The 125,183-nt window shown below is 37.6% G+C and overlaps 2 protein-coding genes across 4 annotated transcripts; one reads left to right on the top strand and one right to left on the bottom strand.

Moving 5' to 3' along the window:
* Window positions 1-3,516: 3,516 nt before the first annotated feature.
* RPRD1A (regulation of nuclear pre-mRNA domain containing 1A) lies at window positions 3,517-76,415 on the top strand (the record flags this gene model as incomplete). 2 transcript variants are annotated; one of them, XM_082668272.1, is made up of 7 exons in its annotated part: window positions 3,517-3,768; window positions 35,129-35,258; window positions 38,077-38,183; window positions 38,263-38,360; window positions 41,249-41,375; window positions 41,485-41,660; window positions 72,959-76,415. In XM_082668272.1, the coding sequence occupies exons 1-7, from the start codon at window positions 3,618-3,620 to the stop codon at window positions 73,106-73,108; spliced, it is 939 nt and encodes a 312-aa protein (XP_082524398.1). In that variant the 5' UTR covers window positions 3,517-3,617. The 2 variants fall into 2 exon arrangements, with proteins under 2 accessions (XP_082524398.1, XP_082524399.1); XM_082668273.1 differs by lacking the exon at window positions 72,959-76,415 and adding an exon at window positions 42,988-43,107.
* Window positions 76,416-96,856: 20,441 nt separating this feature from the next.
* Window positions 96,857-104,280, bottom strand: RMP24 (ribonuclease MRP subunit p24). 2 transcript variants are annotated; one of them, XM_082667297.1, is made up of 5 exons: window positions 104,153-104,280; window positions 104,046-104,068; window positions 101,561-101,766; window positions 99,784-99,983; window positions 96,857-97,436 (listed from the first exon to the last, which is right to left on the bottom strand). In XM_082667297.1, exons 1-5 carry the CDS (start codon window positions 104,227-104,229, stop codon window positions 97,283-97,285), a joined length of 660 nt encoding a protein of 219 aa, XP_082523423.1. In that variant the 5' UTR covers window positions 104,230-104,280; the 3' UTR covers window positions 96,857-97,282. The 2 variants fall into 2 exon arrangements, with proteins under 2 accessions (XP_082523423.1, XP_082523424.1); XM_082667298.1 differs by having other exon boundaries at window positions 96,857-97,433.
* Window positions 104,281-125,183: the final 20,903 nt, after the last annotated feature.

The following is a 125,183-nucleotide window of genomic DNA, read 5'->3' as shown; positions in this document are numbered from 1 at the left end:
AAGTTTTGAAATCAGAAACTGTGAGCTCTCCAACTTTGCTTTCCTTTTTCAAGATTGTTTTGGTCATTCAGTGTCCCTTGCAATTCCATATGAATTTTAGGATCAGCTTTTCTATTTCTGCGCAAAAGACCATCGGGATTTTAATGAATTGCACTGAACCTGAAAATTGCTTTGGGTAGTATTTCCATATTAACAATATGTCTTCCTATCTATAAATAAGATTTGTCTTTCTACTTATTTAGGTCTTTAATTTACTTCAACAGTATTTTATAGTTTTCAGTGTATACCTGAAAATCCTCTTGGTTAAATGCATTCCTAGGTATTTTATTATTTTTGATGTTACTATAAATGGGACTGTTTTCCTAAATTAATTGTCAAATTTTTCATTGCTGGTGTATAGAAATACAACTGATTTTTTTGTGTTCATCTGGTATCCTGTAATTTTGCTGAATTAATTTATTAGTTCTAATTATTTTTTATGGATTCCTTATATATACAATTTTCTATATATAAGATCATATCTTCTGCAATAGGATATACATTTACCTCCTCCTTTCCAATTCTGATACCTTGTATTTCTTTTTCCTTGCCTAATTTCTATGGCTAGAACTTCCAGTATAATGTTGAAAAGAAGGGGCAAAGATAGGTATCCTTGTCTTTCCTGATCCTAGGGGGAAAGCTTTCAGTCTTTCACCATTAAATATAGTGTTAGCTGTGGGTTTTTCCATACATGTTCTTTATTATGTTGAGAATAAAAATATTCCTACTTTGATGAGCATTTTTTTTTCTTATCATATAGGGATGCTGGATTTTGTCATATGCTTTTTTTTCCCCACTAATTGAAATGATCATGTGTTTCTTCTTCATTCTATTTATATGGTGTATCATATGGATTGATTTTTGTATTTGAACCACCCTTGCATTCTTGGGATAAATCCCACTTGGTCTTCATGTATAATCTTTCAATATGATGCTGGATTTGGTTTGCTAGGATTTTGTTAAGGATTTTGTATTCCTTGTATACCACATATTCATAAGTGATATTTGTCTACAGTGTCTTCTTGTGATAGTCTTCCTTTTTTAAGTTGAAGGGGCATATCTTCTTGTTACTTGGTGGCCATTCCAAGAAAGCCAAAGATAGTTTATGGAAAAAAATGCATTGTTCTAAATTTGAGGCCTGTATTTGGGAAGACAAATTGAGAAATATGGTCAGAGGACCCAAGATATGAAAATAAGTCATAATTATCTAAGGGCATAAACAGTTACAATCACTATTTTGAAAACACAGCAATAATTAACAATGTCAGTGAATACAGATCTAACTGCATGTTGTGGAAAGCCATGGTACACTTGTTAGGGGAACCACTGACTAAAACCGCCCACCTTAGCCAGGCCTGATAGTAAACACTTGCATGAGTTATCTTACAGCAGGAGGTCCTACTAAGGAACGCAGAACTAACAAGCTACCACCAGCTGGAGGAATTTGGGAAAGGTCAAAAGGAGAGAGGAGACGTCAGTCCATATGTCCTAACAGCCTCCCAGAATCCTTCTTGCTGGAATCCATCTTGGCAGAGTGATGCACAAACCATTAGGAAGGACCCTGAGTCAGAATGATTGGCCAGAGACAACCTGGAAACTAACTCCATTACCATAAAGCCTGAGACTGTGAGCCACGTGGCAGAGCAGTTCTCCTGGGTTCCCTTACCCTGCTGCTCTCCACCCGGGCACCCGTTCCCAATAAAGTGGACATACGAATTATATATATTCTCTCCGCAGCTAGATTTTGCTCTCAGTGACATATATGTAGATATGTATAATTATAAATAACATAGACTAGTGGTGTAAGTACTAAATAAGTCATTCAAGTCAGTTAATGACATAGAAAGGAAATTCTCACATGTATTGGACTGGTTGGGAAAGAAAAGAAGGTAGAATTCAAGGTGGTCTTTAAAGTTAAGGTAGACTTGGGGCTTCCCTGGTGGCGCAGTGGTTAAGAATCTGCTTGCCAATGCAGGGGACACGGGTTCGAACCCTGGTCCAGGAGGATTCCACATGCCGCAGAGTGGCTGGGCCCGTGTGCCACAACTACGGAGCCTGCACACCACAACTGCTGAAGCCTGTGTGCCACAACTACTGAAGCCCGTGTGCCACAGCCGCTGGGGCCCACGCACCTGGAGCCCATGCTCCGAAACAGAGAGAGGCCACCACAGTGAGAAGCCCATGCACCACAACAGAGAGTAGCCTCCACTTGCTGCAACTAGAGAAAGCCCACACACAGCAACAGAGACCCAATGCAGCCAAAAATAAAATAAATTAATTTAAAAAATAAAGTTAATGTAGATGAGATAGAGAAGGAGGGAGTGGGAAGAGTTGGAATCTCAGGTGAAGACAATTTGGGAGAAGATATGAAGCCATTTTGGTGGCTTCAAGGCTCAGGGAATAGTGTTGAAGATACTGTTAGGTCTTGGGAGACAGGTTAAAGTTGGATTAAGTTAAGGCTTAGAACTAGACTAAGCAGATAGGATAAAGAAAAGGATGTAAAATGAGGAAAAGAGAAGAATGTAGAGATAGGAATTAATATTGGAGTGAGAGGAAGAGGAAGGAGAGTTACCTCACCTCTTGAGGTATCTCTGAACCTCAAGCTGTAGTGACATTAAAAATGGGAAAGAGAAGCTATACTTATAATCAAACAAACAAATAAATAGGCAAAGTTCTTGAACAGTGTTTCCCAAAAGATGGCTTAGGAATTCCTGTGGTTTCTTATATACCTTTCTTGAAATTTCTTGTATTAATATTTAGAATATGACAGCATCTGTCTTCTGTTTCTTTTGTGAATTATCATAGTTAAGACAAGTGCTATGTCCAAATGTGCTGAATTAATTATGAGATTTCTGAAATTAATTTTTAACTATGTCATATATGAATATGTTCTTGTAAAAAATGAAAACAATTCAGACACAGCTTAAGGGCACCAATTCTTATCCTCTCTTATTTGCATACTTATGAATTCTTATAAAATATATACTTTTATAAAACAAACATTATACTGTACTTATTTTTTGTAACTTAAAAACAATCCACCATTGGATTTATGAATCTTTTAAGCTGCTGCATGTATTCTGTAAGATGAAGTATCACAATTGATTTAGCCATTTACATGAAGAAAGTCCCAACTCTTCACTGTTACTGAGCTGGACCACACAACTAGCATTTGGCGCCTTGTGCAAACACGCTGGTGTTTAAGAGATTTTTAATTACCCCTTGGTAAATACAGTTTCTCCCAGGAGGAGGGTTCTAAGCCTGGCAAACCCCGCCCCGCCTCCGGCCCAGACCCAGGCGGCACGCCCCCCGACCGCCTCTCCAGGGCGCGTCTCTTCCCCGCCCCTTCCGCTCGGCCTCGGCAGAGCCTGTTCGGTGGGCGGGGCGTGGGTAGGCCGTGACGTCACTGCCGGCTGGTCGCCATCTTGCTGGTTTGCGGCCGATCTTGGAAGTGGCGGCAGCGGTGGTGAGGGCGTGGGGAAGGGTGGGGTGAGGGGGCGAGGCCGCGGCGGGGGCGGCGAAACTCTCCTCCCCCTCAGCCTCACCGCGTGGGACGGCGTGAGCACGGTATCGGAGGGATGTCCGCCTTCTCTGAGGCGGCGCTGGAGAAGAAGCTGTCGGAGTTGAGCAACTCGCAGCAGAGCGTGCAGACCCTGTCCCTGTGGCTAATCCACCACCGCAAGCACTCGCGGCCCATCGTCACAGTGTGGGAGCGGGAGCTGCGGAAAGGTGAGTCGGCCGCGCCTCTCGGCCTCTCCCCGCCGCTCCCTGCCGCTCCCCGCCACCCGGCCAGTTCCCTGGCATCCCCGGGACCACCCCCCTCCTTAGGAGCCCCATTCCCCTAGCGACCCCAACTCCCGACTGCCCCGCACGCCGCCTCCCCAGGGCCCCGGGCTTCCTGGCGTCGGTGGTCTGCGGGCCAGGAGGAGCGGCGTGTACTGCGTTTCCTGCAAAGTCTACGTTTAGTAGGTGTTGTTGAAGAAGGTATTGTATAAAGGATTAACATTTATATTGGTTTAACGCGGAAACAGTAGCCAGGGGCTCAGCACTCCGCACCTAATTACAGTCATAAATTTAGGCAGTCAGGTTTTTTCATTGGGTACATTATAATGGAGGATAGAGGAGGGGAAAGATTGGTATGGGGAGATACTTCCATTATTTCTATAACACATCAACTCAAACTTGTGAAATTAAGGGGAAACATAGTTTTAGAGCTGGGGAGTGTAAAATAAGATGCGTGATGCAATGGAAAGAACTCTGAATTTGTAGATTTCAGAGGAGATGGATTAGGGAGATTTCTTAATTTCTGGATTGCAAGTGCCTCACCTGAAAATGAGGGAATTAGATTAAGTTGATCTAAGGTCCTTTCTTGCTCTATGATTACATGCCTCTGGGGCAGCGTCTTTATTTTGCAAAGCATTCTATAGTGCTCCTGTAAATGAAGTTAACTTTTTTTCAGCTGTAGTCTGCTGTCACTAAAATATCTAGAAGAATCATTTCACTACTGCAGAGCAGATTTATCCGTAAGAACTGATTGTATGATGGTACGACTGAAAATTAAAATATTTCATTTGCTTAGTCTGAATTTGTACCTTAATTCTTATTTCATTCGGTAAAGAGAATGGGCACTCTTAATTGTTGTTTCAGACATCCTAATGTACCTGATACGATGGTTATTATTAATTGTTTTAACAAGCCATTATTAATCAAGTAGATGCTTGTGTACTGATCCATATGAAAGCCACATGATGATTAATATCAGAGCCAAAATGTGGCATTGGCTATATAGAGTGGAGACATTCTGTATGTTTTCTTGTGTATTTGCTTGTGGTTAATCCCTTAGAACAGTGGTCTCCAACCTTTTTGACACCAGAGACTGGTTTCATGGAAGACAATTTTTCCACGGACCTGGGGGGGAGCAGGATGGTTTGGGGATGATTCAAGAGCATTACATTTATTGTGCACTTTATTTCTATTATTATTACGTTGTAATACATAATGAAATAATTGTACAACTCACTATAATGCAGAATCAGTGGGAGCCCTGAGCTTGTTTTCCTGCAACTAGATGGTCCCATGTGGGGGTGATGGGAGACAGTGATACCCTAAGTGTGTTGCTTATGTCCAGTCTACTCCGTAAGATGCAGCTTAATTGTCACTTGCCACTCACTGATAGGGTTTTGATATGAGTCTGCAAGCAGTTGATTTATTATGGTCTCTGTGCAGTCAAACCTCTCTGCTAATGATAATCTGTATTTGCAGCCGCTCCCCAGCGCTAGCATCACCGCCTCAGCTCCACCTCAGATCACCAGGCATTAGATTCTCATAAGGAGCATGCAACCTAGATCCCTGGCATGCGCAGTTCACAGTAGGGTTCGTGCTCCTATGAGAATTTAATGCTGCTGCTGATCTGACACGAGGTGGAGCTCAGGTGGTAATGCGAGGGACGGGGAGCAGCTGTAAATACAGATGAAGCTTCGCTCACTTGCCCACTGCTCACCTTCTGCTGTGCAGCCCAGTTCCTAACATGCCATGGACCAGTACCGGTCTGTGGCCCAGCAGTTGGGGACCCCTGCCTTAGAATAAGTTGATGTAGAGCCCTGTTTTTCACTTCATATGTAAGTGTATGTGTATTGGCTGTCATGGAGGAATTCACCTGTGAGTGGCCGAAAAGGTTTGAGAAACACAGATATAAATGTCTGGCAAATAGCTGTGAACTTTGAGAAGGCAGGAATTGTCTTTGCTTTTCTACCTTACTAGATATGAAAATCAACAACAGGTTTATATTTGGGGGTGGGGTGGGGAGGGAAGAAAGAGCATAAGGATTGGTACCCAAATTGTTCTTAAGAACTACCACAAATCAGTAGAAAAATGGCCATACTGTTAAAAGGCATTTTACGTAAGCGGAAACCTGAAAGGCCTATAAATGATACTCAATCTTACTAATCAAGAAAAAATAAATCAATGAAGTACCACTTTAGACCCTTTGGTTTGCAAAATTAAAATTATGATAGGAAATGCCCTGCCAGTCCAGTGGTTAGGACCCGGCGTTTTCACTGCCTGGGACCCCAGTTCGATTTCTGGTTGGAGAAGTAAGCTCCCGTGGGGTACAGCCAAAAAAAAAAAAAAAAGAAAAACAGGTGTGACAGTACCTAGGATTGGTGAGGATGACAGGAAACAAGAACTCTCTCACACTGCTGACTGTAGTGTAAAAAAGGAGATGTGTTTCCATTTGTTTCCAACTCTAAAGAAGTTGGAAACAAAGATGTGTTTCCATTTGTTTCCATTTGTTTCCAGCTCTAAAGAAGTTGAAGGTATATGTCCTTTGGCCTACCAGTTCCATGAATATATCCTGGAAACTCAAGAAATTATGTTTATTGTAACCTCTTAATAACAAAATTAGATAAACACTTTAAACATCTCATTAGTTAGAGTATGGACAAATATATTTTGTCTTTCATACAGTATAATATAATACTGTCCAACAGTTTTTGTGAATGAACTAGAGCTGCATGAAACAACATGACATGAATATTGGGCTAAGAAAGCAAGGTGCAGACCAATATGCTATATAGTGAAAGTTTGAAAACATGCAGAACAATACTCTATATTGTTTACAGGTATCTGTAGCTAGAACATGCATAGAAATGATTAACACCATAGTCCAAGATAGTGGCTACCATAAGGAAGAGAGGGAATGAAAATGGATCTGTGTTAGCTTATAGTACATATATATGAAACATTTTTTGAAACAAATGGAAAATGATAAGATGTTCTATTAGCTGAGTTTGGGGATGTTTTCATATGTTAAAATGTTTCATAAATAGAGTTAAAGGCATATAAACAGATGCTTTAGGAGGAGAATAGTGTTGGGTGATGATGGTGATGATAGAAATGGTAGTAATAGTGGAGGTGATGATCATGCTGCTGCTGCAGCTGCTGCTGCTGCTGCTGCTGCTGCAGCTGCTGCTGCAGTTCTCAGTGTGCTCTGGGCTTTTCTGCCAAGGGTTTCCTTTCCTTGACACACGATTGTGCCTTTGTAGGGTGTAGCCATTATGTCCTCCCCATTCTCTGCAGTTTTGCTCATCAACTTTAGGATCCTCTCTTTCCTTTAGCATAATGATAGTGACAGTAATTTACTGAGTACAAGGCATTGTTTTAGACATCTTACTGTGATATCTTGACTCCTCACATTATCTCTGGAAAGTAAGTATTTTTGAAAGGAATTGATCAAATTTGAAATGTCAAGAAATTAAGGAAAATTAGTTGAACATTTTGTATTAAGCTAGGCATTCTTTAGTTTCTTGAAGTGTTTAAAGAAGACAAAAATGTGACATCGGTAGGAAAAATTACTGCTCAAAATATGAGAATAAGTAGGTAAAATGATACGTCAGATATGGTAATCATGCAGTTGTGAAGATTTCCCCTTTGTCCACTTTTCTTATTTTTGTCTCCTTTAAAGAAAGATAATTTATTTTTGGAGGAATATACCCCGTGGCCCTTATGAAGACCAAAGTAGCTATAATTTCCCTGATAAATGCAATAGAGTGTAACCAAAAACATAAGTGACCATTTTGTTGTTTTGTAACAGCTCTATTGAGTTATAATTAAGATACCATACAATTTACCCATTTGGTTTTTAGTATATCATATATTGTAAAACCATCACCACAATAAATTTTAGAACATTTTCATAACCCATGCCTTTTAGCTGTCATTCCCGCTTCCCCACCTCAAGGCAACCACTAATTTACTTTGTTTCTATAGATTTACCTTAAATGGAATCATATGATATATAGTCTTTTGTGACTAGGCTTCCTTTGCTTAGGATAATATCCTCTAGGCTCATTCTTGTTGTAGCATGTATTTAGTACTTCATCCCTTTTTATGGCCAAATAATAATCCATTGTATGCATTTATCCATTCATCAGTTGATAGACATTTGGGTTGATTCCACTTTTTGGCTATTATGAACAATACTGCTATGAATATTTGTGTACAAGTTTTTGTGTGGATGTGTTTTAATTTTTCTTGGATATATACCTAGGAATAGAATTGCTAGGTCATATATGAACTCTACATTTAATGTTTTGGGGAGTTGCCAGACTGTTTTCCACAGTGACTGCATCATTATACATTCCTGCCTGCAGTGTATGGGGGTCCAATTTCTCCACATCTTTAACAACACTTATTATTATCTGTCTTTTTGATTATAGATACCCTGTTGGGTGTAAAGTGTCTTGTGGTTTTGATTTGTGTTTCCCTGATGACTAATGCTGTTGAGCATATTTTCATTTGCTTATTGGCCATTTGTATGTCATCTTTGGAGAACTGTCTATTCAGATCCTTGCCCATTTTAAAATTGCATTGTCTTTTTCTTTAATTTTAGAATTTCATTTTTTTTATACAGCAGGTTCTTATTAGTTGTCTTTTATTATTAAGTGTTCTTTATTTTATTTTTTAAATTTATTTTTTAAAATTTATTTTTACATCTTTATTGAAGTATAATTGCTTTACAATGGTGTTAGTTTCTGCTTTATAACAAAGTGAATCAGCTATACATATACATATATCTTTATGTATTTTACATACAAGTCTGTTATCAGATCCATGACTTGCAAATATTTTCTCCCATTCATTGGGTTGTCTTTTCACTTTCTTAATACTGTCTTTTGAAGGTGATTGTTTTAAACTCTGAACTTCTCAGTAGTGGGCTAAATTATAAATTAGCCCACTAATTAAATTATATGTTGCATTAATTGCTGTAGAAATATCATCCATGAATGTACCAGAATTTACGAAACAACACTGACAGGCTCTTTCCTACATGCAAACACTAGGCTCTTTCCTACATGCAAGTACAAGAACAACAAGTCTCTGCAAGAGTTGTAGAAAGAGAATAGATAGGAGGAAGTTCTTTGTAGTTGATTAGAGTTGCTGCTTTCAGTAGTCTAGTTGATTGAGTCGTTTACACTTGCCTCTTGTATGTTATTCATATTTGAGTCTTAACAAAATCATAATTGTCTCAGCCCTTTAGAGTATGTTAATTCACCCTGTATTTATTATCTTATATATGTCTAGCATTGGATATATTCCAGTCATAAAACAACGTGTTTTTTTGGTTTTGTTTTGGCCATGCCGCGTGGCTTGCGGGATCTTAGTTCCCTGACCAGGGATTGAACCCGGGCCACAGCAGTGAAAGTGCCAGGTCCTAACCACTGGACCGGCAGGGATATATTTATATGTCAAATATATTTCAATTAAAAAAATAAATAAAAAGAAAGAACGTTGGTCCCTGCCCTCATAGAATTTGTAGTCTCATGGGGAGGGCAAACAACGAACAAGAAAATTGTAAATATAAGTTTTGTATTAAGTGCATTTAAGGGAGGAGAACCTTAAGTAGTTAGATGGTGAGGGAAATGATCTCTGTAAGGTGACCTTCAGTTAAAGACCTCTCTGAACCAGCTATGCCATAAATGGGGAGGAGGTATTCAGCTACTGGGATATGTGAAGATGCTGAGGCAAGAAATAGCTTGGAATGCAAAGAGCCAAACCTGGGAATGTTCAGCCCTTGAGTGCTCTTTACTGTTTTTCCCCCACTGGCAACAATTAAAATATTAAAATGCCTAAAGTTTAGATTTTCCTTCTATTTGTAATCACTTGTTAAAATCAGTACTTTGTTATCAGTAAACTGTATTAGACATCTTTCAGGGAACTAATTATCACTTTATATTGTATTATAGACTGGGGGATTATGTGTTGGTTATGAAGTAGATAGTGGGTTCCTATAGGTGGTTGTTTTCCAAGTTTTAGCCTGCATAATCTCAACATATTGCCTTTGATAAAGGTTCTTAAATATGTCGAATTAACATTTATATTCATGAATATGGCTTTAGGTTTGTAAGTGGTGCTAAAATAAGTATATTCTTAGATACTCTATTTGGTTTTAGAAAAATACAAAAGGTTAAAGAACATTTTTCATCCTCTTTAAAAACATGTAGCCATATAAATCCTTACAACGAAGAGATTCTGTTTTTGAATTGACAATTCAATGGCTTTTATATTGTCTAATACTGTTATTTTGGAAATACTATACTTTTTTGTAGTTAGCATTAAACAAGTAAGTTAGACAGTGTTTATATTTTGTTAATTACACTAAGAATTTGTTTTTCTCAAATCTGTATGACTTTTATGCACCTCAGTGTAGTCATCATCCAGCTGTAACAGTTATATTCTTTGTTAACAACTTTAAAAAAGTTAATTTCTTAAAATATCATCAAATATCCAGCTAGTATTTGTTTCCTTGATTGTCTCACATTTTTTAAATTTTAGCCAGTTATTTGAATCAGGATGCAAGTAAAGTTTCTTCATTGCATTTGGTTATTATATTTAAGTTCCTTTACATCTATGGCTTCCCTCTTTTATTTTAAATTTATTGTTTGAAAAAATCACATTGGTTGTTACATAGATATTCTCAGGGTCTAGACCAGGGATTATCGACTGTATGATTAAAGGATCCCTTTATTTTTGTAAAAATTATTAAAGGCCCCTGATCTTTCATTTATGTGGTTTATATTTACTGGGAGTTATATTAGAAAGTGAAACCTTGAAAAATATTTATTTAATAATTATTATTTTAAAACTGTGGTACTAAATTGATTTTATGTTAACATAAAATGACATTTTTAATGAAAAATAACTTAAAAATATTAGAGAAAGGAGTGATTGTTTTACATTTTTGCAAATCTTTGTCTGTCTTAATTAAAGACAGCTGAATTCTCATGTCAGCTTTTCCATTCAGTCTTCTTGTGATGTATATCACATAACCGCAGGAATATAACACTGTACACAGGTGAGAGGATGAGAGCGAAAAAGACAAATAATGTCTTAGTATTATTGTGAAAATAGTTTTGAGTTCATGGACTCCATGAAAGGGTTTTGAGGACCCGCCAACAATTCACAAACCAGATACTAAGAGCTAGGCCATTTCCTATTATTGGTAGTTAGATCAAGAGGCTAGCACCCATTGCTTTGCCTTAAGCAGACATATTCCCTCCAAAATGTTAATTCCTACTCAGTGTGAACTTAAACCAAATTTATGAAATTTCCCTTTGGGTTATAATATAATTTTCTTTAGGTTCTCTTTCCTATAACATACAGCTTTTTAAAAAATCGATGATTTGATGTTGTTTTTACGGCTCCAAAATTTAAGGAAATTATCCTTAAATTTCTAATAAAATAAAGGTGTGCGCCTGCATTAAACAAACATAATTATAGTTCATAATTTTACAAGTGTATTTTTGAATAAAATGAAATTTTCATTTGATATGTAAAAGTTTCTCCTGTTGGTTTCCTTTACTCATCAAATACCTATTGAGCTCCTGCTCTGTTGCTAGACCAAGGATGATTCAGTGGATAAGGGAGACATAGCTTACATATCAGTCAGGGCAACAGACTCTGCTAAATTAGTAACTTCATAGTGATACAAAGAGAAATATCAGTATAATTGGGAAACTAGCTTAGTTTAGGCAATTGATTTGAGATTTGAATTTACTAGGAGCTGTACAAAGTATGTAGACATAGTTTTTACTGTTGCTTTAATCGTTTGAATGTCGTTTTATGTCAAACAAAGGTTATTTGACATTTTAAATGTAACATTTCAGTTCACAACTCCTTTTTGGAACTAGACAGGATAATAAAGTAAATATTTTAGGTAGACTTTTAATGTTTTATGTCTGCAAAGAACTTTAAGTGATTTAAGATTTTTAAAATCCTTTTGTTTGTAAAAATGTATGAAGAGGATTATAATAATGAATTATTTATGTAGTCACCTTGCAGTCATCTAGGTTATTTGGTCATGTTTGGTTCTCTTGGCTTTTATCAGGTACCTGTTAGTCTTGTTCTTCTTTTTTTTTTTTTTTTTTTTTTGCGGTACGCAGGCCTCTCCCTGTTGTGGCCTCTCCCGTTGCGGAGCACAGGCTCTGGACGCGCAGGCTCAGCGGCCATGGCTCACCGGGGCACGAACCCGTGTCCCCTGCATCGGCAGGCAGACTCTCAACCACTGCGCCACCAGGGAAGCCCTCTTGTTCTTCTTTTTATAGCTTTTCCTTAGTCCCTTTTATATCTATAATAACTGAGAAACTAAGAAAAAAATTACCATTCTATATACTTTCCAGGTGTATTTTTTAAAATACAGTATATTTTAGTAGGTAGTAACATGCATGTAATACGAAATTTAAAAATCACAAAGCCTCCTTTCCACTCTTCTCCCCCTGCCACCCATTTTCCTTACCCAGAATCAATCTGTTAAGTTTATTCTTCCAGAATTTTCTATGCATAGTCATCTACATATGTTACAGTTTCTTTCTCTCTTTCATGTTTAGACAAATGGTTGGATATTATATAGATTTCTCTGTGCTTTTGCTTTTCTTTTTAATATATCTTTCAGATTATGATGTATTTATATATATGATGTTGCCTCAATTAAAAAAATGACTGCACTGTATTCCATTTTATGGATGCACCAAAATTTATATAACTGTTACTCTATTGATGAACATTTAGGATGTGTCAGTTTATCTTATAGTTTATAAGTATTAATTTATGTTACTAAATATTCTTATTTTCTTAACGGTTTCAGCTGATAGAAGTGGTAGGCATTGGTTTATCACACCATTTTTTTTTAAGTTCTTTTTACCTCCACCCATTTGAAATGCCTCCTTTAACATACACTCAGTTTTCATATATATATTTGGCATATTTGTAGACTGTCATTCTGCTCCATTCATCGGACTACTCATGTATCACTGTCACACTCTTTATTATGTTTTCACATCTAGTAGGACATCCCACTCCAACCCCCCGCCAGCCTGCAAATTGCTCTTCTTTTTTTTTTTTCCCCAGAGTTTTCTTGTGTCTTCTTGTTTTGTTTTTCCATATAAACGCTAGAATCAACTTGTCATTTGCAAGAAAAAAATTATTTTGGTATTTTATTAGCTCAAAGAGAATTCACATCTTTTTTTTTTTTTTTTTTTTCTTTCTGCATGGCATGTGGGATCTTAGTTCCCTGACCAGGGATTGAACCCGTGCCCCCTGCAGTGGAAGCTCAGAGTCTTAACCACTGGACTGCCAGGAAATTCCCGAGAATTTACATCTTTATGATGGCTAATCTTCTTAGGCTGAGAACCGTGCAGTCTTATTCTAAATGTATTTGTTGTAATTGTTTAAGTAAGTGGTTCTCAAACTTGTTCAGGTATTCGTTCATGATGCCTTGTAAAGCCCTGTGAAGACCATCACAAAATGCACATTTAAGTTTACAGTAACTGTATAACTTTGCACTAAATGTATCTCATTTAATTCTAGTACAGGCTAATAGAAGAAAGTGTCAGAGGATTGTCATGTTATGCGAAAGCACTTAAAACTGAAAACATTTACATTCATTAAGGTTTTGTTTTTTGTTTTTTTCTTTGTAAATTGGGAAAATGGTTTGCATTGGTTGATTTTTGTGATGACATTTTGGTCCAGTTCAAGGAATATTCTTCTTCAAGAGCATGGTTTAAAAACCTTATCTATTTATGAATGGATGAACAAGATGTACGTATATGCAATGGAATACTACTCAGCCATAAAAAAGAATGAAATAATGCCATTTGCAGCAACATGGATGGACTTAGAGATTGTCATACTAAGTGAAGTAAGTCAGAGAGAGAATGAAAAATGCCATATGATATCACTTGTATGTGGAATCTAAAACATAACACAAATGAACCAATCTATGAAACAGACTCACAGACCTAGAGAATAGACTTGTGGTTGCTAAGGGGGGCGGGGGAGGGATGGACTGGGAGTTGAGGGTTAGTAGATGCAAACTATTATATATGGAATGGATAAACAACAAGGTCCTACTGTATGGCACAGGGAACTATATGTGATAAACCATAATGGCAAAGAATATAAAAAAGAATGTATATATATGTATAACTGAATCACCTTGCTGTATAGCAAAAATTAACACAACATTGCAAATCAACTACACAACAATTAAAAAAAACCTTTGTCTATTTAATTCAACATGCTGTTTTCATCTCTTTAGTATTGGAATAAATCATAATGTGTATGGTATTCTATTTTATAGATTATTCTTTTAAACAAGGAGGTTTGGGTAGTTAAGGACCATGTTTTTCCTGAACTATCAAAAAATTCAGTTTTCTTGGTAGAAAATCATGAGTTATCTTGAAGAGCACTTGTGATGGTTAATTTTATGTGTCAAATTGACTGGGCCACAGGTGGCTTTAGATATTTGGTCAAACAGTATTTTGGGTATGTCTGTGAAGATGTTTCTGGCTGAGATAAAACATTTTAATCTGTAGAGTGAGTAAAGCAGGTTGTCCTTAATGTTGATGGGCCTCTTTCAGTCAGTTGAGGGCTGGAATAGAACAAAAAGGCTGATGCTTCTGTGAGTAAGAGGGAAACTTGTCCTGCCTGACTGCCTTCTTTCCTTCCTTTGGACTTAAAGTGAAACATGGGCTCTTCCCAGATCTTGAGTCTGCTTTCTGACAAGTGCTATGCCATCAGCTCTCCTGGGTCTCCAGTTTGCTGACTGCAGATCTTGGGACTTGACAGCCTCTATAATCACATGAACCAGTTCCTTATAATTTCTTTCTGTGTATGCACACACACCTTATTAGTTCTGTTTCTCTGGAAAACCCTGAGTAATGTATACATAATCCAGATTTACAACAATTTAATTAGTAAATCAACTAATACTTAATGTGGATTTAATCAAGTTTATTGTTTTAGAATTTTAAAAATGCAGTTGATGTGCTATAACTAGCACATAAAAACGCTTAATGATTAAGAATAATTTCACTTTATTTATTTTTAAAATTTTTTTAAATTTATTTTTATTTATTTTTTTGGCTGTGTTGGGTTTTCATTGCTGTGCACGGGCTTTCTCTAGTTGCAGCGAGTGGGGGCTACTCTTCGTTGCAGTGCACAGGCTTCTCATTGCAGTGGCTTCTCTTGTTGAGGAGCACGGGCTCTAGGCGCGTGGGCTTCAGTAGTTGTGGCACGCGGGCTTCAGTAGTTGTGGCTCACAGGCTCTAGAGTACAGGCTCAGTAGTTGTGGCACATGGGCTTGGTTGCTCTGCAGCATGTGGGATCTTCCCGGATCAGGGATTGAACCCATGTCCCCAGCATTGGCAGATGGATTCTTTTTTTTTTTTTTTTTTTTAACAGAATATTTTTTTAAATTAATTAATTAATTTATTTATTTTTGGCTGTGTTGGGTCTTAGTTTCTGTGCGAGGGCTTTCTCTAGTTGCTGCAAGCGGGGGCCACTCTTCATCGCAGTGCTCGGGCCTCTCACTGTTGCGGCCTCTCTTGTTGCGGAGCACAGGCTCCAGAGGCGCAGGCTCGGTAGTTGTGGCTCACGGACCTAGTTGCTCCGCGGCATGTGGGATCTTCCCAGACCAGGGCTCGAACCCGTGTCCCCTGCATTGGCAGGCCGATTCTCAACCACTGCGCCACCAGGGAAGCCCTGGCAGGTGGATTCTTAACCACTGTGCCGCCAGGGAAGTCCCACTTTATATATTTATAATTGACACTTTAGGTGTAATTTTTGCTTTCTTCCATCAATATGCTGATGATTCAATATTCTTTTTTTTTTTTTAGCAGTCTCAATGTCACTGTATTTCTTGAGCACCTCAAACTCAGCATGTACAATGCAACACTTTGTCATCTTTCCCCACTCTTGTCCCACTTCCCTGTTACTCTTCCTGTATTTCCTATTTGAGTGAAAGGGATTACCGTCTACCAGTTGCCTAATTTCAGAACTTCAAGATTATCTTGACAACTCTCTTTATACATACCTCACCTGCAGCTTTTTATTGCTATTTTAGCAGTATTCTGTTTGTCTCTGCTATCCCATCCCACTGCCCAGCTCCTCATCTTTTACTAGCACTCTTGCAGTAATCCTACTCCTAGGTATATATTCAGAAGAATTGAAAGTAGGTATTCAAGCAAATACTATACAAGAATGCTCATAGCAGTGTTATTCACAGTACTCAAAAGGTGGAAACAACCTGAACGTCCATTAGTGGATGAATAGATTTATGTGGTATGTCCATGCAATGAAATATTATTCAGCCATAGAAAGGAATGAAATACTGATTCATGGTACAATGTGGATGAATCTCAAAAACATATGAAGTGAGGACTTACCTGGTGGTCCAGTGGTTAAGAATCCTCCTGCCAGTGCAGGAGACATGGGTTCGATCCCTGCTCCAGGAAGATCCCATGTGCTGCGGGACAACTAAGCCAGTGTGCCACAACTACTGAGCCCATGCTCTAGAGCCCATGAGCTGTAACTACTGAGCCCACGCGCCACAACTACTGAAGCCTGCACGCCTAGAGCCTGTGCTCTGCAACAAGAGAAGCCAATGCAATGAGGAGCCTGAGCACCACAACAAAGAGTAGCCCCTGCTTGCTGTAACTAGAGGAAGCCTGTGTGCAGCAACGAAGGCCCAACAGCAGCCAAAAAACAAAAAACAGAAAAGAAAGGAAAAATGAAGAGAAAGAAGCCAGACACAAAAGGTCGCATATCGTAGGATTTCATTTTATATGAAATATCTGTTGAATACCAATAGAATATATGATTCCACAAAGGGAGAAAGTCGTTGCCAGAGACTGGGGGGGAGAAGAGTAATGGGAAATGAATGACTGTTTAATGGGTATGAGGTTGTCTTTGGGGGTGACAAACGTGTTTTGGAAATAGATGTAGGTGATAGTTGCACAACTATATGGTAAATGCTCCTGGATTATACACTTTAACATGGTTAATTTAATGTAATGTGAACTTTCTCTCAATTAAAAAAAAGATGATATAGGGAATTACCCAGCGGTCCAGTGGTTGAGAATCCGGGCTTTCATTGCCAAGCGCACAGGTTCGATCCCTCCTTGGGGAACTAAAATCCCACAAGCATTACAGTGTGGCCAAAAAAATAAATAAATAAAAATATAAAAATAAAAAAAGGTGGGGCTTCCCTGGTGGCGCAGTGGTTGAGAATCCACCTGCCGATGCAGGGGACACGGGTTCGTGCCCCGGTCCGGGAAGATCCTACATGCCGCGGAGCGGCTGGGCCCGTGAGCCATGGCTGCTGAGCCTGCGCGTCGGGAGCCTGTGTGCCGCAACGGGAGAGGCCACAGCAGTGGGAGGCCCGCGTGCTGCCAAAAAAAAAAAAAAAAAAAGTGATATAAACACATTGCACTTTTATGTGTCTTTTTTGTTGTCACAAACTACATTATTTTTTTTTTTTTTTGGCTGCGCAGTACACCATGTGCGGTATGCAGCATGCGGGGTCTTAGTTCCCTGACCAGAGATTGAACCTGGGCCTCCTGCATTGGGATCGTGGAGTCTTAACCACTGGACCACCAGGGAAGTCCCACAAACTGCATCTTATATATGTTGTGTGCCCATCATCAGACTTATTATTATTTTATACATTTCTATTTTAATTCACATAGGAAACAAAAAGAGAAGTTACCAACCAAAAAATAAAGTAATACTGGCTTTTATATTTACTTATGTAGATACTTTACTGATGTTCGTTATTTCTTTATATGGCTTCTAGTTATGATCTAGTGTCCTTTCATGTCAGTCTGAAGGACTCTCTTTAGCATTTCTTGTAGGAGACATCTACTACCAATAAAGTCCTTCAGGTTTTGTTTACCTTGAAATGTCTTAATTTCTTCTTCAGTATTGAAGGGTAGTTTTGCCAGATTTAAAATTCTTGGTCGACATTCCCCACCTCACCCCCACCCCCAGGGGTTTAAATATGACATCTCATAGCCTTCTGGCCTCCACAGTTTGATGAGAAATTGTTAATTTTATTGAGGCTCCCTTGTGTTTACATGACAATGAGTCGCTAATTGCTGCTTTCAAAAATTCTTTGTCTTTGTCTTTGGACAGTTTGATTATAATGTTTCTCAGTGTGGGTCTCTGAGTTATTCCTACCTGGAGTTCATTGAGCTTCTTAGATTCGTAGATTCATGCCTTTTTTAAAATTTGTGGAGTTGGGGGCCATTATTTCTCCATATATTCTTTATGCACCCTCTTCTCTTTCTCAGACTCCTATAATGTGTGTTTGTTAGCTTGGTGGTGTCCCACAGGTACATTTCACTCTGTTCTCTTGCCTTTATTCTTTTTCTTTCTGCTCCCCAGACTCCATTTCAATGGTCTTATCTTCATATTTGTCAGTTCTCTTTATTCTTGACATTTTCTCTGGTGTCACCTCCATGTACTTTTTATTGCTATTATTATAGCATTTAACATATAGTATTTTAGTGGTTCTGTGTTGAGTTTCTTATTACTGGAGGACTGAGCCTATTCCTTTGTTTCCTCAACGTAGCATACAGTAGATACACAGTAAGTATGTGTTGAGTGAGCTACTGAATGAATGTTGCAAAGTATATAGAATGAGACTTTTAGAGCTAGAAGGAGTATTACAGAATGTTTTGCTGTTTTTTTTTAAGAGTAGTGCCTGAATTTGGAACTTCTGACATCTTAAGGCAAATATTGAACTCCATTTATAAACATTTACCTGATTGAGAGAAAGACTTGAAAAATTTCCAGCTTTTTCAGTCTATCATATTGTTCTGCTCTTGCCATATTTATCCATCTTTAGAGAAGTGGTTCTTAAAGTGTGGTAACTGGATCCCCCTTGGTGGATCACCAAGACCCTTTTAAGAGGCATATGGGACAAGGTAAAAAATGTTTTCATAGTACTACTGAGATGTTCTCTCTCCCCTGGCCCTTTTCACTGTGTTGGCATGTTCTGTGGTGGTGTAAAAGCAAAGGTGGGTGAAAACTGGTAGTGTCTAATCAGTAGTCAAGGCAGAGACACCAGACTGTACCAGTAATCATTGTATTTTTCACGCCACACGTTCACAGCTTAAAAAATATATCACTTACCTGACAGTGCTCATCAGCGTAGCTCAGATTACTAATTTGGTTAAATCTTGACCCTTGAGTGCATGTGTCTCTGTGCGTGTGTGTGCGTGTGCACTTTTTTCGTTGTGTAAAATATACATAACATAAAATTTAACGTTTTAACCTTTTTTTCTTTCTCTTTATTGTGGTAAAATATACATAATATAAATTTACTATTTTAACCATTTTTTAAGTGTACAGTTCAGTGCAGTTAAGTCCATTCACATTGTTTTGCAGCTGTCATCACCATCCACCTCCAGAACTTTTTTCATTTTCCCAAACTGAAACTCCATTCCCATTAAACAATAATTCCCTTTTCTCTCCCAGCACCTGGCAACCACCCGTCTACTTCCTGTCAGTTTGAATTCAGCTACTGTAGTTGCCTCATTTAAGTGAAATCATACAGTTTATTCTTTTGTGACTGGCTTATTTAACTTAGCATAATATCTTCAAGGTTCATCCATGCTGTAGCATGTGTCAGAACTTCTTTCCTTTTAAAAGGCTGAATAATACTCTTGTATGTATATACCACATTTTATTTATTTGTTGATGACATTAGGGTTGCTTCCACTTTTTGGCTATTGTGAATAATGCTGGTATGAACATGGTTGTACAAATATCTGTTTGAGTCCCTTCTTATTTTGAGTATGTACCGAGAAGTGGAGTTGGTAAATCATATGGTAATTCGATGCTAATTTTTTAAAAAATAAACTTATTTTACTTATTTATTTTTGGCTGCATTGGGTCTTTCGTTGCTGCACGCAGGCTTTCTCCAGTTGCAGCGAACGGGGGCTACTCTTCGTTGTGGTGCTCGTGCTCCTCATTGTAGTGGCTTCTCTTGTTGCAGAGCACGGGCTCTAGGTGCGTGGGCTTCAGTAGTTGCTACACATGGGCTCAGTAGTTGTGGCTCACAGGCTCTAGAACACAGGCAGGCTTAGTAGTTGTGGCGCATGGGCTTAGTTGCTCTGCGGCATGTGGGATCTTCCTGGACCAGGGCTCGAACCCATGTCCCCTGCATAGGCGGGAAGATTCTTAACCACTTTGCCACCAGGAAAGCTCTCTGTGTTTAATTTTTTGAGGAACAACTGTACTGTTTTCCATACTAGCTGTGCCATTTTACATTCCTACTTGCAGTGCACCAGGATTCCAATTTCTGCACGTTTTCATCAGTGCCTGTTATTTTCTGTTTTTTTCTTTTTTGTTTTGAAAAAAGACATTCTAATCGGAATGGAGTGGTATCTGTGGTTTTAATTTGCGGTTCCATAATGACTAGTGATGACTATATATGCAAGAGTTTTTTGCTATGCTCGCTCTTCCATTTTATTGGTCTATATGTCTGTCCTTATGCCTATACTACACTATTCTGATTACGATAGTTTTCTAGTAAGTATTGAAATCAGTTAGTATGAGTCTTTCAATTTTAATTTTCTTTTAAAATATTGTTTTGACTATTTGGGATCATTTGGGAATCTATATGAATTTTAAGATGAGTTTTTTGATTTCTACCAAAATGCCATTGGGAGTTTGATAAGGATTGCATTTAATTTGTAGGTTGCTTTGAGCAGTGTTATCTTAGCAATATTAAGTCTTCCAATCCGTGAAAATGGGATGTATTTCAATTTATTTGTATCTTCTTTTATTTCTTATTATAGTTTTCAGTGTACAAATCTTACACCTCTTTGGTTAAACTTATTCCTAAGTATTTTATTCTTTTTGATATAATGGTAAGTAGAATTCTTAATTTCTTTTTTGGATCATTCATTGTTAATCTATAGAAATGCAATTCATTTTTGAACGTTTTGTATTCTGCAACTTTGCTGAATTCATTTATTAGCTCTAACAGTTTTTTTGGACTCATTAGGGTTTTATACAAGTAACATCTGTGAACAGAGATAATTTTACCTCTTCCTTTCTAATTTGGATGTCTTATTTCTTTTTCTTACCTAATTGCTATGGCTAGAAGTTCCAATACTGTGTTGAATTAAAGTGGTAAAAGTGAACATCCTTCTCTTTTTCCTGATCTTAGGGGAAAAGCTGTCAGTCTTTGACTATTGAGTATTGCATTAGAGGTGATTAAATATCTTTTTAATAATCTGTGTGACAAAATGGGAAGTCTACATAAAGTACCGTATACTGAACATTCTGGAGGAAATATGCCTGTGTGATTGAGTTGTGAGCTAAACCAGATGCTTTTTTCATGGAGCACCATTTTATTTGAAAAAATGACAAGAGAAACTGTGATTATTCAGACACGGATATTTGGCAGATGTTTTCTCAAAAAAATGAATACAATGAACCTGTTCATCAAGGAAGACAACTGACAGTATTTGTTGCCCATTATAAAATTCAAGTTTTCAAGCAAAAATTAGAATTTTGAAAAACTCAAATGTGCCATCATGAGCCTGACAACTTCCCAATGCTTTTAAACACTTTTCCAGTGAAATCAATAGTGATACTTACAAATGTGATTTTTTTATATTGCCTAATAAAATGTTTCAGCAGTTGGAATGTTTGTGTAACTCAGCAAACCAGTATTTTTCAAAAGACTTATGCATGATGTTACAAAATTATACAGGAGTCAAAGATCCATTCAAAGAGCATGGTAGCTTAAAGTATTTTAATGTAAGAGGGTTTTAGCCGTTCATTGATATGTTTTCAGATTCCATATTACAATTTAGAATCTTCTTAAAAACTACAACTTGTTGGATTTTGGTGTAGTTTCAAAGAATATCCACAATTATCTGTAAAGACTGTTAAAACATTTTTCTCTTACCAAGTTTATATTTGGATGTGGTCTGCTTTTTTTTTAACTTTACTTTTACTAAAACAATATATTGTGGTATGTTTAATAGGAAGCACATATGAGAATCCAGCTGTATTCTGTTGAACTGGAGATTTGCAAAAACGTAAAACAATATGATTCCTCTCACTTAAAATTTTTTTGGTGGAAATATATTTTTTAAACAAATGTTATTTATGTTAACATATAATTTTAAAAATTGTTTTTAAATGAACTAGCACATGTCTTAAGAATTCCTCTGTTTTAATTTTTAATAAGGTAAGTATTGGTGGATAAACAAAAGTTTTTTGGGGTTCTCAAGAATTTGTAAGAGTATGAAGGGGTCCTGAAACCAGAAAGTTTGAGAGTTGTTCTCAGATTAACAGAGACCATGGGTGCTTTGCATTAATTTTCTTTTAGTTCATCTCTATCTTGCCTAGTTTAATGTAGTAATTGTTTTCGTTTTTAAAGCTTTAGCTTTCAGATTCTTTTGGAGTTAAGTCACTGAAATTGATATTAATGTTTATAAATAAATATGTAGAGTGAACACTGGATTTTGTTTCAACCACCCTCTTCTGGGAGTGCTTTTGTAGTGATTTTTTAGCTTCAAAACTAGAGGACTTAAAATGAAATTTTTGAAAATACTGTTTATTTTTCTGTAACTACAGATTCACATTCATTTGTAAGAAATAATACAGAGGGGTCCTGTTTACCCATTTCCAGCTTCCCCCAATGATAGCATCATGGAAAACTAGTTTAAAATAAAATCTCTATAGATATTGAAAAACATCATAACTGTAATATTGACATTGATATAGTCAAAATATGGAACATTTCCATCACCACGAGGAACCCTCATGTTGCCTTTTAATAGCCACATCCACCTCAATCCCGGCACACCCTTATTTAACCCTAGTTTATTGAATTTTTCTTTTATGCGTTATGCTTTTAGTGTCAAGTTTAAGAACTCTGCTTAGCCCTGGATTCCAAAGATTTTTTTCCCTGTGTTTTGTTCTAAAATACTTATAGTTTTGCATTTAAGTCCATGATCCACTTTGAGTTAATTTTTATATAATGCGTGAAAGTTAGGTCAAGGTTCAAATGCTCCAGCACCGTTTGTTGAAAAGGCAGGCTGTCTTTCCTTTATTGAATTGCTTTGCTCCTTTGTCAAAATTGACTTGAGTGTATTTGTGTGAGTCTGTTTCTGGGTTCTCTGTCCTATTCCATTGATCCATGTGTGTCTCCCTCCACCAATGCCACAGGTAATCTTGATAGCTATATGATAAGTCTTGAAATTGGGTAGATTGATGCCTTCCACTGTATTCCTTTGCAGAACTGTTTTAGCTACTCTGGTTCTTTTGCCTTTGTCTATAGACTTTAGAATATAATCTGGTCTATATCAATAAAAATTATTTTGCTGGGATTTTGATGAGAGTTGCATTAATCCTGCATATCAGTTTAGGGGAAATTGACCTCTTTATTATGTAACATCTTCTAATCCATGAACATGGTATATTTCTCTATTTATTTTGATCTTCTTTGACTTTTTTTTATCAGTATTATGTAGCTTTCAGCATACAAGTCCTGCACTTGTTTTGTTTTATTTACACTTAAGTATTTCAATTATTTTGAGCAATTTAAAGGGATATTTTATTTTTATTTTTCTCATATTTATTCCTAATATATTGAAATACAACTGATATAATAGCCAAGACATGGAAACAACCTGAGTGTCTATCAAGAGATGAATGGATAAAGAAGTTGTGAGATATGCGCACACACACACACACACACCCCACACACAGCAGAATATCATTCAGCCTTAAAGAAGTGAGGAAATGCTGCCATTTTTAACAATGTGGATGGACCTTGAGGATGTAATGCTATGTGAAATAAATCAGAGAAGGAAATACTCTACAATCTCACTTATATGTTGAATCTTTAAAAAAAAAAAAAAAAGCCACAAACCCAAACTCAGAAAAAGAAATCAGATTTGTGGTTGCCAGAGGTCGAGGTGTAGGAGGGGGAATTGGAAGAAGGTGGTCAAAAGGTACAAACTAACAGTTCTAAGATAAATAAGTAGTAGGGATGTAATGTACAACAGGATGACTATAATTAACACTGTTGTATGATATGTATGACAGTGTTAAGAAAATAAAGCCTAAGAGGTGTCATCGCAAGGAGAAGAAAATTTTTTTATCTTTTTGTTTTTGCGTCTATACGAGATGATAGTTAACTTACTGTGGTAATCAGTTCACAGTATATGTAAACCAAACCGTTATGCTGTACACCTTAAACTGATATAGTGCTGTATGTCAATTATATCTCAAAAAACTGGGGTGGGGGAAGCAGCTTTTTCTTTATTTTTATGTGTCAGTTTCATTTTTTCTTTTTTTTTACTTTTATTATTTCCTCATGCTTCCTTGTGTTTATTTTGTTCTTCTTATTCTAGGTTTTTGAGGTGGGAGCTTAGATTATTGATTTTAGACTTGTTCATCTTTTCTAGTGTGTGCATTTAGTGCTGCAAGTTTCTCTCAGCACTGCTTCAGCTTTATCCCACAAATTTTGTATTTTCAACATATTTGCATATGCTAGTTGAAGCATTTTTATGATGGCTGCCTTAAAATCTTTGTCAATAATTCTCAAATCTCTGTCATCTTAGTGTTGGCATCTACTGACTGACTTTTTTCGTTCAGCTTGAGAGCCTCCTGGTACTTGGTATGATGGAAATTTTGCTGATCCATAGATTTTTTTGTATTATATTATGTTATGATACTCTGGACCTTACTTAATCCTGTTTAAGCTGGGTTTCTCTGACACTACCCCATCAGGGGAAGGAGGTGTTCTTTGTTACTGTTGGGTGTGAGTGGGAGTTCTGGCTCCCCACGAGACTTCCGCTGATACCACAGAGTTGCTGGGCCACGGTGGAGGTGCTGACTTTCCACTAGGCCTTCTGTGACACCACCCCAGTGAGTGCCTCCTTACTGCTGAGTGGGGTGGAAGTCCAGGCTCCCTCCTTTGCCTTCTCTGACACTACTCTAGAGAGGTGTTGGGCTTCCACATTACAGCCTTTGCTGGTGTGGATGTGAGTGGGGTCACAGATTTTTCTTTTTTCTCTTTTCTTTTCCTTTCTGCGGTGTGTTTGGTTGGAGTAGATAGGGTATTTTCTAAAAGTTTTTCTGTCTTGCTAGGCTGCCCTTTTCCTGCTCCTTTGACGAGAGTGAGAAGGCTTTTGTTGCAACTTTTTATATCTGCACCTGTTAGGATTTCTGGGGTGCTGGCCTCTTCAACTTTGAATCTGAGATATATGAGGCAAAGTGAAAACTCTGGGAACTCACCTTGTGTTGAACTCCCAAGTTCCCTAGCCAGTCTGCTGCCTTTTCTTTTCCTATGTTTGGTTTATTTATAATGTCTATGATTTGTAGTTGTGCTTTGCAGGAGGAATAGGGAAAAGTATGTCTGCTCTATCTTCTCAGAAGCAGAAGTCCTCTACAAATTGGGCTTTCTATTGGAATTGGTACACATCATTTGGAACTCTGAGACTAGTGTGTTCTACCAGTATTTTCTTGTCTTTGATATTATAGGATATTTTCGGGCTTGCCTGTTGTGTTAGTATTTTAACAAGCTTATTTTAATGTAACTGTATGCTAAACACTAAATTTTACTTTTTATCGGTTTAAAACATACATTTGTTGTATGTGTTTTAAAGTACAGTAGTATGTAAAATTGCTAAGTAAAAATTGATTGCAGAGAGGTCAGATATTCCCAGATTAATCTGTAAATTCAGGGCAGTCTGTAAGAAATGTAAAACTAATTCTATAGATCATTGGGAAATGTGAATGTGGAGGAAGAGCCAAGGCAATCTTTGTCTTGTGAATTTTGACAGTTTTGAAGGGAAAACAATAATGAAAGTAGTGTGCCCTTTTAGGTATCCACGTAGACTGTAAAGACATTGAAATTAGGAGAGTATGATGTCGGTAGAGGAAGAGAAATATATATATATGAAAGGAACAGAGTAGAGATTTGTGAGAAGACCTATTTTATGTGGGCATTTGGTAAATTAGACACTTGAAACTCATGTGATAAGAGATGGAATATTAATAAATGATTCTTAGATTCCTAACTAATGTCATATGAAATTAATCCAGTTGAATTAAAGATATAACATTGAAAAGAATCAACTATGGAGTCATGTAAGAAAAATACATATTTATAATCATTTCTAGTTTTGGATCATGAAAGGACTTTCTAAATACAATATAGGCCATGAGTCATATAGGAAATAGATTTGGCTACATAAAGTTATAAAATCTCTGAATGCAGAAAATATCGAATTTTAATTTAAGCAACAGATTTGGAGAAAATATTTGCACTACCTAAAACAGGAAAAAGCTAATATGCATAACATATAAAATGCTCCTGTGAGTTGATAAAAAAACAAACAGCTCAGTAGGAAAATAGGGAAAATGATGTGAGTGGGGAACTTGAATTGAATTCCTTCAATTTACAAAAGAAGGAATATAAATGACTGAGAAATCAGCTTTAGTAATATATAGGGAATTGCAAATAAAAACAGGATCACTTTACTCCTGAGAGATTGGCAAAGATCTTAAATATTAATAGTATTATGTTGATGTTGGGAAATGAGCATTTTCACGTGGGAGGAGTTCAAACAGTTGGCCTTTTTGATGGGCAACTTGACAATATCTGTCAAAATTTAAACTGCATACCTTTTAACCTAGCACCTCTGCCTGTCAAAATCTATCCTATAGAAATACTTGCTCAGGTTTACAAACATAAAAGATATTAAAGATTTGAAACAACATATATATATATATATATATATATATATATATATATATCATGTGACTAAGTAGTTATTAAAAGGAATGAGGCTCTTAAAGAGAGTTTGTAACAGATCTGTTTATGAACACAAAAATGCTTTGGATATATGAAGTGTGAAGAAAACTGTAAAGCATTATGTGTAACATGATCTTACTGAAGAAAAAATTCTGTGTATGTGTGTATCTGTGAATAAGTATATAGTATTTGCAAAGGCACATTAAATGGTATGAAAAGGATACACATACTAAATAATTAACTCATTCATGGTGAGGGTGTGGAGATGAAAGGAGATTTCACTTTTTATGCTCAATTTTTATTTAATTTTTAAATTAACTGTTTATCATAGACTTAAAATTATATACAAAAGTAAGTAAAGACAATAAGATTTTGAACTTCCATGAACCCATCACCCAGCTGCATTGTTACTAACGTTATACCTTTCTGGTTTCATCTACCTAAATCTTTCCTACCCTGATACCTACTTATTTTCCCGTTTTTTTGTTTTTTTAAAGCAAAACCCAGACTTCAAACCATTTAAAACACATATGTCAGGATATATTTATAATAGATAAATTAAGCCTTATATTAAAATTTTAATGTAATTGTAAGAGCTCTGTCACACCTAACGAAGTTAACTTTGATTTTTGTTGAACCTAGTCCATGTTCAGTATCCTAGATTCCTTGAAAAATGTCTCTTTATAGTTAATGTTCAAAGTAGAATCCAAAAAGTTCCACTCATAACATTTGGTTAACAGTTCTCTTTAATTTGTGTCCCCTTTCCCCCTACATTTTTTTCATGTAGTTTACTTGTTGAGGAGACTGTGTCACATGGACTATAGAATTTCCCTCCTTAGGCATTTGGGTAATTCCGTCCTTATGGTGTCATTCCCAAAGAATACTGCATTACCTGTGTTATGCACTTCCTGCTGCATCACATTAAGAGATACCTAATGTCAAGTTGTTCTATATTTAGGGATGAGATTGATCAGTGGATTCAGTTGTTATCATTATGAATCCATTATGAAGTTCCTCATCACCTTTCACCCAGTGGTTTTAGCAGCTTCTGATGGTGGTTGGTTAGACTCCTTATTTTATCAGGAGTTGCGAAATTATGAATTTCTAGTTCTTTTATTCTTTCTGTGTTTATTATGAAGAATTCTTTTCTAACAGTGCCTCTCAAAAAGTGTAGGCCTCTGCAGCATCAGTATCACCTGGGAATTTGTTGGAAATGCAAATTCTTGGGTCCTATCCCAGACCTACATCAGAAACTATTGGTAGGAACCAGTTATCTGTGTATTAACAAGCCCTCTAAGTGGTTCTGAGGCATGCTGCAGTTTGAGCATTTGTTGCATAAGAACTTTCTTCATCAGCCATTGTTGACTCTGAAATTCAGTTCATCCAGGAAAAGGAGGATAAATGGCTTATTTTTTACCCCTTGTCAGCTAAATTAGTTCTTTAGCAACCTTTTTTTTTAAAGTATTTTTTATGAACTTATGGATTTTTAGCTATTTGTGTTTCAGACCATTGTAGTCGTTCTTTTTGATACTCTTTTGCCAGTGGCAGCATCTTGGGGCATTGCTTGTGTCCTTTGGATACAACCTTGGTAGTTTTTAAAATAATTTTCTTACTTTCTATCACGACGAGATGTTACAGGCTCATCTTATGTAGTTCCTGCTTTTATTAACAAAATGTTATTTAGGGACCATAGTATGTGTTGATTGATTTCAGTGCATTTCTTTTAGTGCGTTTAATTACTTTAATACTTCTTTCATTGGTAAATGGGGATAATAACTTATTCTGTAGGGTTGTTTTGAAGACTAAATGAGATACGTAATAAACTTTTAGAACAGTGCCTAGGTCATAAGAAACTAGTCAGTATTATTTTAAAGATATTCTTAATAGGCCAAAAAAGTTTTAGTTTCAGTTCCACTCTATAAGCATAATGTGAATATACAATGTGATGTGTATTCTTTAGAACTCTTCCAGTTCACAGTGTCTTTTATAGTGGTGTAATGGTCCAGGATGAAGTTTGTGCTTTTCAAGATTTTAAGAATTCATTTGTTGTGTATACCAAAATGAAGGTTTTTAAAATTTGAGGAAGCAGAATTGCCTTGGGCCTTTTAGAATGGGAAAGATGTCCATTTGTCTGGGCCTAGGTGGAGTTTTTTTTTAAACCAGACATTGAGACAGGAGAGATCATGGGTAAATGCTCTTGCAGGACAAAGTCAGTTGGTGGAGCACCAAGTCAGTACTACCCAGAAGCCCTTTTCAGCATGGAGGCTCAAGTTAATCATTTAATATATAGCTCATGTTTCCATGTTATGACTTCTTTGTTGGTAACTCTTGATCCCCCTCAAATTCTTTCTTGATCTTCCCCCAGAGTAAAGCTATCTACTATGTGTGTGTTTGTTTGGATGTGTGTAATTAAGTACTGTTAGATATCTTTCTATATTTGTATATAAATCTATCTCATTTTTTAACAGCTATAGAGTATTGGATTGTATGAATGTACCATGATTTAATTAGTTCTATCTTTTGTGTTTTATCATTAATATGCTTAGTGATTTCTTTGTGCATTTATGAGAAGATACCCATAGGATAAATTCCTGGAAGTGAAATTTGCAGGGTCAAGGGATTTGTGCATTACATTTTTCATAGATATTGCCAAATTATTTTTCTAAGAAGTCACACTAATTTATATTTTAATTACAATGTCTGAAGATATCTAAAGGTGATAATCTTACCCATATTCTTGCCAACTTTAGTTAGTGTCAGACGTTCATCTTGATCAGTCTAACAGGTAGAAAATGATAGTTGGTTTTAATTGCTTAACATTTGTACTTTTTGACCTTCCCCTTCACACTACTTGCATATTTTTCAATGGGGTTATGATTTGTGAGAACTCTATAATGGAGGAGGGGAAAAGTAAATATTTGAACTCAATACACTGAAAATAAGAAAGAGTGCTAGATCTGTAAGAAAGTAAAGTTTGTCTTCCATAATCAGAATTTGAAGTTGAGGTTTCTGAAAGTAGTGTAATTTTACATGTGTTCCCCTTTCAGCTGCTGGGTGAGGTTAAGACCAGAAGCTAAGCTAGTAGAACAAATAATTAAAGACATAAGTTTAGGCCAAAATTGATTGATTTAGTAAATGTTGAGCAAATTATGAATCAGCTGCTAGCCTTGATTCCATAGATTGGTAGATGAGACTGACAATTGTTGCTTTAGATGGAATTTAGTTGGGAAGCACCAGATTAAATTAAAACAATTATAGTTGGAGTAAATGCTCCATAGGAAAAGTATGAGGTGGTATGAGAGCATATCAGGGCTGCCTAACCTATGTGTAGTGGGTGGTCAGGGAAAAATTAGAGGAAACCATTTAACTGAGGTCTAAAGCATGGGTAGGAGTTGGGGAAATTGGAGGAGGAGTAGTGTTGGGCATGAAGAGAGAGTAGTGTAGAGGTGGAGACAGACCTTTTTGGGCCTTTGGTTCATGTTAAGGATTTAAAATGTTATCTGGAGAACAGTAGAAAATCTTTGAAGGATTTTAAGCAAGGGATGGGCTACCAAAAGTGTGAGGCATCCTGGCAGTGATACAGGAGTATGCCAGCTCTATCCATTTTTCACCCACCTCAGCCATTAAGAAGCAGCCATCTGTGTCTGACTGAACTGTTTGTCCTGTCTGGGATCGATAGGATCCATTCAAGAACCATCTGTTGACTATGCGTTTTCTGTGGCAAAGAATATTACTAAGTTAAAGCAGTTTCTGCCTTACAGCCACCTATCCATCCATATGAACATGTTTTCTAGTCTGTGATTCAGTTTATCAGGGAAATAAATAAATAGGGCTGTCCAACAGTTGTTAATAAATCCTTAATAGATTTTTGTTTCAAGATAATGGCTTTTCTTCTGATGTCCTTCTATAAGAACTGCAGTAATGCTCATTGGTGCGTGTGTGTACATGCATGTGTGTATATACATATATATATTTGTTTATTAAATTTTTTTGCTGCTTCTCTATATAGAATGCTTCCCTTGGAAAGAAGGTTCCTGTATTTACAGATAAAACAACGTTTTTTTAGCTATTTGTTGTGTTTATGAGCATTATCATCTACTGTGGTTATAAATTTCAATCTACATAAAAACACAGTGATTAAATTAGATTATGATATTCTGTATCATATCAAAACAAGTAGGCATATGGTCTGAACAGTGTAAGAAAATAAGTAATGATCCTATCACTTTCTGATTATGAAGAAATAAAACTAGATTATGAACTCAGTATGAATTAGTGAGACTAGATGGCATTTCTGTAATCCTTTGAATAAGTTTGTTTCCTATTGTTTACTAGTCTGGATTCTTCTTTCTGAAGCTTTGTAATTGATCCTTATTTGAATTGTTTGTGAATTATTGTGAATCCATTTCTTACTTGTGTGATGAACTAAACTTGTATCGCCCTTTTTGGGGAGTATGCTCAACTTTTTAGGTAATACTATGTTCTCTTATATTAGCCAGCCAGACTTTATTATTATTATTATTTGTTTTGATGTACCTATTCATATACAAGGTCCCTGGAAAAGGGCTATACTTAGTACCTACAGGAGCTTAAGATTTAGTTCAGTGAGGTGAGATATAAGAAAATGGTTTCTCACAATACGTTGACTAGTCCTTACTTGGCTTATATTGGTACAAACATAGCAGTATACACACAGACTAACGGGGATATAATATTGAATTTATGGTTGCTTTCTCTGGTGGTGTCATATATTAGTGAAGACAAAGAATTAAAAAAAGAGAACTAACATACTTAGTCATGTCACCTATCATGTGCCAGTTTGTATGGTGCTTGCAAACTCCTGATTGAACAGGAAAGGTTATTTTTGGTCTGTGCCCAGCATGGTCCCTGGCACATAGCAAACATTAAATAAACGCTAGTTAAATTGAATGGAAGATTGAGAAAATATGTGTCTTTATAAGGAAACTGTGAACTGTAAAAACGTAGAAGTTGATTACATCAGACCCATTATTTAGCCTTATATTCTGTTGCCAATAGAGTTATTTCTTTAAGAAATTATGAAATGGCTTGTTTGCCCTTTCTGTTAACTTTGCATGTCTTTGTAACAATTTATGGCTCTGTTATATATAACTTATAAAAATTTATTTGAAAATCATTTTTGTGATTTTCTTCTGGAATTGCTTGTTGTGATTTGTTGCATTAGTTTATTATTTGTTCTACATAAAGTTTTAAATGGAAGTAAACTTTTCTCTGAAAATTTGGAGAAGGGTATAATTTATGGCAATTTCTAGTTTTTCTCATATTTTAGCCTGGGTTCCACAAGGAAAGAAATGAAAATTATGTTTTGGTATTTGGATTCCATACTAAAGCCATGCTCCTGGTACAGAGTTCATTCTTTGGAATATACTGGGAAATGTGTGTTGAAATCTTGAAAATTTTTACTTTAGTGTACATTGCAGAAATGATTCTGAATTAGTTTCAAGAGATTAATAGCTCACAAATTTTAAAAAACAGTGTAAAATGTATACTTTTAAATGTTTGTGGTAAAATAAACATAACAAAAAATTGACCGCTTTAATCATTTTTAGGTGTGAAGTTTAATGGTATTAAGTACATTTATCCTGTTATGCAACTATCATTAGCATCCATCTCCAGAACTCTTTTCCTATTATAAAACTGGAACTCTATACCCATTAAACAGTAACTCTCCATATCTCCCTCACCTAGCCCCTGGCAATCACCATTCTACTTTTTCTTTGAATTTGACTATTCTAGGCACCTGGTATAAATGGAATCACACAGTATATGTCTTTCTATGACTGGCTTGTTTCATTTAACTTGATGTCCTCTGGGTTCATTCATATTGTAGCATGTGTCAGAATGTCCTTTTTAAGGCTGAGTAGTATTCTATTTGTATGTATATACCACCTTTTGCTTATCCATTCATCTTTCGACAGACACTGGATTGCTTCCACTTTTTGGCTGTTGTGAATAATACTGCTAACATAAAATATTTTGGTTGAGTTGCTACTAAATCTTCTCTAAAGGTAGTATCCTCTTTCATTTATGACAGTAGGCATAGTCCAGTTGTAAAGAGGGAATGCTTTGGAGTTGGACTTTTAAGATTCAAATCATGGCTGATCCCTTCCTGTCTGTTTCACTGTGGGCAGATAACCTTTTTGATGTCTATTTTTATTCAACTGCCAAATGCAGATAATAATGGTACCTTACATTATATGGATAAATTAGGTTTTATATATATATTTATCTATATATATATAAAGTGCTTAGAACAGATTTGAGTATTTAAACTCATTTTGATGCTAAGAAGGCAAATACTTGGATTAAATAATACTTCTAATACTTGGATTAAATAAGGCCTTTTCTTTGTGTGAGGTGTTTTGTGGGCAGAGGCAGAGGTAGGTACAAAAAAAAAAAAAAGGGTTGAATACTGGGAAAGTTGCCATTATTATTTTCATGGGAAAGGGTCCTGGTATCTTAACCAGTTATACTCTATGGCTTGACTAACCAGACAAGCCGGAAGAATCAGAAATTGGTCTCTGTATTGCCATCTCTCCCTTATCTTTATTCTATGCCAGCAACTTTCAAAAGCATGAAAATTGGTGGGCTGCAACTTTAGACAGGCAAACCAGGTTATGCAGTGGGTGGCACAGGTTTGTAAGGTCCGATCAGTTGTGACTCAGTATTTTACAGTTTCTTATGAGAAGGTTGGGATGCTAGTTTCCCCTAAAAGAAAAATGTGAACTCAAAAGTGGGTTAAATTTTAAATTGAATACTCAAATCTTGAGGACCAAGTGCACCTGGCCCAAATATTTGTCTTAAATCCAATAAACTGGCCCACATGAATAGTGCACTGGATTATCAGTCCTGATCATAAGTCCCCTACACCATCGTAATGTGGATGCCACAAAGTATGTTGTTTCTGAATATAATTGTACAACTTTGAATGATTCAATTTTAATTCTAGTAAAATTGAATTATGAAAATAGTCAATATAAAAGATTGTGTTCAACTAATAGGTTTTCCTTTTATATATGAATCTTAAGTCATATTTAATACTACTATGCCACTTAACATTGTAACCAGTAAAAAATGGATTCTGGTCAGCAATTAGTGAAATCTTATCTGCTCTTTTGGGAGGATGACTATACCCACAGAATATAGTGAGTAGGGGCATATTTTTGTCAAGATGAATCAGTTATTTAAGGCCATGTAATCCAAAGGGGGGAAAAATCTAAACTTTGTCCATTTGGTTTCCCTAACATTTACTCTATTAGCTTGGCAAATATTTCTTTCATAAACAAAAAATATGTAATTGATTGAAGTGATATCTCTTTCAACCTATTTTACATTTTGTATTCTTTTATTTGACAATAATATTGAGTTTTAAATCAACATGGGTATTAAAATAGTCATAAATTCAGTTAAGATTTAGGGTACCATTTTAATAACATGACCAGTCATCATCTTAAGTGGCTGTATTTCATGTAGTGTTTAATAGTTTTAATAAAATTTAGTACAGGATAGTCAGAGGTGAGGATTTCTGTGTATAAAACTATTAGTTTGGAAATAATTATGACTAGCAATCAAGGATTGCTCAGCCAAGATGGATTCCAGTGAGAAGGATTCTGGGAGGTTGGCAGGATGTATGGACTGGCATCTCCTCTCTCTTTTGACCTTTCCCAAATTCTTCTGGTTTGTGGTAACTTGTTAGTTCCACGTTCTGAACCAGGACCTTCTGTTGTAAGATAACTCATGCAAGTGGTTACTATCTTGCCTGAACAGGGCGGGCGGTTTTGGTCAGTGTTTCCCTTAACAGTCTCTTCGTCTCACACTGGCTCTGCCAGACACAGGCGAGGAGGGGCCAGGGCCTTCCTCAAGCTGCGGCCTTGGCTTCCTCCCCGCCCGCCTGCCCACCTGACAGCTGGTCCATCCCTGGCCCTATGGTGCTCGTGTCCACGACACGAGGTGGTAGTATTTTTATTTTTAAGGTTTGATTTTTTTTTTAATATAGAATTAGGCTTTTTATCTTGTGTCATGTAACAGTCTATTTCCTTACCACCAATATCTTTTTAATTTTGGATTAAATAAATAATTTGGAATAAATAAATAATTTTGTTTTGGGAAAAAAAGACTAATCAAGGATAAGTGGTTTGGGCGACTTAGAACTGTAAGGAAACAGATATTTCATTGACTATCTCTGCCTCTTTAGTTCTCTTTTTTCCTCACGTGAGTGACCTTCAGAAACCAGAGTAGTTATCTTTTAAAGAATAATGACTTGCTAAGTTTGGTAGTAGAATGAGAAGTTAGGGTTGAACATAATACAAAAAGGTTAGTAAGTTTGTCGTAGTTCTCAAACTGCTTAATTCAGGTATTGAGAAAGTTTGTCTAAATTAAGTGAGGATATTTTAATTAGGTTAAATTTTTTTTTTTTTTTTTCAGCCAAACCAAACAGGAAGCTTACTTTTCTCTACCTAGCTAATGATGTCATTCAGAACAGCAAAAGGAAGGGGCCAGAGTTTACAAAAGATTTTGCACCAGTTATAGTGGAGGCTTTTAAGCATGTTTCAAGGTATGATAATTGTTTTGGGTACTAGGTAACCTGTTGTAAATGCCTAATGTGTCCTTTTGCTAAAACTTGCCTTAAGACATTAAAATAAAACAAAGTATATATTTCTTTGAAGTTTTCACTTGAAAAGACTCACCTGTAATGGCATTTGTAAATGTGTTAAATACTTGCTGTGAAGGAAACATTTTTTGAGCTGTTACTAAGGTGGGCATTTGGAGTACCTGAATTTCACCTTTTCCTTAAGTAACCAAAAGCAGCTGCCATTTTGGAATGAAATTCATTGAGAATGAATGAATGTGTTGAATTGAAAATTTGTGTGCTTATAAAACTATCAATCTTCCAACTAATATTTCTGGAAAAACTTAGTACCCCTTTCATGTTGCTTATAATGATTTTAAGGTTTTCTAGTGTGTGGGTGTATGTCATAACATTTTTTAATGCTTTGGAAATATAGAATATTTAAAATAATCATAAGCCTGTTGAAAATTTTGCTACAGAAAAATTCTGAAGGTAGAAATCTGTACTTTTAAAATGCTTATTCCCAAACATTATATGCAAATATTTGGTAGATTACTGGGTAAACATTATTGGGGTAGGCGATTAAATCAATCTAAAGTATAGAATTCAGTGGTGAATGATGATCTGTGTTGAATGATTTAAGGATGAAAATATACTTACCACATGCCCTGCAGGTTCAGTCACAGTAGAAGCATTTTTTAAACAAATTATAGAGTGTGGAAAGAAAAATTACAGAGTGTGAAACACTGCAGTATGTTGCTTTCTTAAATTAATATTATTTATCCTTCAATTTAGATACTCTTACCATCTTTTCAGGTGCTGGTATTTCTTAGAGTTTAGTCCTGGGCCTTCTTCTGGTGTCATATTCTTTACTAGCCCTCTGGGTGATTTCATACATTACATGTATTTATTTATTATCCATACCATAAAAACTGGCAATCTTATGCTTCAGTCCAGATGTTTTTCCTTTTAGTCCTGTATATCCAATTGCCTTTTGATTTCTAGTTGTATGCCTCCAAACATCTCAGACTCACTGTGTCTGTTATTGAACTCACTATGTCCTTCCTCCCTGTCAAACTTGCTTCCTCTCTGGGTTCACTCTGTTGATGAATGGCAACTCCATCTATCCAGATGCCCATGTGAGAAACTAGGTGTTATCTTGAACTCTCTGTGATATAGTGATTCATAATATATCAACTGTCCTTTCTCCTTCACGCCCCTTATCCCTTATAGTACATATAGTTCCCTCGGTTCTTTAGATTTCTTTCCATTCCAATTACCATAATGTCATTTCTGTATAATTACAGTAGCCTCCAGTATTGTTTAATCCACTTAGGAAACTGTAGCCAGAGTTGCAGAGCTGATACAACACTCTCTTGCCTTTGAGTGGTTCTCTTGCCTTTGAGTGGTTCTCGTTTGTCCTAGACATCAAGTCTCAGGTCCTGAGTAAGACTTCAGGTGTTCCTTCATGGCCCAGGCTACCTGTTCAGTCTCCTGTCTCACATTCCCCCTGGCCATCCCCCCACCACCACACTCTCTCACACACACTCTATACACTATACAGTTTAAGCTAACTGAATCTCTTTTAGTTCTTTCTGCCTTAGGCCTTTTAATATATGTTGCTTCTCCCTAGAATTCAATAAAATATTTATTGACCACCTACTATGTGCTAGTCAGTGAGGATACAGTAGTGAAAGACAAAGTTCTGTTCTAATAGAGCTTACATTTTAGTGGATGACAAAGTAATAGACAAGTGAATATATATTAAAATGTCAAAAGATAAGTACTGTGAAGAAACTTAAAGCAAGGAAGGAGCTAGAGAGTGTGATGGTGCTCAGTTGTTTTATGAGATAAAGATTGACTGTTTTGGGGAGGTAGCATTTGAACAGAGACTAAAGGGAGGGATGAAACGAGCCATTTGACTAGGAGGAAAGGATCCTAGGTAGAGAAAAAACTTGGCAGAAACAGTGAGATAGCCATGTGCTGGGCACGTTTGAAGATCAGCAAGGAGATTTATATTTAGGAAATGTGGACTGATAGGTAGCCAGGAAGCAGAATATGTCCACTTTGTGGCCCAGGATAAGAATTTCGCTTTTATTCTTGGTATGATTGGTGGTTCTTAGAGAACTGAGAGCAGTATGATAAGATTTACTTTAGTAGGGAATAGAATGAAGGAGATAATTGTGGCTCATTCTATAGTGGTAGTGATGAAGGCGGTGGGAAGTGGTTGGAAGTAGTCTGCTTCCCACTCCCCTGTATATCCAGTCTTTAGAACTCAGATTAAGTACATCATTTCCTCAAATACCCCTCCTCACATATCCTTCCTGATCTCTCTTGAAGTGGACTGTGTCTCTCTGTTAAGCCTATTTTTAACACCCTGTTCTCTTTTGTGGCACTTATAAAAATACAGCTGCCATAAAGCTCCATTTGTATCTCCAGTGTCAGAGATAGTACCTTGATCAATAAATATTTGTTAAATAAGTTTAAAAATCACCCATTAGAAATCTTCCTTAGCTTTATGTTCATCCCCCATTAGGTTAGGGGTATCTTCTTGATAACCCCTAGTCACCAGTACTAACACTTTCATCATTTTTTGTTTAATAATATGTCTCTAAGCTCTTTAAGGGAAGCAGGGAATATGTCTATCTTAGTCACTTCACCCCTAAACTGCTGGTCACATAGTGGAACTCAGTAAACATTTGGGCAGCTTTTTTCAGGGAATGAGTGTCATTGTATTTAAAATCACCATTTTCTTTGCAATAGCACTATGCATTTTACTGTTAATATTTTTATCTTTCTTTAGTGAAACTGATGAAAGTTGTAAGAAGCACCTTGGAAGAGTGTTATCTATTTGGGAAGAAAGGTCTGTTTATGAAAATGATGTATTAGAACAACTTAAGCAAGCTCTGTGTAAGTATATAATCTTTTATCATTATCTCTTCATTAAAATGTATTCTCTGATTAAAACTTAAATGTTCTTTCAATTCAGATGGCGATAAGAAGCCTAGGAAGCGAACATATGAACAGATAAAGGTGGATGAGAATGAAAACTGTTCCTCTCTAGGATCTCCAAGTGAACCACCACAGGTAGTGGCTTTTCTCTGTTAAGGGAGTTAATTGCTAGTACTTCATGTAGCCATCAAGCTTTACTAATTTCAGTGTTTTACTTCTGTAAATTGACTTTTATTATAATTCTGGGTACAGGAAAGAAGCTATGTGAATAAGTCTTATTTTCTGATTAATACATTGCTTATGTTTAATGTAGTGTGCTGTATATTGTATATTAGGCGCTTACATTTTGCGTAGAAAGAGTATTTGATTGCTAAGTATAATTAGGTCTGATGAGATATCTACCATTTAAAGTTTCCTTTTAAATAAATAAAACATTATAAGACTATTTTGTTGTTTGATTTAAGTATGCTAAAAATTCCATGCCTAGAGATAAGCACCACTCTTTTAAGTATTTTTGCTTTTAAACATGTAAGAATGCATGTTAGAGTTAACGAGTATGTATTCATACAGTTCTATGTAACTATATAAAACCATGTAGTTCCATGGTAATAAAATAAGATGAATCAGAATCATTATCTTAATACTCCATGTCCTCCCAGGTTGATACAATATAGCATTTTCTAACCATCAGATGATTCCAAAAAGACATTTTTACCTTAATTATGTGGGCATTGAGTCTTAAAGCTTCCTGCTTCTATGTTTCAAACATATAGGAGGGATAGATAAAATTTTAACGGAGAAAATGAAGACATAGCCATAGTCTTAAAACAAGGTAAATATTGCCATGGGCTACAAATGGTACAGAAACATAACTCAAAATGTGAGCCAGAGTATGGTTCCTGCTGAGCTTGTGTCTGGAAGCAGACATGGTTTGCATAAATTAGTATCCTGTAGAGTAACAAGAACTTAAGGAGTTGGAGACCTGGACCAGAACTCACTGCGTGAAACCTGAAGGTGGATGGAGCTCTTTCCGCCATGAAAAGAGCTTGAAATAAAGATACAACCAATTACTGCCTGGAATTGTGGATTTATATCAGTGTTAGTACTTAGGAGGCAGAAAGAATTTGACTGAGGGTCTCAGCTAGTACCTGAGTCAAGCCCCTGTTGGGGCTTAATGACAGGAATGCTGAAGCCCATGTGGTCACCATGGATAAGAGCTTGAATAGAAATGTGATAGGAACATAACGTTTGGAACAACCAAACGCTAAGGCTTATATTTCTCTCTGTTTGGTAATAATTCAAGACAAGCCCCGTAATGACTCCATGAACAGTATTTTACCCCAGTTCTAAATATAGGGTCTTACCCTCTCGTATTCTACCTCATGAAAGAGTAACCTAAGTTGTACTTCCTGGAGTTTCTGAGTAACCACCTGACTCTTCTCTAGTATTTGTTGTGTAAAATGCTGTCGCGTTTTGTTTTATAATGACCATTTTCAGATTAGTTGTACTGCTTAATTCTCAGTGGTTCAGCTTTATAGTTACCATTTTATATATGTCATTCTTTATAAGAATGGCTAAAATTTCTCTTTATAGAATGTAGTTGAACTCATTTCATTCTCCTCTATCAGGAAGTCCTAGGCTAGTGTTGTTTCAGACAACTTTGCTTTCTTATCTGGATCCTTGACTGAGCGTTGGGAGAATTAGCTCATGTAGGAGTGTGAAGGTGCGATGAGAGTAGGTTGTAATTAAAGCATGCGTACATCGTCAAAACCGTAAAGCCAGGTTTCTTCTTAGAACTCCAGAAAATTTTAGAACTTTCTAAGACTGATTAAAAAATAAAAATATATAAGTTGTTTGGGATACCATGAGAAACAAGCTTCCCGGTAATTGTCATTGCTCTTAAGCTCACTTTCATTGTAGAGGGGAAATATAACAAAATTATTTTTTTAAATTTTGGGATTTTAAACATGTAGTGGTGAATTAAAAGCACACTTGGGATAGTATATTTCTTATTAGGTTCCACTCATTCTTATCATGTTTGATCATTTGCTGTGTACTAGACCCCAGTGATAGCATTTTTTATAAGGGAATAACTTAAAATCAGTTACTGGCTGTCGGTGTCATCTAAATATATACACAGAATTTGAATATCCTATGTTTCCTATATCCTATCATGTATGTGTGTAATTTCCTAGTGTTCTAGAATCTAGGCTTAGAGATGAAAAAAAGAAGGAAAAAAGAAAAAGGGAGGTGGGATGGGAATGGAGACTAGCAAAAAGAAAATTTACTCCATTTTCTTTGGAATAACTTTAGATATATTATGAATTGTGAAATCATCAGCAGAGACTTGCCCTTCCCTCCTAATTATAGCTGGTATGAAAACAGTGCAACTAAAATATTCTGATGATAAAATACTGGTTAAGCATTATATAAATATTAGTCACCAGATGTATGGAACTTTGTAATATTTTAATGATCTTAGTAATAAACCATAGGATAGTTAAGGTGCCATATTTGAACATACATATTCCAAAATTACATTTCTCTTATGCTTTAACTACTTTATTGAGAAATGGAATTTGGGGGGCTCTTGTATGTTGTGGTAGATGATGATTTGTATCCCCCATCCCCCAATATCAAATTTAATACAAAAAATTCTTATGTATAATGATAATACAGTGACTATAGCATATATAAAACTTGTATTCTCCAGGTTGAAATTATAGCCTACCTTTTACCACTGTATATATTTGGCTTATAAATGAATCACATTTTAATAGTCAGATAATTATTTTTACAGTATCTGTCTCCACCACTAGAAATATCTATATGTTCCCAATTTATATATTTCCAATACCTAATATAGTGTAGCTTTTTTCTTAATATGTGAAAGAAATGGACTCTGAAAGCAGTTTAAACTAATAAATAGCCCATAAGGATTAAGGAATATGAAATAAATTTCAAGTCTTTTATATTTGTTTAAGCTTCACTAATTTTGGTTCTAAAGTTGTATAACTTTTTAGACTCTAGATCTCGTTAGAGCATTACAAGATCTAGAAAATGCAGCTTCTGGTGATGCAGCAGTTCATCAAAGGATAGCTTCTTTGCCTGTTGAAGTTCAAGAAGTATCCCTACTAGATAAAATAACAGGTAAGAAAAGAAAATGTGATCTGGAACTTTTTTGGGAGTTGGAGTAAGGAAACCACATATGGCATTGTTTTTGTTGTGTAATAATTTCGTTATTCTGTGCCTTTCTTAGATAAAGAATCTGGAGAAAGACTTTCTAAAATGGTAGAGGACGCTTGTATGTTGCTGGCAGATTACAATGGAAGATTGGCAGCTGAAATAGATGATAGGAAGCAACTCACTCGAATGTTAGCAGATTTTCTTCGTTGTCAAAAGGAAGCCCTTGCAGAGAAAGAGCATAAATTGGAAGTGCGTAACCTTTTCCTTATTTAGTGCTTATTTATTTAATTTATTTTTGGTAGGAATTTTAAAATAGCTTAATATTCCTGAACATTTTGCATTTTTTGGACATAGATCTTTTTAAACAATGGCCCAGGTAAGCTACTCCTTGCATTAATTGGTTTCTTTTTATTTGAACCAAATCAATCTGCCTAAGTAAATTTAGAAATTTGGAATTCGCAAAATTGGTTGCATTTTAAAATTATTCACGTGAAATTCCAGTAATAGTATTTCATCTTCTGAGCTTAAACCTTTATCTTCAAGAACAAAAATAATGGGAAAATAACAGTTGGTATAAAGTCTGGTGTCAACTACAGTAAATTATGGTTGGACTTAATTTCTGTCCGACTACATGCAGTCTTTTGGGTATACAGTTATGAAATAAAGACTTTTTGCTATGAGTATCCCCAGTCTCCCTGTTCCTGAACATCATTTTTGTTTGGGAAGGTAGTCTTCAAGTTACTCCTTTATTCCTATCCCTGATTCTGATGCTTAACATATTCCTACCCGACTCTTGGCTCAGACACACCCTTAGGTAGAAAGTTATTATTGTTTCTTTAAATTGAATGATGATTGATACTGTTGATGAGAAGTCTGGACACCCCTGGAAGGTGCAGGGGTTAAAAGAAGAAACACTCAAATTTCCTTTGAGCAGAGTAGCCATTGTCAGGGGTGGATGAACCAGATTGGCTTTATTTAAAAGAATCTTCCATTTGATTAGTTCTTGTTTAAATTGTTTGCTGCTGTAGCAATTTCTTTTTCAAATAATATGTAGGAGAATTTCTCATATGTCCGGATCCCTTTTTTAAGACAGTTCTCTTTAAATTTGTAGGTATGTTATGATGCTGCCTCTGTTAAGTTGCTTTTATTTATTAGAGTTTAGTTCTTGTTTCAGCAGTCTCTAATTGTGCCAAAGATGATTGCCATCTCTACCTGTGAAAGCAGTTAATTAGTATCAGCAGCAGAGCTCTCCCACCCCAAATTGTAGCACTGTTTAGCATTGCACCTTTTCAGTCTGCCCCTCCTCCGCTCACATATACAGACTCATAGTTGTTGGCATTGTACTCTACCTTCAGAGAGGCTGCCCAATTTTACATAGAAAGGAAAAGATAGAATTTTTCAAAAAAGTACATTTCATAGTTAACTTGCCAGTTTTTGATCTTGTGATGGAACTTCAATCCTAAACATACTGTTACTTGTTTTATTGTTAGCAGAATTAAGGGTAAGTAATGTCATACAATTTTTGTCTTTAGTCTTTGGTATGGTTTCTTTAACTTCTATTGAGCTTCTGTTGCAGGTATTGGACATGGGCGTATCTTCTAACGATGTCATCATCATTAGCATATTCTTCCTGCTAAAAATAAATATCAAAATCCAAAGCCTGAATTGTCTCATGTTTTTGAAAATTGAAGACTGAAGCTTTGTTATTCTACTGCATACTGCTTTCTCACTTAAACTGGTTATATATCACTCGTTACAAAAATAGCATTTATGTTTGAAACGTGTAGAAAAAAGACCAGATACCATCCCACTTTAACTCCCTCTTTTCCCAGTGCCTTCCAGCCAGAGTTCATGATTGATAATTATAGGTGGTGAGGCTGATGATAATAATGGCAGTAAAATTTACCATGTGTCAGGTACCAGCTGGATTTCATGATTGATAATTATAGGTGGTGAGGCTGATGATAATAATGGCAGTAAAATTTACCATGTGTCAGGTACTTTTCTAAGCACTTCACATGTATCAACTCATTTAATCCTATGTAGCAGGAAATGTTATTATCCAGATTTTACAGATAAAGGAAACTGAGGTACTGGGAGATTAAATAACTTGCTAAAGGTCACAAAGAGGTAGTGAGTTGTTTAGAACCTAGGGAGTCTGCCTGCAAAATGACAATTTTGCTTTCAGTTTTTGCTTAAATGTACGATTACAGCAACAGCTAAAGCCCTCTCTCCAACTCTGTTTCCTCCCTCCTCGGAGGTAATCACTTTCTTAAAATAAAGTGTTCTAGGAACTTTTTTGTTGTTTTTTAGCATGACTGGATTTTCATATTATAAATAAACCACCTAAATTATGTCAAACGTTTCTTACAAGTAAAAAATATTTAGATTTCTAATAAACTAGGAAATTATTCCATATAACTCTTTGTAAATTATCATTTATAACTATGTGATTCTTGTGTCAGAAGATGTGAAAATGAGTTGAGTTATTTAGATACTTTTTTGTACCAAGTAGGTGGTATCCCTTTGAAGTTGAGGCTGAGAGGTCAGGATTTATACTTACCATATCAGCTGTGATAGCATCACATAGTTTTCACTTATCAGGCATCTTTGAACATCAACTGTGATTGACTAGGTATTGACATGTCATTAATTGCTCTTTAAAAAAAAAAGACATAAATTTAAAGTATCAGCTCAGGAATTGGCTATTTCATATTTCTTAAGGAAGCCACTGTTAAAGCATTTGTAATGAATGAAAACATGAAGTGTTTTCAAAATTTTTGAAAATTATGAATCATTTTTTAAACTTGTAACTACCTTCAGCTGGTTATTAAAGCAGTTAACTTAAAATAGACTAATAAACCTAATTAATAAACCTAATTTATGTTTAAAAATCTATTTCATAGATTGCTATGGGAATCATTCACCATGATAACATCTTTGTTGCTCAATTTTTAATACTTTTTTCATGATTCAATTGGTATAAGAAAACATGCTTTTATAAAATCCCAATTTAGACTTCCATAGAAAATTGGAAATCAAAGTTTGATGACTCTTAAAAGGGGAAATCAAATCATAGTTCCAAGTTCTAGAAGTCAGGATGGGAAAGCTGTCAGAAAGGATAGTGTTTATCTTTTGTAGTCTTACATCAGTATATTCAGAGTTACCTCATTTAAAAAAAAATGAGGGGGGCTTCCCTGGTGGCGCAGTGGTTGAGAGTCCACCTGCCGATGCAGGGGACACGGGTTCGTACCCCGGTCCAGGAGGATCCCACATGCCGCAGAGCGGCTAGGCCCATGAGCCATGGCCGCTGAGCCTGCGCATCCGGAGCCTGTGCTCTGCAATGGGAGAGGCCACAGCAGTGAGAGGCCCGCGCACCGCAAAAAAAACCCAAACAAAAAAAATGAGGGCATAATCATTTTATGAATGTTGTTTATGTCAGTCCCTTCTCATGGTGTCAGATTGCATCCATTGAGTTGCTTTAAGTTTTGTGCATTATAGGTAGTACCAGAGAGAACATCCTGGTGATGCAGGTTTGTACAGCTGTGCTAGTATATCTGTTGGATTGATTCTCAGAAGTAGAATAAAATAGGTGGGTCAAAAAGAATGTCTGTTTAAATGTTGATAATGTACTCAAGCCCTCCAAAAGGTTTTGCCTTTTTAAACTCCTTGAAGTATAAGTGCATCTTTTCCTGCACAACCTCACCCAACACTGAATGTCAGTGATCTTTAAAATTTTTGCATATCTGATAGGTTAAAAAAAATTTTTTTTATTCACTCAGATTGGTCATTTAAAAATATTTATTAGCCTTTTTATTTCTGCTGCAAATTTCCTATATCCTTTGGCTACTTTTCTGTTTGGTTCTAAGTTTATGGTTCTAAGACAAATTAATATTTGTCTTTGCCTTTATAGATTCTAGGTTTTTTGGATATAGTTAAGATCGCCTTCTCAATTCATAAATACAAGTTTTCTATAGTTTTTTTCCTCATAATTTTATCCATTAGGTTTTTTTGTTCATGGTATATATGATGTAGGGATATAACTAATTGTCTGAAAGTGATAGTAAATGTCCCGTCATTTATTGATTAAAGATTAGTCAATTAATGACAGTCTATATTTTACTATATTGTAAAATGCCATTTCTGTCATTTATTTCTATATATACATGTGTATACATGAATGTGGTCAGTTTTCTGTTCTACTGGCTCATTTGATTTACCCACATTTAGCTGCTTGGTAGATTTTTGTTTTTATTTTCGGTATTTTTCATGTCTGTAATTTTAGCTAATCATTATTGTGCATATGAATTATATTTTCTTCCCACTTATTATCATATATATTTGCCTTCATAATTAATATTTTAAATGACATTTTGCTAAGTAGACTTTTTTTTTTTTTTTTTTTTGCGGTACACGGGCCTCTCACTGTTGTGGTCTCTCCCGTTGCGGAGCACAGGCTCCGGACGCGCAGGCTCAGCGGCCATGGCTCACGGGCCCAGCCACTCCGCGGTATGTGGGATCTTCCCGGACCGGAGCACGAACCCGCATCCCCTGCATCGGCAGGCAGACTCTCAACCACTGCGCCACCAGGGAAGCCCAGTAGACATTTCTTAATTGGTCTTTTTAAGAGGGCTTGCTTTTATAAAATTTTGTTTTCCAAAATGTTCAATTTCCATTTTTTTAAGATGCTTAAAGATCAATTTTGTTTTGCCTGAGACATTTAGTGATTAGAAATGCTTAATGTCATCTCCCAATATAGGATATAAGAATGTTTGAAATATATAGCACTGAAAATGCAAATTTAAAAGTCTGTTGCTGAAGGTGTTGTTTTCATGTAGCTTTTTTGATGGTTATTGATTTATCAAATTACAAATACCATTCAAGGGGATAGTAGGAAGAATATGGAGAACTGCTTATGGAATCTTTCATCTGTGGTTCAGTTATTTCTTTATATTTTACTTTGTTTTTCCATTGAAATCATATTGATTTCATTTAAATTTAAAATTAATTTGATAAGATGGAGCTATATGGATTTTTTAAAGGAGCAAATGTTACTATTAATGATTTCTTAGATAATTTTTCGAGATCGAAATATCATTAACTCTAAAAACTTTTTATGGTTAATTTATCCATTAGTCAAGAATCATGTAATCTTTTAATTATTTTTATTAATTATGCAAATAAGCTATTTTCATCATAGAAAAAAGCTACATACGCAAAAGGCTTAGCGCCATGTATTGGGTCCATGTATTATTTTGCATATTGTCCTTTTCATGTAATATTTTATGTTCATCTTATCATGTCGGTGCTTTCCTTTTTAATGTATGGATATATCATAGCTATCTGTTCTTTATGACCAATTGCTTTCATTGGTTTGATATTATAAACAGTATTGCAGTGAACATCTTTTTTTTTTTCTTTTTTTTTTTTTTTTTTTGGCCATACCACGCGGCTTGTGGGATCTTAGTTCCCCGACCGGGGATTGAACCCAGGCCCTCAGCAGTGAAAGCACCGAGTCCTAACCACTGGACCGCCAGGGAATTCCCAGTGAACGTCTCTTTTATTAACCCTTTACTCACTTATTTTTTTTAAATAAATAAATTCATTTATTTATGGCTGTATTGGGTCTTCATTGCTGAGCGCAGGCTTTCTCTAGTTGTGGCGAGTGGAGGCTTCTCGTCGTGGCTTCTGTTGTTGCGGAGCATGGGCTTTAGGCTTGCAGGCTTCACTAGTTGTGGCACGTGGGCTCATTAGTTGTGGCTTGTGGGCTCTAGAGCTCAGGCTCAATAATTGTGGCGCACAGGCTTAGTTGCTCCGTGGCATGTGGGATCTTCCCGGGCCAGGGATCGAACCTGTGTCCCTTGCATTGGCGGGCAGATTCTTAACCACTGTGTCACCAGGGAAGCCCCCTTTACTCACTTATATCATCTCTTGTGATAAACCCCTAAAGGTGAAATTGCTGATTCATGTTAAAGACTTTCAGTAAGATTATACTAGATCATTGTCTTCAGTGATTCCCGGATAATCATTATCTATATAGGTCTTCTCTTCTGAGCCATTCCTTTTCTCTAGAGAAAATGTTTTAAGTTTGCTGGGTAGCTAACATAGGGCATCTGTATTCAGAACCTCTTAGCTGTGTGATTTGGATCTCCAAATGCAGATCTTTGGCTTAGTTTCTTATCCCTCATTTTTTGGCTCTATGGGATGAGTTTGAACAGATTGATGTAAAGATATCTATTTGATCTTCATTGTCAACCTTAAGACTCACCGTTATATTTCAAGGAGGTTGATGCCCCAAAGTCCTGAGACTTTCAAAATTACTCAGGGTGAATTACATTATTTTTGGTCATTATCCCTGTTTCAGTTTTTTCCGTCTTTCAAAAATTTCAGAACATTTGTGTACTGTGGTTCCCTCTTCTCTGTCTCTGTGGGTTTCTGCCCTTATAAATTGTTTTATTATTTTAGTGACTTTTTGGGAGGAGTGGAGATAAACATGAGTTCACTTTGTTATATAAATGGAAGACCTTTTGTGTCTAATTAAATAGAACTAATAATATGTTTCATAACTCCTGCCAAATTACTCTTGTCTGTTGCCTGGATAACAACTGATATTCCTATTCCCTCTCTTAACTGTCTACATCACTGCAGCCAGATTGATCTTTTAAGAAAACAGGTCTCATCATTCCCCTATGTAAAACTCTCCAGTGCTTCCCATTTCACTTCTGGATATTAAACTCCATATAAGGCCTATGAGGTCACTAGTCTTAAGTCTCCATTTAACCTCATCTTGTAACCATCTCAAAGGCATCCATTTTGCTCTTTAAGCAGATGAAGCAAGTTATGACACCAGAGCTTTTGCTTTGCTGATTGCTAACAAGGTGGCTGGAGTGCTCTCTCCTAATCTTTACTTAGCTGGTTCCTTTTTTCATTCAGGTTTAAGTTCCTCTGTCACCTCTTTAGAGCCCTTCTGTATCCATTTCATTTGATTCCACCTACTCTTCTCCTGTATTACATTACTGATTCATGCCAATACATTGCTCCCTACCACTGTATTACATTGTCATTTTTGTTTTTTTAATTTTTTCTTCATGGAACTTACACTGCTTGAAATTTAAAACTTTGTATACTTAGTTATCATCTGTACCTGCCTGGAATGTGAGCACCATGAGAAGAAGAACTTTGTTTTGTTTTTCATGTTTATTGCTATATCCTAAGTGCTCGGAGCAGTCCTTTTCCCCTGGTAGGCAGTCAGGTGTTTTTGTTGAGTGAGTAAATGATAGTTGGCCATCGAATGATGAATGAATGAATGAATGCTAGTACAAATGTAGTTTGCAAGGAGTATGTAATGTTTATATTTTAAATTGGTGATTTCTTTTGTAGTTAAATTACAAAAGAATGATGCTTTGATAAAATGATTAAAGATACTTGATGTTTTTGAAGAAAGTCGTATCCAGCACAAAATAGGTTAACCAATTTTTTTTTTTTTTTTTTTTTTTTTGTGGTACACGGGCCTCTCACTGTTGGGGCCTCTCCCGTTGCTGAGCACAGGCTCCGGACGCGCAGGCTCTGTGGCCATGGCTCACGGACCCAGTCGCTCCGCGGCATGTGGGATCCTCCCGGACCGGGGCACGAACCCGTGTCCCCTGCATCGGCAGGCGGACTCTCAACCACTGCGCCACCAGGGAAGCCCGGTTAACTAATTTTAAGTCATGTTAGTATAGCCCAGTACTTTAAAAAAAAGTGGTTGTGTGTTCAAGGACTGTGAATTCTAGAACTGCAGCTGAGCATTTTGAACTAAAGAATGAATGACCATTTTGAAATTTTAAAATTATTTTACCAGTTTGCCCTTTTTTTTCCTTTAGTAGAGTAACACATTAACAACATGTTGGAAAACATGAATGACAAATGAACAGTAGTACTCATGAGTCCATAAGTGCAGAATTTGTAAGCATCACAGTGCTACCTGGTGGAAGAACTGGAGCTACAAATGAAATCAGACCTTAATCCTGTGTTTGTTCATTAGGCTCTAATTGCTCTCTGCTTGTTAACTCCTTCGTGGAATAGAACTCATAATAGTAATATCCTTCAAGAGGGGCATTGCTCTCTCAGCTTGCTGTAGCAGCTGAGAATTACTAGGAATGAGATGAGATTGATAAGTAGGTTGGAACCAAATTGTGAAGGGAGTGAATGGCTGGCCGAGCAGATGGTTATAGTAGTCCAGAGGACAGAGAGGACTGGTAGTAGTAGTGTTTGGAGACCTGGTTATAGTTGCTAAGTGGATTAGAATGGCGAGAGATTTACAATAGGGAGACCAAGATATGACTTGATTGGAAATTTTTATATTGTGGGTAATGAAGGCCTGAACCATAGTTGATGATAGCAGTGAGAAAATAAAGGAATGGGCAGGTATGGGGAACAATTAAATCACCATAATTTGTTAATTGGGTCTGAGAAGTAGGAGGAATCAGTGATAAATGAGATATTGAAAATGATGGGGCACATAATTCTGGCACTGACTAAGAGGATATTGAACTAGGGAGCTAGTTTGGGGGGGGGAAAGGATGATTTTGGTTTTAAGTAGATCAATAAATTTTAGTTCTTTAAAAGAAATTATAGAAGTAGTATGTGCTCCTCATGGTTTAGAAACCATTGGTAAGCACAGAGGCCCCCTAAAGTCTCATTACCCCTTAAATAACCCTTGACAAGATTTGGAAGATGGAATCGATTATTACATTAGCATCTAATGACATTTTTACACATTGTCCTTTTTACACATTTACTGTAAACGTTTTCCCATGATTACAGATATTCTCATTTTAATAGCTAGATCATATTCTGCTTTAAAGAAGTATTTCTTTAGCCAGCTACCTGTTTAGCATTTGTATTTTGCAGTTTCTTGCCATTGAAAAACATTGTTTTGAATCACCTTTTAGCTAAAAATCTTTGCTTATCTGTGATAATTTTCTCAAATTCCTAGTAGGGGAAAACAAGAAAAAGTAATAAGCGATGTGATTTTCATGCTCAAGTCAGGTAGTTTAAGAAAATGAAATGAACGTCCTCTGCAATGGCAAGGGAAGGTGGAAGTGGGGACTCTTACTACATTGTGGATATAAATTCGTATATCACCCATTCTATGTGAAGGACAGTTGGCAATAAGTACCAGAGCCCTTATTTTACATGATTTTTTCCTGCTTTTGGCCTTCTGCCAGATCATTTTAGATTGCATAGTACTCTAAAAGTAGTTAGTGGGACAAATTCTGGGAGCACTTAAAGTGATGGTATAGTTTTTTTTTCTTTTACATTAAAAAAAATTGTAGTTAAGATAGACATACAATTGATCATATTAACCATTTTTAAAAGTGTACAGTTCAGTTGTGTTAAGTATATTCATGTTCTTGTGTAACCAGTCTCCAGAACTCTTTTCATGTTGCAAAACTGAAACTATACCCATTAATCAACTCCCCATTCCCTACTGCCCCGGCTACATTTCTCTATGAATTTGTCTATGCTAGGTATCTAATAAATGTGGAATCATACAGTATTTGTCCTTTTGTGACTGGCTTATTTCACTTAGCATTATGTTCTCTAGGTTCGTCCATGTCATACCATCTGCCAGAATTTTCTTTTTTAAGGCTGAATAATATTTCATAATATGTATAATACCACATTTTGTTTTCCCAATTATCCATCAGTGGACACTTGAGTAGCTTCCACCTTTTGGCTATTGTGAATAATGCTGCTGTGAACATGGGTTCATAGCAGATATCTCTTTGAGTCTTTGCTTCACATCTTTTGGGTGTATACCCAAAGGGATTGTTGGATCATATGGTAATTCTGTTTTCCATTTTTCTGGGAAAATGTTATTACCATACTATACCATCTATAATGACAACTATTTTAGATTCCCACCAACAATGCACAGGGTTCCAATTTCTCCACATCCTTGCCAACACTTGTTTCTGTTTTTGTTGGTCAGTAGCCATCCTAATGGATGTGAGGTGGTATCTCACTGTGGTTTTGCTTTGCATTTTCCTAATAGTGATATTGAGCATCTTTTCATATACTTGTTGGCCATTTGTTTACCACCTTTGGAGAAATCCTTTGTCCATTTTTTAAATGAGTGTTTAGTTTTTTCATTGAAAAGTGATGGTTATAGTCTTAGATTGATATTTGTTACTCGAAATAGTTTGGAGATCATCTAACCTACCCAGTGCTGGAAATTATTTTAGCACACTTCCTGAAAGATAGATTAATCTTTCTTCCCAAAAGATAGATTAATCTATCTGCTTGAATGTTTCTGATGTGAAGGGAGCATACGGTTTTGAGAGTAGTCTTCTCCATTTTCTGGGCAGTTGCTAGAAATTTATTATATACTTTTATTTATGAAATTTCACAAAAGTATTTGTTCACCTATATGTGTGTGTGTGTGTGTGTGTGTGTGTGTACATTCACATTTATTCATTGGGGAAAACGTGGAATATACCAGAAATCCAGAATGGTAGATAAAAACCACAACCTACTATTGATATTGAAATTGCGTAGTTTGAAATAGTAGCCCTCTTTTAGTTTCTCCCTCTCTTCTCTTTCTTCCTTACCGACCAGTTTTATTTATAGAAACCTAGATCCTTTTAGTGGTCTGTAGAGAATCATGTTTTTCTTATTTTTAGATTTTATTACATTATTCATATATTATTTGTCATTAAAAAATTTACTTGAGGGCTTCCCTGGTGGCGCAGTGGTTGAGAGTCCGCCTGCCGATGCAGGGGACACTGGTTTGTGCCCCGGTCCGGGAAGATCCCACATGCCACGGAGCGGCTGGGCCCGTGAGCCGTGGCCGCTGAGCCTGCACGTCTGAAGCCTGTGCTCCGCAACGGGAGAGGCCACAACAGAGAGGCCTGCGTACCACACACACACACACAAAAATTTACTTGTAAAGTTATTCCAGTCAACTATGTCAAAATAAAGGACAGAGATGTGGAAGTCATGAAGAATAACAAAATAGTGCAAGTCCTGGTGTGTCTGAGAGTGCCTTTCCTTTCTGCTCACCTGTGAATGTCTGCTTGGCTGAATATAGAATTCTTGGGTCACTTTTTTCTTTTGGCCTAATTACTGTATTTTTTCCTTTCTCATACACATTTAACAGTTTGACTATCATATGTCTAGGATATTGGCCTTTCATTAATTTGGCTTGACATTGATATGCCCTTTTATCGGAAAAATGCATGTTGCCTTTTATTTTTGTTAATTTTTTATAGTTTCTCTTTAAATTCCTATTACATATATATTGAATCTTTTGAATCTTTATTCCACATTGCTTATCTTTTTTCATCATTTTTTCTCCTTTCTGTTATTCTCCTTCAGTTTTTCCCATGAGTTTTTGTTGATGTTGCTGTTTTTGTTGTAGTTGTCCTTCCTCGCAGCATGCTTGTCTAATGGTGGGAGTGGAGAGTTTTGTCAGTTTTTTATCAGTCTCTATTGAAAAAAAGAGATTTATTACAGCTTTTACTTGGCCAGTTCACAGATTCTGCGACTCTGAGGCAAGTGCATAGGAAATCAGAGTCAGAGGAGGTGTTAGGGCCAGAGTTTTGTGAGTTTGCCCAGTCAGCCCAGACCTCACTGGAGCTTTGCCTCTCTTTTGCCAGCCCACCAGCCACACCATACAGTACTCCTTTAGTCATTGTGGTGCTTGGACCCTCTCCGTGCTGCTGGGAGTCCCCACGGGCGCAGGTTGCTTTGTTAAAGTGACACATACGAGAGTCTGCAGTATAAATATCTGTAACGACTGTAAAATAGTCCTGCATCCAGAGCTTGGTGAAGTCTACAGGAGTGTTGGGACCTATTCAATGTAAATGTAAAATACTGCTTAATTTGCTACTGTCTACTTTTTATAAACCTTAATATATGTTTCTTTGTAGGATAGCTTCTTATATTTTTTATTACTAGCAATGAGTGCTTAAAGCATTTTCTCTCCTTTTATTTTTGTATCAAAATTCATTTTTTATTTGAATTTATTTATTTATTTTAAAATTTATTTATTTTTGACTGCGTTGGGTCTTCGTTGCTGCACACAGGATTTCTCTGGTTGCGGTGAGTGGGGGCTACTCTTCGTTGTGGTGTGCGGGCTTCTCATTGCGGTAGCTTCTCTTGTTGCGGAGCATGGACTCTAGGTGCGCGGGCTTCAGTACTTGTGACTCGCGGGCTCTAGAGTGCAGGCTCAGTAGTGGCTCACTGAGCCACCAGTGGCTCACGGGCCCAGTTGCTCCGCGGCATGTGGGATCGTCCCAGACCAGGGCTGGAACCTGTGTCCCCTGCATTGGCAGGTGGATTCTTAACCACTGTGCCACCAGGGGAGTCCCTATTTATTTATTTTTTTATAGCAGCTTCTTATTAGTTATCTATTTTATACATATTAGTGTATATATGTCAATCCCAATCTCCCAATTCATCCCACCACCACTGGCCCCTCACTTTTCTCCTGTGGTGTCCATACGTTTGTTCTTTACGTCTGTGTCTCTATTTCTGCCCTGCAAACCAGTTCATCTGTACCATTTTTCTAGATTCCACATATATGTGTTAATATACGATATTTGTTTTTCTCTTTCTGACTTACTTTACTCATATGACAGTCTCTAGGTCCATCCACGTCTCTACAAATGACCCAATTTCATTCCTTTTTATGGCTGAGTAATACTCCATTGTATATATGTACCACATCTTCTTTATCCATTCGTCTGTTGATGGGTATTTAAGTTGCTTTCATGACCTTGCTATTGTAAATAGTGCTGCAGTGAACATTGGGGTGCATGTGTCTTTTTGAATTATAGTTTCCTCTGGGTATATGCCCAGTAGTGAGGTTGCTGGGTCGTATGGTAATTCTATTTTTAGTTTTTTTGTTTTTTTTGTTTTTTTTTTTGCGGTACACGGGCCTCCCACTGTTGTGGCCTCTCCCGTTGCAGAGAACAGGCTCTGGACGCGCAGGCTCAGTGGCCATGGCTCACGGGCTTAGCCGCTCCGCGGCATGTGGGATCTTCCCAGACTGGGGCACGAACCTGTGTCCCCTGCATCGGCAGGCGGACTCTCAACCACTGCGCCACCAGGGAAGCCCTAGTTTTAGTTTTTTAAGGCACCTCCATACTGTTCTCCATAGTGGCTGTATCAATTTACATTCCCAGCACAGTGCAGGAGGGTTCCCTTTTCTCCACAACTTCTCCAGCATTTGTTGTTTGTAGATTTCTGATGATGCTCATTCTAACCAGTGTGAGGTGATACCTGATTGTAGTTTTGATTTGCATTTCTCTAATAATCAGTAATGTTGAGCAGCTTTTTACATGCCTCTTGGCCATCTGTATGTCTTCTTTGGAGAAAAGTCTGTTTAGGTCTTCTGCCCATCTTTTGATTGGGTTGTTTTTTTAATATTGAGCTGCATGAGCTGTTTATATATTTTGGAGATTAATCCTTTGTCCGTTGATTTGTTTGCAAATGTTTTCTCCCATTCTGAGGGTTGTGTTTTCGTCGTTTATAGTTTCCTTTGCTGTGCAAAAGCTTTTAAATTTCATTGGGTCCCATTTGTTTATTTTTGTTTTTATTTCCGTTATTCTAGGAGGTGGGTCAATCTCTCCCGGCTTTTAGATTACTTTTCCTAATCCATGGGTTTAGGAAATGTGCAAGTAAATAGGTATTTGAAAGTATATGTTTGGTGAAAATAATGGGCTCTGAGAAAGGATCTTAAGGATCATTTCAGTAAGCAAAGTAAATATATAATGAGTCTTTATACTTTTTATTCTTTAAGTAAAGAATATTTAAATTATTTCCTGTAAATAAAATATTTATTACAACATAAATAATGTAGAGCTTTTTTGGCTGCATATAAACTTTTTTCTAGGCTCTGAGGGGTCTTTTTTTTTTTTTTGGTGGCGTATATTTTTGACAATGTAGCACTGGCATTTTTTTGCTCATGCTAATTTTGGGACTACCTCTAACTTTTTAAAAGTCAGCCATTCTTTTTTATTTTTTTTAAATTTTTTTAAAAAATTAATTAATTTATTTTGGGCTGCATTGGGACTTTGTTGCTGAGCGCCGGCCGGCTTTCTCTAGTTGCGGCAAGCAAGGGCTGCTCTTTGTTGTGGTGCACGGGCTTCTCATTGTGGTAGCTTTTTTTGTTGTGGAGCACAGGCTCTAGGCCCGTGGGCCTCAGTAGTTGTGGCCCACGGGGTCAGTGGTTGTGACCTGCAGGCTCTAGAGCACAGGCTCAGTAGTTGTGGCCTACGGGCTTAGTTGCTCCACAGCATGTGGGATCTTCCTGGAGCAGGGCTCAAACCCGTGTCCCCTGCATTGGCAGGCGGATTCTTAACCAACTGCGCCACCAGGGAAGTCCACGTCAGCCATTCTTAATCTTGGAGTTGTTTGTCAGATTCTTATGTAATTAGTTTTTAAAATATATATATGTCTATGTTAATTAATTGAGTCAATGTTTAAGCCTGTAGAGTTTTTTTGAAAACTTGACTTTTGTTATTTCTTGTTTTGGTTCTCTTGGCTTTGTTTCTTCTTCAGATTTCTTAAGGATATATTCTAAATTATAGATAAAAATCATTTTATGTGTTCAAGAGATAAGGCTAAAAATATGCCTGTGGTTAGAAATTTTTCTCCGTTAATTGACTTGGTCTTGGATTCGTGAACACATCGAGAGGCAGTTTAGCCTTGTGCTGAGGAGTAGGGACTCTGGAACTGGATTACCTGAGATTAGATTCTGGCTTCACCACTTACTAGCTGAGTGACATTCGGCAAAGCGTTTGACCTCTCTGTACCTCAGTTTCCTTGTCTGTAAAATAGAGATAATAATTACACCTGCTTTATATGGTTATTATGAGATTTAAATGATTTGGGTGCTAAACTGCCCAGCATATAGGAAGTACCTCAGAAGTTGCAGCCCCAAACAAAAAGACTTGGAGGTTTTCTAACTAGTTTATATCTGTTCTCTCATTTAACCAGTGAATTTATGTTTTATTTATAGGGATACTCTAAAAAGAGTATAAGATATCTGCAATGTTTTTATATCTGTAGTCCTCTCAAAAAGCGTTTATAGTCCTCTCAAGAAGTGTTTACATTCCTAGTTATATTCTTAGCATCTCAGTGATTGCAGCTGGATTCCTAAGTTCTTTTAAACAATATGTTGAATCATTTTCTAAGATTCTGACTTAATCTGCACCAGGCCTACCTCTCTTGCTTATAGAGTCTACCTCTTTTCAGAATTAGGTACGGTATTTGCTGGTGTGTACCTTCTTGGTAGTTCTTCATGACATCTGAGATGTAATTGTCTCAGGAATCAAGTTGGTCTGAAGTGTTTTTTACCTTTTACCCCAGCATTCTGGAATGTAATTGATTCTGTTAAGAGACTTGGACTTAATTAAAGTGTGGTGTTCACATTATTTCCTTGCCTGATTTAGATTTTCACTCTATTCTGTAGAGAAAACAAAAGCAGAATAGATTTCTTTTTACGATTTTAGACTGAGTGGCAGCTTTTCCCACCTCCTAGAACTTATAGAAAATTTAATATATATTAAAATAAATTATAAAACCTAGTGTAGTCTGTCTTTATCATATAATTATATAATAAAGATGTATACATCTTATGTTACATATATATTACCTAAATATAAAATATAAAGATATAATGAAGAGAGGGAGATGAAACAGGAAGAGAAATGAAATGGAAGGAGAGAGATGAAATGAGAGGGTTGAGGTGAAATGTAGAGAGATAAGGAGCTGCACTGTTCAATAGGTGGCCACTAGCCACAGTGATATTTAAATTAATTACAATTAAATAAAATTTAAATTATCAGCACTAGCCATATTTCAGATGCTTAATAGCCACATGTGGCTCTTGGCTACTCTGTTGAATAGTGCAGATGTAGAACATTTCCATTGTCACAGAAAGTTCTATTCATAATGATTGATAAAGATTGCTTAAAAGATAGATGTAGATAAAGTGGGGAAATTATATTTATTACATATAAGGTATGTAATAACTCCACTCTAATAAGAGAAGGAATGCTGTAGGTGCCCCCCTCCCTCAAGTGGCAGTCTTCTTAGAAGGTGGATTACTGACAGGAATTGAATTGAAGAAATAAACCACATCCTGGCATGTGCCCTCTTAAAGGTGGGAGCATCTCATTTACACAAATGCTCTATGCTCAGAAGTGGAACACCGGGAAGGAGGAGGTTGGAACAACACAGTAACTAAGGGTGTTGCAGTGGAAACAATCAGGAAGGTCGACTCCTGTGCATTCCCCCCTTCCTGGGCCAGGTACCAGTGGTGAGGTGTCTGTGTCTTTGTAGGAGCTTGGAACAGGGGAAACGGGTAGTGTCTCCTCCAGGCCGGTGAAACCCAGGAGTGATGGGGATCATCTGTATCTGGAAAACCATTCCCTGGGATAATTCATGTTGGATCTTGTCCACTTTACTGACATCCCAAGTAGGTTGTACATACAGTCTAATTACATAAAAATAGTAACATCACTGGAACCATCAAACATTTTTGAAAGGACAGTACGTAAGACAGCAGATTCAAGAGGGAAGAACTTTTCCCCTAGGAAATAGTTGATAGAGGATTCAGCACAGTAATGTAAACTACTGAAAATGTCTAAACACCTCGAGATCCTGTCCCATCCCTAATTAGTATTCATCAGAAAACAGGGTGTCCTCACAGCCATGTTATGAAAAGCTCTGTACTGTTTTGTTCTGATCAACAAAGGAATGGGAATTCTAGGCAAGTAAGCAAGGAAACAATGTAAGCAATGACATAAAAACCTCAATGGCTATGAAATGAGAGTAGGTGAGAGTGGAACAGTCGAACAAGTGAGATACTTTGTGAGATTTTGCAAAACTAAAATTGTGCTGATGAAGTTTAAACATAGTGTAGTAAGTCAGTGCTCCATTGTTGGCATATGATGCATTCCTAAAAATGTGAATAAAAATAAATTATACTAAATTTTAGCAACAAAAGCATATATTAAGAGGGACAATTTTTGCCCAGAGAGATTTTTTTAAATTACAAACTTCCTTGCTGTAGTTATTGATGTTTTTTAAGCCCCCATGTATTATTTGAGATATAAAGTTAGTAAGGACGTAAATTAATTATTAAATATAGACAATGCAATTTAAAAATAATATAGTCAGGAAGAACTGATCTTCAAGTTGAAGGATTTAGTTTTTATTGAACTGGATATTGCAGTGCTGATTTTGACATTTTGACAGCAGTCTCATCAACTTCTATCTGTCAAGCAGAAGATGTGTAACAATTTGTCATCTTCTCTTGCTTTCTTATGAAATGTAAAGAAGCATTATCGTCCTCTCTTTGGATTTGTGAAATTCCCTTTACTTTTGGATTACTGGAGTTTTTGATGTTGAATCCCAATTCAGAATAGTAAAATTCTGTTTTCATTATCTTTTAGCATGGAACACACAGCAAGCCAGCCAAAGTCCAGGGAGTATCTGTGTGGCAAGTATTCGCCACTCTTAGCATGTCTGACTTCTATCCTTGTATTTTTGTTGTTGTTTGTTTGTTTGTTTTTATCACAAGTATCAGCACCCACGTACCTCCTCAGACTTCTGTACAAAGCTGAAATGTTGACAGTAGTATCATGATAGGGTAGCTTTGACCTGTTTGCTAACGAATGTGTGAAAATCTGAATTTGGTGTCACAAAAGCTGTTTAGGATTATCTGTATATAGTGTATATACGTAGGGAGTATTAGGTATACTGGTATATAGTATATATACATTTCACACAAAATGAACTTCGTGTTGTAAATGATAACGGAGTTAAGAGTTTCCTTGGACAGTAGAACTCAGCATGAGGGAAAGGAACAAAAACAGAGGAGAGAAAAAAAGATGGAAAGAAGGAAAACTGGGAGAAAGAAAGAAGATAGGAACAAAGAGTACAGCTTTCTTCACACCTGCCAGAATTTAATGTTGGTTCCTATCCAGCAGCTGCTATTGCCAGATGACTCTTTTTCTTCAGCTCGCTACCTAGACCTGTCCGAGAATTTATCTGTAGGAAGGAGTGGAGCATCTGGATGACTAGTGCTAGTGAGGTAGATTGACTTTTAGGACGTCAGCTCGGGCTCTGCCTGCTAGATTTCATTCTCTCTGCAATCCCATGTTGTTACTCCTTCCTGACTCATCAGTGAGCACCATTTTCCGTCATTTTGAGTGTCTACACTCATAATGAAAGCAACAAAAACTCCTATTCATCAAGAAACCCTGCTCTTGGAGCCTCTAAGAGATTATTAGTTTTTAGATTCCCAGAATTCTTTGGCCTCTTGAATGCAATATCCCAATCCTGCATAAGGGAAACATTTCCATACATTATGTGGGTGAAAAATTACCAGTGCCTAACCTGATACCTGCTATTGCACTTAAACTCCATTGTAAGGGAGATCATTTAAATTTTTATCATAAAATAATAACTGATACTTAGCATTTACTCTGTGTGAAGGTACCATTCTAGGTACTGATCGTATTTTTATTTGTGACTATATGAGGTGGATTACTATTATTATACCTGTTTTATGAATGAGAACACTGAGGCACAGAAGTGTTAACATTATCTTCAAAGGAAATTTGAAAAATACATTAATTACATTAAAATGAATACATTAAAACCACTTAGCTCCTGATAACACTTCAATGTATTTCCTTAATCTTATAAAAATCATAGATTAAAAACACCATTGTAAGCATAATTATAAAAATGTTAAACAGTTGTAACCATACTGTGTACAAATTTACATCCAACTCAGGTATTTATCTTGGTTAGTCTTCAGTGAGTATGGAGTATGGATTAGAGTAATGAACTGAGAGTTATGAGTTTTAGAACTTACTGTGTGAACTTGAAGAAATTGTGCAATATCAAGCCCTTTTTTTCAAAATGTAGATATCAAACCTAATGATTTGTGAGATCTATTTAAGTTCTAAAATTCAGTGCTTTTGACTTTTCTCCTATTCCCTTCTTATAGTTAGAAACTTCTGAATACTTTAGAAATTCATCTCTTGAAAGCAATATGCAGAGTTTAAATTTTTTTCCTTGCCTTTTATTCCTAAAACACTTTCCCATCATAAAAACAGTACATGCTTATTATAGAAAATTTGGAAAATACTGAAAAAAAAAAACCAACTCAAAAGTTTACACGAACCTCTGAAAACACTTATTAATATTTTAATGTGTTTCACTCCACTCTGGGTTTTTTGTTTGTTTTAAATAATTGTGTATATTCAGTCTCATCTTTTAAAAAATGTTTGTGAAAGTGATTTTTTGAAAACATTATAGGTGGCTAGCATTTATTGTATCTTTTGTTTCCTTTATTTCAAACAGGGGTGGAACTTTAAAAAAGGTCCATTTATCCACATCAGGATAAATAAGTTGTACTTACTGGATTTACTGAAAGAACTAGGTCCATGTGACAGATTGGGGTGGGGGGGGATATTTACTATCAAGAATATTGGAAGTTATCTGTTTACTACAAGTCATTTCTTCTCTAAGTTCAGTCCTTGAGTACACCATTGTAATTTATTGGGGGAGTGGTATTTTTGTTAGCTATACCTTCTAATTTATTCACTCCTTACTTTTGAAGTAAGATTCATGTTAGAACTAGAATTTATCTTGTAATTTTCATATCATTGCACACATAAGATTTGATAAAGTAAAATGTGAACCTCTTAGATAGTTAAATCAATCAAAATTTTAAGGAGAGCCTTATGTCATTCACACTAACAGTCTCACAGAAAGAATTCTGTCAGGCATAACTTCCTAAAGCAAAAATTCTTTGTAAAGCATCTGCCAAATTTGGTCATGCTTAGATCAGGTTATGGAGAAAAGCACTGCTTCAAAGTAAAGCCAGTCCCATTCTTGGGATCTTTCTAATATCAGTGATCTTATTCCAATATAAAGTAATAGTCTTGGGTGTTTTTTAGGATTAATAAACTTAGTACATTTTAAAATTGAGGTAATTTGCATACAATGAAAATGTACATATATTAACTAGGCAGGTCATTATCAGTAAATTTGATAAATTCTGATAACTTATTAGATGCTAAACACATTTTGCTACAGTAATGTGCTTTATATTCTTATTCCAAATGAGATTGTAGTTACCTTTTGACTTTCGGGACCATAGCTAAATGTGTTCAGTTTTCTTTGATTAAAAAGGTGTATTCATGAAACACCAGAAAGATTGCAGAAATATGAGAACATGGCCCTTTTTAACCTTTTTTGAGTTGCCAACAGGTTTGAAAAATGCACACGCGCACAAATTTGCTTACAACTTCAGTTGAATTAGGGCTGCCCCTAATATGCATCTTTGGCTCACAGTTTAATAACCATTGGTCCATAACTAGTGCAAATTGAATGGGAATCAATGTGAATCTTGCATTGCTTTCATTATCACTTTTCGCTGCTTAAAAATTTCTACTGTCAGTTCCTACATTTAGATTCCTCTAAGCTAACTGCATCAACATGATCAGGACCTGGCTTGGCATCACTTCATGGAAGAAAGCAGCGGTCATGTAGCTGTTAGTCAGCATGGTGATATAGCTATGGTAACATAAACAGTGTTAAGCTACACTAAGTGTTCAGAATATGGAAAGTACGTTCTGTTTTATTGGATGCTGGTTAAACAACAGCCGGATTTATGTATTGAACTCAGGCTGAATTCTGCGTTAGCAAAGGGAATTAACTTAGCACAGTGTTTATTCAGAGGCAGAGGCCAGGATGGCAAAGGAAATGGAAACAAAATACATTGGAGAACAGTTGAACAAATGGGGATATCAGAGATCAGACTTGAGGACAGGCATAATTTATGTGCTACCTGTCTTCAGATGCTTTGAAAGCTATCAGAAGAGAAGAGTTGGGTTTACATAAGAAGGCAGAACCTAGGACCAGTGGATATGTTCCAGGTGACAAGCAAGACCATTCTGGCAATTAGAACTGTCCTAATGTGAAAGGATTACTTAATAAATGTTTCAGCCTCAGCTATCTACATCTACAGCAAACCTTAAATACTGCCCCAATCCTGGCCAGATTAATGTAAAACCTCTCAATAAAGATTTATTTACCTCAGTTTTTATTGCCTGGTAATCACGTTCAGCTTTTGAAAAAATTACAAAGCATGCCAAAAGACAAGAAACAGCCTGAAGAGACAAAACAAGGATCAGCAACAAATTCTTGTATGACACAAATCCTGGAATCACCAGTTCAGGAATTTAAAATAACTGATTAATATGTTAACAGCTCTAATGAAAAGTAGACACCATTCGAGAACAGATCTAAGTAGAGGTGAACATGCTTAAGAAAGAATCAAAAGCAAATTTTAAATGTTAGAAATAAACACTGACAAATGAAAAGTGCCTTTGATGATCACCTCAGTAGACTGGACACTGCTGAGGAAAAAATCAGTGAGCTTGATAGTGGAAACTTTCCAAACTGAAATGCAAAAAGAAAATAGAACAAGCAACAACCTCCCCTCCCAAACAAAACAAAAACCAAACACAGAGCATTCAAGAATTGTGGGACAGTTTGGAAAAGTGTAACATACATGTGCTTGGAATACCAGAAGAACAAATGAAGCAGAAGAAATATTTGAAGTAATAATGGCCAAGAAATTCCAGAGTTAATGACAGACATCAAACCACTGACCCAGGAAACGCAGAACAAACACCCGACAGGATATCAGAAAATCTAGTCTGCACTTAGGTGTGTCATATTCAAACTGCAGAAAATGAAAGGCAAAGAGAAAACCTTGAAAAAAGCCAGAGGGAAAAAACATCTTACTTGCAGGCTAAGAATTACAGTGCACTTCTCAGTAGAATCACGCAAGAAGGGAGTGGGGTGAAAACTGTTCAAGGAAAAACAACCTAAAATTCTATATCCAGTGAAACTGTTCTTTAAAAGTGAAGGATAAAGTATTGTTTGCTGTTACTGAGGGTGGTCAAGAAGAGGTTGAATGACAAGGACAAGAGAAATGTTGGGTCTAATGTTTGCCTCACTGTATTCTATATATAAACAACTGGCTCTGGGAGATGGTAGTATATATTCAGCAAACATGTATTTCAGGTTTTTGAGGAATGTTACAAACCAGATTCCCTTCTTGGAGCTTCACTCTGGACATGAGCATATTGGAGATTGGAGCAGGGATGTAGCAGAGAAACATGTGTGCTCCCAAACAGCCCAGAACCTCTGATTTGTGGCCTGCCAGTTAAAGCCTTGTGTAACAGTGTTCCATGGGACGCCCAATTTGGGAAATATCAAATTGGCTGACCTCCATGACCCTGAAATAGTGTGATTCTTTAGAAACTGGGTAATACATACTAAGGGAGTGAGACCAGAAGGTCACACAGAAAATGAAAATAATTTAGGCTAAAAGGTCACACAACATGAAAATTTATAGAAAGCATAATTAAGTCTACTTCCTAACTTAAATATCAGACAAGTAGAAAAATTAGTTATATCTCACTTCCTTAAATTCCTTCTTCCCACTTGATTTTGAAGTTGCTTACAAATAAATGACCTCAGTTATATGCTGCCTATCAGCTCCTGGCTCCCCCTCCCCCTCCAAGGTCAAAACTGATGATTAGTGATAGGTTCAACTTTCCTGGAATATTGGTCATCGTTCCTGATTGGACTAGCCCCTTGCCTTTTCTTGTTTCTTTTCCCTTGTGTCTTCTGTATGTTGCTGCTATTATTATTAGTCCTTCTTTTGTTTTGTTTTGTTTTTTTAAGTCTCTAGGCCCATATGCTGTTATTCATGAGAAAATGACAGCTCCTCTCCATTACTGGGGATTCCAGAGATGTTTTAATGGCAGAATTAGACTACCTAATACAAGTCACAGTTTGTTTCCTAAACATGTTGGATTTTGAGTTTTGGGGACATAACTGTTAGTCCTGTGACTGTGGTGATCCTATATTTCATGTAAGGTAGATTTCAGTTGGATAACACACTTCTAAAGAATACCCATCCCAATAACAATTCCAAGATACGAGAGGCAGGATAGCATAATGGTTAAGCATGAGGACTCTGAAGCCAGACTGTCTGGGTTTCAAGCTTTTTTGACCTTGTCTGTTGACTTAAAAGGAAGTTTCTTAATTAGTGGTTAATTGTGCTTTAATTTTATTATCTGTAATGCATGGATAATAAGAGTCTCTACCTATGAAGATTAAATGGACCACTTAGAACAGCATTTGGCATTTAGTAAGCACATCAAAATCTTGGTTAGGGTCACCCTCAATCTAGAAATTTATAAAGCTTATTTATAACAGTATCTACCCTCATTACAATTTAGCATTTTTGATTTTTTAAAACCCAGTCGATAGCCAGGTAGGCATTGGGTTCCTTGCAGAAAACTAATTCCCTGAGAAAATATTAAATCTTTTTTCTACTTGTTAATCCAGAAGGCTAATGAGCCTTCATGGTAATAGAATTATAATTTACTAACAGGTGGGAATTACCTATTCCAAGAATATTTTAGAAGTAAAATCTGCTTTTATTGTAGAATACTTATTTAAGAGAATGATAGTAAGCCCTCAAAGGAACTGCAAGATATAAGACAGTCTGTTAGATGACATTCATTTACACTAAAGTATTTCCCACTAAAAGGTAACTTTTCTGCAGTTGGTCAAGGAAAAATGGTTCCATCAGAGATGTGTGGGATAATGTGAAAAGAAATGAGAAAGGATTTGATATTTTACTTTTAAAATACTTTAATTATATATACAATAGTTTTTAACAATTGCAGGACTAGATCCCAAGCTAAGTTTTGGGTATTTGTTTTCTAGAAGACAAGTTAGGGCAAATCACTGAGATCTTTACCTGCTTTACACTCTGTTACCTGGAGATGGCAACAGACTTGACTAATCTCCCTGACATCATGAAATTTCTTGGCCGCCTTTAAGAAAATAAGTGGTATTTTTAAAATATTGATTGATACTTCAATTAACTTTTCCTGTCTAATCTAGCAAAGAGCCCCAACCCCAGGGTAAGCAAAATGAAGTAAATTATGGTGGATCCTGAAAAATGAGAATCAGAGCTTCTAAATAGTTACATTGAAGAAAGTCACTTAAGGAAGACTTGTTAACATTTAAAGAGAGGCAGAAGACATAATGAAATACATATCAAAGAACAAAACCATTTAGGGGTCTGCAGAAGAACAAATAAAATGAACCAGGATTATGAAGATTACCATCAACCTAAGGGGTTCTATAATATGTTCTGAAGATTATGTCTTGATAACTATTTTGAATGAAGATAACTAGCTCCACCTTCAACGTTAATTTGTGCTTTTGTGACCCAAGGACCAACTTATTTTATTCTCAAACATGTAGTTACTATGACGACTGATTAAAAATGATGTAACAGGTAAATTTTAAGTAGCCAAAACTGAATCAACCAGATTTCAGACTAAGAATACATATAGTGAGATATAAAGGGAGAAATTAAATTGCTTAGGTGTTTGCATAGATACAGCTTGTGGAATACTATGGAAATAAGATGTCGTATGGAAATACTACATCACTCCATCTTTAAGAAATGCTATTGTGGAGAAAGTCTTTATTTTATTTTATTTTATTTTATTTTATTTTATTTTATTTTTTTTGTGCGGTACGCGGGCCTCTCACTGTTGTGGCCTCTCCCTTTGCGGAGCACAGGCTCCAGACGCGCAGGTTCAGCGGCCATGACTCACGGGCCCAGCTGCTCCGCGGCATGTGGGATCTTCCCGGACCGGGGCACGAAGCCGTGTCGCCTGCATCGGCAGGCGGACTATCAACCACTGCGCCACCAGGGAAGCCTGGAGAAAGTCTTTAATACTAGGATGTCCATGTTTTTTTGGCTGAAAAAAATATCCTCATATGTCTTTTAAAACTGGGGGTTGTCCAGCCCATATTGTTATACTTGAAAGGCACCCTAAACATTGATTTCACAAATGAAAAGTGAGAGAGAATGCATTATCAAAGCCTTGTTTTCAGAGCATTCCGGAATCTGGATTACACTCAAACTTGATTCCTACAAAAGCTACACAGCTTGCTCACTAGAATCAGGATTGGGCTTCCTAACTTGATATATTCCTCTTTCTGCTGCAGCAGCTGTCTCTCAGGAAGTGGGTAGGAAGGAAGGGGCAGTAATATGGTAGGCATGATGCTTGAAATTGTTGACCATAGCCCTTAATGGCCACTAAAGATGCACATGTGGGTATAGTTGAATTTCTCCCAGTTTTTTTTTTTTAATTCAGAGTCATGTATGAGAGAAGAGAGCAGAATTATTAGTAGCATGTGCAAGGTAATGGCAGCCCCTATATATATATATATATATATATATGTATATATATATATATATTTATTTAAATTCAGAAATAGTTAAGCTATTTAAGCAACTGAAATATTAGAACAACTGTATCTGGATCAGCCCTAAAATGAATAAGAACTCCAAATTTTAGGAAATTTATCCTCTTAGCTGTTTTTGGTGCAAGATGGTTCTGATACCATCCCCGAATGATAACTGCAGTTCTGTGGCACTTCATAATTTGAAAACTTCCACATTAACTTATTTAAGCGTCACAGCCCAATAAAATAGATACCCATATTTTACAAAGGAAGCAGCTGAGGCTTAGATAATCTTAGGGTGCCCTTGCCTAAGATTACAGGTAGTAAATTGAGGAGGTGGTACTTGTATCCAGATCTTTTGACCTAATGCCCAGGAGAATCGACTGGGGACCTCTTCACACCCAGTGTTCTGCTGAACACTGTAAGGAATATAGATACACACAAAGTGTGTTTCCCCCTAATTATGAAAACTAGAAAACAGTATAGTAGTATTTAAGTTCAGAAATAACTTGAATAGTAGCAGATCATAGGAAGTTAGTGTGAAACTAAAGTAGGAAAAGTTTCTGTGGCCAAGTTTGGTCTTAAAATAGGTCTTGTAAAATGGAGATTTGGACACAATGTATACTCAACATTAGCTGTAAAGAAAAGCATTTCTAGTGGTGGTTCAGATTTCACCCTAGCTCTAACCCACTCTAACTGCACACAAGATAGATAACACCTCCTGATTCATTAATGTTGAAATATAGTCAGACGAGGATTTGCAGTTTTAGGGTGGTGGTGGTGGTGATACTGGCAAGTAAATTAAGAACAAAAATACAGACCTTGTTGAATGAGGGGAGAATAGTGAGGGAGAAGTAAAATGACTCATGTAAACAGTCAACAGGAAATGAGGTGGAGCACTGGTTCCCAAAGTGGCAGCTGATCTTTCAGCAGAAATTCCGCAGGCCAGAAAGGAGTGGCATGATGCATTTAAAGTGACAAAAGGGAAGAACCTACAACCAAGAATACTCTACCCAGCAAGACTCTCATTCAGATTTGATGGAGAAATCGAAAGCTTTACAGACAAGTAACAGGTAAAAGATTTCAGCACCAGCTTTACGGCTGTTAATGGAACTCTCTGGGTAAAAAAGAAAAGGCCACAACTAGAAACAAAATTACAGAATGAAAAAGCTCACAGATAAAGGCGAACATACAGTAAAGGTAGGAAATCATCCATACACAAAGCTAGTAGGGAAGTTAGACAAAAGTAGTAAAATTATCCGTCCACAATAAGGAGGTAAGGGATGCACAAAACAAGATGTAAAATATATCAACAACAGTAATTGTGAGGGGAGGAGAGTACAAATGCAGGGTATTTTTAAATGCATTTGAAATTAAAAGATCAGCAACTTAGAGCAATCACGTATATATATAGACTTCTATTACAAAACCTCAAGGTAACCACAAACCAGAAAATCTATAATACATATAAACACGAAAAAGAAGGGATCCAAACAACACTAAAAATAGTCATCAGATCACAGGAGAAGAGAACAAAAGAAGAAAGAGACCAAAGGGGACAGGGCGGGAGGGATAAATTTGGAATTCGAGATTAACAGATACAGACTACTATATATAAAATAGATAACAAGGACCTACTCTATGGCACAGGGAACTATATTCAATATCTTGTAATAACCTATAATGGAAAAGAATCTAAAAGAATATATATAGATATATTCTTTAAATATATATTATATATAACTGAACCACTTTTCCTGTACATCTGAAACATTGTAAATCAACTATACTTCAATTAAAAAATTAAAATTAAAAAAAAGACTTTTAAATACACAGACTAGTCAGAGCACGATACCTTTGCAGTAAAAGCAGTTCAGTATTGCTGAGGGAAGGGGCTTAATTTTTTAATGCTTTGGCTTTTCAGCAGTTCTTTTTAAAAACTTAAGATTAGGTCCTTCCCCTTCTTTGGGACTGGAACAGAGCTAAATTCTTTTAGGAAAAAAAAAAGGTTATTTAGGTTAAAACACAAAATAAGTCTTTTGAAAGCTGTTTTTGCAAAATGCAGGTTTAGTTAGAAAAGAATGAGAACACTGAAAGAGACTTATGTAGTGGCCTTACCTATTGATGTGTTTATCAGATTAGACTATCACACCTTTGACTTTCCCTGATACATGCATGCCACTGGGTCCACGTTTGTGTTTTCTCTTTCATGCTTAGGGTAATTTTTCTGGTTTACTGAGAATAAAAAGAGATATTTCTTTTCTCCCACTCCAGCTTTATTGAAGTAAAATTGGCACATAAAATTGTATATATTTAAAGTCTACGATGGGATGATTTAACACATGTATTTGTGAAATGATTACCACAACCAGGTTAATTAATATATTCATCACATGGCTACTTTGGTGATGAGAACACAAGGTCTACTCTCAGCAGTGTATCAAGTGTACAAGTGTACAACACAGTATTATTAACTATAATCACCACCTGTACATTAGATCCCCAGAGCATATTCATTTTATAACTGAAGGCTTGTACCTTTTGACCAGTATCTCCCCATCTCCCACCCCCGCTCCACCCCAGTCCCTGGTCACCATCATTTTCTGTTTCTGTGAGTTCATCTTTTTTTTAAGGGTCCACATATAAGTGAGATTATATAGTATTTGTCTTTCTCTGTCTGGCTAATTTCAGTTAACATAATGTCTTATAGGTTTGTGCAGGTTGTTGCAAATGACAGAATTTCCTCATTCTCATAGCTGAATGTTCCATTGTATATATGTACCATGTCTTTATCCATTCACCTGTTGACAAAGAGTTGGGTTTCTTCCATATCTTGGCTATTGTGAATAATGCTGCGATGAACATGGGAGTGCAGGTATCTCTTCCAGACACTGATTTTGTTTTGAGGTCAGTGTTAGATATTTGTTCTGACACCAGGAGGGCGCTATCTGTTTTATTACATGTTTCTCATGCAAAATCTTTGAGTCAGGTCTGTGGAACTAGGAGTGGGACAATGGCAAGCTTTTCTTTAAGTGATGACCCTGCTATAGGAGCTGAGCCGTTGGTGAAGGGAGGGGGTGCAGGAGCCTGTGTTCCTCTTGGCTTGCCTCTTCTCGTGAAGACCACCACCTCCTGAATTGGGGGCAAGGGTTATCCGTGCTCCAGTATTCTCAGCTTCTGCATCTAAGGTAGAGCCTGCGTTTCACGGAGTGGGGCTGAGCAGAAGGGCGCCCTCAGGCTCTTAAACTTAAAATTTTTGAACCCTTAATCCTCTCTTTTTTTGTTTACTTGTAAAGTAGCCTTGACTTCCCCGCCCCCCCCCCACATGGCTGTATTTTATTCTCCTATTGCTCAACTTTATTTTCTTCATTTATACCTGAAATAATATTGATATTTATGTTTTTTTATGCCTCCTTCCCCCTGAAATGTTAGCTTTGTAAAGGCAAGAGACCTCATCTGTTTTGTTTAACACTATTATCTCCAGCGCTTAATAAATATATACTAGCCATATGCTGGGGACTGCCATCACAACACTCCCAGTCTTGTAGGGCAGAGAGGAGGATTGTAAATAGACAGTCAACAACATTTTTCTAAAGGTGTGCATTCATGGTGCTGTGATGATTCTGACCTAAGAGAATTACTATCATTATTGTACATCAGAATCAAAACAATATACATATCTTATTGTAAGCATTGTTGCCATAGGAAGCCAACTTGTGGAATCTTGGAGCCTCTTTCTAGACCACCAGTGAGGCAATTGAAAAGTTTTGGGACTATGGCCTGGATCATAGAATTGGGTAGTTCGTCAGGTTTCATCTGGTTTTTTCTTCAGGCTAACATCAAATAGTTAACCAGGGCTACTTAAATCTTTTGTCTTTCAGATGAAAGTCTGCCTGTGACAGTAGCAGAAAGCTTTTGATTACTACTTTTGTTCCTAATATAGTAAAGCACGATTTTACTCGCTTATGAAGGATAATCACTCTTCTCACAGGATTATTGAAAGGATTAAATGAGTTCGTATTTTAATGTGTGGCATATTATGGGCATTCAATAAATGGCAGCTTTTGATTATGTTTACCAAATTTCTTGTATGCAGTGTTGCCAATTGGTAGAAGGCTTTTATCAATAATTGCCACAGATCCTTTGAATCAAAGGATTAATATAAACCTTAATAATTGAAGTACAGCCTATCTGGATGCTAGAAACTAGAAATTAGGGTGAGCAGTAATGACCACTAAAGGCACGTAAGACATTTCTCAAAACATCTAGCCTCGAGAGGAGCAGAGAGTAATTACTTCTGAGCATGTTTGAACAGCATCTGGCTATGTCATGCTGACCCCAGAGTACTTTAGGTGTTACTTATTAGAGAATGATTTAGTAAGAACAGAGGGACAGATGGAGATATGTGTTTGGCCCCCTATCAGCATGTGCTGAGGAAGACACGTATGCTAAATGAGATGTGTGTGGAGATCCGACTGAAGAGTATGCATCTAGAATGAAATACTCTGGTGCTTCTCTTTTGTTTGCCACTCCGAGCTGTTATGCTGAAACCTACCTGATGTTCCAGTGTGTCACTGGCAAAGGGGAAAAGGGAACAGGAAAATCTTACCTTGAGGTTATAGATCCCAATTAAACTCTCTTTTACTCAACCTTGATCTTCATGATGGATTAGAAATTCAGGAACAGGCAGACATGGCAAAGATTGACCCCTCTCTTGTGTGCCCAAAGCTCTCCTAGAACATGTCCAGCTTTCAACCTTGTCTGCTTTGTCTGCCATTGTGCCCAGTTCCCCATGCTTCAGAAATCTTCTCCTTTCCCTTAGAGCAGTTGCGATATAGTAATTCTGACAAACTCCTTTCCCCAGGTTTAGTTATTCTTTAAAAGAGGAGGCTCAGTAACACAAAGTTTGCTAACTGATTTCATTTTAGACAGAAAAACCGTAGAGAAGTAGCTCACAAATTGGCTGTGTATTAGCATCCTTTGGGGGAGATTTTACAAAATTTGAGAGCTCTGGATCCACTGCCAGAGATTCTCATTTAATTGATAGATAGTGAGGCTGGAGTTCTCTTGAAAATTCTGAGTTTCTTCAAAAATTTCCTAGGTGATTCAGTCAGAGTTGAGAAACAGCTAAAGAAGAAGGGCTCTTTGTGGAGAGAGCCCTTTGTGGAGAGACCCTCGACCCCAGATGAAAGCTTATCACTCACCTGGTCTGTCTTGAGATCACCCTCGGTCAGAGGGAAGAAGAGGGCTGTAGGCTTTATAGAGGGAATAATACCCACTTTCTAGGTTCCCCTCTTCACATCCCACCTCTGCTAGGTGATGGAGTAAAGAAGGGTCCTCTCTCCTTGTTGAAGTCTGGAAACTTCAGTTAAAAGATATTTCCACTACAGAGAAGGGGCTGTTTCCCCCTAAGCCAAACATGATCTTAATTAGTTTCCAGTCTCTGACTCCTTAGGCTGCTGTTTGCAGGGTTTCCTAACCTTCTTTCTGTGGCATTGTAATCCTTTGGTGATCTGGCAAAGCCTTGGACCCCTTCTCAAGTTAAATATTTTAAATATAGAAAATAAAATGCATAGCATTACAATGGAAACAAGTTATATTGAAGTAGAGCTTATTGAAATAATAAAAGTACAGTAATATATGCTTCTTTACTGATACATTAAATTACATGTAGCAGTTGGTCTAATAATTTCAAAGTAGTCATAAATGTAAACAATATTTTAAGATAGATGTGAAAAACTGTAAAGTAATATTGAAGCAACTGGTTTCTATTAAACTCACAGATACTGATAATGCTCCTGTGGTCTGCTGCCAACATTCAGAATTGAAAACAGTGCTAAATTTCAGTTTAAGTTTGTGAAAATAAATATATACTTTTTCTTATCCAAGCTCCTGTATACCTGAAAATCTTATATGCTGTGGTTAAGTATATTAATACTTTAGTCTTCTCTTTACAAGTGTGAAACAAGAGCTTACGATTGTGATTTTTCATAATAATGAGTTTACCTACTTGAGTATTTCCCAAGTCCCTCTTTTGATCCTAAAGCTCACATTATAATCTCGTTGTTCAGCATAAACTGAATGTTTTACCAGATTTAATGTAGAGCATTAGCTAGATAAGCTAGATAGCTCTTCTCTGAACTCCCAGAAATGCTAATGAGAGTGGTTTGATGTTACAGGAATACAAGCGCAAGTTAGCCAGAGTTTCCCTGGTGCGAAAAGAACTCAGGTCCCGGATCCAGAGCCTGCCGGACTTATCTCGATTGCCCAATGTTACTGGCAGCCACATGCACCTGCCCTTTGCGGGGGACATCTACAGTGAAGATTGATGACCAGTCTCTTTCCAGGGCCCAGGACTTTGCAAGAGATGGAGACAGGTTAGGTGGATAGTCCTGTAGTGTTATTTTTGTATATTGTTGAGAGAGTGACATTAACAAAAAGAAATAAGTAATTTATAAAATTGTTTAAAATGTTGGTTTGTTTACTATTTTATTGGTAAGTTAACATGACTTAGTTTAAACAACGTGAATCTCTGTGTATTAATAAGCTCACAAATAGTGATTATTTTCAAAAGATCTTTTTGTAAATTTTTTTGATTCAGGGCCTTGTGAGAAATTCCATGTTTCTATTTCTTCATGTATTTTCAAATGATTTTCTTTATTTTCTTCAGTATCTAATCACTGTATAGTATGTAATTCCTAAAGAGTAAGAACTAATGAGGAGTTTGTTGAGAATTTATTATGGTATAGTTAGGACTTGATTGTAGAAGGGACTAAGTGTTCCAACTTAATTTTCATCCTTCTCCCCAACCAAAATATCAGTTCTGTGCCTCTCAATGCCTTTGATTCCTATTTCCTAGAGGTCAGTAATTTAACAGTAAATATGGATGTCATTTTGAGAGTCAGATCAGAACCTAGAGAACTTTTCCACAATAGTACTATAGGGGTTCCATTCCAACTGCCACAGTGTAGAATAAAAGGAGTGTTAAATAGGGACCCCCTTGAATAAACTGTTTATTATTATTTGGATAGATTAATATGAAAATGCTTTGGAAATGTTATGAATTTTGACACTGTACCAAGAGAACAACTCTGATTCTAGAACTGATTTCTAGTTGTCAAATCAGGCTCCTTTTAACATAATTGATCCCTTTAACACAAAGCCATCTGTGGGATTAAAAGAAGTGTAAAATAATGATACTTTATTATTCTCTTAGCCATTTAACTTTAAAAACAATAGTATTTTTAGCTTTAATATCTCAAGAACACAATATTCATTAATGTTCAGTAAAGTAGCCTGGAACATTATTAATGTTTCCTTAAGGTTTTTGAATGACTGTATATTTGGAAATTAAGCAGTGCTACACTACAGGGTAGATCTGGTAAATATTATATTTGTATATTTAGAATTACCAAAACAAATGTACTTTTTTTTTACCTTTTATTTCTAACCCTGTGTGTTAGAGCAGTTGCATGCTCTCCTGCTTTCTCTTTAAATCACATTGTTAAGCTGTGGATTTTGTACTCAGTGATGACTTAGGATGAACGTTTTTTTCATTCATTACTTTACATATTAGAAATTTTTCTTTTCGTTGTAAGAAGATTCAACTGAGATAGTCAATAAAACATCTTTTAGATCCCACAAGCCAGTTATGTCTCACTAGTCTGAATGGCTTCACTCTTTCTCAGTATTAGAGATTATAGCTAAAATGAATTTATATGTGAAGGAGAAGACAAATATTTATTTTTGGTAGCCAGTAGTTTTGGGAACAGTGCTTTTAACAGTTTGACCTCTCAGAAACAGACACACAGAGAAGTAGTTCCCACATATGGCTTATATTCCAAAGTTTTTTAGTCAACTTTTGGGACTCGGGGCACATTTTTTCACAGGAACGGTAGTAATTAGATTCCCTGTGAACACTACCACGGAAAGCTCACCCAGGAATCTAATCCACTTAACCATGAATGTACTTAACTTGTAATGTGGTTGACAAATTACTGGTAGTAGATCCTGACCAACATTTGTAACGTCACTAAGAAAATGGTGTGTAGCAGCCAGACTTACACATTGGGGTGTATGTCTGTCTTGTGTACTTCTGTCCCTAGGTGTAGGATATGTAAGAAAAAGATTCAGCATGGTGGTGGAGGGTGTAACCAACGCACAATTATTAAAACCTGGTTATACCTGTTGTAAAAGTATGCCACATAAGTTAATTTTTGTTAAAGTGAAAGCAAAAGCTTGTGTATTAATTTATTTTCAGCATCTTGACCTTATTTATGATCTGCTGAAGTGTTGATTTATCTATTCAAAATGCATTTTTTCCATTTAAAACTAATTTATAAACTATGTACTCCTGGGAAGATTTGAAACCTATTAGAAGTTTGTTGAAATATTTTCACCATTTAAGACAGACTTCTGACATAGATACTGATTTTAATGCCAGTATCTGCTCTAAATATTTATGATAAAAACGCATTATTTTTTAAAGAGCTTGATGCAATTTGTGATAAGTGATAGTACTCAACCTGAATCCTACTCCCAATTTCACCCTTTGACCAGTCCTCCACAAACCTTCAGTTGTTGGTTGATTTACTGACTGTAAACACAAATGATATGGTCTGGTTTAGAAGTTATGTTTTCAGCCTTATGATAATTAACATGGTAAGCCTTAGCAGTAAATAGCTTTCCTTTCTAAAAGGGAGACTACATTTTCTCAAGAAATGGGGCTAGCTGGGGGTACTATAATACCAGATTCTGAATCATGAGCATTTTCTTCACTGTGTACGTGAGGCAAATCATGCATTTTTGAGTGCAGCTTGGCCTGGCCCCTCAGGAGAAAAGCATGTCACCATACTTGCAGTAGGGGTATTTTGGTTTGAATGGATACCATCACTCTTTTCTCCACAAACAGTGCAGAGAGCTGTCTGGAGTGGCAGTTTGAACAGATTCCCTGGTGTTCCCTCTGCTCCTTCCATCATTACAGTAAGTAAAAGAACCACATGGGGGAACCCGGGAGTCTGAGAAAATGAGCTGTGCTTAATAGCCAACCTCCCTTTCTATGAAAACCAGTCCAGGTGCAGCTATTTTGGTACCTCTTCTCACATACACTCTGCGTCAGGGTTTTTCTGTAAGAACTCCTTCAGGGTCAGCAACAGCCGGGATGACCTTGTCATCTTGATTTGTAAAATTAAAATAACAAACCTAGGTTGTCAATTGTCACTGTAGATGAGCAACTCATCTATTATCATTATTGAACAGGTTCTGAGAAATCTTTAGAAAGAAAACACTCAAAAGTACAAATTAATAAGGAAAGTTAGAATGTCCTTCCTGAATTTTCCATTCAAAAAATTTATATTATATGAAATAACATAAAGCTCTATACTGCTTTGATTTCTATTAAGAAGTAGCTCCTAAGATGTAGTCTTGTTTAATAGTTGTTGCACTGTATCAAAGCTTTTTAAAGTGTAAATCCAATTCTTCTCTGTATAGAAAGGGAGCATTGTGTTACTTACTGAATTTATTTATACAGAGCATTTGTTGCCATCTGTAATTCCAGCCATCCACACATGAGTCTGTTCTGAGGTGGCAGTAGCACACGGGAAGATGAAGTTTCCCTGTTTCTTTACCCCTTTTTCTTTGGTGGTATCTGATGAAAATATAAGATGTTCTTAATAAAGTTTTACGTTCTTTTTGAGATGTGTAGATTATTTTTGTGAATTTGTTTAATTGGATATGGGGTGGGGAGGGAGACATTGATGGACTGGGAGGGAAACAAAGTACTGGAAGTGTCCAGCAATATTACCGTGGAGAAACTGCCAAAGGAGATTCTATTTGCATGGTCAATGGGAACCGAACTTGAGCGAACATCCGAATCACCTGGAGGGCTTATTAAGCTATAGGTTGCTGGGCCCCACCCCCAGAGGTTCTGGGATAAGGCCTGATAGTTTACATTTCTAACAATTTGATGCTAATGCCACTGAGTTTAAGGACCACATTTTGACAACCGCTGCTCTAGAGTAACTTTCAAGTCCGTGACTTCCTTCATGATTTAAAATTCCAGGTAATTTCAGGCAATTCCAAGTAATAAGATAATAAAGTATCGGTTTTACAGTTCCGTATATAGCAGGTTCCTTTGGGCAGAGAACGAGACCATATCTTGTTTTGTGACCTACTGCACAGAAATAAATAGTGCTTTTTTTCTTTCTTTTTTTTTTGCGGTACGCGGGCCTCTCACTGTTGTGGCCTCTCCCGTTGCAGAGCACAGGCTCCGGACGCACAGGCTCAGCGGCCATGGCTCACGGGCCCAGCTGCTCCGCATCATGTGGGATCTTCCTGGACCGGGGCACGAACCCGTGTCCTCTGCATCGGCAGGCGGACTCTCAACCACTGCGCCACCGGGGAAGCCCAGTAGTGCTTTTGAGTGAACAGATTCACTTGGTACCTTGAAATCCCTGGAGTACAGGTCCTCTCACCACATCTTGAATTTAAAGCAGAATTGGAAAATACTAGAAATCTGAGGGAATCTCTAAGGCAGTGTTTGTCAAACTCCTTTTATAAGACTCACTTGGGACGTTTGCAAAAAGGGCACATACCTCCTGAATCAGAATTCTCTGTGATTCTTATCTAGAAAGTCTGGGAGGTCTAGTCCTTAGGCTAGTGCCCCTGGTTTTCCATTCTGGATGGCCTCTGGTCACTTTATCTGTATCCGGGTGCTTCCCATTCCCATTCCCATTCCAATCTTCCCCCCTTGCAGCAGTAGGTTTTATACAGTGGGACCTGCATCCAGAGATTCTGTTTCTGAAGATTTGGGATAGATTTGGAAATCTGCATTTTAAACAAGCTACCAAGATGATTCTGATGCAGGTAATTCTTGACTGTACTTTGAGAAACAATGCCCTGCAAAGCAAATTATGGTCTATAACATACAGTGATGGTAGGTCACGCATTTATGGTACTTCCTGTACACCAGGGCTGCTCTAAGCACTTCACATATCCTTTGCGATAGATGCTCTGATTATTCTAGTTTTACATATGGGGAAGCTAAGACACAGTGTAAATTCTGTGTGACCCTGAGCAAGTCAGATGGTGAAGCTGGGATTCAGACCCAGCTCCAAGTCTGACTCTGAGCCTGTGCTTCTGAACTACTACATAGTGCTGCCTGTTATACTGATATGTTGTGTAGCAGCTCCATCATCACCATATCCACATTTTGCATAACGTGAAGTTATAGTGAAATTATAACATGCAAATATTCAAATTAAAAAGTAACATCTTAGCTAGAAGTGTGGTGAAGGAGGGGGGCTTTTGAAAAGATATTATATGCAGTTGTCTTGTGTGTTGTTTTTATTGAGGTAAAATGTATGTAACATAAAATGCACCATTGTAAAGTGTACTCTGGCATTCAATACATTGATGATTAACACTGTTGTGCAACCATCACCACCATTCATCTTTAGAACATTTTCATCTTCCCCATTTAAAACTCTGCCCATTAAACTATAACTCCCTCTCTCTCCAGCCCCTTGCAGCCATTTTACTTTCTGTCTCTATGAATTTGACTTCTCCAGGTACCTCATATAAGTGGAATTATAAAATATTTGTTCTTTTGTGCTTGGCTTATTAAACTTAGCATAATCTCCTCTAGGTTCGTTCATGTTGTATCATGTGTCAGGATTTACTTTTTTTTTTTTTTTTTCTGTACGCGGGCCTCTCACTGTTGTGGCCTCTCCCGGTTGCGGAGCACAGGCTCCAGACGCGCAGGCTCAGCGGCCATGGCTCACGGGCCCAGCCGCTCCGTGGTATGTGGGATCTTCCCGGACCGGGGCACGAACTCGTGTCCCCTGCATCGGCAGGCGGACTCTCAACCACTGCGCCACCCGGGAAGCCCAGGATTTCCTTTTTTTTTTTTTATAAAGTTTCTCACCACAGACATTCTTTTAAAATTAATTTATTTATTTTTGGCTGCGTTGGGTCTTTGTTGCTGTTCGGGCTTTCTTTAGCTGCATCGAGCGGGGCTACTCTTCGTGGCAGTGCGCGGGCCTCTCATTGAGGTGGCTTCTCTTGTTGCGGAGCACGGGCTCTAGGTGCACGGGCTTCAGTAGTTGAGACACACGGGCTCAGTAGTTGTGGCACGTGGGCTCTAGAGCGCAGACTCAGTAGTTGTGACTCACGGGCTTAGTTGCTCCGCGGCATGTGGGATCTTCCCAGACCAGAGCTTGAACCCGTGTCCCCTGCATTGGCAGGCGGATTCTTAACCACTGCGCCACCAAGGAAGCCCTTGAATTTCCCTTTTTAAGGCTCAGTAGTATTCCATTGTATAGATATAGAATGGTATATTTTGTTTATCCACTGGATATTTTGTTTATCCACATTTTGTTTATCCATTCGTCTGTTGATGGACCCTGGATTGCTTCCACCTTTTGACTATTGTGAATAATACGACTATAAACATGGGTGTACAAATATCTGTGCAAGTCCCTGCTTTGATTTCCAATTGGTTTTTTCAAAGCAATTATTTATATTAGTATCAATGAAGTAGAGTTAGAATGAACTATTGATAGGGATAGTCTAGACAACATTTTAATGAATACCTATGTTTAAGGCATGGTGTTAAATCTTGTGAGATATACAGAGATTATTCAACTGCATGGCTGCTCTCAAAAAACTTACAATCTAGTGGGAATGGATACAGTAACAATTTTTAGAATTGACCAAAGCTTGCTTTTATTTTTAAACTAGCATATTTTTTCCAAGCCAGTGGTTCCATAGGCCAGCATTAGCCTCAGCTGGGAACTTCTTTGAAGTGCTGAAGTCTCAGGCTCCAGACCTACTGAATTAGAAAATCTAAGGCTGGGGACCAGCAATGTATCTTTTAAACAAGCCCTCTAGGTAATTCTAATGCACACTCAAGTTCCAGGTTTGTTTTGGGTACCACTGTTCTAGGCATCCAACACCTTACCTCAACACTTTATTCTCAAGTATGGGAAAACTTTAGAGGGAATAAAAGGACTTGGTCCAACAAAAGCTATTGTAAAAAAGTGTGCTTTTCCTGACAAGCCAAGGAATGCTTTTTATCTGCCTTATTTCTACTCTTAGGAACCCCACTCTGTCTGCCCTGGCAAATTTCTCCATATTTTCTTATTTCATTTCTCTGTCTAGTGCATCTCTTGTCATTCTTCTGAGGCGGGTAGAGTGAAGGAGAAACAGTAATGCAGTCTGGGCTCTGACCATTATCTGCCTTATCTAAAAGACTGATTAGCCCTTGGTATAATTACACCACCACAGGTTTAGCCATTTTAATTGCTGAAGTCCCTGTGATTTTATTTCCAACTTGTTGGATGCCATCAAAAATGAAAACTGTATTTTACTGCCCTTTTTGTAAATGAATCACTGACTAAAATGGAATGACTAAAGTGAATTTTAGAATTACACATTTCACATTTGAATTCTATGCATCATGGAAAAGGTAAAAAATTGAAATTTTGAATTAATTTAAGTGAAATTGTTATGCAGAGCCATTAGCTTATTCAGATGTATCTAGAAAAAAATCAGTTGTATCGGTATTGTTTAGTTTGGTTGATTGTCTTAAAGTCATTTCAAATATACAAAGAAATATTTTTTAAAAATAAAACGTGTTTATTTATGGAAATACAAGTTAAACAAGAAATTCTGAGGTTTAAATCATATATTAATACATTATTACATTAGTATTTAGTGTTTCCTTTTTCCAGCTCTTGATATTTATGTTATAAAATCTTGTAATACTCTTATGGGATTGAGTTACTAGCAGAGAGCTCACAATGCTATTTGATTCTTAAGGGTCTTTGCATAATTTAGTGATAACTGCCATAAGGTGCTTGTGGGTTTGGTTGTGGTTTTGTGATTTGAACTGTTAGACCGCTTAACAGAGGGAAATTCAGTTTTCATTCTTCTTTTTGAGCTGGTATTTGAGCTCTGCAGGACCTCGGGCACACTTCATGTCCATGTCCAGTTCCTTGTGCCTTTATCTAATTGATAGTTCTTGATACCCTATCCTAGTCATTAGTGCTTAGCATTCTCCCTGTTAGAGTTGCTTGTCCCTCCCTACCTTGGCTAGCATGAGGAAGAAAGACTAACTTCTTTCTATTTCCTTTGTCTTTTCTTCCTTGCTTTTATGTCCATTGATGGACAGAGCAATTACAATTGTGGTAAAGTTTTACATCAACAGAATAAAGCTCTTTTACTAGTTGGGTGTAATTTTCCCACCAGGAACCAATAAAAAGCAAACTACTAATGATGGAGCTTATTGATTGGTTAAAATATAATTTTTCCTTAACCAGCAGGTTTTGCAACATGGCTTAGAGCTTTTTTTTTTAAGGCTAGTATGTTTTTCAAAATGTATGACTTAGAAATAATATTTAAACAGAAAACCTAATTATTTTAATATAGTGGAAGTGTTTTAGAAATAATATGTAAACAGAAAACCTAATTATTTTAATATAGTGGAAGTGTTTTTAAGGGCGTTTTGTTTTGTTTTGTTTTGTTTGCGGTACGTGGGCCTCTCACTGTTGAGGCCTCCCCGGTTGCGGAGCACAGGCTCCAGACGCGCAGGCTCAGCGGCCATGGCTCACGGGCCCAGCCGCTCCGCGGTATGTGGGATCTTCCCGGACCGGGGCACGAACTCGTGTCCCCTGCATCGGCAGGCGGACTCTCAACCACTGCACCACCAAGGAAGCCCCTAGGGCGTTTTTAAAAAGCTCCATATTATTTAAATTAGTTTTAGAATCCTTGTAGTTATACAATGTAATAATTGGTAATTCAAATAACCCAGGGCAATAGGTATGCAATTTTATTTTTAGATGTTATTTAATCATAGTCATATATGAAATTTAATCTTTACTAGATATATATTTTGCAGCTTAATAATTACCTTTGAATACTTTGATGAGGTTAGATATAATGAAGAGATTTCCCAAGTGCTTGTTTGCTGTCATTTTAGAAATTCTAAACAGTTAACTTTCATCATAAAAAGTTAGAGGCAGTGTTAAGCATCATTTGGTTAAAATATTCCTCTATTTCATATTTGTTTTTGAACATTGATTTGGTTTCCATTTTTGTTATATTACTGAGTGCATTACATGGATATGATAGCATTCTGTAGGCAGTTTATAATTTCTTGGTACTGTAGTAGAAATCTCATTTGTTGTTAAAGTATAGTATTAAGGATATATAGACTTGTTTCATTGTATGCCACTTAGTGAAATTGTAATTTGTATTTTATGTCCTCTAAGAATGCACAGTGTACTTTTCTAAAGGATGAAAACTGTCAGTAATTGTTTGCAGAGGTCTTCAGATTAAAAAAATTAAGCAGTCTTCTATTTCAAAAGACATACTATCAAGAGCCAACAAAATTCAGCTGGAGTTGGAACAGCAATTGAAATATATTTCTTTGCTGTCTAGGAAGAAGTTTAATGAGTTCTTTACAGTTTCAAAAATGGCGCCAACTAAACTGTAGTGACTAGTAAGAGGAAGGTGGTCGCAGAGTTTGTAGATTCCCAAGAAAACTGTAGTTTCCCAGTCCAAAATTCCCAGTCCAGCTTTTCAAGATTTCATTGACCTAAGTTGTCAGAAGCCCAATTAATAGGGATGTATAGTGTCTAAATAAATCCCTCCTTTCCATTTAATACAGCAAATGTAGTTTCTATGGTTTTTGAATGAATGTGTTGAGCCTTTAATATATGGAAGTTACCATACCAGAAGCTGAGAGAATTCAAACATGAGTAAGATGCAGCTCTGCCCTTACAGAGCTCAGAATCTAATGTGGGAAACAGATACTGACTATATTATAATGTATTAAGTTCTACACAAGTGGTATGAAAAATGTGGAACACTGAGAAAAGAATGGTTGATGTCTATGGGGAACCGTTGCCTAGAGCTTTATAGAAAAGATGAAGGACATTTGAATTCATCTCTGTTAACTAACCATGCGTCAAATAAGCAATGAAAAAGATTTTTTTAAATGTGTTCTGTACCTGAACACAACAATACTGATGAATTAAATGAAAATTAAGCTAAATGAAATAATATATATAAACATACCTTTTGCTCAGTGGAAATCTGAAGGCATTAGATCTTACTCATGTTGAATAACATGGCTAGGTTTAGGGTAAGTCTACTGGAAAGAAGGGTAAGATTTTAAGGAAGAACGTAGTTATCTGATTTCAACCATGTGCTGCATGGGCCAAATGACAGAAGCTGTCTTCAGGATTGTTTCTTGCCCCCCCAGCCCCTACCCCAAGCCACAGCTATATGTGTAAGTACACGTATGTGTGTATGTATATATACACACACACATTTCTCTGTGGCTAAAAAGGTGATGCAGTTTTTTTATTCTATTCATGTTGTTGGAAATTCTGTGATAGATAGAACATGATGTTTAGTTTCATAAAACCCAACTCTGTGTCTGAACTGTATTGCAACAATTGTTAAAGTATAGACCAGTAAAATAAAGACTCTAGCATATAGAAATGAAACATGATGTGCAGTCTGATTTCTTTCACTATATTGTCATGACTGGGATTGACTATCTGACAGGGAGAGTGGAACAGATGGCAGCTATCTGTCTGAACTGTAGACCAAGGAGCATGCCACTTGTTCTTGCTGCTAACTAGCTAGATTTACCCTTGGGTAAATGCAGCAGCTTGTTTGTTTAACCACATAATTTGAGGAATGCCGTTTCTGAATGTGTAAAGGATCTGAGGCAACAGCCAGGACTACATACTGGCTGAGGTAAAATATTTGAATTCTCTTTGGAGGAGCATCCCTCACCCAGCTTTGGCTGTGTCGCTCAGACCTGGACCTTTAAGTTCAAGACTCAAGTGAGGGTTCTGTTCACCGATTAATCTAAGGACTGATTTGTTGGAATCTACTATATTTTCCTGCTTTTATTGAATTAATAATTCCCCTGCATGAGCCTAAAGGCTTACATATTTAATTGAGGTTATGAAACTCCCCCAGGTTTCATAGCCTCAGGTTTCATTAGGCTTACTGATCTGAGTAAGTAAGTGTTTTTCTCTTGTCAGAATTTAGGTACTATAGTTTTCAAGGAAGTGCCTAGAGAGAGTATTATCATATTTGATGTGTGTATATAAGACTGTGGTAAGAAAGTTTGTAAATTCTTTAGAATAGAATTGGTATGCCAGAAATAGTTTAGGTAGACCATTCTCTCTGAGCACTTTTATCCTAGACAAGATGCTGTACCTTAGAGAGAGATACTTGAAGCTCAGGGGAATAGTGAAATTCTTACTGAATTGATGTGAGGGAGCAACACAGCACTGATTGGAATCTTAGCGGTGGAGTGTGCTCTCCCCAAAACCCAAAAGTCAAGTTAGATTTTTATTTTTATTTTTTGGCCACACTGTACGGTTTGCAGGATCCCAGTTCCCCGACCAGGGATTGAACCCAGGCCACAGCAGTGAAAGCCTGGAATCCCAACCACTAGGCCACCAGGAACTCCCCCAAGTTAGATTTTTAAACAGAAGTTTGAAGTCAGCCACCCAACTGCTCCTTTATATTCCATTTGTCAAACAGTCGTGTCTTTCATCAAGACAACAGCAGAAGTTTAGGAGATATTTAAAATTCAGAAGCATTGCCTGTATTGACTTGGGAGTTCAACAAAAACTGCTTTAAACCTCGCCAAAACTGTCACTATTAAATAAATAGTCCTGCTTTTGGCCACAAAATTAAGAAGTTAAATTTTACCTACCTAAAAAACTTTTGTCTCTTTTCATTAATCATATAATTATCAATTATATTTAAATACCAGGTATCCTGCCTGGTGTGCCCCTGAGGGTATACGAAAAAAAGTAGCTGGTACTATAGCTAGCTAGTAATACAGGGAGAATTATTTAGAGCTATACACTGTAAATGTAATTCCAAGATACTGAAATGAAAATCCCAAATACAGGTATTTAAGACCACTACCCAATCTTTGTGCAAAGTTTCCCTAAATTCAGAGTGAAATTTTGGAATAACTAATCTGAAATGAGTTAGATCTAATGCTATGACTGGTGATTTTACATTTTTAAAAGTTAAGGATTCAAAGACATACTTTAAATAGTGTAAATCATATGTATATTTGATGTGTGTGTGTGATTGCATATTAAAATTAGTAAGAAAATATTCTCTAAAAAGCTAATAGTTCTAAAAAGATAAATTTTAAATATTTCATATCAAGAAAAGGTTAAAAAGACTTAGGTTGAATTGAATATATCAAAAACTATATACTTTAAACACCTGTACGACTGCGTTCTCTTTTGTCTGTTAACTTTAATGACAATTGATAATTGACCTCAAGATTTATAACCAACATTTTGGGGTGCACAATATATAAGAGAATATGTTGATTCCACAAGTGTTGCTACAATTTCTGTCCTTGAGAAAAGTAAAAGATGATTTGGAATTATTCTAAGCAGACATGTATATAAATGTTGTATTTACAACTCGTAGAGCCATTACAGGAAGACCCAGTTGAGGCTGTAAGGGCCTCTTGTCCATAATTCTGGAGGTTGAACCACTTGGAGTTTCTGCATTTCATGAAATGAATTCATAGGTCAGACTTCCATTAACCTCCACTACCTACATGCCACCTCAAGAAAGCAGTCACCAAAGTAAATCTGTCACTTGTTAGAACACCAAATTGCCTTGAATTGAACCTGAACTTAGACTGAAGATATATTAGACAAGTGTTGATATTGTTAAAGAAAAAAACAATCTAACACTTGTTAAAAGACTTTATTCAGGACCTTTGTGATAGGTATCAAGACTATTCCAATAGGGGAGAAAGTTTGAGCTCAACTCTGTGCTAAAGACAGCTGGGGATTTATGGCCAAGGAGCAGAGTAAGAGGATCGGTGGATGGAAAATTACTAAAAGGAGATGTTGAGGGTGGGGAAATTCTTGCTAAACTGACTTAGCAGGATTTTTGCTATAACTGGGCTAGGCAGGCCAAATACAAAGCCCAAGGATGAGGCCTAGTCAAAAAGAGGGCTCAGAGAAGCTTGTCTAAAGTTTGGTCAAGAAGAGGGTCTTTGTCCATATAATTAAAACCAAAAAATGTTTACAAATACCTCAAAACAATTTGCCTACATCATTAACGAGATGCTTTCAAAGGACAACCACCACAGGGCAATGCTAGATCTTGTTATTCATCTAGTGGTTTTATTGTTGGTGTTCATAGTTTTTCAATTTTTTTGATCAATTATGATAATACCACAAATTTCTTGAGCACTTTCAACATGCCATCCACTCTTTTAGATGTTTTTCACGTACCATCTCATGGAGTCCTCACAGCACCTTTCTGTGGTAAGTACTATCGTTACCCTCATTTTACATATTAGGAAACAGACTCAGAGAAATTAAGAATTTGCCAAAGATTACACAGTTAATAAATGGCACAGCCAGGTTCTGCAAGGCAGGACCACAAAGACTACAGTCTTAACCAGAAGGTTGTACTTGTTTTTAAGAACAAACAAGTAATTCTTAGAATTAATTTTATTTAAATGAACAATATATGGCGTATCAGATTATAAAAGAAAAGATACTTATATTTGGTTGCAGGGTTAAAACATTCAAATAGGCATTTGGTAATATTAGAATTAAATTTTAAGTATAAGAACTCAGGATTTTTAAGAATTTATCTTTTCCAGCTCTGCCTCTGCAGTGGTCTAGGTACTATTACTATTCCTCAGTAGAAGTATCAGCAACATCCTATTTCTGGCATCACTACTAATTTGTGCTCAAAAGTAGTAGGGTTTCTTGGAGAGGGGCTGCTTCCACATCTTCTGACTGAGAGAATGAAGATAGTCTGGAACTTTTCTTTGCGAGAAAGCAAGGCAGATGCTTTCAAAGTTCTGATGGGGCTGAAAGAAAAAAGAAGGCAGCTTAAAAGGGCCTCTCATTGGTCAAGATGTAACAATTTAAACATCAAAATACAAAATAGAGACTAAATTAAAACAAGTAGTCTATAGAAAAATTGGGATTTTCTTTTCAAATAACTAGTATTATATGCAATTGATTTTTATTCAGAAAAATTCCTATTTATATTTAATTGTACGTTTAGTCCCAGGACAGATGGAAGCATACTGAACACTTTCTGGCTGAGTTACACCCAGGGGTTACAGCCCGCACAGCTCAGACTGGGAGGCACACAGGCACAAGTCTCACCAGGCTCCTGTGTGGGAAGAGCTGTGCAAAGGCTTGTGATCAGGGCTTTGAGTATTTCTCTGTGTGTTATACATCAATAAATGGCTTACTAAAAGCAAATTAAAAAGGCTGAGAGTAAGGATCCAGTAGAGGGAGAAGATGAAGAAGGCAGGGCTATTCCACTGGCCAACTGCCCTGGGTCAGAGAAGGGGTGAAATCCAGGATCGATGGCCAGACTGGCCTTGCTGGGGAGGAGGAAGGCTGCCTCTTCTGGAACAGGAGGGAAGCAAGAGAGGCACTGGTGAGAAAGTGAGAGAACTCAGCTTAAAAGTAGAGCAATGTGGGCTTCCTTGGTGGCGCAGTGGTTGAGAGTCCGCCTGCCGATGCAGGGGACTTGGGTTCATGCCCCAGTCCGGGAGGATCCCACATGCCGCGGAGCGGCTGGGCCCGTGAGCCATGGCCGCTGAGCCTGCGCATCCGAGCCCTCCACAACGGGAGAGGCCACAACAGTGAGAGGCCCGCGTACCAAAAAAAAAAAAAAAAAAAGTAGGGCAGTGTCTCAAATGTGCAATTGTACTTTGACTGACCCACCTAGGAACATTACTCAGAGTCCTAAAATCTGAGTAGGGATCACATTAAAAGTCACCATTGTGCTTTTGCAGTTGCGGCCCAGCGGCTGTGCTGAGGGAGACAATAGTGGACAGCATGGAACCAGGGTATATTGAAGATGATTTTGGTCTACAGATTGTCAACTATCTGGTGCCAAAGTTCTTTGTGGACACAAATGAGGCAATATTAGATCTTTGTCTCCCCTTGCCCCTTTCCCACCCATTCCTGTTGGTTTGATTTTCCCTCTCAGGGTTCTGCCCACCCCATCCCTCTCTGGCTGGTGAGGGCCTCCAATTAGGTTTGCTGCAGTCCACAGGATCAGTGGTTCTCTGGTCACATGTTCCAGTCTCCACATCCAATGACTAGACAAGTAGCCCAGAGCTAAGCGAGGTGTGTTCAGGAAGCACTGTGGTAGCTGGGAGGATTCATCAGCATATGAACAAGTGCCATGGCAACGAGATGGAGGTCCAGGAATCAGGACTGCTCGTAGTCTGAGCCCTGCACATGTGCTGCTTCTCTTTATAAGACTATCATTTTCACTTAACTATCTACACTGTAATATTTAAAATATTTTATTGAAGTATACTTGATTTACAATATTGTGTTAGTTTCAGATGTACAGCATAGTGATTCAGTATTTTTGCAGATTACACTCCATTATAGGTTATTACAAGACTCATGGTATAATTCCCTGTGCTGTACAGTATATCCTTGTTGCTTATCTATTTTATATAGAGTAATTTGTGTCTGTTAATCCCATACCCCTCATTTGTCCCTTTCCCCTTTCCTCTCCCCTTTGGTAAGCACAAGTTTGTTTTCTGTATCTGTGAGTCTGTTTTGCATATACATTCATTTATATTATTTTTTAGATTCTACATATAAGTGATATCATACATTATTTGTCTTTCTGTGACTTATTTTACAAAGCATAATATTCTCTAGGTCTAGCCACATTGCTGTAAATAGCAGTATTTCATTCTTTTTATGACTAATATTCCATTGTATGTATATGTATGTGTATATATGTCTTATTAATCCAGTCATCTGTTGATGGGCACTTGGATTACTTCCATGTCTTGGCTATTGTAAATAGTGCTGCTATGAGCATTGGGATGCATGTATCTTCTCGAATTAGTGTTTTCATTTTTTCCAGAAGATACCCAGGAGTGGAATTGCTGGATCATATGGTAGCTCTGTTTTTAGGTTTTTAAGGAACCTACATACCCTTTTCTATACTGGCTGCACCAATTTACATTGCCGTCAACATACGCTGTAACATTTTTAGGTAATTTTTAATTTTCATTTTTAAAATAACAGCTTTACCACATCTTTTTTTATCTTCATCTGTTGATGGGCACTTAGGTTGTTTCCATATCTTGGCTATTGTAAATAATGCTGCGATGAACATGGGATACAGGTATCTTTTCAGATCAGTGTTTTTGTATTCTTTGGATAAATACCAAGAAGTGGGATAGGTAGATCTTGTGGTAATTCTATTCTTAATTTTTGGAGAAATCTCTATACTGTCTTCCACAGTGTCTACACCAATTTACATTCCTACTAACAAACAGCGTACAAGTCTTTCCTTTTCTCCACATCCTTGCCAACACTTTGTTGCTTTTTTTGATACTCACATTTCTGACAGGTGTGAAGTGATATCTCATTGTGGTTTTGATTTGCATTTCCCTAATAATTAGTGATATTGAACATCTTTTCATGTGTCTGTTGACCATCTGTATGTCTTCTTTGGAAAAATGTCTATTCAGCTTCTCTGCCCATTTTTTAACAGGTTATTTTTGCTGTTGTTGTTGAGTTATATGAGTCTTTTATAAATTAATCCCTTATCAGATATATCATTTGCAAATATCTTCTCCCATTCAGGTTTTTTCATTTTATTGATGATTTCCCTTGCTGTGTAGAAGCTTCTTAGTTTGATGTAATCCCATTTATTTTTGCTTTTGTTTCCTTTGCCTGAGGAGACATATCTAGAAAGATAATGCTAAGACTGATGTCAAAGAGCATATTGCCTATGATTTCTTCTAGGAGTTTTGTGGTTTCAGGTCTTAACATTCAAGTCTTTAATCCATTTTGAGTTCTTTTTTTTTCTTATTTTTTGGTGGTAGGCAGGCCTCTCACTGTTGTGGCCTCTCCCATTGTGGACCACAGGCTCCGGACGCGCAGGCTCAGCGGCCATGGCTCACAGGCCTAGCCGCTCCGTGGCATCTGGGATCTTCCCAGACCGGGGCACAAACCAGTGTCCCCAGCATCGGCAGGCGGACTGTCAACCACTGCGCCACTAGGGAAGTCCTTGAGTTCATTTTTATGTATGGTGTGATAGTGGTAGTTTCATTTTTTTGCATGTGGTTGTCCAGTTTTCCTAGCACTATTTATTGAAGAAACTAACCTTTCTTCATTGTATGTTCTTAAGAAAATTTAAGTTTTAAACTTTTGAGCAGCAAAGAGGCTTGGAAATGTATTATAAAGTATCTAAATTGTTTATTTAAAGAGGTTTTAAAAGGTTGAATACAGTCCTAGCCTATCATTTAAAGAATGTTTATCTATGTTCCAGGAAAGACTTATGATAAACTGTTACTATGTTATTTTTTTAAAAAAATTGCAGTATAATTGCTTTACAATGTTGTGTTAGTTTCTGCTGTACAATGAAGTGAGTCAGCTATATGTATACATACCTCCCTCTTGGACCTCCCTCCCACCCCACCCCCCATCCCACCCATCTAGGTCATCACAGAGCTGAGCTTCCCGTGCTTTATAGCAGGTTCCCACTAGCTAGCTATTTTACACATGGTAGTGCATATATGTCAATCCTAATCTCCAAGTTGGTCCCACCCTCCCCTTCCCTGACTGTGTCCACATGTTTGTTCTCTACATCTGCGTCTCTATTACTGCCCTGGAAATAGGTTCATCTGTACCATTTTTCTAGATTCCATATATATGCGTTAATATACGATATTTGTTTTTCTCTTTCTGACTTACTTCACTCTGTATGACAGACTCTATGTCCATCCACATCTCTACAAATGACCCAATTTCGTTCCTTTTTATGGCCGAGTAATATTGCATTGTATATATGTACCACCTCTTCTTTTTCCATTCATCTGTCATTGGACATTTAGGTTGTTTCCATATCCTGGCTATTGTAAATAGTGCTGCAATGAACACTGGGGCACATGTCCTTTTGAATTTCGGTTTTCTCAGGGTATATGCCCAGGAGTGGGATTGCTGGGTCATATGGTAGTTCTATCTTTAGTTTTTCAAGGAACCTCCATACTGTTCTCCACAGTGGCTGTATCAATTTATATTGCCACCAAGAGTGCAAGAGGGTTCCCTTTCTCCACACCCTCTCCAGCATTTATTGTTTATAGATATTTTGATGATGGCCATTCTGACCAGTGTGGGGTGATACCTTGTTGTAGTTATTTTGTGTGTGTGTGTGGTACGCGGGCCTCTCACTGTTGTGGCCTCTCCCGTTGCGGAGCACAGGCTCCGGATGTGCAGGCTCAGCGGCCATGGCTCACGGGTCCAGCTGCTCCACAGCTTGTGGGATCTTCCTGGACCAGGGCACGAGCCCATGTCCCCTGCATCAGCAGGCGGACTCTCAACCACTGCGCCACCAGGAAAGCCCTTGTTGTAGTTTTGATTTCATTTCTCTAACTAGTGATGTTGAGCATCTTTTCATGTCCCTCTTGGCCCTCTGTATGTCTTCTTTAGAGAAATGTTTATTTAGGTCTTTTGCCCATTTTTTGATTGGGTTTTTTGTTTTTTTGATATTGAGCTCCATGAGCTGTTTGTATATTTTGGAGATTAATCCTTTGTCCGTTGCTTTCTTTGCAAATATTTTCTCCCATTCTGAGGACTGTCTTTTTGTCTTGTTTATGGTTTCCTTCTCTGTGCAAAAGCTTTTAAGTTTAAGTCCCATTTGTTTATTTTTGTTTTTATTTTCATTACTCTAGGAGGTGGGTCAAAAAAGATCTTGCACTGGTTTATGTCAGAGTGTTTTTCCTATGTTTTCCTCTAAGAGTTTTACAGTGTCTGATCTTACATTTAGGTCTTTAATCCATTTTAAGTTTATTTTTGTGTATGGTGTTAGGGAGTGTTCTAATTTCATTCTTTCACATGTAGCTGTCCAGTTTTCCCAGCACCACTTACCGAAGAGGCTGTCTTTTCTCCATTGTGTGTTCTTGCCTCCTTTGTCATAGATTTGGTGACCATAGGTATGTGGGTTTATCTCTGGACTTTCTATCCTGTACCATTGATCTGTATTTCTGTTTTTTGTCAGTACATACTGTCTTGATTACTGTAGCTTTGTGTAATAGTTTGAAGTTGGGGAGCCTGATTTCTCGAGTTCCGTTTTTCTTTCCCAAATTTGCTTTGGCTATTTGGGGTCTTTTGTGTCTCCATACAAATTGTAAAACTTTTTGTTCTAATTCTGTGAAGAATGCCATGGGTAATTTGATAGGGATTGCACTGAATCTGTAGATTGCTTTGGGTAGTATAGTCATTTTCAAAATATTGATTCCTCCAGTCCAAGAACATGGTATATTTTTCCATCTGTTTGTGTCATCTTTGACTTCTTTCATTGGTATTTTATAATTTTCTTTTTTTTAATTGGAGCATAGTTGCTTTACAATACTGTGTTAGTTTATAATGTACAGCAAAGAGAATCAGCTAAACATATACATATATCCCCTCCTTTTTGGTTTTCCTTCTCATTTAGGTCACCACAGAGCACTGAGTAGGGTTCCCTGTGCTATACAGTATATAGTTTTCTGAGTACGGGGTTTTTTGCCTCCTTAGGTAGGTTTATTTCTAGGTATTTTATTCTTTTTGTTGCAATGGTAAATGGGATTGTTTCCTTAATTTCTCTTTCTGATCTTTCATTGTTAGTGTATAGGAATGCAAGAGATTTCTGTGCATTAATTTTGTATCCTGCAACTTTACCAAACTCATTGATTAGCTCTAGTAGTTTTCTGGTGGCATCTTTAGGATTTTCTATGTATAGTGTCTTGTCATCTACAAACAGTGAGTTTTACTTCTTTTCCAATTTGGATTCCTTTTATTTCTTTTTCTTCTCTGATTGCCATGGCTAGGACTTCCAAAACTATGTTGAGTAATAGTGGAGGGTAGACACCCTTGTCTTATTCCTGATCTTAGAGGAAATGCTTTCAGGTTTTCACCATTGAGAATGTTTGCTGTGGGTTTGTCATATATGGCCTTTATCATGTTGAGGTAGGTTTCCTCTATGCTGACTATCTGGAGAGTTTTTATCATAAATGGGTGTTGAATTTTGTTAAAAACTTTTTCTGCATCTATTGAGATGATCATATGGGTTTTATTCTTCAATTTGTTAATATGCTGTATCATATTAATTGATTTGTGTGTATTGAAGAATCCTTGCATCCCTGGGATAAATCCCACTTGATCATGATGTATGATCCTTTTAATGTGTTGTTGGATTCTGTTTGCTAGTATTTTGTTGATTATTTTTGCGTCTATGTTCATCAGTGTTATTGGTCTGTAATTTTCTTTTTCTGTGATATCTTTCTATGGTTTTGGTATCAGGTTGATGGTGGCCTCGTAAAATGAAAGTGGGAGTGTTCCTCCCTCTGCAATTTTTTGGGAAGAGTTTCAGAAGGATAGGTGTTAGCTCTTCTCTAAATGTTTGATAGAATTCTCCTGTAAAGCCATCTGGTCCTAGACTTTTGTTTGTTGGAAGATTTTTAATCACAGTTTCAATTTCATTACTTGTGATTTGTCCGTTTATATTTTCTAATTCTTCCTGATTCAGTCTTGGAAAGTTGTACTTTTCTAAGAATTTGTCAATTTCTTCCAGGTTGTCCATTTTATTGCCACGTAGTTGCCTGTAGTAGTTTCTTATGATCCTTTCTATTTCTGCATTGTCAGTTGTAATTTCTCCTTTCTCATTTCTAATTTTATTGATTTGCGTCCTCTCCTGTTTTTTCTTGATGAGTCTGGCCTAAGGTTTACCAATTTTGTTTATCTTCTCAAAGAACCAGCTTTTAGTTTTATTGATCTTTGCTATTTTTTTTCTCCATTTCTATTTCATTTATTTCTGCTCTGATCTTTATGATTTCTTTCCTTTTACTGACTTTGGGGTTTTTTGTTTTTGTTCTTTTTCTAGGTGCTTTAGGTGTAAGATTAGATTGTTTTGAGATTTTTCTTGTTTCTTGAGGTGAGATTGAATTGCTATAAACTTCCCTCTTAGAACTGCTTTTGCTGCATGCCACAGGTCTTGGGTTGTCGTGTTTTCACTGTCATTTGTTTCTAGGTATTTTTTTATTTCCTCTTTGATTTCTTCAGTGATCTCTTGGTTATTTAGCAGCACATTGTCTAGCCTCCATGTGTTTGTGGGGGTTTTTACAGTTTTTTTTCCTGTAATTGATTTCTAATCTCATAGCGTTGTGGTCAGAAAAGATACTTGATACGATTTCAATTTTCTTAAATTTTCCGAGGATTGATTTGTGACCCAAGATGTGATCTATCCTGGAGAATGTGCTGTGTGCACTTGAGGAGAAAGTGTATTCTGCCACTTTTGGGTGGAATGTCTTATAAATATCAATTAAATCTATCTGGTCTATTGTGTCATTTCAAGCTTGTGTTTCCTTACTAGTTTTCTGTCTGGATGATCTGTCTGTTGGTGTAAGTGGGATGTTAAGGTCCCCCACTATTATTGTGTTACTGTCGATTTCCCCTTTTATAGCTGTTAGCACTTTCCTTATGTATTGAGGTGCTCCTATTTTGGGTGCATAAAAATTTATAATTGTTATATCTTCTTTTGGATTGATCCCTTGATCATTAGGTAGTGTCCTTCCTTATCTCTTGTAACAGGCTTTATTTTAAAGTCTATTTTATCTGATATGAGTATTGCTACTCCAGCTTTCTTGTGATTCCCGTTTGCATAGAATATCTTTTTCCATCCCCTGACTTTCAGTCTGTATGTGTCCCTAGGTCTGGTCTCTTGTACACAGCATATATATGGGTCTTATTTTTGTATGCATTCAGCCAGTCTGTGTCTTTTGGTTGGAGCATTTAAGTTATTTACATTTGAGGTAATTATCGATATGTATGTTCCTATTACCATTTTCGTAATTGTCTTGGGTTTGTTTTTGTAGGTCTTTTTCTTCTCTTGTATTTCCTGCCTAGAGAAGTTCCTTTAGCATTTGTTGTAAAGTTGGTTTGGTGGTGCTGAATTCTCTTAGCTTTTGCCTATCTGTAAAGCTTTTGATTTCTCTATCAAACCTGAATGAGATCCTTGCTGGGAAGACTAATCTTGGTTGTAGGTTTTTCCCTTTCATCACTTTAAATATGCCCTGCCCCTCCCTCTTGGCTTGCAGAGTTTCTACTGAAAAATCAGCTGATAACCTTATGGGGATTCCCTTATATGTTATTTTTTGCTTTTCCCTTGCTGCTTTTAAAATATTTTTTCTTTGAATTTAATTTTTGTTAGTTTGGTTAATATGTGTCTTGGTGTGTTTCTCCTAGGGTTTATCCTGTATGAGACTCTCTGTGCTTCCTGGACTTGGGTGGCTATTTCCTTTCCCAATTTAGGGAAGTTTTCAACTATAATCTCTTTGAATATTTCCTCAGACTCTTTCTATTTCTCTTCTTCTTCTGGGACCCCTGTTATTTGAATGTTGGTGAGTTTAGTGTTGTCCCAGAGGTCTCTGAGACTGTTTTCCATTCTTTTCATTCTTTTTTCTTTACTCTGCTCCTTGGCAGTTACTTCCACCATTCTATCTTCCAGCTCACTTATTTGTTCTTCTGCCTGTTATAATCCTGTTGATTCCTTCTAGTGTGTTTTTCATTTCAGTTATTGTGTTGTTCATCTCTGTTTGTTTGTTCTTTAGTTCTTCTAGGTCTTTGTTGAACATTTCTTGTATTTTCTCAGTCTGTGCCTCCATTCTATTTCCGAGATTTTGGATCATCTTTCCTATCATTACTCTGAACTCTTTTTCAGGTAGTTTGCCTATTTCCTCTTCATTTATTTGGTCTTGTAGGTTTTTAACCTTGCTCCTTCATCTGTAGTATATTTTTTTGTCATCTCATTTTTTTTGATGGGTGAGACTGTGTTCCTGTCTTACTGGTTGTTTGGAATGAGGCTTCCAGCACTGGAGTTTGCAGGCAGTTGGGTAAAGCTGGGTCTTGGTGCACAGATGAGGAACTCTGGGAGACCTGACTCCAAGGAATATTCCCTGGGGTCTGAGGCTGTCTGTTAGTCCAGAGGTTCAGACTCAGTGCTCCCACCACAGGAGCTCAGGCCTGACCCCTGACCTGTGAATCAAGATCCCACAAGCCACGCAGCAAAAAAAAAAAAAAAAAAAAACCAACATGGCACATAACAATAACAAAGAATAAGAAATAAAATTAGAAAACTAATAGATATATTAGAAACAATAAAGGTATAAATGAAACAACAACTGGAAGAGAAAACAGAACCAAAATAGCAAAAAAAAAAAAAAAAAGGCCAGCAAAGGCCTTGGCTTAGGCAGGGTGTGGGGCTTAGGCAAGGGTGGGGTTTAGGCAGGGGGCTGGGGCCTATGCTCAGGTCCCACGGGGCCAGAAAAGGCCCAAGTGGGGGGCGGGGCTTAGGCTCAGCGCAGCTGGATGGGGCCCTGGAGTGCTGCCGGCCTCAGAGTGCAGAGTATCAGGGCCAGGACCTCAGCAGGCTCACCAGGGCCCAAGTGGGTGCGGGAAATGATAGCTACATTCCCCCCCAATCCTCATACCCCCAAGGGTCCGTCCCCATTCACCTCTACTCTTCCTCCCCCATCCTCCAATGCCCCCACACAGCCAGAGGGGGCCCTGGAGGGTGGAAGACAAGGCCCATGACCCCAGCAGGTTCCCTGGGGCCCAAGTGGGCAGGGGAAATGCTAGCTGTGCTCCCCTCCGATCCTCTGAATCCCCGAGGGTCTCTCCGCATCCCTGTTGATCCCCTCACAGTGAGTGGGCCTCTTGAGGCGTGGGAACCCCTCCCCTACCGCCACCCCTCAGGGGTGCCAGTCCCATTCCACCTCCACCTCTCCTCCCCCCTCGCTCCCCCGCCCATGTTCTGCCTTATCTTTTGGGGGTTCCTCCCATACCCTTGGGTGTCGAGGTCCCCCACCAGCATCTGGTAGGTGCCCTAGTTGTGAGGAGACACGGACTCTGCGTCCTCCTACTCCACCATCTTGACTCTGTCTTCCCATGTTATGTTCTGATATAAATTTTAGACCTAAAAATAAGTCTTCACCAGAGCAAATGAAATGCCACTTATGGTGAAATATTATACTTTATTGTTTTTCTGAATTATCAATAAGGTTACAGACACCTAGAAAGGAGTAAGCACACCTCTCATAAAGATCTCAATTTCCTTATGAAATAAAATGGCATAATGAAAACTTAAGGGAGGAGAAAATAATAATATAACCACTCAATTCCATATATATCTTTACTACTTACAAGGACCTTTCATATATTTTTGATCCTCACAATCACCTGGTGAGGTAGGCAGGTTTCAGTTTTTCATTCTAATGAGGTATTTTCTCCATAAACGCTGAAGAATGCCAAGAAAAGTTTGCTCTTGAACCCTAGTTTCCATGTATTTTAAGAATAAATAAGTTCTTTAAAAGTAGGTTTTCTGACTAACTTTAGTTTCAGAAATTACATTAAACATTTCTTATTTTCATAGTCCATCCTTTACAAAGAAGACAAGAAATTTCTGAAGTCCACCTTTGGATTCTTTTCGGATTCACTCTGACTAAGCAACATTTTTAGTTGAGAGAAGTGTTTCTTTGTTTTGCTCACATTCTTTGAGGAGCAAATGGGTGTTGACTGTCCAGATTTAGCTCTTCTGAAAAGAAACATAAAGCCACACTTAGGTATACTGACAAACAACAGTTCTTCCTTCTTAGCCTAGATACCTGCTACTAGAATCGTTTTCTACTCTTCCATAATTATGGCCATATATGAGCAGTGGCTGTACCCAGCAAAGTCATTCCAATTTTATTTAAAAATCTCCTCACTAAACAGGCTACAGGCAACATTTAGGAGGTATAATGAGGGTTCTGGAAGCTTCTTTCACCACCTGAAAGAGAAAGCTAAAGGCAAAGTGTCATCAGGTCTGAGTTCCTTGTAAGTCTGACACCAAGATTCATGACAGTTCTAAGCAAGGACTTTAAAAACATATTTTTTCTTCACAGCTCAAGACCATTTCTTTCTCAAAAGTGAAGAATATCAACCTACACATATAGGTACCATTCCATTGTATTTTCGCCCCTACAATATAAGCTCCATGGGGCAGACACTTTGTACAACTAACTGTATATTCCAGTGCTTTTTAACAGTGCCAAGCACAGAGGACGCCCTCTAAAAATATCCACTGAATAGATGATTCCCCATCTGGTATGTGTGTATTTATGCCTCGTTCTATTTCCTTCCTTCTAATTGTGTTCATCCCCCCAAACAATATTTGGGGTTTGTCAGTCTCATCCCTTTTCTGACTCCCCATCCATGATAAATGTGAAATAGCTTTCTCTTTCCTGCATATATCTAAGAAGGAGTCTGGTGTAAATGCAATTGAATTATTTTAAATATGCAAAATGTTCTTTTATCTGCACATGTCCAATAAAGTAGAAACTTCCATGATGAATTCCTATTGTACCAAACATCAAAATAACTAGGAATATAGAGAAAACTGGACTTGAAATTTTAAATGTCAAACCCAATATAAAAAAACCTCAATTCAGTAAAAACAAATAATCCAGTTCCTGCTGAATTTTGTTATTGATTTTCAAGAAACTACCAGACTCTTTTGTAACAAAATGTTTAAAAATTCCTTTCACAGTTTCTATGGAGCTAAATTTATTGATTAGCATAGTGAAGAGTGTATTGAGGATTATTAAAAATAAAACATGTGCCCAGTCACACAGTTAGCTTAGTATCATTTCACAAATCCCTATTCAGTTAGATTGCCACAGGAACTTCTGATACAGGAACAGCAAGAACAAAGGTTTAGAGCAGGAAAGTAAACTGAGTGCTTCAGTTTTGCTGACACATAAGATGAATTAAGGCAAGTAGGAGAGGCAGACAGATTGGTGCCAGGTAGTGGGGGCTGGAAATCCATGCTGGAGTATTTGTTCCATATGCTACAGAGTGAGGTGCTAAAGCTTCTAATCAGAACTGTGCTTTTGGACTTCCTGGTGGCACGGTGGTTAAGAATCCGCCTGTCAGGGCTTCCCTGGTGGCGCAATGGTTGAGAGTCCGCCTGCCGATGCAGGGGACACGAGTTCGTGCCCTGGTCTAGGAAGATCCCACATGCCGTGGAGCAACTAAGCCCGTGTGCCACAACTATGGAGCCTGCGCTCTAGAGCCCACGTGCCACAACTATTGAGCCCACATGCCACAACTACTGAGCCTGCACTCTACAGCCCATGAGCCACAACTACTGAGCCCATGTGCCACAACTACTGAAGGCCTCATGCCCAGCACCCGTGCTCCACAACAAGAGAAGCAACCCCGTGAGCCTAGAGCCCATGCTCCAGAACAAGAGAAGCCACTGCAAGGAGAAGCCCACACACCACAACGAAGAGTAGCCCCTGCTCGCCACAACTAGAGAAAGCCTGCATGCAGCAACGAAGACCCAACACGGTGAAAGATAAGTAAACAAATAAATATATAAAAAATAAAAATAAAAAATATCAGACTAAAAGGGCTTGAAACTAGGAGCAGGAAGACTCAGGGAATTATTGTAGTAGTCCTGGCAAAGAGTGAATAATGACCTGAACAGATAGCAGCAGCAGGGAGAAAAAGGAAAGAATAGCTGCAGACACCTTGGAAGCAGGGTGGGTAGAAACTGGCGACTAACTGGACCAAGACTGAGCAAGTAGGATTGTCAACTATACTCACCATTTCAGGTCAGAATGTCTAGAAGGGCATGTTCATTTACAGAATAAAGAACTTAGGAGGATGGGCAGGTTTGAGTAGTTACCTGTGGGGACATGTAGGGGTGGGAAATGGATATATTTAATAGGCAGCTGGGAACAGGTCCAGGGAGAGACTGGAAGTAGAGGAATACACCTGGAGGTCAGTGCAGTGATGACTTCCTCAACTGCATGGCAATTTCAGGGAGTGTATTAACAGAGAAATTAGAACTCATGGGTTAACACTGGTAATTTAAATAGCTTAATGGATTAATATACCTGAAAATCAATGCTGGGCTCTTGGCTTTGGAACCAGACATATCATGATTTAGTTTTGCAGAACTTAGAGTCTTTCTCTCTGGGGTCTTTAGGCTGAGTTTACTTGCAGGAGTGGTAGGATTGCTCTTCAATGTTGACAGAAAGCTTCTACTTTTACCATGATGTTTAACTGTTCTGTTGCATGTTTTACAAGTAATCACCTGCCATAAAAAGAAGAAATAGTGGGTCTGATTTCTCTTATAATTTAATCCAATAAACTGCATGCTCATTAAATTCATATACATAAGGGACTAAACCAGGTACTATAGGGTGAGTAACAAAGGCTGCCCTCAGCAAGCTTGTAAACTAGCAGCAGGAATCAGACAAGACACAAACTTAAAAGAAAATCTTCAATAAAAAATTAATGGCTAAACATTTGTATATAATTTAAAACACCTTTTTAAAGATGATAAAGTCTTTACTTTCTCAGTGTAAAACCGTGTTCGGCAGGGAATGGAGGAGACTGGGAATGATACCCTTTAACATCTGGAAAGTTGTTCTTTATAACAATAGTAGACATTTAGCATTTTTTTGCAGACAAACTCCAAGCCTTTTCCCAATACAACATGGCAAAATATCACTGAAAATTTAATTGACTCCTTCAAACCTTTATTCTGTAAATACAGGTCTAAAGCAATTTATAAAACCAATCAAATGAATCCTCACATTCTCATACTTCTTCATTAGCGATAGAGGTTGACTTTCTTTTCAGGATTCATTTTTCAACACATGGTTCATTTTATAGCTAAATGCCTTTCTTCTACATATCTGACTCACAAGGCACAGGATTCAGCCCAGGCCTCAACAAAATTAACAGAAACTAGTTTAGCTGAGAAGTACTCTGATGTTCATGAGCAGGTAAAAATGCATTTATAGAGGTCTATTTAGGTTACTTTATGCTTTCTATAAACAATCAATTTTATGACATAGCAAAATTCATTTACCTGTCCAATTATGGTAAACTCCTAAATATGGCAGTTCCAATCTAAGTTGTTACCAACTGTAGTCTTGGGCCAGACATAATCTGTCATAATGTCCAGAATGCCCAGCACAGTGCCTGGTAGTAAGCAAGCACTCGAATAGTTGATGAATGTTAACACAAAACATGCAGATAAAGTGTATCTGATACTGGTCTCTATACAGTAAACCAGAGTAATTTGCTTTTGGTTGTTTTATTGCACTTAACATCCCCAATACACAGCATTGTCTGGCATAAGATAGATCCTCAATAAATGTTTGATGAATGAACATAAGATGCACTTACCTTTGTTGGGCATAAACTTAAATACATACTCTGACATGGAGCGGAGGTGACTGAAGAAGTAACACTGGTACCTAATACATAAGGCAAGAGCTTTATGTATACCTAATACATACTGTTGTTCGAAGAAAGGAACCATTAGCTGAAAAAATAATTTAGTGGTAACTGCAGTTCAGGTGAAGTCACACTGGTGAGCTCAAGAAATTCTCAACTTTGTGAAAATAATTGTGCTCAGCAATAAGATCTGGGCAATTGAGAGTTCACGATGTTTGGTTTTAGGTAATTGTGAAAAACAAAAATAAGCTGTACTCTTGATGAAACAGTAATCACTAGAAAGAAATCCTATGTATATATTTTGACAATCTAAATATACTACTACAAACCTCTGAGTTATATTCAGGCTAATTCTTAACCTCATCTTAAGTGAAAGAAAAGAAAATTCTGGTTTACTTATACATACTGGAATTGAAATCTTACCAATACACTTGTGGAGTCTTTGTACTTTTTCAAAATTTTTGCTTCTTTAAAACTGAGTGTATAATTTCTTGCTTCTCGATTAAGAAGTTTCTGTATTTTGGGTGTCAATTTGGGTTTGGGTTTGGGTTTGAGACGTACTCGAGACTTATCCTGAACCAGCAACTGGAAACAGTATGGACATGTTCCTTCAAAAGTGCTTTTATCATCTAAAATTATACAAATGAAACTCACGAGTCAGCAAACAGAATATTTTGTTACTGTAAACTATCAATATTATAAATGCAAAAGAGTATATTATTTAATACAAGCAAATATACATTTTCCTTAAGCACACTCAAAATATGAGAATTTACAAAAGCATAAATCAGCAATAATTTATTTTATAAAACACTATAATTCTATCCATTCACTCCTTTTAGCAACAGATAGGTAAGTCCCCACCCTTTGCTACATTGTTCATTACTTGCTACCAAGTAAAAAAGGCTGTATTTCTCATCAATTTTACAAACACATTTATCACAAAATAACAAATTATATTGTGACTTTTCTTTTTAAAACAATTAGCACAATTCTGTGGTTGTGAGCTGGGCTTTGTCTGCAGTACAAGGTAACAGGACAACAGACTTGCCCCAGGACCTTTATGCAGTCAAGAAAGCATTCACTGACCATCTACCATGCTAGGCTGTGGAGACATAAACATGGAAGTAAAGGAGTTGCTACCTTTACAGAACTCACGCTCTTGGGGAGCCCTAAACAAATAAAGATAAGATTGGTAAAAACTGCAACAGAATATGATTAAAACGCCCTGAAAATTATTAAACTCTGCATAGACTAGCCAGAAACACTTCCAACAGGCTTGGAAAAAGTCATCACAGGTGACTGTAAACTCTTATCTGTATTTGGAAATGGCATCTATTATTGGTAACGGGCTTTCAGGTACAAGTACAGTGAAAAAGCAAGCATGGTTATTTCGGGAAAGGTGAGGTGTGAAGGTGATGCTGCTGAAAAGGAAGGTGGGCACACTATCTGTTATTCAATAAATATTTATTGGTGAGCCCTGTGTTAAGTGCTAGGGATAGACAGCACTACAAAAAGCCAAAGACCATGTTCGTAACTTAGCTCTGCCAAATGTAAAATTCATTCATATTTACTGAGTGACAGTTAAGTGCCAAGCACTGTTCTGGGTGTGGGAAATACCACAGAGAACAAAGGACAATTCATGCAGAGAGACAATGAATACAACAATGCCAAATGTTAAGTGCTGGGGAGAAAAAAGAAATACAGGAAAAGGAGAATGGGGCATAGCGATGGAGCTGCTATAATCTTAAATAGGGCAGCCAGTGAAGGCTTTGTGGGGTGACATTTGCAAGAGACCAGAAGGAAGTGAAGGAAGAATCCAAGGAGATATGTGAGGTAAGATTTCCAGGTAGAAGGAAGGGCAGGTGCAAAGGCTGTGAAACAGCACAGGGGCCTGGCAGTGGTTGGAGTTCAGTGAACAAAAGGGAGAGCAGGTCGGAGAGGTAATGCAGACCTATGACATAGGGCCATGAAGTCCCTTTAAAAGATTTTCACTTTTACTCTGAGATGGGCAGTTATTTCAGAGTTGGTAGCACAGAAGTGACATGATCTAGCTTAGGTTTCTATTAGGCTCACGTTGGCTGCTGGATTGAGAATGGACTGTAGAAATGCATGGGAGCTATTGCCAATAATCCAGGAGAGAAACTGATGGCTTGGACCATGGTGGTAAGTTGGATGTGGAGAGAAGTGGCTAGATATTGGATATATTTTAAAGCCAGTGGGATTTCTGGCGTACTGGCTTGGGGAGGAAGGCTGTTAGCGAGTCAAGAGTGGCTCCTAGGTTTGGGGGCTAATTCTTAAGGATGGGGTTACCATTTACTGAAATGGGAATAATTGGAGGAGGCGGGTTGTCGTGTTGGGGGATAAAGCTTGAATTTTCGCCTAGCATAATATTCAAAAAAAGTTGTCAACGTATCTGAATGAGTCTAGGATTCGCGGGAGTGGTCTGGACTGGGGATATAAATTTGTAAGTCCTCAGTATGCAGAATTTAAAGGCCATGAGAGTGGATGAAAAACTGTCACCAAGGAATTGAGTGTAGCTAGAAAAAACGTCCAAGGGATGAGTCCTGGGACACTCCAACATTTGTAAGTTGGGGAAATTAGAAGAAACCAGCAAAACAGAAGTACTGGCTAAAGAGGTAGGAGGTGAACTTTGTGATGGTCCGGAAGCCAAGTGAGGAAACTATTTCGAGTAGACTGATCAATGCGTCAAATGCCGCTAATAGGTCAGGCAAGATAAGGCACGTTAAGAAATTTGGATTTTTTTACGAAACTGAGAAGCCTCTCGAGGGGGTTTATTATGGCAGTGGGTCGATCTGATTCTTTTGGATCATTCTGAGCGTTGTGGGGAATGAAGGCGAGCGGGGCGACGACAGCCTGACCCACAACCAACGGGCGTCCTCCCTACCGTGTGACGAACTGTAGGCCCAGCTGCAAAAGAGAAAGAGACTCATAAGGGACAAGGAAACACCCCCTAGCGGCTAGCCTCCCGCTCCCCCTCCCTCCCTCTCTTACAGGAGATAGCGGGCCTGGCCCGGGCAGCTATCTTGTAGTTTCCGCGCCGCAGTCTCAAGGTAGTGCTTCTGCCTCATAGCCACCGCCACCTCTGCACCGCTGAGACCCGGTCACAAAAAGAGACTCCGGAAACCGGATTCCCAACGTGGCGGACTTTGACGTCGGGATAAGAGCTCCCTCCGGAAACAGGTGCCCTAGGCTGAAGGGTTCCGGTGCCTTCGCGTCCGGTCCGGCGCGCAGGCGACCCTCCCTCTGCCGTTGGCCCCGCCCCCCGGGTCCCACCCCGTCCCCGTCCCCGTCCCCGCGGGCGAGGTGGCGATCACCTCAGACGATAGTCTGGGTGGAGCAGCTTGACTGGGCAGGGGTGGCAGCGTCAGGAGCCGAGGGTGCCGCCCGCCTCTCCGTCTTTGTCTGGTAGCCTCCTTTACCATACCCCTGGTTGTCATTTCATCAGCCCCCGTCGCCCTCCAAATTTGCGGGCTGGGGTACTGACTTGGGCCGCGGCGGGCGGAAGCGCGGTCCGCGGGGGGCAGCTGGGAGAAGCGAGGCCTCGAGCTTCCTTCCTAACTTCCGTCAACTGAAATTCAGATGACATAACGTTAACCAATTTTAGGTGAACAACTCAGCGATGTTTAGTACAATGGCAGTGTTGTGCAAACACCACTGTTACTAGTTTGGAAACATTTCTGTCAGCCTACCGGTACCCCATTAGCAGTTACTCCCCATTCTTCCCTCCCTCCCAGCCCCTGGCGACCACTAGTCTGCTTTTTGTCTCTATGGATTTACCTATTCTGGACATATCATATAAATGGAATCATACGTGGAATCTCTGGTGTGAGGCTTCTTCCATTTAGTGTAATGTTTTTGAGGTTCATCCACTTTGCAGCCTATATCAGAACTTCATATCTTTTTATGCCCGAGTAATATTACGTTGTATGTATGTACCATGTATTGTTTATCCATTCATCCATTGATAGACATGTGAGTTGTTTCTGCCTTTTGGCTATTGTGAATAATGCTGCTATGAACTTGAACATGTATTTGCTACTGTATCTGTTTTCTATTCTTTTGGATTTATACCTAGCAGTGAAATTGCTGGGTTATACTGTAATTCCATTTTTAACAAGGATTCCAGTTTCTCCACATCCTCACCAACACTCATTTTCTGGTTTTTTAATTCTAACCATCCTAGTAGTGTGAAGTAGCATGTCTTTGTGGTTTTGATTTGCATTTGTCTAATGGCTAATGATGTTAAGCATCTTTTCATGTGTTGTTGGCAATTTGTATATCTTTGAAGAAATGTCTGTTCCACTTCTTTGCCCATGTTTAAATTGGATTATTTGCCTTTTGTTGTTGAGTTGTTAGAGTTTTTAAAAAATATATTCTGAAAAAAAAAGGAAAAAAAAATATATTCTGGATACTAAACCCTTATTTATCCTTCATTTTTAAGTTCAGGAAGGAGTCAAATGATGCAAAAGTTTGTAAAGAGAAACTATATATTTACTCCTATATAGACATATTTTAATTTTTCAGAAGAGAAGTTATTAGGTCTGCTCTTCCCACCTTTCCATCCTGCTTCTGTGAGGTGATCAACATTAGCAGTTGGGTCTCTTCTCCTTCTATGACCTTACACATGTAAGCACTTGTATGAATGTATAAATATCCCCAATCGCCATCACCACACAAACAACAACAACAAAATCCAAGACATACACAAAAACCAAAAATAGAATGTTAGTCCTTTACGATATAACTTGCCTTTTTCCTTAACAACAGGCCACAAACATCTCTCCAGTATACACAGTTCTCACATGTACTTTTTAATAGCTGACAATATTACAAAATGTAATGAACCATAATTTATTTTCCTATTGATGAACATTCAATTTTTTTTCAGTTCTTTGCTAGTTCAACTAGTATACCAGCAAATATCTTGTATATGCTAATGCTTTTTATTTCTTTTGTCTGAATTCCTAAAAGAGAAATCACTGAGTGGAATGATATCCATATTTTAATTTGCTAGAGCATTCAAAAAAGGTTGTAGCAATTCACACTCCCAGCATCAATATGTGAGAGAACTGGGTCAAACTGGATGAGTGAAAAGGCGAAGGTCATTAGTTCGCTTAAATACCAGTGAGATAAAGCCTCTATTCATTTATTTCTTGATGGGTTGCATTTTCTTTTGTGAAAAGAAATCGTCAGTGGGTTGTTTATCAATTTCTAGGAATCTTTGTATTTTGGTGAAATTCATCCTCTGCTTGTCATTTATGACGCAATGTTTCCTCACTTAACTCTTATCCTTGGCAAGGTTTATAGCATTTTTGCCACACAAGATTTTGTATGTGGTCAAAATCTGCACGATTGGGTCTGGGTTTTCTGTATAGTGTTAAAGGGCCTCATTTATGCTGAAGCTAGACAACTGACTATTCATCCAAATGTTTTTCTCATGCTTTTCTAGTTTGGTTTCTTCCATATACATCTCTTTTTTTTAAATAAATTTATTTATTTTATTTATTTATTTTTGGCTGCGCTGGGTCTTCGTTACTGCGTGTGGGCTTTCTCTAGTTGCGGCGATCAGGGGCTACTCTTCGTTGCAGTGCACGGTCTTCTCAGTGTGGTGGCTTCTCTTGTTGCCGAGCACGGGTTCTAGGTGCACGGACCTCAGTAGTTGTGGCACGTGGGCTCAGTAGTTGTGGCTCACGGCCTCTAGAGCGCAGGCTCAGTAGTCGTGGGGCTTAGTTGCTCCATGACATGTGGTATCCTCCTGGACCAGGGCTTGAACCCATGTACCCTGCATTGGCAGATGGATTCTCAACCACTGCGCCACCAGGGAAGTCTCTCTTCCATGTACATCTTTAAACCGTATGAAATGTATTTTCACTTAAGTATGAGGTAGAACATATAACTGGAATTTTTTCCAGATGCACAGCAAGTTATGTAAAGATCCCTTACTAGCTAAACTAGTCTTTTTCTACTGGAATTGAAGTTTAAAAAAATATGCACCGAACACTGCATATGTGCCAGGCACTTTTTAAAGTGTCTTGTATTAATTCACGTCATCCTCACAACCCCGTGGCATAGGTGAAATGTCAGCTTATCTATATAAGTTTTTTTAAAATAAAGTTGCATCTGCTTCTAGATTTTTTTTGTTTCACTAGCCGGTAAAGCAGAAGAGGAGAAACGCACTGTATAAGCATGTGTACGTACTCCCCTGGCCCCCAGCACACTTTCCTTCAGCTGTTTCCTTCTATCTGCTCTGAACACCTCACTCCTATAACCAGATGCCTCGTCAGCACCACTACTTGCATCACAACTTATTTTCTCAGACGCCGTGGGGCCCAGGTAGCACCCTTGACTTCCCCCACCAAAGAGCCATTGCTGCTGCTGCTTCCCACCCCTTGTAGCCACTCCACCCACAAGCTCTGCGGGCTCCCAATCAGAGGCAGATCACGACTCTGCCCACTTCTCCTCACACCTTAGCCATCCTCTCTTCTTTTGCCTGCATCCCTACCTTGGCTCCTACATTCTTTTCCTGCTTCCTTTCTCCCAGTCCATTCTTCACAGGGCAGACAAAGTGACATTCTTAAAATGTAAATCATTTGGGGGGACATGGAGTGTCCTCTGCAAGCTCCTCGTTGCACTTGGAACACAAGCTCCTTGCCCTGCTCTCCAGGGCCCCATGTGGCTGGTCACTGCCCCACCGCAGACCTCACCTTGTCTCACCTACCTATACTCATACTGCTCCTGTCTTGCCAGCCTTCTCTCTGTCACTCAACATATCCTGCTCAGACCCACCCCAGGGCCTTGGCTTTGAATGAGGATCCTTTCCATGGCTACTTTTCCTCCTCATTCATCTTGGCTCAAATATCACTCTCTCAGAGAGGCGTTCCTTGACCACCCAATAAAGAACTGCTCCTGGCCCACCCACCAAGTCACTCTCTGCCATAATTAGTTTTTATTGTCATAGTAACCTCACTATCTGAAATTGCCTTATTCATTCATGGTTTGCCTGTTCTCCTCCTGTTATCCTCCTGAATGCCTTGGCAGGAGGACTTGGTCTGTCCTTTTTGTTGCTCTTTACGTGGACCCCAGCCCAGGGCCTGGCAACAGAGCAGGGGCTCAATAAGGAGCTGCAAAATCATACTGGAAGGAAAGGAAGTTGAAGGGGTTGAAAATAAAACTAGATTGGCCATGAGTTGACAGTTGTTGGCAGTGAGTTTGTTATGTTTATTTATTTATTTTAAACTTTTTATTATGAAAAATCTCAAACATATACAAAATAATCACCATAATATAATGAACCTTCATATATACACCACACAGCAACTCTCAGCATCCTGGCATTCTTGTTTCATCTCTAACTCTCCCTAATCCCCTTCAATTATAATAACAATTATAAACATTTTTAAGGAAAAATGTACCTATGTTGAAATGTACAAATCTTAAATGTACAATTTAAAAAGTGAGTATACTCCTATCAAGATATAGAACATTTCCAACCCCCTGGAAGAGGAACTACACTCTATCAAGATTTTCCTCATCCTGTAAATCCCTGTAGTGATCTTTCCCAGTCACCTGCCCCTCAAAGAGGCACCACTTTTCTTCTTCTCTTCCTCCTCTTCCTCCTCTTCCCCCTCCTTCTTCTTCTTCTCCTTCTCCTTCTCCTTCTTCTTCTTCTTTCTTCTTCTCCTCCTTCTTCTTTTTCTTCTATCATATATTAGTTTCACCTGTCCAGAATTTCATACAAGTGGAATCATATGATATACACTTTTCACGTAAATTAGTTATGACTTTCTAGAACTTCACATTAATGGATTGAAATAGTATGTACTTCTTTTACTGTTTTTATTGCTGGGTGGCATTCCATTTTATGGTTATACTACATTTTGTTTATTGATTCACCTGTTGAACATTTGGACTGTTTCCAGTTTTTGTCTATTTTAAATAGAGCTGTGATTAACATTGTTACACAAGTCTTTTTGTAACCTATATTTTCACTTTTCTTGAGTAAATAATAGTAGAATTTCTTGGTCAAATGAGCATGTTTAACTTTATAAGAAATGGGCAAATATTTTTCCAAGGTGTTTGGATCATTTTGGATTCTCATCAAGAATGTATGAGAGTTCCAGTTGCTCCACATTTTTGCTAATATTTGGTGTTGTCAGTCTTTTAACTTTTGAACAATTGTAATGGTATGGAGTGATATCTCTTTGTGGTTTCAGTATTCACTTGACTGGTGAATAATGATATCGAGCACTTTTTCGTGTGCTTATTGGCCATTTGTGTGACTTCCATTGTGAAGTGTCTATTCAAGTCTTTTGCCCATTTAAAAAATTGTGTTTGTTTTTATTATCAAATTGTAGGAGTTTATTTTATTTTATTTTATTTCATTTCATTTCATTTTGCCACACCACGTAGCTTATGGAATCTTAGTTCCCTGACCAGGGATTAAACCTGGGCCCTTGGCAGTGAGTGTGTGGAGTCCTAACCACTGGACCACCAGGGAATTTCCCATTATATATTCTTTTTTTAAAAAAATAAATTTATTTATTTATTTTTGGCTGGGTTGGGTCTTCGTTTCTGTGCAAGGGCTTTCTCTAGTTGCGGCGAGCGGGGGCCACTCTTAATCGTGGTGCGTGGGCCTCTCACTATCGCGGCCTCTCTTGTTGCAGAGCACAGGCTCCAGACGTGCAGGCTCAGTAGTTATGGCTCACGGGCCCAGTTGCTCCGTGGCATGTGGGATCTTCCCAGACCAGGGATCGAACCCATGTCCCCTGCATTGGCAGGCAGATTCTCAACCACTGCGCCACCAGGGAAGTCCCCCCCATTATATATTTTTAATAAAAGTCTTGACTACCCATTTTCTTAATGGTGTCTTTTGATGAGCAGAAGTTTTAATTTTGATGAAATCTAATTTGTTAATTTTTGTTATTTTTCTTGTATGGTTATTGCTCATCTAGCCTCAGATTGTAAGATATTCTCCTATATTGTCTTCTAAAAGCTTGGTAATTTTGTTTTTATGTTTAGGTCAATGAGATATCTCAAATTAATTTTTGTGTGGTGTGAGGGCAGGGTGTTAGTAGTTCCAGCAACATTTGTTGTAGAGACTAGCTTTTCGCCATTGAATTTATCTAACACCTTTGTCAAAACCAGTTGATCACTTAACTGTGGGTCTATTTCTGGACTTTCTAGTCTGTTGTATGGATCTATTTGTCTACCCTTATATAGATACCATACTGTCTTAATTACTATAATTTTGTAATAAACCTTGAAGTCAGGTAGTGTAAGTGCTCCAGCTTTGTTCTACTTTCCCAAGATTGCTTTGGCTATTCCAGATCCTTTGCCTTTACATATGCATTTTAGAATTTTCCTGCCAATTTCTAAAAGGAGCCTATTGACATTGAATTGTAGGGAGACCACTGTGGGGAGAATTGACAGCTAAAAAATGTTGAATTTAAATCCATAAATGTAGTATATATCTCCATTTATTTAGGTCTTCATTAATTTATCTTTGCAATGTTCTGTTGTTTTCATAAAAGACATGTAAGTCCTGGAGAGTATAGGGCTTACATGTCTTTTATGAAATTTATTCCAAATACTTTATGCTTTTGATGGTATTGTAAATGAGATTATTTATTTATTTATTTACTCATTTATTTGGCTGCACAGGGTCTTAGTTGCAGCATGCTGGATTTTCATTGCAGCATGCTGGATCTTCATTGCAGCATGTGGGATCTTCATTGTGACGTGTGGGATCTTTAGTTGCAGCATGTGGGATCTAGTTCCCTGACCAGGGATCGAACCCGGGCCCCCTGCATTGGGAGCACAGAATTTTAGCCACTGGACCACCAGGGAAGTCCCCAAGATTATTATTTAATTCCACTTTCCCAATATAGACATACTATTGATTTTAATATATTGACTTAGTTAATCTCACACGTTAGTTTACGAGTAACCTAGTTAAACTCATGTATTAGATCTAGAAGGTTTGTTCCTATAGTTGATTCCTTAGGATTTTCTATACAAATGATCATGCCACGTGCAAATAGGGGTATATATAGTTCTTCTTTTTCAGTCTATGTGCCTTCTGTTTCTTTTTCTTCCCTTATTGAACTGGCAAAGACCTCCAATACAATAGAATTGGCAAGAGCAGAAAACCTTACTTTCTTTCTATTATTAGGGAAAATGTGTTTAGTGTTTCACCATTAAGAATTAATTAGTTGTAGGTTTTTCACAGATATCTGCAATTGAATTAAACAAATTCTCTTTTGTTCCCAGTTTACTGAGAGTTAAAAACATTTTTTTCATAATGAATAGGTATTGAATTTTGTCAGATGCTTTCTTTGCATCAGTTGAGATAGTCATATGTTTTTCTTTATTACCTAAATATGGTGGGTTACACTGATTGGTCTCTGAATGCTAAAGAAACTTTGTATTCCTAGGATTAAACCCTACTTTTTCATGATGGATTTATGTATTGTTATGCTTGATTTACTGATATTTTGTGAATAATTTTTGTATTCATATCTTATAAGGTCTTTGGTATCAGGGTTATGCTGATCTCATAAAACAAGTTGGAAAATGTGCCTTTATCCTTTGTGCTCTGAAAGAGTTTAAGATTGATGTTATTTCTTCCTTAAATGTTTGATAGAATTTACTAGTGAAACCATCTTAGGCTTAGGTTTTCTTGAGAGTTTTTGGTAGTATATTAAATTTCATTGATAAATATAAAGTTACTCAGATATTCACTTTTTGTATTAGTTTTGGTAAGTTGCATTTTTAAGCTATTTGTTAAAGGGTCTTCTTTAAGTAAAAAAGAAAAGGCCATAAGTAGAAATAAGAAAATATATGAATTATATTCCAATAAAGATGTTAAAAAAGAAAGAAAATATATGAAAGAAAAACTCTCACTGGTAAAGGCAAGTATACAGTAAAGGGAATGGACCAGCCACTTAAAAAGCTAGTTTGAAGGTTAAATGACAAAAGTACTAAAATCAACTATAACTACAGTAAGTAGTTAAGGGATACTCAAAATTAAATGATATAAAATAAGACATCAAAAACAAAACGTTGTGGCGGTGATGGAGTAAAACTTTAGGTGCTTTTAGAATGCATTCAAAGTTAAGGACTATCAGCTTAAAATAAACAACTATACATATAAGTCAATATTTAGGAACTTCATGGTAACCACAAACCAAAAACCTACAATAGATACACAAAAATGAAGAGACAGGAACCCAAAAATAACAATAAAGAAAATCATCAAATAGAAAGGGAAGAGACCAAGAAAAGAAAATAACAGGGAAGAACTATGAAAACTACCAGAAAACAGTTAACAAGATGGCAAAAAGTACACGCCTATCAATAATTACTTTAAATGTAAATGGACTGAATGTTCCAATCAAAAGATGTAGGGTGGCTGAATGAATAAAAAAAGAAGACCCATCTGTATACTGCCTACAAGAGACTCTCTTCACATTTAAAGACACACAGAGACTGAAAGTGAGGAGTTGGAAAAAGATATTCCATGCAAATGGAAATGAACAGAAATTTGGGGTAGCAATACTCATTTCAGACAAGGTAGACTTTAAAACAAAGTCTACAATAAAAGACAAAGAAGGACATTATATAATAATAAAGGATCAATACAAGAAGGGGATATAATATTTGTAAACATATATGCACCTAATACAGGAGCACCTAAATATATACAGCAGATATTAACAAACATAAAGAGAGAAATTGACAATAATACAATAATAGTAGGGGAGTTTTAACACCCCACTTACATCAATGGAGAGATCATCTACTTATCCAATAAGGAAAATTGTCCTTAAATGACACATTATACTAGATGGAATATACAGAACATTCCATCCCCAAACTGCTGAATACACATTCTTTTCAAGTGCACATGATATGTTCTCCAGGATAGAACACGTTAGGCCCACAAAACAAGTCTCAAAAAATTTAAGAAGACTGAAATCATATCAAGCATCTTTTCTGACCACAATGATATCAAACTGGAAATCACTTACGAGAAGAAAACTGTAAACCCCACAAATACGTGGAGACTAAATAACATGCTGCTAAACAACCAATGAATCAATGAAGAAATCAAAGGGGAAATTAAAAAATACCTTGCGATAAATAAAAGTGGAAACACACTTTTCCAAAATCTATGGGACACAGCAAAAGCAGTTCTCAGATGGAAGTTCCTACTGATACAGACCTACCTCAAGAAACAAGAAAAATCTCGAATAAACAACTGGACTTTACACCTAAAGGAATAGAAAAAGAAGAAACAAAGCTGCAAAATTAATAGAATGAAGGCAATAATAAAGATCAGAAATAGAGACTAAGAAATAATAGAAAAGATATATGAAACTAAGACCTGGTTCTTTGAAAAGATTAAAAAATAAACTTTTAGCCACACTTATCGAGAGAGAGAGAGGGATTAAATAGATTCAGAACTGAAAGGAGAAATTACAACTGATACTACAGAAATACAAAGAATCATGGGACTACTGTAAGAAATTACATGCCAACAAGTTGGACAGTCCAGAAGAAAGCTAAATTCCTAGAAACATACAATCTTCCAAGACTGAATCAGGAAGAAATTGAAAATCTGAACAGACCAATTACAAGTAATGAAATTGGGGCTTCCCTGGTGGTGCAGTGGTTAAGAGTCTGCCTGTCAGTGCAGGGGACATGGGTTCGAGCCCTGATCGGGGAAGATCAATTACAAGTAATGGACCAATTACAAGTAATGAAATTGGGACTTCCCTGGTGGTGCAGTGGTTAAGAGTCTGCCTGTCAGTGCAGGGGACACGGGTTCGAGCCCTGGTCGGGGAAGATCCCACACGCCACAGAGCAAGTAAGCCCATGCACCACAACTACTGAGCCTGCACTCTAGATCCCACGAGCCACAACTACTGAGCCCGCGAGCCACAACTACTGAAGCCTGTACACCTAGAGCCTGTGCTCTGCAACAAGAGAAGCCACCACAATAAGAAGCCTGCACACCACAACGAAGAGTAGCCCCCACTCTCTGCAACTAGAGAAAGCCCGCACCCAGCAATGAAGACCCAATGCAGCCAAAAATAAATAAATAAAATAAATAAATTAAAAACCAAAAAACAAGCAATGAAATTGAATCAGTAATCCAAAAGCTCCCAACAAAAAAATCCCAGGATCAGATGGCTTCACAAGTGAATTCTACTAAACATTTAAAGAAGAGTCAACACGTATCTTTCTAAAACTACTACAAAAAATTGAAGAGGAAGGAATGCTTCTGAACTCATTCTACAAGGCCAGCATTGCCAAAACCAGACAAAGACACTACAAAAAAAGAAAATTACAGGGCAATATCCCTAATGAACATAGATGCAAAAATCCTTAACAAAATATTAGCAAATTGAATTCAATAATACATTAAAAGGATCATACTCCATGCAAGTGGAATTTATTCCAGGAATGCAAGGATGGTTCAGTATCTGCAAATCAATCAGTGTGATACACCACATTAACAAGATGATAAAAATCATATGATAATTTCAATAGATGCAGAAAAATCATTTGACAAAATTCAACATCCACTTATAGTAAAAACTCTCAACAAAGTGGGCATAGAGGGAACATATCTCAAAATAATAGAGGCCATTTATGACAAAACCACAGCACACATCATACTCAATGGTCAAAAATGGAAATCATTTCCTCTAAGATCAGGAAAAAGACAAGGAAGCCCACTCTTGACACTTTTATTCAACATAGGATTGGAAGTCCTGGTCACAGCAATCAGAGAAGAAAAAGAAATAAAAACCATCCAAATAAGAAAGGAAGAAGTAAAATTGTCACTGTTTGCAGATGATGATCTGATATATAGAAACCCTAAAGACTCCACCAAAAAACTATTAGAAATAATAAATTAATTCAGTAAAATTGCAACCTACAAAGTTAACATACAGAAATCTGTTGCATTTCTATACACTAATAACAAAATATCAGAAGGAGAAATTAGAAAACAGTCCCCTTTACAACTGCAGCAAAAAGAACAAAATACCTACCTAAGGAGGTAAAGATGTGTACTCAGAAAACTATAAGACATTGATGAAAGAATTTGAAGATGATGCAAACAGATGGAAAGATATACCAGGCTCATGCATTGGAAGCATGAATATTGTTAAAATGACCATATTACCCAAGGCATCTACAGATTCAGTGCAATCCCTATTGAAATACCAAAGGCATTTTTCAACAGATCGGGACCAAACAATCCTAAAATTTATATGAAATCAAAACAGACCCCAAATAGCCAAAGCAATTTTGAGAAAGAAGAACAAAGCTGGAGGTATTATGCTCCCTGATTTCAAACTATATTGCCAAGCTTTAATAATCAAAACAGTATGGTATGGCAAAAAAACAGACACAGATGTGTCTTTCACACAAGGAAACAGAATAGAGAGCCAAAAGTGAACCCATGCTTATATTAATCTATGACAACCTACTGAATGGGAGAAGATATTTGCAAATGATATGTCTGATAAGGGGTTAATATCCAAAATATATAAAGAACTCATTCAACTCAACAACAACAACCTAAAAAAACCCAAGCAAATTTAAAAAATGGGCAGAGGATCTGAATAGACATATTTCCGAAGGAGACATACAGATGGCTAACAGGTATATGAAAAGAGGCTCAACATCACTAGTCATCAGGCAAATGCAAATAAAAAACACAGTGAGGTATCATCTCACACCTGTCAGAATGGCTACTATCTAAAAGATAAGTAACAAGTGTTGGTGAGGATGTGGAGAAAAGGGAACCCTTGTGCACTGTTGGTAGAAATGTAATTTGGTACATCCACTATGGAAAAAAATACGGAGTTTCCTCAAAAAATTAAAAATAGAACTACTATATGATCCAGCAATTCCGTTTATGGGTATTTATCCAAAGAAAACAAAAACACTGATTGGAAAAAAATAAATGCACCCCAATGTTCATTGTAGCATTATTTACAATAGCCAAGATATGTAAGCAGACTAAGTGTCTATCACTAGATTAATGGATAAAGAAGATGTGGTATACACACACACACACACACACACACACACACACACACACAGTGGAACATTATTGAGCCATAAAAAGAATGAAATCTTGCCATTTGTGACAACATGGATGGACCTAGAGGGTATTATGCTAAATGAAATGTCAGACAGAGAAAGACAAATACCTTATGATTTCACTTATATGGAATCTAAAACACAACAATTGAACAAAGATAAAACAGAAACAGACTCATAGATACAGAGAACAAACTGGTGGTTGCTAGAGGGGAAGGAATGGGGAGATGGGTGAAATAGGGCAAGGGTTCTAAGAGAGTTACAGACTTCTAGTTATAAAATAAATAAATCATGGGCGCATAATGTACAGCATAAGGAATATAGTTCATAATATTGTGACAACTTTGGTAACAGATGGTAATTAGACTTATAGTGGTGAACATTTAGTAAGCATAAAAATATCGAATCACTATGTTGTACACCTGAAACTAATATAATATTGGAAGTTAATTTTACTTTAATAAAAAATATAAGGCTATTCAGATATTCCATTTCTTTTTGTGTTATTTTTGGTAAGTTTTATTTTAAGCAATTTGTCTGTTTCATCTAAACTGTCAACTTTATTGGCATAAAATTATTTATAATACTAACTTATTATCTTTTTCATGTCTGTAAAATCTGTAGTGATATCCTCGCTTTAATCTTTGATATTGTGGTTCTGGGTAAGGATTGAGTGAGCGCACTCCATTCTGTCCCTCCACTGAATGTAACTGTAAAACCTGGACAGAATGCATAGGGCACCTACAGGAAGACTGAAAAGTGAATAGTAGCAGGCTAAATGGGAAGACAACTTGAAGTACCAGTGAGCTAGATGTGAGTTTATCATTTTTGTTCATTTGGTGGCAATGTAGCCTGGGATGCATGTAGAGGGAGCTCCAGGGGAGGCCCTTTAGTTCTGGCTGATTATCAGGAAACTCCTAACACTCAGAGAGAGTGTGTGTCGAATTCTCCATGTTTTTTCTTCTCCCAGTTTTCTGTAGCCCCAGCCCCTAAGCCTTCCTGTGGTGACAGCAGCAAAGGCCACAACAAGAACCAGCAGGAGCCAAAACTCTGAGGAAGGGGAACATTCCTCCCCAATTTGACCAATCCCTATTGCTCCTTTTAAAAAATATATTTAATTAATTAATTTATTTTTGGCTGTGTTGGGTCTTCGTTTCTGTGTGGGGGCTTTCTCCAGTTGCGGCGAGCGGGGGCCACTCTTCATCGTGGTGCGTGGGCCTCTCACTATCGCGGCCTCTCCCATTGCGGATCGGAGCACAGGCTCCAGACGCGCAAGATCAGTAGTTGTGGCTCACGGGCTTAGTTGCTCCGCGGCATGTGGGATCTTCCCAGACCAGGGCTCGAACCCGTATCCCCTACATTGGCAGGCAGACTCCCAACCACTGCGCCACCAGGGAAGCCCCATATTCTTTTTATCCTCTTTCTGTCTTCTGCCACTTGGCCAAAGATGGCAGCAGTCACAGGAGTACACAGAGTGAAGTAACTTTCTGGCCATAGGATCCAAAGGGGGAATTGTAGAAAACTGCACAGTACTGGGGAGATTGTGTAGAAAGAGGTGCTCTTTCTTAATTTTATAGGAAAATCTCATAAAGTTGTACATGAATTTCTGGGCTCACCACTAGGCTCTGCACACATGAGTCTGATCAGGATAGCTGTGACTTTGAAAACTGAACTAACAGACAATCGACCAGGTTCCAGATGATTGAGTGTCACATGTTCAGGGTCTATCCAAATGGTACTGCAAGGGCTTTGAAAACTGAATTTACATTTGCCACAACCCACAGAAGGCAGGGTGAACTTGTAGCCCAAACCTAAGCAAGTCTATTGCCTAAGACAAAAATATGTCCATTCTCCATAGAATTTAAACAAGACCTAGAGTCTCATTACACAGTATTAAATTTTTCCAGGAGACAGTAAAAAAATTCTTGGTACATTAAAAAAAACGAGGAAATTCTCAACTCACATGGCCAAAAAATCAACAGACATCAAAGCTGAGATTGACACAGATGTTGGAATTATCTGACAACGACTTTAAAGTACCTATAGTACAAATGCTCCAACAAGAACACTCTTGAAAAGTAGAAAGACAGCAAAATTTCCCATGAAGGGCTAGGTAGTAAATATTATTGGGCTTTGCAAACAATTTGGATCTGATTTATCTGCTCAGTCCTATGAAAACAGCCATAGATAGCCATAAACAGTACATAAACAAATGGAGGTAGCTATTTTCCAATAACACTTTATTCATGGGATTTGGTCAGAGACCATAGTTCACCAATCCCTGGACTATAGTGTTTTGAAGATATTCTATATATTTACTGAGTTTTTGTGTCTAATTCAATCAATTATCAAAAGCAGGGTCTTAAAGTCTTTCACTGTGATTGTGGGTTTGCTTATTTCTCCCTTCAGTTCTGTTAGTTTTGCTTAAGGTTATTTTGAAGCTCTGACATTAGGTGCATAAAAACTTATAATTGTTAAGTTTTCCTGATGGATTAACCCCTTTTTAAGCTGGAAGTTTAGTTGATGTACAATATTATATGTTACAAGTATACAATATAGTGATTCACAATTTTTAAAGGTTATACTCCATTTATAGTTATTATAAAATATTGGCTATATTCCCTGTGTTGTACAATATATCCTTGTAGCTTATTTTATACATAATTGTTTGTTATCTCTTAATTTCCTATATTGCCCCTCCCCCTTCCCTCTCCCTACTAGTTTGTTCTCCGTATCTGTGAATCTGTTTATTTTTTGTTATATTCAGTATGTATTTTTTAGATTCCACATATAAGTGATATCATACAGTATTTGTCTTTCTCTGTCTGGATTGACCTTTTACAATTATGAAATTTCCCTTTTTATCTCTAATAATATTCTGTCTTAAAGTCTATTTTGTCAAATATTAATATAGCCACTTCTGATTTCTTTTTTTTGTGGGGGGGTTGTAAAAACACATAACATTAAATTTATCATCTTAACAACTTGCCTCTCACTGTTGTGGCCTCTCCCGTTGCGGAGCACAGGCTCTGGACGCGCAGGCTCAGTGGCCATGGCTCATGGGCCTAGCCGCTCCACGGCATGTGGGATCTTCCTGGACCGGGGCACGAACCCGCGTCCCCTGCATCGGCAGGCGGACTCTCAACCCCTGTGCCACCAGGGAAGTCCCACCTTAACAACTTTTAAGTTCAGTAGTGTTAAGTATATTCATATTGTGCTACAGATCTCTAGGACAGTTTCATCTTGCAAAACTGAAACTCTATACCCATTAAACACTAATTTCCCCTCCCTCTCTCCTCAGCCCTTAGAAACCACTTATCTACTTTCTGTTTCTATGAGTTTTGACTGCTTTAGATATTTTGTATGAGTGCAATTATACAGTATTTTGCCCTTTTGTGACTGGCTTATTTCAGTTAGCATAATGTCCTTGAGTTTCATCCATGTGACAGCATGTTACAGGATTTCCTTATTTTTAAAGGCTGCATAATATTCCACCATATGTATATATCAGGTTTTCTTTAACCATTTGTCTGTCGATGGACACTTGGGTTTCTTCCACCTCTTGGCTACTTTAAATAATCCTGCAGTGAACATGGGTGTGCAAATATCTCTTTGAGATCTTGCTTTGAATTCTTTTGCATATATACCAAGAAGTGAGATTGCTGGATCATATGGTAATTCTACTTTTAGTTTTCTGAGATTGCTGGATCATATGGTAATTCTACTTTTAATTTTTTTAATGTTTTGCTCTACCTCCACACTGTTTTCCATACAGTTGCACCATTTTATAGTCCTACAAACAGTACGCAAGGGTTCCAATTTCTCCACATCTTTACCAACACTTGTCATTGTCTGTTTTTGTTTGTTTGTTTGTTTTTTAATAGTGACCATCTTAATGGATATGAGATGATATCTCACTGCAGTTTTGACTTTCATTTCTCTTATTATTAGTGATATTGAGCATCATTTTATGCATGTGCTCGTTGGCCATTTCAGATTTCTTATTCTTTCTGTTCTCATGGCATATCTCTTTCCATCCTTTTACTTTCCACTTCAGATTTCTTATTCTTTCTGTTTACATGGTGTATCTCTTTCCATCCTTTTACTTTCAATCTATTTGTGTCTTTGTAGTTAAAGTCCTTTTTTTTGGTAGATAGTATACAATTGGGTCTTGTCTTCTTTAGTTTTTAATCCAGTCTTACAATCTCTGTGATTTAATTGGCATGCCTAGTGTATTTATATTTAATGTAATTATTGATATTAAGATGTGACATCTTTGAGGGATCAGAGGGCAGACTGTCATAGACAGCGTAATGGCCCCTTGAAGATGTCCATGCCCTAATCCCCAGAACATGTCCATATGTTACTTTACATGGCAAGAGGGATTTCACTGATGGGATTAAGTTTACTGACCTTGAAATGGGAAGATTATCCTGCATAATCTGGGTGTGCCCAATCTAATTACATTATTCTTTTAGAAGCAGAGAAACTTTCTGGGCTGGGTCAGAGAGATGAGACAGTGAAGAGTGTGAAAGGGATTGAACCTACAGTTGTAGGCTTTGAAGATGGAGGAAGGAGGCCTCAAGTCAAGGAATGTGGCAGAGGCCTGTAGGAACTGGGAATGACCCTCAGCTGACAGCCAGCAACAAGGCAGGAAACTCAGTCCTACAACTGCAAGGAACTGAATTCTGTCAAAAACCTGAATGATCCAGAAACGGATTCTCCCCTACATCCTCTAGAAAGTAGTGTAGCCTGTCAACACATTGATTTTGGTCAAGTGAGACCTGCACAGGACTTCTGACCTCCGGGACTGTAAGATAACAAATCTGTGTTGTTTTTAAGTCACTAAGCTTGTGGTAATTTGTTGTGGCAGCAATAGAAAACTAATACAACACATATTTTGGAGTTCATTCTCTCCGTAGATTCCTCCGTGCATTTTCCCGCTAACTTTCCCATTCTTCTACTGGCCTTGTGTCTCCTTCAAGCCAGTCAGGCTGTGGCTCTCTTCAGCTGGAGCTGCTCATGGATTGGGGGTTGCCCTCAGATAAAAATCCACAACCTCACAAATTTCAACAATTTCCATTCATCTTTCAAGGATGGTTTCCTCTCCAGCTTCTACCTTCTTTTGGTCAACCTCCAAGGCCTTCAAATATTTTTTTTAAATGTTTTGCTCAGATTTTAGAAATCTTATCTGCATGAAGATTAGTCCACCATCACCAAAAGCTAGAATCTATTATACTCTTCTGCATACTTTTATTCTGCAATTTTCTTTTTTTAAAAAATAAATTTATTTAATTTATTTATTTTTGGCTGCGTTGGGTCTTTGTTGCTGCGCACGGGCTTTCTCTAGTTATGGCGAGTGGGGGCTACTCTCTGTTGAGGTGCATGGGCTTCTCATTGCGGTGGCTTCTCTTGTTGCAGAGCACAGGCTCTAGGTGTGCAGGGTTCAGTAGTTTTGGCGCAGGGCCTTAGTTGGGCATGTGGGATCTTCCCTCCCCAGGGCTCGAACCTGTGTCCCCTGAATTGGCAGGCAGATTCTTAACCACTGGGCCACCAGGGAAGCCCACCAATTTTCTATAATTACAAAAAGAAATAAAAATAGATTGCACAGGATTTTGTCTTAATTTTTTGGGTCTTAATTGTCTTAAATTTTCTAATTCGAAGGCTAAAAATGAGTTGCCTTCCCTTAATATGGCACTTAAAATACAGTAAAATGAATAAAAAGGAAAATTTTCAAAAGTTTGATATGGCAGGCGTGGGGGTGGGCACGAACCCTAATCTTAACTGCTAGGAGGTTAGGAAGCCTTGTTTGCGGGTTTAATCCACCACATGCAGTTCCTTACAGTCACCAGCAGGGGGAAAAGGTAGTTTTCTGTTTCCGATGGATCCCGGCGCCTCGCAGCTAATTCCCTAACCAAAGGGAAAGAAGGGAAGAGCGCCGGGGAGATCTCGGTCAGTGTACAGAGGTAAGTGGCCTAGAGCGGTCACTCGGAACACAAGGACCCGCAAAACAGGATATACATAGTCCCAGCAGCCCTGTCTTTCCAGGCACACAGGATAAGTTGGCTGGAACTCCCTGCTGACCGCTCAGCCCTGCATGCCGGGCTGCAGCAGCGCAAAGCCTGCTCCAGAGCGGCCGCAGAGGCGCGGGCAGGAGGGGGACCCAGGTGGGGCCGCGCGCCGCTCCGCGGGTGACCAGGTAAGCCCACGCCAGAGTCCGAGTGGGAGCCAGGTGAGCGTACGCCCGTGTCCGCCGGTGACGAGGTGAGCCCGCGTCCAGCGACTCTAGGGTCCCGGTCAGAGTCGGGTCATAGGACTCAAGCAGTCAGAGGGCAAAATGGTTTGAAGCGGACAGCGAAGCCGGCTGGTGATTCAAGATACCGGCCTGCACAGTTGTGTCTTCCAGGGCGGGGATCAGGAGATTGGAAAGGACATTCTCCTGCCAAGTGTGTTCACAGTATTAGCCTTAAAAATAAACCATGCTCCTGAGATGCTGTGTGTGGAAGGGGAAGGAGAGTGGTTATTTTATTAGCGCTGAATGTTAACTATTCCCTCCAGGATCTTGACTAAACTCTGTATCTGGTGACCAGTCGTAGAGCCTGGGTCTGTGCCCCAGAGTAAATGCGTGGGCAAATGATGAGCTGCGTCTGGAAAGAAACAGCCACCACTTTCGAGATCTTTAATTAACATGGAAAGTCAGTGGGTGCTGAAGCAGCGAGAGAGATTGGAGACGGAAAGCAAAGAACAGAAAGATAAGAAGCAAAGATATGGGAAGTCAAGGAAAGGAACCGCGTGGAAACAGCCGGGTGGACCCCGCAGCTCGGTGAAGCGCGCAGGTTAGCAGCAGGAGTACGTCCGGGTTGACGTCTGTCTGTCGAGAGCCAGACCCTAAGCAGATTGTTGGAGTCAGAGGAAGGAGGTCATTGTTTCAGAACCCACTGGTTATCGCTGGTATTTTAAGGTTATCATGGTAGGGATAGAAACGTGTGCACCATGTCAGCAAGTTTTCTTCTGACAAATGGTCAAGTGATAAGATGTACACATTTAATTGGATTAGGAGATAAATTGCCAGATGCTTTGTTTTTCTGCACCCTGATGAACATTCAAAGAGGAATCTCTGGAAAAGCCTTTCGTGTAAATAATTAGACTTTAGGATTAAAGGGTTGCAAAACAGCACAACAAATTTTTTAATTACTCTAAGGTCTTAATAATACTGCATGTAGCAGCAGTAGTACTCTAATTATGTTTAAAAACTATTTCAACAATGTGTCCTTTTTTAAGATAGCTAATTACTAGTTTTAAATAGACAGGAATCTAAAATATTCCAATCATTTGAAATATATGCAAAACATCAAATAAAACATTTGCCAAACCCTACACGAAAATGAGTGAAATGATAACATAGCCAACTTCAGCTACTATTCAGAAGAGATGTATTAGGCTACAATGCAGCCATTTCCCCTGTCTTTGTATTTGAGCGCTGGGGGCTATTTGTTACTGCAGATTTGGTCTGTGTGCCCCAGTTAGGCCTGTAATACTTGACTGTCCTTCCCACTTCTCAATTTACCGGTCCTAGGGTCCTCCTATGCACATCTGTTAAAAAAAAAAAAAAATCCCATTCTTGTGTTTTAAAACTTGCCTGTTTGCTTGACATTTAAGAAAATTTGGAATGGGGAGGAAAGGCTCATAAATCAGCCTCAATTGTTGGAGAAGGGATCATCTGACTGCGTGGAAAATGAGAAATTAGGGGTTTGGGGTAGGATATGGTGACCCCATTTGAACTTTACATACTATTTCTTCCTAAATGGGGAGGAGTTTAGAATAGGCACTCAAGCTTCGTTTTGGCTGAAAGACATTAAAAATATTTTTCTCAGGCACGGTTTACATGGACGTATTAAGGAACCTCTTTACATTTTCTCATAAGCCCCCAGGGACTGATGCCTAGTACCTTAGAGGCACAAGTTACTTGCCACTAAACATTTACCTTTGCTTTAGTATATTTTATATGGCTCTAACGGAACTTAATGATTAATCAGGATATGTGCTATTAGTTATATATATATATGTACATATATATATATTTTTTTTAATAAGAAATGTTGTGTTGTGGACTATGTGATTCCTTCTGTTGGCTGTTCACATTTGAGCTGCTGCCCACTGGAAAATCCAAATAATCATAACTTAGGTAAGATAGAGGTCTATCTTTTTTATTGATTTATTTTTGGCTGCATTGTGTCTTAGTTGTGGTGTGAGGGGCTTAGTTGCCCCACAGCATGTGGGATCTTAGTTCCCCCACCAGGGATCGAACTCTCATCCCCTGAATCTGAAGGTGGATTCTTTACCACTGGACCACCAGGGAAGTCCCAGAGGTCTGTCTTTTTTAAATGTGTAAATACTCTGGAAGTAGGCAGTCCTTGGCTGGTGTAGCAGCTCCTGTATCTCACCAGGAACCTTCTTCCTTTCTGTTATCCTCAGTGTGTAGCGTCCATCTTCCAGGTTGCCTCATGGTTGCAAGGTGACTGCTGAAGTTCCAGTCATCATACCCACATTCTAGGTGGGAGCAAAGAAGAAAGGGAGAAGGGCAGAGGGCACCTGGTAGCTGAGTAAGATTTAACAACTTCCACTATTTAGTGACGAGTACCTTGCCTCGATATATTTTGTGGTATATTGGCCACATAGATGGCTGCCAATCATTCTTGTATGCTCATGTCACTTTTCCCATCAAGGAGTGGAGTCTCTTTCTTTTCTCATTGTGTGGGGGCTGGCCCTGTGACTTGCCTTGACCAATAGAATGCATTGGAAGGCCTTACTAGGCCTTGTTGTTTCTGTTTTTACCCTCTTGGGATCTAGCTACCATGTAAAGAGACTTGGACTAGACTACTTAATAATGAGCAACCATCTG

This window comes from Grampus griseus (assembly GCF_964374135.1).
Source record: "Grampus griseus genome assembly, chromosome: 12".
NCBI lineage: Eukaryota > Metazoa > Chordata > Mammalia > Artiodactyla > Delphinidae > Grampus > Grampus griseus.
This window is presented reverse-complemented; position numbering and strand designations above follow the sequence as displayed.

What these genes read in the sequence shown, in the direction of transcription:
- RMP24 (XM_082667297.1), bottom strand. Translation starts at nt 104,229, where the DNA reads ATGAGGCAGAAGCACTACCTTGAGACTGCGGCGCGGAAACTACAAGAT. An exon ending in GGCCAGGCCCGCTATCTCCT is followed by an intron (nt 104,069 to 104,152) that starts GTAAGAGAGGGA and finishes TCTCTTTTGCAG; the next exon opens with CTGGGCCTACAGTTCGTCAC. An exon ending in AAGACTCCACAAGTGTATTG is followed by an intron (nt 99,984 to 101,560) that starts GTAAGATTTCAA and finishes TTTTTATGGCAG; the next exon opens with GTGATTACTTGTAAAACATG.